The 144,179-nt window shown below is 40.4% G+C and overlaps 3 protein-coding genes across 4 annotated transcripts; 2 read left to right on the top strand and 1 right to left on the bottom strand.

The window, feature by feature from the left end:
• The first annotated feature begins 23,853 nt into the window (after nt 1–23,853).
• Nucleotides 23,854–51,829, top strand: MFGE8 (milk fat globule EGF and factor V/VIII domain containing). Of its 2 annotated transcripts, XM_051981076.1 has the most exons (10): nt 23,854–24,091; nt 26,708–26,833; nt 27,358–27,501; nt 35,656–35,766; nt 36,346–36,527; nt 43,179–43,334; nt 44,035–44,179; nt 49,201–49,385; nt 50,101–50,256; nt 50,581–51,829. In XM_051981076.1, exons 1-10 carry the CDS (start codon nt 24,019–24,021, stop codon nt 50,722–50,724), a joined length of 1,422 nt encoding a protein of 473 aa, XP_051837036.1. In that variant the 5' UTR covers nt 23,854–24,018; the 3' UTR covers nt 50,725–51,829. The 2 variants fall into 2 exon arrangements, with proteins under 2 accessions (XP_051837036.1, XP_051837037.1); XM_051981077.1 differs by lacking the exon at nt 35,656–35,766.
• Nucleotides 51,830–71,200: 19,371 nt separating this feature from the next.
• HAPLN3 (hyaluronan and proteoglycan link protein 3) lies at nt 71,201–78,504 on the top strand. The gene is made up of 4 exons (XM_051981079.1): nt 71,201–71,460; nt 73,575–73,943; nt 76,358–76,660; nt 77,409–78,504. Exons 1-4 carry the CDS (start codon nt 71,337–71,339, stop codon nt 77,693–77,695), a joined length of 1,083 nt encoding a protein of 360 aa, XP_051837039.1. The 5' UTR covers nt 71,201–71,336; the 3' UTR covers nt 77,696–78,504.
• Nucleotides 78,505–80,002: 1,498 nt separating this feature from the next.
• On the bottom strand, nt 80,003–121,802 carry ACAN (aggrecan). Its single transcript, XM_051973805.1, has 17 exons — nt 121,730–121,802; nt 119,701–120,084; nt 118,191–118,365; nt 116,558–116,685; nt 114,927–115,220; nt 111,289–111,564; nt 111,109–111,219; nt 108,418–108,592; nt 107,279–107,406; nt 106,007–106,300; nt 105,528–105,598; nt 99,919–103,204; nt 86,263–86,421; nt 85,689–85,771; nt 84,568–84,712; nt 81,652–81,834; nt 80,003–80,954 (listed from the first exon to the last, which is right to left on the bottom strand). Exons 1-17 carry the CDS (start codon nt 121,797–121,799, stop codon nt 80,878–80,880), a joined length of 6,039 nt encoding a protein of 2,012 aa, XP_051829765.1. The 5' UTR covers nt 121,800–121,802; the 3' UTR covers nt 80,003–80,877.
• Between the last annotated feature and the right edge of the window lie 22,377 nt (nt 121,803–144,179).

Genomic DNA, 144,179 nt, shown 5'->3' with positions numbered 1-144,179 from the left:
AGGATGTTCTCAGGGAAAAAAAAAAAAAACAACCTGCGAAGTCCTCCATGAACTCAAGCAAAGTGAAATGTATTGTATACAAAGTAATAACAATGTTCTTGGATGACTGGCTGTGAACGACTTTGCCATTCTCAATAGTACAATCATCCACGACTACTCTGAAGGACTTATGATAAAAAAAAATCCCATCCATACCAGAGAAGGAACTGATTGTATCCAAATACAGATTGAAGCAGCATTCTCTCTCTCTCTCTCTCTCTCTCTCTCTCTCTCTCTCTCTCTCTCTCTCTCTCTCACACACACACACACACACACACACACACACTTAATTTTTCTTGAGGGTTTTTATTTTCATTAGGGTGGAAGATCTATGTTTTTTTTTCACAACTTGACTTTTATAGAAATATTTTGCATAACTTCACAAGTAGTTTCTTAATTGTGAATGGGGATAAGAGAGAGAACCTAGAATACTAAATAAATAAAAATTGGAAAAAGTCATTTCACCTCTGACTCAGTTTCCCCATCTGTAAAAAGGAAAGTGTTGGAATAGATGATCTCTATAGTCCTTTCTAGCTCTATCATATTAAGACTCTATTAAACCATAATTCTATGCTACTATGAACACAGAGGTGCTACGGAAAGATTACTGAGTTTGGAGTCAATGAAAGTAGGTTCAAATCTCAGCTCTGCCACTTTCTACTCATCTGACCTAAAGAGCCACTTCATTTTCTGTGGAACTCAGTTTCTCCATCTGCAAAAAATGAGGGAATTGGACTATATGACTCCTATGACCTCTTTCAGGTTTGAAATTTTATGATTCCATAATCCTCTCTGCCTATGTTGGAAGCAGCATGATATAATGGGAGGAACATTAGAGTCCCAAGTGTGACATTCACTTACCTATCTCATGAAGCCTCAGGGTTAGAAAGAGACCTATCACAATTCTATGAACATAAAAGACTCAAATTATATTACTGAATATTTAAAAGTGTTTTCTAGGATTCATACTTGAAACTCAAGGGATGTGGTGGAAATAATTTTATAGTCAAATGACTTGTATTTTAATCTTCTCTCTTCCATTTAGTCTAACTTTGTGACTTTGCACAACTCATTTAGTCTCTCTGAATTCTCAGTTTCATGTTTTGTAAAATGAGAGAGATTAGATTATCTCTAAAATCAGCTCAAAAATCAGACACTAGCCATATGACCCTGAGCAAGTCAGTCTCTGTCTCAATTTCCTTATTTGTAAATGGATATGAGGATAATGTTTATTTCTCAAGGTTGCAAGGGTCACATGAGAAACTATTTGTAAAGCTGAAAAATATGAATAAAGCTCAGTGTATATACATAATAGGTACTTAATAAGTGCTTGTTTCCTTTCTTCCTATTATCTTGTTACAGAACCTCCACTAATTCAGCCCCATTCCTATTATGGATGATTATCCTGATTTAGACTGCTGACTCATTTCCAACTAAAGTAACCAAAGGGTTTGCATGCTTTTGAAGTTCTCCTACTCACAGAAGCATCAACAGAGCCTCCTCCATCCCTTTCTTTTATTCCCTCTTCAGACCAAATCAAGTCAGCTCTGCCTCTGATTTTCAATTTTCCGTACACAAAGGAATTATTTCTTTTAGTTTGTTTCCAATCAGAATAATTTCATTGATATTTTCCTCTTTAGTGTTGTAGTTATCTATTAATTTTAATTTTGATATCAATATTGTTTTATTATATATTCAGTAACTGCTAATAAAACAAACATTCAAATAAATGTCTGTCTCCACTAGAGTGGGAATATTCAACTCTAAGGCAAGGGCCCCAATTCAGTAGATCATGGGGTTGCCCTGTTATACAACACAATTTTAAAAGTAAATCATACAAAATAAAAAACTCCATGCTAGCTATTTTCAATTTATTTTCAAGACTTAAATACATAATTAAATAATTGCTCTTTTTGTGCTGCTGATGGCCTTTTTTTCTGCTATATACACGATCAGATTTCATTCCTGTTTTTATCAATATTTATGTTTTGAATTCCTATATCAGGAACTAGTCAGAGAAGCTAAGAAGTTCAAGACATGGTTTTTGTCTTGTATTCTTATGCCCAAAACATGATAAGCATTTAACAAATTCTTGTTAAATTGAATAAAAAAGAAATGACAATTTAATTCAGATGACAAAAACCAAAGATCATAGATTTAAAGCCAAACAGATTTTTAGAGGTCATGGAGTCCAATCATCTAATTTTACAAATGAGGAAATTGACTCCCAGGAAGTTATAGCTAAAAAGAATCTAAGAGGTCACCTCAGACAAATTCTTCAGTTTACAAAGAAAGAAAACTGGACACAGGAAGTTTAACCAGTAATTTGCTTTTAGAAGGTCATTAACTGCTTAGAGGTCATTTAGGCCAAATCCTTCATTCTATAAATGAGAAACCAGAAGTCCAGAGAATTGAAGGGACTTGTTCAAGATCATGAAGGTGGCAAATCGGTGAACAAGGACTCATCCAGGTCCTATTGCTGGTGTTCAAAGGAAACCCCAAAAGGTTAGACCAAGTCAAGGGGCAAAATTTACTATAATTACAATGCTAATTAAAGCAGGCTAAGTTCCAATAGAATTCAGCAAAGAACCAGGAGCAATAAGATAAATTTAAAGGAATAAATTAGAGAGACTAGGTGCTTCATGTTACTGATATGCTAATTTTATGGCTTAGAAGTAGATTTGAGGAGTGATCTGGTATGTACCTTATTATTATCTCAGAAACTTTATCACTGACCAACAGATTACTATCTGACAGTCAGCAATGTTTGTGGAACTATAGCACTCCCAAGGGCAAGGGACCTTAGGGTTATCCTTACATCTTCCCTAGATGCTAGGGGAAGAAATGTATCATTTTTTAAAAATTTTTGGCATTTCTTTTAAAATTATTATTATTATAGCCTTTTATTTACAAGATATATGCATGGGTAATTTTTCAGCATTGACAACTGCAAAATCTTTTGTTCCAACTTTTCTCCTCCTTCCCCTCCACCCCTTCTCCCAGATGGCAGCTTGACCAATACATATTAAATATGTAAAAGTACAAATTAAATACAATATATGTATACATGTCCAAACAGTTATTTTGCTGTACAAAAAGAATCGGACTTTGAAATAGTGTACAATTAGCCTGTGAAGGAAATAAAAAATACAGGTGGACAAAAACAGAGGGATTGGGCATTCTATGTAGTGGTTCATAGTCATCTCTCATAGTTCTTTCCCTGAGTATAGCTGGTTCAGTACATTATTGCTTTATTGGAACTGATTTGGTTCATCTCATTGTTGAAGAGGGACATCTCTATCAGAATTGATCATCATATAGTATTGTTGTTGAAGTATATAATGATCTCCTGGTCCTGCTCAAGAAATATATCATTTTTAAGCTACATCACTCCCAAGATCAGGTGGCCTTAGGGTTATTGCTACATCTCCCCTAGAAACTGCACCCTATTACTATGACTCCAAATTCATGATTCTTTCCACTGTATCTCTCTAACTAAAAGCAATGAGGCCTACTAGATAGTGTGATAAATGTGCCAAAGTGCTATCGAATTTTAGAAGGGGAGTAGGAGAAGGAGACAGACAGACAAAAACAGACAGAGACAGAGAGAGAGAAGGGGAGAAAGGAGGAAGAGAGGGAGTGAGTAAGAGGGGAAGAAAGAGGAAGAGAGAGAGAGACAGAGACAGAGACAGAGAGACACAGAGACACAGAGAGAGACAGACAGATAAGCAGACAGAGACAGAGAAGCAGAGATAGGTGCAGAGAGACAGACAAATAGACAGAGACAGAGAGAGACAAAGAGAGACAGAGGGAGAGAGGAAGGAGGGAGAGAGAAATGTGGATACAAAGAGACAAAGACATACACAGAGACAGAGAGGTAGAGAGAGACAGACACACAGACATAGAGAAAGAGAGACAGAGACAGAATTACAGAGATAGAAACAGATACATACACACACACACACACACACAGTGCTCATGCTTCTGGCTGGTGTGATTATGAGGGCTGCCAGTAGAAAGAATTTGAACAAGACCAGTTTTCAATCATTAAAGAAAAAATGTAAGGTTTCTGGTTGTAATGGAAATTAGAGGGAACTGTTATTGTTTGTTCTTCATTCTCAAAGAGGACCATGCCATCAGGAGATGATGTCATGACATGTAAGTGAACTGGATTTAAGTGAGAGAGGACTATGCAAAGTCACCACCTCACTTTCTCTTCCAAAGCCACATGGATCTAGTGGCCAGATATAGATAAGGATGACTGAAGATGGCTCTGGATAAGATAGGAGATCTTGGCTTTTTTAGGCAAAGGAAGGAAGCAAGGAAGGAAGGAAGGAAAAGAGGAAGGAAAGAAGGAAAGAAGGAGAGAAGGAAGGAAGGAGAGAAGGAAGGAAGGAGGGAAGGAAGGAAGGAAGGAAGGAAGGAGGGAAGGAAAGAAGGAAGGAAGGAGGGAAGGAAGGAAGGAGGGAGAGAAGGAAGGAAGAAAGAAGGGAGGGAAGGAAGGAAGGAAGGTCTCCCAATTGCTCAATTTCAGTTTATGGGCCAGCTTTACTCACAGAGGTTGTTTATCCTTCATTCTTGAAGAGGACCATGACATCAGGAAGGTGAAGGGAGTGCTGGATAGATTGTTATGAAGTGCTTTATAAATCATGCCTCTATACTTTTAGGAATCACAGTTTTGCAACTATGTAACTACTTGTTAGGAATTACTGTCTATAAAAATGTTGTGGCAGCCTAATCTTAGAAGGTTATTTATCTAATTTTTTTTTTAATTCAAGAAAGACAGAAAACAACAGGACTGGAAACTTCAGCTAGGTCAAGGGTTTAGGACTTTGCCCTTGAGCCAGGACTTGGAAGTTTAAGAAAAGAGTTTCCTATAGGTGCCATTCCCTGCTCCATTCCTAGATAGGCTTTTAATCATAAGAAAATAATAAGGAGAAAACAGTCTAAATCTTTAAACATTTGATGGATAATGAAGATCCCTCTTGGCCAGCAAACTATCTCTGAAGGCATATGTGAATTCTGATAATCCAGTGCATGAAAAATTGAAAGATTCTGGGAGTTGGATGCTTCTTTTGCTAATAAAATCCAGAAGTTATGTTCTCTTCCATTTTAGACTTTCTTGGAGTTTCTAGAGAACTTATTCCTCAATGCTTAGCACAATGCCTGGCACATAGTAGCACTTAAATGGATTGGATTTGGATATTTGGCCTGAAGGAAGGCAGGGAGAACAAAAAAAAAAAAAAAAAAAGCTGTTTTCTTGATCTAGGTCGTAGAATTTGGAAAACCAACCTCAGAGGATTTGTTGACTCATTGATCCAGAGCAGAGGGAAGGAGTGTTCTCTCTCTCTCTCTATCTTTCTCTCTCTCTCTCTCTGTGTGTGTGTGTTTCTCTCTCTGTCTCTCTGTCTCTCTGTCTCTCTCTCTCTCTCTGTCTCTCTGTCTCTCTCTCTCTGTTTCTCTCTCTCTCTCTGTCTCTCTCTCTCTCTCTCTGTGTGTGTGTGTGTGTGTGTGTGTGTGTGTGAGAGAGAGAGAGAGAGAGAGAGACTTTTTGTAAACCAGGCAAAAATACTTGAGTTCCAAAAGACCTGGTCTCTGAAGCTAGAACAGCAATATTCAGAATTGAAGAATCTCTTTGTTAGATTTATCCTAAATTGTACATAGCAGAACTTTTGTTATCAATATTATAATTGAAGCAATGAAGAGTAGTAGATTGCCTGTCAAGATGTGGTGTCAGAAGGATTTGAGTGTAGTTTTGCCTCATACACTTACTTGCTGCGGTTGCAGTAAAATGTATAATACATAGAAAAAGAAAATAATTTTTTCTACCAATGCCAAGTCCAGTATCTTCTCTACAACTTTTTAGTCATTCAGAGTTGTTTGTAGCACTGGGAGGATCAGTTACTTACTTAGAGTTATACAGCCAGTATGTGTCAAAGGCGGTCTTCCTGTCTGCAATGCCCTTATCTACCCTTATCTAATCACTTTATTATTCTCTCTCTCTCTCTCTCTCTCTCTCTCTCTCTCTCTCTCTCTCTCTCTCTCTCTCTCTCTCTCTCTCTCTCTCTGTTTCTGTCTGTCTGTCTGTCTAGGTTGTGGTGAAAGTAAAATGATACAATGTCCATTAAGCGGTATAGAAACCGCCACCGCTATTTTGGAGTGTTATAATCATCTGCGCATAATTTTCATCCTGATCAGCCTTTGTTATTTGCAAAAACAAACAAACAAAAAGCTTTTGTGTACTTTAGATGATCAAACTGGGCATGTAGCATTACTTATGCTGTAGGGCCAAGCAGGAATGTAGGCAGGGGAGCTTCAGGACTAGAAACTTTTTCCAAGGCCATAGATCACAAGTGATGGGGTGGAAGAAATGCGATTAGGTTCTTGTAAATGGTTCCTTGTAAATGAATATCATTTGTTGTTTTTCTTGTTTATTCATTTCAGTTATGTCTGACTTTTTTTTTTTTTACCCCAGCTGGGGTTTTCTTGGCAAAAAATGCTGGAAACTGAGGCAAACTGGGTTAAGTGACTTGCCTAAGTTGCCCAACAAGTACATATTTGAAGTCAGATTTAAACTAGGGCCTTCCAAACTCCAGGCCCAGCATCCATCCCCTGTGCTGCTTAATTGGCCAAAAGTCATTTACAAGGAACTGTGAATTTCAAATTAAGTATTAGGTATTAGTACAGTCAAGATTCAGGTCTAGAAATCACAGTGCCATCGGTTAATATTGGCTGACAGGTTTACATTTGGTTTTTGACACAATGCATACATATATAATACATACACATAATTACTTCATTTAGTTTTCTATTTACAAATTACTTTATAATTCCTTTTGTTTTCATCTATTTATTTTGTTTTATGAGAAGTATTGACATTAACTTTGTGAGATAAACTATTTTTGCTAGCCCCATTTTCCTTTGTTACATAAAATAATTAAGACAGTTGTATTAGAGCAAATCACTTGCAGAATAAAAGATTCAAATTTTGAAAACCCACTCTCTTGGGTTTAATCATTTGAAAGGAGAACGTCATGAGAAGAACTGAAACAAAAAAAAAATGTGTCAGAAAAATATCACTATTTTCCCACATTATTTAGGGTGAGAGACATAAGAAATAGGGGTAAAGCCCTGCTTCTAAAAAGGAGTAGAGGCCTTTTCTCTCTGTATATAAAAACCCCTGTGAAGCCTTTCAGAACTCTGAAATGACAAGATTGGACAGGGTGACTTCTAAAGACCTGTCAGTTATATTCTGCTGCCTATCCTGATCTGGGTCCTCCTTCCTTGGTAACAAAGTATAAGGAACAAACTTAGCTGCTACAAATTAGATAGCTGGGTACAGGCTGGATACGATGATCACTACTCTCTGGTCTCTGAGCATGTACAGAGTACCAGGATCCATAACCCAGAACCAACTGAGACACCTATGTACATCACATTCCACCCCACCCCCCCGCACTATGATGAAAACACAAAACCAAAAGATTTAGATCCCTACAGTATGAACACACTAGTGATAATTTCCTCCCATCTTCACTTTCATCAATATTACTATCTCACTGTGTGCTCTGTTCACGAACACAGATTGAACTCATATGATAAATATACATCAGCTAGATTCCTTAAATACCCTGATAGAAATGTTGAAATAATAAGCCTCTAAGTCATTCATTTGCTCCCGATAGCCCTGGCACTATAGGAATTTTCTCCAGTAAATTGGATAAAATGATATCACTTATTCACTCTTTTAGTCTATCCTCTAGACTGTACTGATACCCATTTTGATGCTCTTTGGGCCTATGAAATGAGAATGATTCATGGACAAAGTAGCTATGATGTAGAGTAGGCACACACCAGTAATCATAGTTCACATTATGCAAAGCTTTGCAATTTAAAAGGTGCTTTCCTTTCTCACATTATTTCCCTCAAATTCCCTCACAGGGTTATCCCCATTTTAAGTGTCTCCATTGCCTTTCATTTGGTTCATTACTCCTTTTTCCACACCCAAACCTAGGCCCCAATCCCAAAGCTTTTAAAAAAAGATACATAGACTAAAAGATCTCTTTAAACCTCTTCCAGGGCTGTGATGTTTTAAAGGGACTTGGATTTCTTTCCAGAATGGCTTCTCTGTAGGCTGCAGGAGCCAAATGGATTTTCCAGATGTTCACCTGGCCATGTTAAAAGGTCTCTGACCAAGGAACTTTTAAAAATAGATTTAAAAATAAATTTCTTTCATGTTACTTTTAATTCATCAAATCAGTTTCTCCTATGTCTGAAGTTATGCATTCTCCTATTATAGAGCTAATGGTGACTTCTATAGAAACTTTGAATAGCAAATTAAGTTTTTTAATGTGCATGACTAAAATCTAATATATTGCTTTTTATTCAATAGGTACGAAATCTTCTTAAATACAGTACAATTTGAGATTAGAAGAAATGAATGACATGAACTAGTGTCTGGTGAAATGGGACAAGCCATATTATCTGATTAAAAGCTAAGCACTCCACAGTGCCTACTTTAGCCACTTTCATGGCTGTGGGATTTTAGCTAGGCTTTGAAGGAAGCCAGGATGACGAGGAGTTAAAGATGACAAGGAAAAGCATTCCAAGTATGAAGATCAGCCAGTGAAAATGCATGGAATCCAGAGACAGATTGTCCTGTTGGAAGAAACAGCAAATAATAAACAGCATCACTGGATCACAGAATCTTTGGAATAAAATGCAAGAAGACTGGGAAGGTAGAAAGGGACCCAATGAATAAAGAGTTTTATCAGCCAAATGGAGGATTTTAGAGTTGAATACTGGAAATGATAGAGAGCTACAAGAGTTTATTGAATGGAGTGAGATGGAGGTGATGTGGTCAGAACTATGCTTTAGAAAGATCAATTTGACAGCTGAGTGGATATATTCTATTAGGAAAAGACTAAGGAAGAGATCATGAGAGCCTGCACTCAGTGATGGCAATGTCAGAGGAGAAAAAGGAGACATGCAAGAATTGTGTCAAAGATAAAATTAAAAGGACATGGCACTTTGTAGAGGGCTGAAACTATTGGGATACACTGAGGTCGGGATTGCTGAGTGCTTGAGCCTAACTACTGATTGGACGATACTCTATGCACATATGCTTGGAAAATGGTCCTTTCCACTTTCCATACTGGCTCAGTGATTGGTGTATATAAAGGATTGTAGGAGGGATTGGGGGTGGAGTAAAGTTAGCCAGAAACACACTCTTGGGGGTAGACGGTAGACGAGGAGAAGGTGGTTGCGGAGAATCTGCTTCCATCCTGTTAATCCTGCATCTGAGGACCAAGAATAAAGATTGAGGATTTTTGCTTATCCTGACTCCGGCTGATTCTGAGGTATCCTGGGTACTAGCGTGGTTATTACATTTGGCGCCCAAGTGTGGGAACCGAGGACCCTAACTTCACCGAAGAAGTCTCTGGTGATCAGGAAATAGGGTGAGTATTTAAATAGACAAACAGGGAACTTAACTTTGTTAAGGGCTAAACTAGTAACCTTTTCTAATTGCAATGGGGCAGATATTGGGAAAAAATCCACCCCAGCCCCAGTCCCAATCCCAACTCCACCCCAAAGGAAATCTGCAGAAAGCATACTCAGACTGATACAGAGACAGGGCTTATTTATGACTTGGGGGCAGATTGATGGATTCCTGGATACATTAGAATGTAGTCCCCTTGGTTCTTTGAGGAAGAAGAGATAAGCCTAAATAATTGGAAACTTGTAAGAGATCAACTCTGTGAATATTATAATGACAATGGTTCCGAGTCACTCACCAAAGAAACACTATATATATATACATACAACATAATTGGCCTTAATTGGCCAATTATTGGCCTTAAAAAAAACTCTGCAAGTTATAGAAAAAAGAAAAGTTTTCAGAATGGCCAGGTGGGGAAATATGAGGAAAATGAGGAGGACAAAGGAGGGATTAAAGGTGACCATGACCAGAGGGCATGGGGAGTTAAGAGAGGATGAAGGGGGGGTGGAGGGCATGGTGATTCTGGCTCTCACAAAGCAGCTTCAACCCTGCCTACACCGGAATTGGTTCTTGACACCCATCAACTTCACCTTCTGGGATGGAGGGGAAAGGAGGAGTAGGGGGGCTGTGACACCACCATCACCTCCCCCCAAAAAATCACCCCCTCTTATGACTAGATTGCAAAAGGCAGTAGTTAAAGCCAGAGAAGAAGGCCATAATTTAAGTGATTTGCAAATGAAAATGTATCCAGTGATTCAAGAGTTTGACTCTTCAGGTCAAGAAAGTAGAAGACACTCTCCTTTTGATATAGAAATCCTCAAAGACCTGAAAAAGACTTGCACTCTTTATGGGGCTACATAAGCTTATGTTAAGATGTTACTACAGAATTTGGCTTATGAAGTCTTAACTCCTAGGGACTGAAAATCTATAGCAAGGACATGCGTAGAACCAGGACAAAACGTGTTGTGGCTTTCTGAATATAGTGGGATATGAGCCCAACAAAATAGTCAAAGTGGAGTTCATGCTGCAGTCACCTGTGACCTACTAACAGGTGTAGGTCCTTATGCAGAAATTTCAGTACAGATTAATTACCCCTTAGCAGCTTATGGGCAAATTACTGCTGCTGCTATCAAGGCATGGACTTCGCTTCCCAATAAGAACAACAAGGGTGAAGCCTTCACAAAAATAACACAAGGGCCAAATGAACCCTTCGCTGATTTTGTGGGACATCTGCAGACAGCTGTCAAACGAACTAATGGTGAAAATGCAGTAACAGACATTATGATAAGGGAACTTGCTAAAGAAAATGCTAATGAGGTTTGCAGAAGAATTATACAAGGATGCTCCTTTAGAAGAGCTCATAAGTCGCTGTGCCACAGTGGGCACAAATGCCTTTTATAGCCAGGTTATGATGCAACTTCCTAAGATCCAAACATGGGGAGACAGGGTCCCTTTTGGCAAGGGACTTCTAGAGAGACTTGTCAATGCTTTTAGTGTGGTAAAGTAGGGCATCTGAAAGCTCAATGTTGGCATAGAGACAGAGTGAGAAAATAGGGTGGGAGAACAAGATCTAATACCCCATGTCCAAAATGCAACAGAGGCTTCCATTGGACCTCAGAATGTAGACTGATTCAGGGAAATGGGATGAGGGGCCCAGCCCCAGGGCCCAAGACAAAAAACACTTGGGGCATGATGGCAGCCAATGGTGCACCCAGAGAGTGCCTAGAAGTCCAGTACACAGACATGACCAATCAGCCAGGAAGCCATATGATGGGAGAAGGGGATTACACAATCAACCAGCCAGGAAGCAACCTGATGGGAGAAAGGAATTACAATTGGGGAGAATAGAGTTGTATGCAGCTGGGACAACTGAGATACCCCCTGGAGAGGTGAAATCTGTTGCTCTCCAGCCTATGGATCCCTTGCCTCCAGGCACAGTAGGCTTGACCATTTCACCTCCTGAGAGCACTTACAAAACAGTGTCCATCCACACACTGATGTGGGAAACTGGGGAATGTGTAGATAATATCCCAGTCACTAATACAGGTAGACAATGTGTGACTTATCACCCAGGAGAAGTAGTAGCATCAGGTTTACTAATACAGAATCCTAATAAGCAGCCTGGTGATAGTCACCCAGATTCTGACTCCAGACCACAAAATCCAGAAATATACTGGACAGCAGCTGTAACAGCTGACCGACCTATGCTCACGATCTATATAAATGGCCTACCATTGGAAGGATTGGTAGACACAGGTGCAGATCGTACAGTTGTTAGAGGTGCCAGTTGGCCCAGTCACTGGCCAAAGATTAAGGCAGACACCTATATGTCTGGCGTAGGGGGACCAATAGCAGCTGAAGTTAGTGCTACCTCTTTGAGATGGACTTTTGAAGGTGAAACAGGAGTTTTACTCCCTTTATAGTTGAAAAAATCTCCATCAATCTGTGGGGAAGAGACAGTTTACAACAATTAGGATTAAAAATGAGTACCTTGGTTTTTTAGGCAGGGCTGCTGTTGAAGGCCTGCCAACACTTTCACTTGTTCCTATCCAATGGAAAACTGATACACCAGTGTGGATAGAACAGTGGCCCTTAGGAAGCAATAAAATTCAGGCCTTATTAGATATAGTACAGGAGCAATTTGACCAAGGACACTTACAACCTTCTCTAAGTCCTTGGAATTCCCCAGTATTTGTTGTAAGAAAGAAATCTGGAAAATGGAGGATGTTGACTGATTTAAGAAAGGTAAATGAACAGATGGAAACTATGGGAACTCTTCAGCCTGGACTTCCATCTACTACTCAATTGCCTAGAGAATGGCCTCTTTGAGTCATAGATATTAAGGATTGTTTCTATTCTATCCCTCTGGATAAGGAGGATATGAAAAGATTTGCCTTTTCAATGCCCAGTGTTAACTTAGCTGAGCCCTATAAAAGAAATGAATGGACAGTTTTGCCACAGGGAATGAAAAACAGCCCTAGTATGTGTCAAATGTATGTTGATGCTGCTCTTACTCCAGTAAGAAAAGCATTTACAAAAGTTATGCTATTACATTATATGGATGATATATTAGGATGTGCACCTGAGGAACAAATGTTAGAAGCATGTCTACAAAAGATCATGGAAATACTAAAATATTACAAATTACACATAGCTCCAAAAAAAATTCAAAGACATGCTCCTTTTCAATATTTAGGATATGAAGTATACCCTAAGGTGCTTACAGTACAAAAACTGTCCTTAAGAACAGAGAAGATAAACATGATTTTCAGAAATTGATAGGAGATATCCAATGGATGCATCCAGTGTTAGGCTTGACTACCTATCAATTGCAATATGACATTTTAAGGGGAGACAGTACTTTAAACTCACCACGCCAGCTTACAAAAAAAAGCTCAAGAGGCTTTATGTGCTTCATCCAATGTGGTTGAAAGAGTCACTCAAAAACCCTTGGAAATAGCGGGTTTTGCTACACAAGAGACACCCACAGCAGTCCTTCATCAAGGAGAAATGTGATAAAGTGGGTGAACCTCCCAGCACAACCAGGGCAAAGACTTATTCCTTACCCAGTGTGGCTAGAATTTTATTAAAGGCCATTAAGCGAGCAGTACAATTATCTGGGATAAGATCTGACAAGATATACACCTTTTATACTAATGCGCAAATTAATGTATGCTGTGAAACCATCCCAGAGTGGCCAATTTTACTGGCCATGGCTCCAAATTTTGCACACAGGTCTCCATTAAAGATAACCAGACTATTATATAATTGGCGATGGATTCTTGAAGAGAAGGTTTCTAAAGTTCCTCTTAAAGGACCAACTATCTTTACAGATACACCCAAACATAATATTTGTGCTGTATACTCTTGTGACTTAACTATAAAGAGAGTAGTCAAAACTCCTTTTCAGTCCACTCAGCAGAATGAATTGTATGCGATCATTCTAGCTCTTACTTATTATTCAGGAGATGTAAATATAATATCTGATTCAGCCTATTCAATAGGTTTGGTACAAAGAATTGCCACAGCCCAATTAAAATTTGTAGCCTCTAATATATATCAGCTCTTCAAGGAACTTCAAGAGCAAGTGAGAAAGCATCCAGGTAAGATTTATATTTTGTATGTCCACTCTCATAGTGAACTTCCAGGCCTAATTTTTGATGGTAATTCAAAGGCAGATAGCCTTCTAACTATGCTGGCCAATACTCCTTTATTTCAAGAAGCCCAAGAATCTCATTTTAAATATTATCAGGTGCTCGAGCTTTATGTTTGCAATTTGGAATAACAAGAGAGGAAGCAAGGAGCATAGTAAAAGTCTGTACAGCTTGCCTTCCTTTCCACACTCCTACACTGCCTCCAGGAAAAAAAAACCTTCGTGGTTTGAGACCCAATGAAATTTGGCAAATGGATGTGACCCATTATAAATCTTTTGGTTGCCTGTCTTTTATCCATGTTGTGGTAGACACCTTTTAAAGATACACTTTTGCAATACCAGCAGCAAAAGTGGTCACTGAATTCCTTAAACAAGCATTTGCAATTATGGGTGTGCCACAAGCCATAAAAACAGACAATGGACCTGCATATACTTCTCAACATTTTACACACTTTTGTGCACAGTATACTATTTTTACACATCATTGGCATACCCTTTAATCCTAAAGTTCAGGCAATAGTAGAGAGGAGAAACAGAGACATTAAGACGCTGCTCCAAAAACAAAAGAAAGGGGGAGCCACAGGTAAACCCAGCGAACTTCTGAATCTAGCTCTTTATACTATTAATTTCTTGATTTTTGACAAAGATGCACTGGTTCCGGCAGACAGGTTTTATAACCCACTGGAAGGGCAGTGTCCAGTGAGAGCGGCCCCACTATCTTTAGATAATGGGCAGGTGATGTGGAGAGACCCAGAAAGTAGTGAATGGAAGGGACCAGATAGGCTAACTGCTTGGGGGAGAGGGTTTGTTTGTATCTCCACAGGTGAAGAAGGAATCAGATGGGTGCCAACAAGCCATATTTGCCTTGTTCATTTCAGAGAGACAGAGCAGACCATTGAAACGAAAGAGAAAACCCAAGAAACATTGGATGGTTCCATAGCTGACTATGTCCACTACTGAAAGAGCATGACAGTTATGATGTTTGACTCATGGACATCAAAATTGTTAGACTTCAGAACCCTCAAGAATCATCAGATTCTCTTAGACATAAGATTGTTATAGGACTTCAAAACTCTCAAGAATCATTGGATTCTCTGAGACATGATAAGATTGTTGTAGGACTTCAAAACCCTCAGGAATCATTGGATTCTCTGAGACACGATAAGATTGTTGTAGGACCTCAAAACCCTCAAGAATCATTGGATTTTCTGAGACATGATAAGATTGTTGTAGGACTTCAAAACCCTCAGGAATCATTGGATTCTCTGAGATATGATAAGACTGTTATAGGACTTGAAAATTCTCAGGAATCATTGGATTTTCTGAGAAATGATAAGACTGTTGCAGGACTTCAAAAACTTGCAGGGATCATTGGATTTCCTAACATATGAAAAGAACATTGCAGGACTTCAAAAACTTGCGGGGATCATTGGATTCCTTGACATGTGAAGCAATGGACAACAGATTGGTTTTGGACTATTTCTTGGCTGCTGAAGAAGGCGTATATGTGACTGTTGTTTACATACCCTCCTTCTAGGACTTCTGGAAATCTCTTATAATACCATATTGATTTATATTGCTTGTTATAGCACTACTTGCATATCCAATTCATGTCTGTTGCACCACATTGAGCCTGTACTGACTGTGGGGAGAGTCACCACTAATAGCCTGTGCGTTATTGCTTTGTGCTCATGTAATACCTCCCATGCTGATGGGTTTGTGCATACCTGTTTCTAATAAGAGCCTTCAGCCCAGAAACCCGCTAGCAACCCCCACTTCCCTTTGGTGCTTTTCATCTCCCTTCCTGAGATGTTGGGGAAAGCATGATCATCTTCTTTTTAGTGTTTTCACCTCCTTTCCTGAGAAGTCAAGGATGGTGTGACCACCTGTGTTTTAAAACAAAAGAAAGCGGGAGATGTAGAGGGCTCAAACTATTGGGATGCACTGAGGTCAGGACTGCTGAGCACTTGAGCCTAACTACTGATTGGACGATACTCTATGCGCATATGCTTGGAAAATGGTCCTTTCCACTTTCCGTACTGGCTCAGTGATTGGTGTATACAAAGGATTGTAAGAGGGACTAGGGGGTGGAGTAAAGTTAGCCAGAGACACACTCTCAGGGTAGATGAGGAGAAGGGTGGTTACAGAGAATCTGCTTCCATCCTGTTCAATCCTGCATCTGGGGACCAAGAATAAAGATAGAAGACTTTTGCTTATCCTGACTCCGGCTGATTCTGGGGTATCCTGGGTGCTAGCGCAGTCGTTACAACACCTAATTGGAAATGGAGGAAAGGGCAATGGAAAAGAATGAGGAGATAAGGAAAACATCTAGGTTGTGAGCTTAGTTGACTGGAAGGATGGTGATATCCTGGACAATAATAGGGAAACTGGGAAAAGGATGCTTGAGGATGGGATGGGGAGGAAGATAATGAATTCAGTTTTGGACATGTCTATGGGGAATTATTTGAAATGTCCAAAAGGCAATTAGAGATGAGATTCTGGAGATTAGGAAGAGGCTAGGACTAGATAAATATTTCGGTAAATCATCAGCATAGAAATAATTGAATTCTTGGAAGCTGATGAGATTACCTAGTGAAATAGTATGCAGGAAGAAGAGAAGAGAGCCCAGGGTAGAGTCTTGGGGGACATCCATGAGCATGACCTGGATGATGATCCAGCAAAGGAGACTGAGAAGGAGCATAAAATGTAGGAATGGTCAGGATTGAAATTAAGGGAAACTGCGACAACAAAGCTCTGAGCATGTTCAATTTATTGGTAAAGCTAGCAGTTATCAGTAAAAGGAGTATTAGCACCTCAGCAAGCTAAAAGACCCTCAATGTGGACCAATTTTTTTTTGGTAGAGAAAAATAAGCATCCTAAAAGTAGAGGGCAGCATCATAGAAGGAGAAAATGATTGATTACAAAGTTAGAAGTATTATGGGACAATATGATTGGAAATTCAGGGCTAGCAACAGCTCCTCCTTCTATCTTGTTGCTAGGAAATTCTAAATGATTTAGTCCATTTGTGTGCATAACTAATGATATATAGATAACAGATTTCCTTTAATTGTATAAAGACAGCTAATATTATAGAGATAACAAGTTTCTTTTAATTAAAGTGATTTGTAGGGAAGCTGAACTTTTAAACAACTCAGAGAAGAAGACTGAACTTCTCAACCTAGGAATTGAATTTAATTCAAAGACAGAACCATGACTTAGGTAATTATACAAAATGTCAGCATTGATAGATTCAATTACAAAATAGAATCAATTTGGATTTTTTCAGAATCTTGGCTTCATTTTCTAACTCTCAAAAAGGAGACTATTGAATTATATGATAGACAAAACTCCTTCCAACATTAATAAATCAATTCAATAAGCATTTATTAAGCACTTATTATATGCCAGGCATCATACAAAGTTGCTGTGGGATCCAAAGACACTCAAAACAGTCCCTGCTCTTAAAGAATATGTATACTATTGGGAATACAACATTTACATAGATAAATAAGTGTCATGAAGAAGAAAAGAGCACTGACAGAAATGATCCAATGGAACCACAGTCATTTACTGTATGTAATTGGATAGCTAACAGAGGGAGTATTTTGCTTTGAGGGATGCTTGACTTTTTTTTCATCATTTGCCCTCTTCTTCTCATACTCCATTGAGATCTTGGGAATAATTTACATCTTTAAGATTAACTTTTAGTATGTCTTACTCAGCATGCATTGTGAACTGAGCCAATACATGCTTGATATTCAGAAACCTTTTACTCTACAAATTTGTAAGTATATACACTAGTTTCTAAACTATTACAAACTCTGGGTAGTGGCTTAAATGTCTGTTATCCTATGGTAACCCTTGTGGATCAAATGTTGTTATTCATATGCTGGCTTATAGTTCTTGTTTCAATTTTATATATCTTTGTGAGTAGATTGCAAGTGATTCTATCCTTTCTTCCCCTTCCTTCTCTGCCTCCTACATTCTATATATAACCTCTATTTTATTCTATATTTTAAAGGGAGGGGGATAAGTTCATAATGACACCATTAATCAACCAAATAAAGAAGAGTTATTTGTTGGATATATAATACTATTATTTAGGAACACAGAAATTAAGACATAAAGTTTATATTGTCTTTGAGGAGTCAAGACTAACAACAGATAATTCAAGAAAACATCTGAATAACTGCTGAATTGTGTATAGAATAAAAACCATGGGGGAAATCCACTAGAGGAAAAATACAGGTCTCCATAAATGAGAAGGACCATGAAGTTAGAATTGAAAGGGAATTTAGGGATGATTTAGTCTGATTCTCTCATTTTGTAGATGAGGGGGAAGAGGCCCAGTTTAAGACATTTGCTCATATGGTTGATGAATAGTGGGAATGGGATTCAAAGCTAAGACTCAAAAGTCTACTACAGAAGGGAAGTAAAGAAGGAAAGGCAAGGAAAAGAAAGGCAAGGAAAACCAACAAGAACTATTACAAGGAAAGTGAAATCAAGGTGTTTAAATAAATACTTAATTAATTGACATGGATTCTGGTTAAATTCTGGTTAAAAAATCTTTTAAACCAAGGAAATGAATATTTATTCTTTGTAAAGCAAAGTCTTTAGCCCACAGCCTCTGCATTTGGGACAAACAGATACTGTTTGGTCATGAGTTTATATATTTGCTTGTGGATTAATATGTGTGCTGTCAGGGTATGATTTTGGGTGAGTAGTGCTGCATTTGAGATGCTAGAGAGTCTATGCTTGTATGTTAAAACTCATGGGATGAATGCTTTCATTTATACTAGAAGAGGCTGGGAGGAGAGGGAAGGAAAGGGAAAATTCAGTCTAGTTCAATTTCAATAAAAATGTGTTAACATTTGAAAGTGGAGCATCTGGAAAATTTCAGTTTTTTTCCTCTCCTATGGAGTTAATTAAACTTGAAGTAGAAACTTGGAGATCTTAGTGAATCTCCCACCCAATATTAGGATATCCTGTACAATATTCTCAATGGATAGTATATCTATCTAGCCTCTTCTCCAGGGGTCCTCAAACTATATCCCCGAAGGCCAGATGCAGCAGCTGAGGACGTTTATCCCCCTCACCCAGGGCTATGAAGTTTCTTTATTTAAAAGTCCACAAAACAAAGTTTTTGTTTTTACTATAGTCCAGCCCTCCAATAGTCTGAGGGACAATGAATTGGCCCCCTATTTAAAAAGTTTGAGGACCCCTGTGAGTCTTCTCAAATGCTTCCAGGATGGGAAATTCACTACCTCAAATGAAATTTTATTTCATTCTTAAGAGAAAGTGTAAAAGGCAGAAACACCACCAGTTTCTTCATTTCTTATCTGATATCATTTCCAGACCCTTTGTCATTTTAATCATGATTCTCTGGACATGTTCCATTCTCTTAAAGTGAGGTGACTCAAACAGAGCTCAGTATTTCAGATGTAGTTTGACTGGGGAGAATACTAGTGGATCTATTACTCTCCATAAATGAAAAGGACCATGAAGTTAGAATTGAAAGGGAATTTAGGGATGATTTAGTCTGATTCTTTCATTTTGTAGATGAGGAGGAAGAGGCCCAGTTTAAGACATTTGCTCATATGGTTGATGAATAGTGGGAATGGGATTCAAAGCTAAGACTCAAAAGTCTACTACAGAAGGGAAGTAAAGAAGGAAAGGCAAGGAAAAGAAAGGCAAGGAAAAGCAGAAGGGTGAAATGCTGAAGAAACTGAGGCAAGATAGAGATTAGAAAATTTTTAATATTTTATTTGGATTTATTAGAGGGAGAGATTGTGCTAGGGGCATGTTGCCCCCAGGGCTGATGTCTCTAAGCATCCAGCAGTGAGTTTGAGTTCTCAGTAACATATATATATATATGTAGCTAAACAAAGATGGAGTGGGGTGGGGAGGTAGTAGAGTCCAAACTCTGCTGAGCTGGAATCTCGAGGCAGGGACCATCAATCCAGTTCTGATAGGTCGGGGTAGGACCATAAGTTCTAACAAATTAGGAGTTAAGGAGGTGTCCAACTAGAGCCAAGAAGTCTGGACTTAGAATTATCAATTAGGTATCTGAGACAGGACATCTGGAGTTTTATCTTCTAGAAAGTCAGATTTCTACAGCCCTAATTATCTCAGTTCTAATGAGCAGAAAAGCGGGGATTGCAACCAGAGAAACTGAGGCAGAATAATTCAGGAAAACTGAGGCAGGACAGTTAGGGAAACTGAGGCAGAGTACTAAAAGGGAACTGTGGAACAAGAGGGAAGGGAAGAGAAGGAAAAAGGAAAAGAATGGAAAAAAGAAAGAAGAGGAAAGGAGAAGAAAGGAAAGGAACTCCAACCACCTAGGAACTCTGTGGTGAGCTTTTTCTTCTCAAAACACAGCCAGGTGATAAAAGTTCTGATCTTTTATTATCTCCAATATAGCCCGGTTAGCTTAGAGGTCTATCTCTCTGCTTGGTTCCAAGAGCTCCCTTTGAATGTTGCCAAATCCAAAGGTTTTGTCCTTCAGCCTCTGCCTCTGCTTTCTTCAGCCTCCAACCAGCACAGAGATGGAATGAATCTCTTGTCTCCTTCACTTGGGGCTCCGCTAGCTTTCTGGTGAGTCTTTCAGACCAGCTTGGTCTCAGTGGGGGACGTGCAGGAGCCCAGCCACCTACCACAGTGGTGTGAGATGAAGATGAATCTGGTTGTCCACTGAACTCTCGACTCGTAGCTTCTTCTTCTGAAAACTCTTCTTCTGCCACCAGCCAGCCAAGTGGAAAATATTCTGCCTTGCCTCGGAGAGAGGGTTTCTGGCGTAATTCCACTGAAATCTCGACTTGTAGCTTCTTCACTCTGAAGGACTTCTTTGACTGGCCCATTGAAGCTCTATTTATGCTCCTTCAAGAGAGGGATTGTGGGTTTTCTCCCATAGTGCTCTCTGGCCCAAAGAGCTTCGAGGGAGGTGTGAATTCACGAAGGTACAAAGTTTACTTTGTGAATCTGGCAAACTTGTGAACTCCAATGAGTAAAGGTGCAAACACAGGCATTGTACTAATTAGTTCTACTTAGTACCTTGTTTCAGGTTCTGCCCAAAACATCTTCTTGTAAGATTAGATCAACTCTAATTAGTTAGCAGTTTGTAAAGATTCCAACAGAACTCTTCTTACATTAGATGCTCTTCTTACAAACAGTAGAAAATTTTGGTTGAATTGAATAGAACTGATTTTTTCCCTTTCTTCCTCTTTTCAATCCTTTCTAGTATTAAGGAAAACATTTATCACATGAACTTTTAGCATGCAAGCACAGTCCCTCAAACCCCTTAAATACATTACTACCTATCTAAAGATGGGCAAACAATAATAACAAGCGTTAATGGGCTAAAACTTCACTAAGACTTTTGGGACCCCATGCACTTCTAGCAATGCAATTGGAGATTTCAATAACTTTTTTTTAGGAGGAGGGAGAGCATCATTGTTGTTTTGTTTACTTACATTACATTTAGATTCACTTAAAAACACTTAAAGAAACATATGCAATGATATAACTGATATCTTTATATCACAATTATTTTTACACCTTTCTTCCATTGAATCATTTCTTATGAAAAAGAGAGATGCTGTTGTTATTGAGTTAGTTAGGTCTGACTCTTCATGACCTTATCCAGATTTTCTCGCAAAGATACTGGAGTAGTTTGCCATTTCTTTCTCCAGATCATTTTACAGATGAGGAAACTGAGGTAAACAGGATTAAATAACTTGCCCAGGTCACAAGCTGGTAAGTGTCTGAGGCCACACTCAGGAATGTGTGTATTCTTGACCCCAACGGCAGCACTCTATGCACTGCACCATTTAGCTGTCCTTAAAAGGGGAGATAATTCAGCAAAAATATCCAATACAGAAACTTTGTCTGATAATGTATATAACGTTCTGTTCATCTCACCTTTTCTTCATAAAGGAAGGAACATATTCCAAGTCTTTAACACTTGAAACAGTTGGACAACTGCAGTGTTTTGCAGAGGTATTTCGTTCCTTCAGGTATCTTTGTCCTCCACCTAGTTATCAAATGGATCTTTCTATCTTAATTGAATGGAACTGGTCTGACCATTATTTCCCCCACTTTATCCCATTCAATAAACTTCTGTCCTTCTAGATTCCCTACATTTCCAGAATACAATTCTAAAACCCTTCATTGAATTGCTAAAACCCTTCATAACTTGGATTCTTTTTACCTTCCCAATCTTCTTAATATTGATGCGAGTGAACTCTGAATGAGCTCAGTGAACTCTGTAAAATTATGTAAAATCACAAAACCCATGTCCCCCCTTTTATCTGCCTGGACTCCAGAGCTTTTCAGAGTGAGATAAGGAAAACCATGGCCAATCAAACTACTTTTGATCTTTCCAGAAGTCAGTATCAAGAAAGACTTCACATTCAATTGAGAATGATCAAACTTCCCCTAGACTTACTCATAAAATAGATCTTCTGGAAAACTATTGCAGATTTTTCTCCGTTGAGAAAAATATGCCCGCTAAGAGAAAGCTTCTTACTGAAAAATAAAACCTCCTATTTTTGTCACTGTCTCTAGGGTTAACAAATTCTTTCGCTTTCCGAACCAGAGTCTCTGAGCAAAGGAATCGCATTCATTCATTCACCTCAATACCATACTCTGAAGACTGATTCAGTGACACTAGACTCCTTGCTGTTTGTTCCACAGAATACTCCCTCTTCAGACTCCATGCAATTTCACTGGCTGTCCCTCATCCGGAATGCTTTTCCTCTATCTTTGTCTTCTGGCCATCTTACTTCCTTTATGTCCCAGATAAAATCTCACCTTCCGCAAGAAGTATTTTTCTCATACCCTTTAATGCTAATGTTTTTTTTTTTTTTTTTGATCACCTCTAATTTATCCCTTTGCATTTTGTTTGCATATACGTGTGCATGTTGTCTCCTCTATTGAACAGGGAATTCCTTGTGGGATCAGGGACAGTTTTATTGTTTTGTTTCGTCTTCCTTTGTATCCCTTGGCAAATAGGTGCTTAATAAATGCTATTAATGACTAAATTTGGCTTGACTTTTTCAGGAAATAATTCTACGCAAGTTTCCCACCACTTGTACTTGTATAGCTGACTTTTTGAAACCAAAAGCAGAACTTCATATTTATTACTGTTAAATTTCACCTTGCTAGTTTGGAATTAGCATTCTAACCCATGAGACCTTTTAGAAGCTTAATTCTTCTATTTAACATATTAGCTAGATCCTCAGCTCTGTGTTATCCACAAAAGTGAAAGAAGTGACTTATGGCTTCCTCCAAGTCTGATACAAACTTGTCAGCCCTGAGCCAAGAACAGAGGCTCTGCTTCCTTTCTTTCTCCAGTTATCTGAATTTTCTACATCTTGTAAGGACTGGTTTAATTCCTGTGTCCTCTGGGAAGCCTTCTTTGATCATCCCGAACCCACAGAACAATCTCTACTTTTTATGCCCCTCTTTGTCACTGACTGACTGCCTTGTATTGTGAGCTTGCCCCGGCGAGGTTGTAAATTCCTTAAGGGATGAGACCAGATTTTATCTATCTCGTTATTCTATATTGGACCTAGCAAAGGGTTTTGCACATAAGAAGCACTCAGTAAATCTATACCTATAGAGATACATTTATAACTAGATAAATAATAGATAAGGTATAGTAGAAAATTGGTATAAAATCTTCATTTGAATTGGGGAAACTCCTCACTCATCCGCAGTGAATCAACTGCCCAGGGTCCCCCTCTTTAGGAGGTCTGCATCTCCTTTTCAAAATCTGCCTTCTCTTCAGGACCCTCCTAGCAAGGACTTTTGTTTTGATTCATGCCCAGAGCTGGGCAGATAGGGGATGGGCGTCCATGCTCCGAATAGCAGATGATCTCGGTCCCAAGCAGGATTACCCGGCCGCGTTTCTGTACTTGGACAACAACTTTTCCTCCTGGCTGGCAGCACCTCTCAGACTGAGTGCCCCTCCTTCCTCACGACCCCGGCTTCTCCCTGAGTAGGGGCGCTGAGCTCAGCAGGAGCAGCACAAATGAGGCGTGCCCCCACCCTGCCCCCACAGCAGCAGTCAGTCCAGCCCCCCAGCTGGCTGAGCCCATCCTAACAGCTCATTGGTCCATGCGGGGAGGAGGCGGGACCGGGGCCCTATAATATCCAGGCTTAGCGTGCGATAGGGGAGGGAGCAGCTCGTTGACTGACTCATTCCGTAGCTCCTGTCCCCGGAGAAGAAGTCCAAACACAAACAGGCTTCCGAGCTTGCCGAGTCAGCTCAGCGGCGCACAGCGCACAAGCCCAGGCAAGAGCTGCCTTCTCGGCTCCTGCAGATAGCATGAAGGGCCCCCGCCTCCTCCAGACACTCGGGAGACTCTGGCTCTCCCTGTCTGTGGTCTTGGCTGCTTCGGGTGAGTTGGAGGGTTCGCTTCTAACCTTGCTCCGATTTCGGAAACGTTCTGAACTTCTGGATAGTTTGGAGACTCCCGAGGAAACCGTTGCTACTTGGGGAGAGGGGAGTCGGGGGCGGGGGGATAAGGGTGGAGCACTTGGCTGTTGATTTCCTCTTACCCGGACCCTTCTTCGCCGTCCTGTCTTGATCAGAGAGGCCGGGGAGATTTACGTGGTTGCAGGGCTCTGGCTTTCCGAGTCGGATTTTTTTTCTGATGAGAAGTGATGGGCCGTGTAGGGTCCCTCCCAATGTACATTTCTTAAGAGAAGAGTGACGCAAACTGTGTATGTTTCAGCTCTCCCCCAGCGTTTTCCATCTTCCCCATCCAGAACTCAGGACAGAGATGGGTCTGTTGTGATGAGGGCGCAGTCCAGCAGGGCATGATCCAGGGACTTGGAGCAAGGAGTGAAGCCCAAGATGAGGGCGGGAGTGGGGGAGGATCCCGAGTCGGGACTCGAGGTAAAGAGTGAGCTCGTGGATGTGAGACTGGCTCCAGAAGCCACCGATTTGCTTCCTGGGTGACCTTGGTCAGTCCCAGTCTTTTTTCAGAGTCCTATCAGTCTCCGCTGCAAGAAGGATAAGGGGTTGTTTGGTTCCAGCTTTGCTAGCAGACTTAGGTGTGAATGAGGCGCCTTTTCCTCATCTTTTTTGCGCTGCTCCATTCTTTGGTTTCCCCAAAGCGTACTCTGCCCTTACTATGGGTCAACCATAGGTGATTGTGTTTAGATGGTTATAAGATTTTTTTTTCAACCCATTGTCTGGAAAGGTATGCATAAAGAGGTGAGGAATTAAAGAGCTGGAAGAGGAAGAGGAAAAAGGAGACCGGAGTTCCATTTACCAGCGCATCCATTTCTTTCTGAATGAACCGGTGATGGGAGAGCTAGATAATGATAATATCTAAAGTTTGCAACGCATTTTACATACGCTTTTCTCATTTGTTCCTGTTGACAATCTTGTGAGGAGAATGGTATTTATCACTTCCACTTTGTGGGTGAGGACATCAAATCTGAGAAATTATGACTAGCTCAGTATGCCCTCAGTCACATCTAGTAGTAAATGGCCAAACCAGGAATCAAACTCAGGACTTCCTGACTGTAGCTCTCTAGCCAATATGTCCCGCTTCTCAGTGAGATGGGAGAGAGCTGAGTCTGGCTTCAGGCCAACCCTCTCTGAATTATGGGAAGGTCTCACGCTCTAGTTTGGTCTTCAGGGCCTAGGGAATAGAGATATAAGGGAAGCACTGGATGTTCCAATACTTGTGAACAATTTTGGGGGGAGGGGAGGGCAGGAAGTAGATTGAAATTCTTCTTCTCTATTAGTCCCTCAGTGAAGATAACAACTGAATTTAGGAGTTTTTGATCCTAGCAACTATCTTCCTCTAATTTAGAATGAATGTAAGAACCAAAAAGTCAGGAATTTTTGTGACCTTGAGTTAATTACTTAAAAGAGACCTGAAAAGGAACTTTAGAGATCGAATCCAATTTTCTAATTTTATAAACATACAGAAATGACTTGAGTTGCCCAAGTAGCTAGTTAGTGAGGTTTCACTGCCACTCAAAAGGAGTGAGATGAAAAATTCTGACCAAGATGTGATTCTTTCATATAGAGTTTCACAGGTCAAGAGAATGAGACCTCGCTGTAGAATGCCCCCCTCTTCCTCTTTGCTAGACAAGGCAAGATCCTTTAGTTGATCTGCTTAGAAAGAAAGGCCAGATCAAAAGCATTGTTTCCTTCTTAGCTATCTGGTTCAGGTATATACTAGAAATCTTTCTCTTTCACTTTCTTTATCTTATTAGTAAATGCCTTTGCCCTGGGGCTAAGGTACTTGAGGAACACCTGAGCTTGGGTTGGCCACACTGCCTTGGTATAAAACAGTAAGGTTCTCTTTGGGTCACTCGCTACTAGTTTCTTTATAGTCTAGCCCATCTGCTACAGACTCAACCCTCTGGAGGGTCATGAAATGGGATTAACCTGCTATTTTAAGAACAATGACTAATAACTTGTTAACAGTTGACTTAAGTTCAGTGCCCTGTATGTCTGAGCTGGTAAGATTCTATTTCTCCTCTAGGACCCTTGAAAATATGGAAGATCTCATCAACCTGGGATGGAGAGAATTTGGAAACAGTTTGTGAAATTATAGAATATTAGAGCTAGAAGGATCATTAAACATCATCTAGTCCAAATTGTTCCTTTCATTGCTGAAGGAACTCAGATCTACAAAGGAGAAGGACCTGTTCTGAGCTTTTTTTTTTTTGCAATTTGAGGTTTCTTATTGCTAAGTCATTGTTTTGAATCTAGCTTCAACCTGAAATTTGTCCAGCTCTCCTAGTGGGTAAATTCATGTGAGCAGCCTCAAAGCAATACTTTGAGTCTATGACATGTTAAAAAGCAATCATCAGGTAACTGTCTGGTAGACACCTTGAGTTATTAACTTGTACGTGCAGAGCAAAGGGGAAGACTAGCAATAAAGTCTGGGCTAGAGAATCCCACGATACAGGAAATAGATTTCATGGAGGGTCTTTGTTTCAAAACCACTGTTTAGGAAGTTCCTTCTAACAGCCAGTTTTCATTCCAGGTGAGGAGTGTGATCCCAGCCTGTGTCTGAATGGAGGTACCTGCCTGAATGGAAGTGAGAGCTCCACTTTCTACTGCCTCTGTCCTGATGGATTCACTGGACAGAACTGTCAGGAGACTGAGCAAGGTATCCTGGCAAGGGTTGATTGGCTGAGTTTTTCCTGAATTCAAACCCAATTTTTGAGAATTTGAGAAGCTCCCTCAGCTTATTACTGGCATACTACCATTAGATTTTAAGATTATTGAAGATGGAGACTGGTTTTTGCCTTTTGGTATCCTTGGTGCAAAGCACAATGCTTGCATGTGGGAGGTACTTCATGAATATTAATTGATTGATTGATTTTGGGCCTGGCTTGATAGATACCTAGGTGGGGAAGGGGAGATGACATTTGTTGTTCCTTCTGCTTGTAGCTGCTTCATTGAATGGTCAAATTTCTTCCTTTAAGCCATGTTAGCATACACTCTGCTGACTTCATCTAATTCCCACCAGAACTTTTTTCCTAGTGTACTGGGGAATGCATTAGTCCTATTTTCTGGGCCGGGTGCTGAATGAAATAGCAAGGTGAGGGTGTGTAGGATCTTCTTAGGAAAAGTGTGCCTTTATTTCCATTATTCCTTCAGTCCTCTGATTGTTCCTGGTTTTTCTTTTAGGTCCCTGCACCCCCAATCCTTGCCAGAACAATGGCCTGTGCCGAGTGGTGACCGAGTCCCGACGAGGAGATGTCTTTGCCCAGTATGTCTGTGACTGTCCTGAAGGATATGAGGGCCCTCATTGCCAAAGAGCATCAGAGAAAAGTGAGTATCATCGGAGTTGTTGCTCGGGGAGTGGGAAAGAACAAAGGGTATCCCTAAATATAATGATGATAATGCTGACCCAGGGTGGATTCTGGGCCCATCTTCCAGGGAGATGGAGGGAGCTTGGTTAGATTAACCAGAGTCTGGCAGTACAGAAAGAGGGGCTTGGCTTGTAAGCAAGTTTTTATAGTGTTACCAAGTGCCAGGCTAAGCATTGGGAATACAAAGAAAAGCAAAAACCGGCTTTGCCCTCAGGCAGCTCCCAATGTGATGGAGGAAACAGTATATAAATGGCAATGTACAATGGCATATTAAATTAGAGGTCATCTTAGAGAGAAGGTGCTAGTTTGGGGAGTGGGGTATGAATTTAGACTGTCTTGAAAGAAACCAAGGAAGTCAGGATGTAGAGAAAAGGAGGGAAGTGGGATAGTAATACTGTGCAGATATTTTAAAGGCTTTCTGTGGACCTGGTTAGTTCACCCATACTGTGGGTGACTTACTAGTTGAGTTTCTATATTTAACCAGGTTTCCCATTCAATTAAATCTTTTCTCTTTGAGGTAATTCTCCCATAGGCTTGATCCCTGTCTCTAGGTAGCAGGCCAATTCCTGTACCCAGGTGAGTTGCCCTGGAGACATATGAGGTCATTGGAAGGTCTGTAGAGGTCTCATCTAAAAAGAGATGGAGCCCAAGACCAAAGCTTTGAATTAGGCTTAATTTTCTTGGATTTTTCCATTGGAGTCAGGAATTAAAACAAATGTTAAACTTTGCTGCATTCAAAGGGACCATAAGTCAAAGTTCCAAGCTTGGGGCCCAAAGTAGGAAGTTGTAGCATCCTTGTCATGGGAACATGATAAAGGGAGAAGAAGACTGGGGGAATATATCTTTTTCCATTTTTGATAGTGTTGGGATATACAGTCTTGTTTTAGACTATGGGCTAACTCTGTTGATGAGAACAATTATCTCCATAGTCTATCTTCTTTCCCACCTTAGTAAAAATATTCCCTCTTTATTTTACTTTTTAAAAATAATAGCTTTTTATTTTCAAAATATATGCAAAGATAGTTTTCAACATTCTTCCCCTAAGACAACAACATAACTAATATATATTAAACACATACATATTTACACATTTATCATGCTGTACCCAAAAATATTTCTACTTTTAAATCTTGCAATCTTAGCCCTGGGATTCCTTCTGCCTTTCTGGCTGACTGACACCAATCCTAGAGGCAACATAGAACCTGGAATATACCTTGGATTTCTTTCTTTTGGTGGTTGGGGAGATGCCTTCTGAGGACCTTATCTCCTAAGGAAGAAACCCTTTTTAATAGGATGAACACACAGAGAGAGCAATCTGGAAAACTCTATTTTTTTTCTTATGGGATTCTCTACTCTGTTTGATACAGGATCCAGGATACTCCTAAAAATATTTAAAGAAGAAAATTTTACTGAATTTTTTTTTTTGGGGGGGTGGGGGTGTAGAAGCTATTTACTGAAGGCTAGAAGGGCCCTGGATTTAAAGGTTTGAGTTCAAATCTTGCCTTTGCCAATTATTTAGTTCATGTGAACTTTGGCAAATCACTTGACCTCTGACCCTCATTTGTAAAACAAGTCTCTTAAACCCCTAAGGTCTTACCATCTCTAAATCCTGTGATTCTATTCAGGATGTCAGTTTTGTAGATAAGACAAGGAGATTGGCTTCTGATTCCTATTGTCTCCTCTCCTGAGGAAGATTTGATAGTGTAGTATAACCTCTGCTGGGAGTTCCTGGCAGTAGATTCCTAATCATGAAAATCCCTATTCATTCCTTGAGTCTGAGGATTTCCCAGAGGAAGTGGTTTTGGTGGAAGCACTTAGAGATAGAGAATAAAGAGCTGCTGCACAAGCAGTGACTTGTAAGGTCCTAGTGGAGTTTCCTCAGCAATCCTTTTTATCTATTCTCCTTTTTCTATTGTGTATTTTTGGAGATGGGCTAAAGCATGAAGGCACATCTAGTTGTATTCCTCGAGGGCTTTCCATGAAAACTGGAGGGACTCTTTCTCAATGAGGAGGAAGGCAAAAATGATACCATAAAAATATTAGATTTGGAAGCAGTCAATGTAGGTTCTTAATTCTAAAATTTTTGGCTTCTGTGACTTTGGGTAAATCCTTCATCTCCTCTGAGTCCCAGTTCCTCATCTGGAAAATGAGAAAGATGCACTAAGTAACCTCTTATGAATCCCTTCTAGTTCTAAATCTATAATCCTATGAACCACAAACATCCAGGCTCTAATTTGGCAATAGTTTAGGGTACAATGAGGCATATATTTAAGATATTATCTTTTTAATTCCAGGAGATATTCTACTTCATAATTCTTATTTCCACTCGAAGTGACAACTCAGTTTCAAGGTACTGTAGGTCTAGAATAGGGTGGGCCTTGAGGTTTATTTTAGGAATCAAAGTTCCTACATTAACTTGGAAGTCATCTCACATTTGGATATATAGAATGGATACTATCCAATTGGCATCCTTCCCAATGTTGATTTATTTTGTTCTAATTTAGGTGAAGCCTAGTAGGGAAACTTCTAGAGGCTTGAAAGAGAACAAAACTTTCACAGTGGAAAATGATAAATATAAATTTGTTTTAAAAATATTTAATATACATGTTCATGGATATCTAACTTTTTTCCTTCAAAGTTCCCCATTCTCAACCAAGTTAAGTTGGATTTTCATATCATAATATAGGAAAACAGATTGGGCTCAAAAACTGTTTCTAATCAGTGGAGGGGGCAGCTAGGTGGAACAATGGATAGAGTCCTGGGCCTGGAATCAGGAAAACTCATCAGGAGTTCAAATCCAGCTTCAGATACTTACCTGGGAATCACTTAACCCTGTTTGCCTGTTTTGTCATCTGTAAAATAAGCTGGAGGAGGAAAAGGCAAACTATTCCAGGATCTTTGACAAGGAAAACCCAAACAGGGTCCTGAAGAGTCAAACACAACTGAAATTGTTGAGGTCTAGCTTGGGGTACCTAAATGAAATTAGGGTTAAGGTCTAGTGGCTGGTTTGGGGTACAGATTCGGCGCAAGGGGGTCTAGTAGCGGTGCGAGTTCCCAATAAAAGCATTTATTGGCCCAGAGAGCTAGATTGATAAAAGAGGTTTATTATTGGTAAGCAAAGTTAAAGTATAGGAGGAAGGTAGAGATAAGGAGGGCACTGGACAGAGGGTCCAGTGGACAGAAGGTCCTCACATGGTAGCCATGTTTGGAATCTCTGCAAAGAGGGGTTCCCAGGGAGGACTTTTTATAATAGGAGACTTAGCTCAAGGGGCTTTCGGGTGTAGCCCCAAAGTTGGCTCATATCCGGGTGGGGCTGGGAACAGGTCAGATCTTCTATTGGAATTCAAAGGGACCAGGATTTGTGAGTTAAAGGGCAATTTACATTATTAACTAGGAGAGGGTGGGAATCTAGAAAGGAATCTTTCCCGCATCATTCCCCCCTCAAGCAGTTGGAACTTTAATCATTTAAGGAAAAAGAAATAGGGCAAAGTCTCTTAGTGAGCCAGAATTGAAAATTTTCTCCTTCCAGGATTTTCCAAGTTCAGGGGTCCCCTCTTCATCCCCGCCTCAAGCAGTCACCTCCAAAGGCATGTGGGAAAAGGGGCGCCGATCGCCTCTTAACTGCTTCGAGCTGGCAAGGGTCGTAGAGATTTGGGGTTCATGCCAGGAGGTGAGGCATGAGGTGTGGGGTTTGGGGATGGCAGCAGGGCATCTAAGGGGTGTGTGTCCCGGTCAGTCATTCCCAGTCAGTTGTCCCATGTTCTCCAGGCTGAAGGGCGGTTGAGAGTCTAAAGGTTGAAGCCCAGATCTCAGGAGCAGGTTAAAACTGGGGTATCATCCAGGGTGGAGATGACGACAGCAGGAGATGCATCAGGTCCCTTCTGTGGGCTGCGGGTAAAAATGCTAATGGCCCATCTAACAAGGAGAAGTAGGAGAAAATGCTGGGAGCAAAAGATTATTTGTCTATAGTAAAAAGTGTTAAGTAGCCTCGAATTTAGCCCTTTCACTCTTAATTTCCAGGAAAGCTAATTTCTCCTGGTGTTGGTTCAGGGTGTAGACTAAGAAGTCAGGGGAAACTGGAGGACTATATATCTAATCAAGATAAGAATGCAATTTAAGCTCTTAGAAATCTTTTAACTGTGCTGCCTTTCTTTAAAAGGAGTTGGCTCCTCAATCAGCAAAGATCCTAAGCCTTCCCCCCACTTTCCCCACTCTTATGGGGGAGGGGTGGAAGGGGTCAGAGGGAGTGCATAGTATCTCAGCACTGCCCACCCAGCTTACCGGCCCCTGAGGTGTTGGGACTGTCCTGGGATGAAAAGGGAAACAGGGCCAGACCCCAATTCCCTACCGGGGAGCAGGACCCCAGGGGCCAATTCAGCCCCTGTGGTGTGGCGCAGTTTCTCCGTTGTTCCTCCTGCTCGAACTCAGGACAGAGACTACGGTCTCCTCGGACAGTTTCCAGGGCACCTTCGGGCCTAAGTCTGGGAGAGATTTGTATTAAACGGCGCTTCCGCTCCATATGTTTTCAGGAGGCAGAAGTTGCCCTGAGAAAAGAGCTCAGTGTCTCAGGTTAGAGTTAAAGGGAAACCAACAGCTGTTAGCAGCAGAGGGGAAGAAACATTGAGGTTTGGACCCCAAAAAAGTTGAGATGGTGGGTGGGTCCTAGGTTTCACTAGGTTGAGTCTTTCAGCTTTAAAAGAGACAATCGTGCTGGGTGTGTTTTGGCTCGCCGCTTTTGCCTGAGGGCATAAGTGTTAATCAGTCCCAGGATTAGAAAGAAAAAAAAGCACTTTAAAGGATGGACTTGTCCGGAGAGATTGGGAATTCAGCTAATCTATTCAGAGTTCAGGTGTTGAGAAGGAGGCATTTTTCTCGAGCCCAGTGTTTGTCTCTGCATTAAGAGCTTAAAATCTCCATAGGGATGGGGTGTGGACAGGTAAAAACTTTTATTCTTCCAAATCCTTGCAGCCTCCCTCGTATCTCTTAAGAGATAGAGCCGACAAAAGAAGGCCTTTTGTCAATCCGCAGCAATTCCTAAAGAATTGTGCCAGAGCTTAGAGCTCCCAAGATGACCCAAGCCCGACCCGAGGGCTTTGGGTGTCCACTGCAAGATAAGGAAAGAAAAAAAGTCTTTTACCTTGTCCAGAGTTAAAGCTAATTCATGGCAAAACCCGAAAATTTTCGCATTCTATAATGTAACCTTCCTAGACGTCTCTAGAAGGTGTCACAAAGGGCCCTCCCAGAGGACCGTTTGCCAAAAAAAAAAAAAAACAAAAAAACAAAACAGGATTTCGTCCTCACTCTAGCCCCAGGAAGTAAAAAAAGCTTAGCAGCAACCATAGTGTGGCCACAAATTACAATAGCTACTTAAGGCAGTTTTACTTCTGGTCTATGCAGTCACACCTGAACTCAAAACTCCCAGCAAATATTAGCTGCAGTCCCAAAGGATTTTATCTTCTACAGTTATCATTAATCAAGGACTTCAGATGAATCTAGTTCTCAAGAATCACAGTAAAGAGTTTACAGCTTATACAGCTATCTTTCTTATCTAAGTAGACAGTTTTAAATTTAACATTACACAGATCTTGAAGTTCACAAGTAACTGAACCAAATTTCATATAACTTATAATTGCCCAACAGAGATGACAAATTTTAAGGCATAACTCGGTTACAAATTATCCAATACCTCTAGAAAACACACCATCTAAGTAGGAAGGTAAGCTATCCCATCTTAGTCCCTCAGCATCTCAAAGAATGGGGGAGGGAAAACAGGGAACAAGTCTAGAGAACATAGAAAAGCACAAGGGAAAAACAGACTTCTTTCCTAAAGGTATTCACCGAATTCTTAAATGGCTTCTCCCATCAACTCATTTCTTGCTGCAGTCAAGGAATGAGGGGAGAAAAGAAATAAAAAGCCATCTTCCAAAGAATTTAATTTGCCTTGACCTGAAATTTTATTCCCCAGCCATCATTCCAAAGGTCTTTCTTGAAGCTGCAACCTGGCCAGGGTTGGAGCCCAGAAAAAACCTTTTGTTGGCAGGGACATAGAATGCCAATCCAGAAAAGAATAGAACCGGAACCGAGGGTACTAAGAGCAAAAGGTTTTAGGACTAAGAAAATTAGGAGCAAAAGAGTTCCCACCTGTAGGGTTAGGTAGGAAAATGTGAGACAGACAGACCTAGCCTGGTTTACCTAGGTTATCTCTCCACAAGCAACTAAGAAAGTTTTGAGTAGTGCCCTGAGGCTAAGAAAAAAACCGAGAGCAGTTTTAAAATCCCCAGTCTTTGTAGACAGCCTTGTGAGCATGCGAAAGCGTAATTCTGAGGCTTCTACAGTTAACGCAGGATGACCAAATCAGGGACATCGAGTCCCGTTTAAAATGTATGGGACAAGCACACTTCCTGAGGGCTGGAAGCTGCAGCTTTAAGAGCCAGGTAAAGGTCTGGGAGGGGCGTTGCCCACTTGTCCAAATTGCTAGCAAATTTCTATTTTAAAAGTTGATGAAAACCTTTCCAGAGATTTGAGGAGATTTAGAGTCCCCAATCTCCCCACTGTACAGTAACCCCAAGAAGGGGACAGGAGAGGAGCATTTAAACGGCAGGTTGCCAAGCCACATGGGAGAGGTCCGAACCAGGCCTCGAGTTCTACACTCCCCACTCCATGGAAGAAGGGGAGGAAAGGCCAGAACGAGGGTGGGGGAGGAAGAGATGCCATCTTACCCAGCGCAGTGCATCTTGAATGGCGAGGGCTCCTCTGGAGATTCCACGCTGGAACTTGAAGGCGGGGCAGCTCATCTAAGCCCCCAAATCTTGCTGGGAGAGCAAAACCTGAAGGGAAGACCGCTTACCCCTGTCCAGGGAGTAGCAGCCGTGGGCAGACACATTCTCTAAACTCACCCCAATTCAGTGACCTTTCTCCTCGTGGCTACAGCCTGACTATTAGAAACTCCATTGCATTTAACAGTGGAGTGGGAGAAGGGCTCAAGTTTCTCCGGCTATCTCCCCAGAACAGAGCAAAGAGAGCGCTGGCCTGGGATCCCCGAGAAGGGTAAGGTCCCCAGAACGGCCACATGACCACTCTTTGGTCTGGGGTGGTGTTAAAGAGACACTTCCTCTCGTGTCTCAGCAGTTCCTGCTGGAGAGCAGGACTAGCTGGTGACAGGAAAAAAAAGATTAGAAATGCATTGAGATGCAAAGGAAGGGCCTTTCTCTCTCCAAAGGATTTGGACAGAGGGAGTTTCTTCAAGCAAAGCATCTGCTCCAGGAAAGACTTTAGAAGCAGGGGAGTGTCTAGATAAAAATAGAAGCCTTTTCACCTGAAATGGAAGTAGGGTGAGCCGGAACACAGATATTCTCCCCACTACCTTTAGAGATAGAGTGAGACCAAAGAAAGAATGCAGATTCTTCCCGGAAGAATACTGCCTGAACAGCTCAAAACCCAGATTGGTTCTGAGTGCCCCGAAAAGGTTGGGGTCCAGTTTGATCGCCAAATTATCTAGCTTCCGGTGTTCGTTTCGTCAGCGAACCAAATGTTGAGGTCTAGCTTTGGGGTACCTAAATGAAATTAGGGTTAAGGTCTAGTGGCAGGTTTGGGGTACAGATTCGGCGCAAGGGGGTCTAATAGCGGTGCGAGTTCCCAATAAAAGCATTTATTGGCCCAGAGAGCTAGATTGATAAAAGAGGTTTATTATTAGATAAGCAAAGTTAAAATATAGGCGAAGGTAGAGATAAGGAGGGCACTGGACAGAGGGTCCAGTGGACAGAGGGTCCTCACATGGTAGCCATGTTTGGAATCTCTGCAAAGAGGGGTTCCCAGCGTGGCCTTTTTATAATAGGAGACTTAGCTCGAGGGGCTTTCGGGTGTAGCCCCAAAGTTGCCTCATATCCGGGTGGGGCTGGGAACAGGTCAGATCTTCTATTGGAATTCAAAAGGACCAGGATTTGTGAGTTAAAGGGCAATTTACATTATTAACTAGGAGAGGGTGGGAATCTAGAAAGGAATCTTTCCCGTCATCAAAATGACTGAACAAGTCAATGGAAGAAGACCCATCTCTGTGGAAAGTAGAGCTGAGTCCATTCTGTTCTCTTCCCCCAACCTGTCTATTCCTGAGCAGTGAATGAGTGCAGCACACAGCCATGCAAGAACGGTGGCACCTGCTTTGACCAGGAAGAAGGCTACATCTGCAAGTGTCCTTCCCCGTTCATGGGAAAGTCTTGCCAGTCCCGTAAGTGCTTGACTGGCATCCATCTCTTTTGTCCCAGTGATTTTTCCTGTCCTTCAGTCTTAAACCCTTCTTTATTCTGAAGGAAGAGTTAGGTAGGTGTCTGTGAGCCTAGGGCCTAGAAAGGTGTGTGAATTCAGCTAGAATAGGAGTGGGGACTTGGGGGTGGTGAATAAACTGAGTTAAAATGGTTTTTCTCAGTTATTTCCCCCTTTTGGCCTTCACAGACCCCTACCCAGTATTTTCCTAATATTGTTCTTCCCTGTTGAAATGTCTTCTCTTCAGCTTTCCTGATGAGTCTCTTTCACTTCAGATTTATACTACTTCCTAGAGGCCGTGTCTAATTACTTCCACCCAATCCCCATTGGTTATGTCATTTATTTGGTGTCCTGTTCCTACTTATAAATTAACCTGCACTATTTTTTATGTTTTTATATTGTCATATGTGTGTGTATGTATATACCTCTTCATCTTGATTGTTCTTTCTTGTAGGAAAGGGAAAATGTTTTATGTTCCTGGTCCATTGTCCCATTCAGCTTCTAAAGGACTTCCTGATTGACTGTTTGTTTTTTCTCCTCTCAGGCTGCAACATGCCCCTGGGCATGGAGGGAGGTGCCATTGCTGATTTCCAGATTTCAGCCTCATCTGTACATTACAGCTTTCTGGGGATGCAGCGTTGGGGGCCAGAGCTGGCCCGGCTTAATGCTAAAGGGATTGTCAATGCCTGGACTGCCAGCAACTATGACAAGAACCCCTGGATTCAGGTGCTGGGGAATAGTGGGGATCCTGGGCAGTCATTAGCTGGGCACGGGGCCAGTGCCAGAAATGAGGGAAAGGAGTATGATAAAAAATTGGCATGATAAAAATGGAAGTCAGAAGCTTTTGCAAGTGCTTCTTTGCACATTTAGGGAACTTTTAATAGGAACTCTTGCCTTGGGAATCTAAAGCAGGAATTATTTTCTACAATTTAGAGGAGATGTAATTAAGAGATTTATTAAGCATCTACTGTGTATCAGGAACTGGGCTTAGAGCTAGTGATAACATGAATGAAATAAGAATCTAGTGCACACTTTCAAGGATCTTGCGATCTTATTTGGAGAGGGGGAAAGAGTTGGAATAAGATGTATTTACAAAGAACTTTAATATTAGGCAGAATATAGCTAAAAGAGCAATCTGAAATATGCTTTTAGAAATAGGAAGAAGAGATTTTTTTTTGAGGGGGGGGGTGTATTGTGTAAGAATTAGAAAGGACTTCACCAAGGAAGTGAGATCCTTGAAAAAAAGGGAAAGAGTTTTAGCAGAATAGGAGTATACATTCTAGATCTAGAATATTTTAAGATGAAAGATGTTAATGTAAAAGAATGCTGGACAACAGTGAGGATGGCAAACAGGCCAAGTTGACTAGAATGTATACTATATCAAAGAGAATAATGTGAAATAAAGCAGAAAATGTAGGTCAGGAGCAGGATGAATACAGAGAGGCTTGGAGAGACCTACATGAACTGATGCTAAGTGAAATGAGCAGAACCAGAAGACATTATATACCTCAACAACGATACTGTATGAGGATATATTCTGAAGGAAGTAGATTTCTTTGACAAAGAGAAGATCTAACTCAATTTCAATTGATAAATGATGGATAGAAGCAGCTACACCCAAAGAAAGAACACTGGGAAATGAATGTAAACTGTTTGCATTTTTGTTTTTCTTCCCAGGTTATTTCTACCTTCTGTATCTAGGATATACTGTGACATATTTAACATGAATAGGACTGCTTGCCATCTGGGGGAGGGGTGGAGGGAGGGAGGGGAAAAATCGGAACAGAAGTGAGTGCAAGGGATAATGTTGTAAAAAATTACCCTGGCATGGATTCTGTCAATAAAAAGTTATTAAAAAATAAATAAATAAAAATAAAAATGACAATAAAAAAAGAAAAGAAAAAAGAAAAGAAAATGTAGGTCAGGGTCAGATTATGAAGGGCTTTGAATGTTAATAAAAGGAATTTCTACTTTATTTGGTAAGCAATAGGGAGACACTGAAAAGTTTTTTTGTTTAGAGGAATGACATTAAGAAAAGTGAACAAGTAATGCGGAAGATAGATTGGAGAAAGGATAGATTGAAGTTGGAAACAATAGAGTAGTAGTGATAGGAGCAAAAGGAAGGAACAAATGTTAGAAAAGCCACGGAAATAGGATCGATAGGATTTGGCAGTTGATTAGATATGGGGGATGTTTTTGAGTTTGAATCCTAGGACAATGGTCATGCAATCAACAGAAATGGAGATGGTTGGAAGAGCAGCAGGTTTTCAAGGTGGAGGAAGAAGGGCAAAAGATGATTGGTCCAATTCCGAGCCTGTTGAATTTTCTGTTGATATAACCATAATATGCCAATACAGCAAATTCAACAATGATTAATGTCACGATGCTAGTTGTCTGGTCGGAGATCAGGGCTGGAAATAATGCATCTTTACAGAGGTGGTAACTGAGCTCAAAGGACTAGATTAGATTATTGAGTAAAGTATTGAAAAGAAGAACAATGACAAAACTTCAGGAGACATTCATGACTGAGAAGTGGGTTGAAGATGAGGACCCAGTAAAGGAAATAAGAAAAGAATTAGACATAGGAATTCAACCACAGCAGTGCAGTGTCATGGAATCCAAGAAAGGAAGACATCGTGGAGGGGCTAAAATCAATGTAAAATACTATAGTGAGATAAAGAAGATTAAAGACTTAAAGCCCATTGACTTTGATGATAAGAAGGTTACCGGTGACCTTGGAGTACTTTTTCTTTAATGTTCAGTACAGAGTACTTTCTGTACAATGGTAGGATAGTGCCAGATCAGAATGTGAACTAGTTTTTCTTGAAGTTCAGTACTGAAAGGGAGGAGAATCATAGGATTATGGCTTAAGAGGGCGGCAGGGTCAAGAAAGAGCGTTTTGTTTTAGGCAGAGTATGTGTATAGACTATATGGGAAGAAGTCAGTGAAGAAGGAGAGATAAAAGATGCTGAAATAGGAGTGATTTATAAAACCAGATTATTGAAATTATTGGAAAGACGAGGATCAAACATTAGCCATTTTGACTGTTATAACTATCCCAATTAACTACAAAGGATGTATGAAGGAAGATGCTGTCTGCATCTAAAGATGTATGTATAGAATGATTTTTTTGTATTGTGACATATATGTACAGACACATGTATGGTATACACATATATTTGTGGATAATAATAACCATCTTTAAGTCAGAGGGAGGGAAGAAAAAAGAGAGGGAAAATTAACATGATAACTTTTATTATTTATTTAAAATGAATCGCAAGTTGTACATAGATCTACAGTTTCCTGGACAATTATCCTTTTATTATCTATGTTATAGAAATACTTGTTTTATTCCCTGAATTAAAAATAAAATACATTTTAAAAAAGAATACAAAAGGAGAACTAATTCTTCCTAAGATTAAAGGGAAGCAGAAGAGGTTGTAGGAGATACAATGTTGAACCTAAAACTTGTCTGTATTTGATTCACCAAACATTAAGCACCTACTCTGTTCATGGCATTATTCTATGCCCTAGTGATATAAAGACACAAATAAAACAATGTCTTCTTCCAAGTAACTCACATGCTACTAGGAGAAATGACTGTTTTTACAGATAAGTAAATATAATAATATTTTGAAGAGGGAGAGCATGAACTTAGTGAAATAGGGAAGTCTTCATGACAGAGGCAGTTGAGAAAGAGGAAGATTATGAGAGGAAGAGATTCTGATGAGATATTTTCTAGGCTTCAGGGGCTGTATATGCAAAATGTATAAATTTGAAAAATGCAATGTTAACTTTGGGGGAATGACTAGCAATTCAGTATGGCTGTCACTTAGCTTGTGTGCAAGCGTATCAAATGAAATAATATTGGAAAGACAAGTAGGAGTCAAAAGACAAGTGGGAAGACCCCTTAAAGCTGTGTTTATCTTTTATTGTAGAGTCAATAGAAATGCACAGAATGCTTTTTGGGCTGGGGAGTGACACGATCAGACCTATTGTAGTGTAAGAAGATTATGGTCCTAATATTCTCAGTAAAGTAGAAGACAATGGCATCTGCTCAGAATAAAGGATGATTGTGGTGGATCTGGGGACTAGAGGACTAAAACGATGATTTGAAACATCATAATAGACAATACAAGAGTCACTAAAAAGATTGTGGTACATCAATTAGAGCCTGATTGAGGTTATTAGATACTAATAATTTTCATGATTTCTTCTGTCATTGTGGAGTAAGATAAAAGAGAAAATGTTTAAAAATAGCAAAGTGGAAATGGTGGGGAATTCAAATGTGGAGGAGAATGTATGATTAACCTGGTTAATAATAAGGGATGGAAGTGAGACAAAAATGGGCTTGATAAACTGGCTCACTAAGTCAAAACTCTGGATTTGTATGCAGTTTGATGATTCACTTTCTCAAATTGATTATCCACTTTGTGTAGAAAACTATTCTAGGCTCTGGGAGAAATAAAGTTTTCAGAGGGAAACTCCTGCCCTTTATAAAGTTCATAGTCTGCTTGAGCTTTTAAAAGCTATATCTAACTATAAGACAAACTAATAGAAAAGTGGATTTGAGAGGGTCAGAAAAGTTCCCCTGCTTGAAATTGTGGGGCTAGTAGACAATGAAAGATTTGGACTATCCAGGAAGGCTTTGTGGAGGGTATGACAATCTCTAGAGGAAGGAGGCTGCTTATTCGTGGCTTAGGGAACACTGAACAAAATATGGAGGTAGGAATGAAAAAACTGTATCCAGGAGAATTTTAGAATAGTTAATTTTTACTGGGTTATAAGATATATGGGGGGGGGGGATGAGATGTGACCAGAAAGGTAGAGTGGTACCATTTTTGGAGGGCCTAGTATTAGGGAACCACTGAACATTTTTGAACAGAAGAAAGATAAAAGTAAATCTATGGATACCAAAAATTATTCTGGTAGTGGTAAGAAGGACGGATAAGGGTGGAAGTGAACAGTGGAATCAAAGAAGATTATTAGGAAATTATTACAGTGTTCCATGAGTAGCTAGCTGATGCTGTGGATAAAACACTGGGCTTGGAATCAGGAAGACTCATCTTCATCAGTTCAAACCCAGTCTCAGACACTTACTAGCTATATGACCCTGGGCAAGTCCCTTAACCCTATTTGCCCCAGTTTCCTTATTCATAAGATAAGCGGGAGAAGGAAATGGCAAATCATTCCAGTATCTTTGCCAAGAAAATCCCAAATGGAGTCACAGGGTTACAACTTTTGTAGTGTTCTAAGAGGATAAGAGTGAAAGCCTGTAGGGGGTGGTGATGATAGGAATAGAGAAGGGACAGGTGCAAGAGATGTTTATAGGTGGACTTACCAGAACCAGAACTTGGTAACCGATTGGATATAATAAGGCTAGGAGACAAGAGAGTCTAAAATCACAGTAGTTGGAGATAGATTAATAGAAATAGTAAAGTCAAAAGAAGGAGCAGCTTCAGAGGAAAAATCAATAAGTCTTGCTTTAGACTTTTTAAGCTTCAGGTACTATTTGGGCATTTAGAGGAAAATATATGGGAGTGGTTGGAATGAGAGGTCTGGCACTTGGAAGAAAGGTCAAGGGCTAGAGATATAGAAGTTGCATGTGTAAATAGCTAAAGATAGCTAAAGCTGTAAGAGTGAATGAGATTGCCAAGAGAGGCAAGAGGGCTAAGGAGTGTATTTTGGAGAAATTTCTACTGTCAAGGGTTAGGAAGAGGAGCTATCAAATAAGAGGAAGTAATTGGAGAAGTATAGGAAGGACGAGTTAAGTGTAGCTCTGGGATCTAGATTGTAAAGAATAAAGAAAAGAGTAGGTTCTGAGGGAATTTGAGGGCTTATGTGTAGAGAGACATTTTTGTTTTTTTCAAAGCAAAGGGAAGGAAAAATAGAATTGTATCTGGGTTATGTAGGGTTAAGGGAAAATTATTCTAAGTATGGACATACCTGAAAATGTGGGCAGATGACTAAGAACCAGTGGAGACACAGAGACTGAAAGTGTGTGAGACATGTATATAATCTATATCAGATTGCCTGTTGTCTTGGGTAAAGAGACAGGGAGGGATGGAGGGAGAAAATTTTGAAATTCAAGATCTTATAAAACAATGTTAAAAACTATCTTTACATGTAATTGGAAAAAATAAAATGCTATTTACAAAGAAAGAAAGGAAATGGTTGAGAGAAAGGGACAGTTACTGAAATAAGTGGCTTAAAGGAGGTGTGAGGGGATATGATCAAGGTCAAAGACAAGGAAAGAGAGAATGGATAATGATGTGGAGATCTCAAAGTTATCAATGAAAGTAGGAGGGCAAATTAACCGTACATAGTTTACAGTTTGGGATTGAGGAGAGAGGGAAAGATTTGGAAAAATTGCTGTGGAGATTGAGGGATGGAGGCAATTAGAGTCCCATGGGGAGGACCCCACTGAGATTATACCATTAATCTGGGTAAAACCAGTTCACTGTCATGACCTTTTGCCTAGCAAGGCTCAGTATTTTAGAATTAGGTGCAGAGAATTTGCACAATGGAGGTTATCCAGGGTTGAGTCTGAGAGTGACAGGTTGAAATGTTGTGGGGGTGGTGGTGAGGCATTCCAGGGAAGTGGTTAGTGAATCATCAAAATGATAGGCCACTGGAATAAGGCTGAATATGGAAGCATGTGAAGTCATATAGAGAGATATTAAGAGAAAAGGGATGAGTCAAGGGACCAGCGGCCAAAGTGAGGGTAAAAAGCAAATATATTGTGAGCCAAGGGGAGGGGAAGGCTAGATTCTATCTGGGGTAGAGTGGGAGTGTTAGAGTTCATAATTTTGAATTTTCCCCAGTTTCAAATGATTCTGAGATCTCAGATAGAAGCAACCCTGTGAAAATCTGAGGTAGAACAGAGATGGAGCTTGTTCAAGAAACTGAGTTCTAATGTTAGAATGATCAGCAGTGTTATTGCTAAAGCATGGACAAGAGAAGAATGGATGGAGTGTAGACTTCAAGGTATTGCTTACTTTATTGAGGAATGGGAACGTGTTCTAGAGGTCTGCAGAGGTAACTGGTGGAATGCTTGGGGTTGATCCTGCGAGGAATTTTGGGACAAATATCCACAGTTCTGGAAAGTGGTCTGTAATAAACAGGTTTCGCCCAGTAGGCTTTACATGGAGAGCCTGATAAATCTCACAAACTGAGGTTTCTATGAGTGGGGGGAGGAAAGTAGAGCTCGTGGAGTCTGGTTGTATGTCTTTGCTAATGTATTATTGCCTACCATAATTGGGATCCCCCAGCAGCAGGGGAGAGTATGCGATGGCATGCCAGGGAATAGGGTTTTGGGCCAGAAGAACCTTCATTGAAAATGCCCCTGAAACTCAGAATTCCCTGATCTATCCTCAGGTGAACCTTTTGCGGAAGATGAGAATTACGGGCGTTATGACACAGGGCGCCAGTCGCACAGGCAGTGCTGAATATCTGCGCACCTTCAAAGTGGCGTATAGCAATGATGGACAAATTTTTGAATTCATCCAGGATCCAAATCTACACAGGGACCAGGTAAGAGACAGACTGGTGCAGGAGGATGGAAGGAAAAGAGATGGGCTAGACTGAAGGATGATGACCGTTAGTGTGGAGCAGCACACAGGACTATGCATAGGAAGGTGATGGTCTGGGGGCTTATATTAATAATATAATGAACATAATGAGGCATAATGAACTCCTGAAGGAGGAGGAGGATATAATGGAGATACAGGGTAAACAGGTGTCTAAGATGCCAGTTAGCAGTGGGAATATGGGATTCAAATGTTTTTAGGGAACATCTTTGAGATGGCACCTGTTCTGTTTCCCCAGAAACTACTTTTAAAGTATTTTGTACTTTATTTTCTATGTCCACATTATTTCCTTCCATAGAGGGTTTTTAGAGGGTGTGGACTGTTTTACTTTTGTAATTATATCCTCAGGTCCCAGCACAATGCCTGGCACATAGACATGATTACATTTGGAAAGACTCAGGCTGACCCTGAATATATATTTGAGAACTGTTGTGATAACTGAGAGATGTGTGTGTATATAAGCATGGAGAAACTGCTTGGGAGTTCCAGAAAAGTACAAAGAACATGAAAATGAATACTAGTATCAGGACTGTTGTGGGGTCTGGACCTTAGGTGTCATTCACAATCCACTGACTCCATGAAGTTTCTCTCTTAGGAATAGTCCTGCACTCCTTACCCCCCTCGTTTCATTCCTATTGTGCCAGGTCTTTGTGGGGAACGTAGACAACAACGGCCAGAAAACCAACGTTTTTGATCCCCCTCTGGTGGCCCAGTATGTGCGGATTGAGCCTGTAGTCTGTCGTAGGGCCTGTACTCTCCGGTTTGAGCTTTTTGGTTGTGAAGTGGAAGGTGAGTCACTGGGGTAGGTGGGGAGTGGGAGTTGGGGAAGCAAAATATGTTGTGAATTTACTTCCTTTTTGCTCTTTGATAATTAGTGCTAAAAAAAAAAAATAGAGGAAGGACTCTAGACTACTGGATAGATATCTTCCATGGAAGGCTTATGGAAAGACATGGACAAGAAATGCGTTGGAAAAGAAAGTATGGAGGCTTGTGTTGCTATTTGCATGATTGGAGAAGTCTGTGGGAAAGTTCTCATATCTATTTTTAAGTAGAATGAGTCTGGATCAGGCAGAGAAACTTTGGGTGTCAGGTATGGGCATGGGGGTTTCCCGACTCTTAGAACAGGCAGCTGGTGACACAGTGAATGGAGCCCTGGATCCAGAGTCAGGAAGATCTGAATAAAAATCTGACTTCGGATACTTAATAGCTGTGTGACCCTGGGCAAGTCAGTTAGCCTCTGTCTGCCTCAGTTTCCTTATTTGTAAAAATGGGGAAACATTTGCTATACTGATCACTCTTGATTAACTTACAAGAGGTCTCAGGTCAAGGTCCACTGGGTCATTGGGCCCTGATTGGGTCAAAGTGAATGTAAATAGCAGTTGTTTCTGTTTTGTGGGTATGTGTGGGGGTGTGGGGGTGTCTGTGTGATATATATATATATATATATATATATATATATATATACACACATACATATATATGTACATATATATTTGTGTGTATAAATATTTAGATATAATATATTTATAAATACATATATAGACTAGTTAGAAAAGGTGATTCTCTGCCTCAATGCTTACCCATATTTAATCACTTATTGGGCATTGCTCAGTCAAACTGAGACCTGTTAAAGACTTTAAATTAAAAAGGTCATGGTCTTCTACAGCATCCGGGCTATCTCCAGTTGTCCTGATCTATAGCTTGCCATTGGACACAGATGACTATGGAGGGGAAAGTGAGGCTGGTGGCTTTGCACAGCTTTCTCTGGCTTAAATCCAATTCAGTTGTAAGTCATGGTATCATCTCCCTGAGAAGGACAAACAACTACAAAAATGGAGGTGATAACAGCACCTACTTCCCAGGGTTGTTAAAAGGATTAAATGAGATAAGATTTGTAAAGCAATTTGCAAATCTCATAATACTGTATAATTGTGCTGGATTTGAAGTCAGGAAGATTTAACTTCCTAAGTTCCAATATAGCCTCACACACTTACAGTTTTTTCAAATGGAGTCACAAAGAGTAGGAAATGATTAAAACAAATGAACATTAATTATATCTGTGGAGTCATAGGAAGGCCTACAGACCTTTGCCCTAAAGATCAGGGGTGTAACCTAATCCAAGGAATTGACCACTTACTTGATGGCATTCTAACAGAAGAATTTCTAGGAATTCTGAATTATTTTTGGTTGAAAATTTTTTTCTCTTTATGGGAAAAAACCAAGGGCCAATTTGTAAGTGGAAATCTAGAATGCTCTCTAAGGACTAGTGGACACGCAACATTTGCATGTACCCTTGTTTTCTGTTTTTCTCATATCCTTGTTTTGGTTCTCTATGATTCCTTCTTCTTAGGGGGTTCATTGCTTAAAACAATGTGAGACAAGACATGGTTGCTATATCCTTACTCTTCTACATCTTTTTTTTTTTTTTGGAAAGGTGGGTGTAGATCTTAAGGGTGTGAGATATACAATTCATTTTGTTTTGATGTATTTATGGTAGAGCAAATCAATATTCTTGAGGGAATTACAGAATCTTAGAATTAGAACGACTTTTTACAAGTCATCTAGTCCAGTGGTCCTCAAACTTTTGGATCCCAGGACTCTCTTACAAATTTTAAAAATAATTGAGTACTTCAGAGAATTTAGGTCTTTTGATATTTGTCTTACTGGAAATTGAAACTGATAAAAATTTAAATATTTACCAATTATTTGAAAAACAATATTTAATACTCATTTAAAAAAAATTTTAAGTTCCAAATTCTTTCCTTTCTTGAGATGGTTAGCAATTTGATATATTATGCATGTACAATCTGATAAAATCTTAAAATACCTATTGTTAATTCATGAAAATGACAGTAATAAATCTTAAATGACAATAATAAAACATATTAATAGAACATATGAAAACTATTTTTAAAACAAAGTAGAAGAGTGGCATTATTTTACATATTTTTATAAACATATTTAATATCTGGCTTAATAGAAGACAAAAGTGGATTTTCATGTTTACTTCTACATTCAATCTGTCATGATATGTTTTGGTTGAAATATATGGAAAAAATTTGGTTTTCTATAAACGTGTAATTGAAGGATAGGAATATTTTAATATGCAAATAATGGTCTAGTATTATAATCATGTGGGACAGTGCGACCCCTGATCAAAAATGACTACTCAGAGATTACTCAAAGTGAAGATTAAAAGTTTTATTAGAATTTCACTAGAAGTGGGTGGTCCGTTTCTTGAGTGTTCAAAGAAAAGAGGCTGATGATTACAGAATTAATAGAAGCGATTAAATAGTAGACTATGGGAACCCATGACCCCCTTCCCTTATCCGGTTAATTTTCACTGCCTGCTCAATGCTTGCTCAAGTGGAGGTAGCAAAGATTTGCTAAATTCTAGTCAAGCTAATATAGTTGACTTATTGCAGGTGTTTGCCTACATTTATTGTGATTGGCTTATTACAATGTTTGCTCATGCTTGCTTGAGCTGATATGAGCACTCTTGTAATGTTTGTACCAAGAATTTCTTCTTCTTATAACTTTAGGTTATAGGTTCAATTTACCTTAGTTAATGATTTTATGAGAAACCACATAATCCCTCACAATTAGGAGATTTATTTAGAGGTAAGTAATCGATTAAGTCTGAGGGGTTAAAGGTTTCTAAAATAACTAAGGAAACTTGGTTTTTTCTTTATTTTATTATAACTTTTTATTGACTCAACATATGCCTGGGTAATTTTTTACAACATTATCCATTGCACTCACTTCTGTTCCGACTTTTCCCTTCCCTCCCTCCACCCTCCCCTAGATGGTAGGCAGTATCATATATGTAAAACATCTTAAAGCATATCTTAGGTTGTGTGCAGAACCAAACAGGAGACTTGCTTTACCTCAGGCTTTTCTCAATCAACAAATAGAGATAGCCAGTTTGGAGGCTTCTGGAATATCTCCAGACCATTAAATAGTCAGGTTCTTCTCTAAGCAGCTGAGTAAAGGTTAAGGGGCAACAATTGACTCCCTTCATCTTCATTTCTTTCCAGAGTTCACCTCCAAGACAGAGTAAATCATTTTCCTCCTTTGGACACACTGACACCTCATGGCCACAAATAGAACTGCAATCTATTCTCTGATCTGTTGGGATCTTTGCCTAACACTAGGCTTCTTTCCCTACAATGAAGCCCCGATTGCTGTCATTCCTTTCCTTCTTCTTGTGCCTTCTTGTCTGGGATATATCTTCTTGACCATCTCTCCAACTCTCTATTCTCCTTTCCCCTTTCACTCCTCTACTACTCATTCCTGGGTTTGAATCTTATGTCCCACAAATTCTAGCTGTTTGATTTAACCTCTGTGAACCTCAGTTTTTAAAATTTTTAAATTAAAATAATTAAGTTAAGTTTGATAAACATTATTAAGCACTTACCATTTTTCCAGACACTGTGCTAAGCCCTAAGGATAGAAAAAAAGAAGCAAAAGACAATTCCTGCTCTCAAGAAGCTTAAAATCTACTGGGGGTAGACAACATACAAATATTTACAAAGCAATTCAAATTGAGGATAAATAGGAAATTATTAAAGAGCAAAAGCTATGTCTTTTAATTGTAGGTATTATAATGCTCTGGGATTGATAATAGTTCATAATTACTTACCTTTTCATTTATCTAACATTTACTGAAGGGGCAGTCGCTATTTTAGTCTTTGGGGATTCGGAGAGGAATTCTTTTCTTTGAGATTTTTATAGTCCAATAGGGTAGGATGAAAGGTACAAGCAATATCAGTAAGAGGCATTATGGGACAAATGCTACATAACAGGTACATGGAGCTGTAGGAGGTCGGGTAAAGAAAGGATTACTTCCTGCAGGGGGATCTGGGAAGCACTGTGGCTTTCAGCCTGTGTCCCAAAGCCTAGCATTAGAACAAGTCTAGATAGAGGGGTCAAGGAAATAGCATGAGCAAAAGCACAAGATCACAAGAGAGCTGGTTTGATTAGCCTGGAGTTCACAGAGCAAATAATGGCGGTGAGGGTTGGAGCAGTACATAGAGCCTAATAGAGAGGACATGGAGATCATGGCATGGCTGCCTCAAGGCTAATAGTGTATTGAAACATTAATTCTTCTATAATTACCTCTGGTCAGACTCCATTTGGTATGCAGATTTCCCTTCTACAAGCCACAGTTGAATCCATCAATAAGCGTTTTTTAAAAGAGATTATAATAAAGGGAAGAAATAGACAAACTGGAGATCATCCAAGAAGAGATCACTGGAAGATAGAGGGGAAGACGAGATTTGGGAGTTATTATCAGGAAAGATGGTATAAATCTTTAAAGAAAATAATGTGTAAAGACAGAGCAGAGGACCTTGTTCAGATACCCACCTTTGGCCAGTGAAGGGATGAAGAATTAATGAAGGAGAGAGCAGTCAAGAAGGTGGAAGGAAAACCTGGTTTTCTATATGGGGGCAAGTCACAGAAGCTGAGAAGAGTTTCAAGTAGTGATCAGCACTGTCAGATGCTGTAGGGGTCAAGAACTGAGTAAAGGCCCCTGGACTTGGTGGTTAGAAAATCACCGGTGGCTTTGCAAAGCACTGTTTGTGTACAGTGGTGGAAAGAAACCACATGATGGTGTTTGGGTAAATGGGAAACCACGAGGTTTGGTTGAGAAAATGAGGGAAATGTAACTGCTCACTGCCCCTCCCTTCCCTAGAGTGAGCTTGTTACTGGTCTCCCTTCTGTTCTGGCCCTCTCCCGGCCCTCTCCCCAGCTGCCCTCCCCAAGCTCAGGGTGCCCCTGTTGGGTCATATCCTGTATTCACTTTGCAGGTTGTTCCGAGCCTCTGGGGATGAAGTCTGAGGTCATCCCTGACAGCAAGATCACCGCCTCTAGCACCTTCAAGACTTTTGGCCTGGATGCTTTTAGCTGGCACCCCTATTACGCTCGATTGGACAAACAAGGCAAATTCAATGCCTGGACGGCTCAGAGCAAGGAGGACACTGAGTGGCTGCAGGTTTGTCCTGATGTCTCTCTGACTTTCTAAGTCCTCTCATTGAACTAGCTGGAAATAATTTAAAACCTTCTCTCTTTTCCCCAAGGAATAAGCCCCCCACTGGTTCTGTGGACTTTACTGCAGTTATTGTTGGACTTTAGAAGGAGGGGCATTTCAGAAAAACCAACCTAAAATACAACACAGTGACTTTTGGTTTGCCTCCTTTCTCCCGCCTTTTCTTGCTTTGTATTTCCTCTCTTCCTTCTCCCTCTCTTGATACTGTAGGCCTGGAGGGAGAAAGAAGGACTCCAGTCCTAAACCTTTCAGCATCTCCAAGAAGAAGGAACATTCCTGAAAGGGAGATAGAGCCCGTCCTGGTTACTGCCGCCTGTCTCCTCCCGCCGGCAGGCCCTGCCTTTTGCCTCCTTTTGTAGCTCTAGCACTTAAGCACTACTGTCACATAGTAGGTGCTTAATAAATGTTCACCTCACCACATAGAGGGAGCCTTTGCAGTGGCCGTCTCATACCCGGCTCCTAGGAGCCTAGGTTAAAGCTCAAGAAAACCCCTTGAATCATGTAGCTTGACCCCCGGCTTAGCAGGGAATGAAATAATTTGCCAAGGTCACATGGGTAGTGAGTGGCAGAGAGGGATTTGAACCCAGGACCCCAGATCCAAATCCGGTGTTTTTCCACTTTTGCTAGCAGAGAGATGTATTTGGTGGTTTTTCCCCCGCAGATTGACTTGGGCACCCCGAAGAAGGTCACAGGCGTCATCACTCAAGGAGCCCGGGACTTTGGTAATATCCAGTATGTGTCAGCGTACAAAGTGGCCTACAGTAACGACGGGAAATCCTGGACCGTGTACAGGGACAGCCGGACAAACAGCAACAAGGTTTGTCTTCTGGGGCCCGTGGGTCAGGCGGAAGCGGGTCAGAAAGCCTCCTGCTGTGGGGGCGGGGGCCAGTGAGCCAGCGGTGATGTGGGCCGGAGTTTGAAAACTTGCTCCTTTGTAGAGGGAGGAGGGGGAGGAGGGGGAGGAGGGGGAGGAGGAGGAGGAGGAGGAGAGAGTTGTCTGTATGTCTGTAGGTACATGTGAGCCTGTGTCTGTGTGCCCATGTGAGGGGGGGGATGTATGTGTCACCACCCAGGCGGCTGATCCCGGAGCCGGAGGAGGGATGAGTCCCAGCTGTTCACTGCCTGCTTTTCGCCCCCACAGGTCTTTTTAGGAAATTCTGACAACTACTCCCACCAGAAGAACATGTTTAAGACCCCTTTCTACTCGCGCTTTGTCCGGATCCTGCCCGTGGCCTGGCACGGGCGCATCACGCTGAGGGTGGAGCTGCTGGGCTGTGAGGAGTAGCGCCCCCACCGTGGGGGCGGGGGGCCGCAGCGGGTGTGAGGTCCAAGGGCCGGCCTTCTTCCTGCCTCCAGCCTCGCCTCCGCCCACGTGTCCCTGCCTCCGCACAGGCCCCGGATGAGCGCGGAGGCTCACCGCCTGATTGTAGTGGGAGTGGGGTGGGGGGTGGGAGGGAGGGGCTTCGGGGCCCCTTGTTTTTACTGTAGGGGCCAGGCTTGGCCTAGGGTGACCCTCACCCTCACGCTCACGCTGCTGTGGCCTCCACAGCTGTTGCACACTGGGGATTTGAGTCTGTAACTCCTACATTGGGAATTATTCCAGATTTCCTTAGTTTCAATCATTTTCAGAAATCTTAAAGAGTTCTGCATAGAGGGGTATGATTGGTCTGTAAAAAGTTTTTGTTTATGTGTGTGGGAATGGATAATATGTACAAGTACATGTATAAGTAGTACGGTTTGTGTGTAATAAATTGCCGTGGAGAATGGGGAGCGTGTGAGAGTGAGTGTGTGTGTGTGTGTGTGTGTGTGTGTGTGCCCGCTTCGTTTCCCCCACCTACCTTTCTCTTTACCCTCCAAGGCTTGTTTTTAGAGCCAGAAATGTAGGGAGAGCTGATGGTAGAAAGGCCCCCTTTTCCCTTCGAGTTCCCACTGTCCTCCCCCCATCCTTCCCCCAGCTCCCTCGGGGAAAATGATCCGCAGCGACTTTCTGTACTGATAACCCCTAGCAGGGGTCCGACCTCTCCCTATCCGTCACTTGTGCGTTCTGAGTGACAGGAGGGGGGGTCTTCCACAGGCTGACGAGTGCCTCCACCCCCTTATCTCCTACAGACTCTCCGGTTCCCTTTCAGGCCTCTGCTTTGATTCCCAGAAGAAGGGGATATTAAAAAAAATCTCCAGAAGGAGCTGGGGTTGAGAGTGGGGACATTGCTGTAGGGCTCAGGAAGAGTCCGAGAAATATCGCTTGGGGCCAAAGGATTAGTCTGGTAGCCTAAAAAAGCTGATCAGGAAGGGTCAGATGGATGCAGGGACTGATGCCTTCCCCTTCCCCCCATGACTGTAACACAGGGGGGGTAATCTCTAAAATATATTTATACTTACCAACTCCTCTATTTTCTGGTGCCATGTCTCATTGGAAGGGCGGAGTCCGCTGCCCAGTGTGGGAGGGAGGAAGGAATCGCCCCCTCCCACAAACCAGTTGCTTGCCGGGACCACAGGATTTGCCGTTTTGTGTTCTCTGCAGCTGCCCTTCCCTGCCTCACTCCCACCCCAGCACTCACCTGCTTATCTTGGGCACTGTGGGCACTAGAGACCCAACCACAAAAGCCATAACTCAGCTTATATTCTGCTGGGGGAGCTACTTAGGGAAAGGCCCAAGTATTTAGACTGTGGTTTGAAGGAAGGAGAAGGAGGGGAGGGAGGTGTGTATGTAGCAATCAGAAAAACCTTCCAGGAAAATGTAGCATATGAATTACCTGGAAGAGAGCAAGAGATTCTAAGGGCCAGTGCAGGGGAATAGGATGCTAGATTGGAAGATACCTGTTAGCTGTGCGGCCCTGCAGAAGTCACTTAACTGCCTCAGTTTCCTCATCAATAAAAATGGAGAGAATAATAGCATCTACATCCTAGCATTGTTTTGAGAATAAAATGAGATAGTATTTGTAAAGTGCTTTGCAAACCTTGAAAGTACTATAGAAATGCTAGATACTTTTAAAAAAATTTATTTTTAATTTATGGATTAAAACAAGCATTTCAATAACAGTACAATAAAAGATGATTGCATATGAAACTGCAACTCTATTATGCACAACTTGCTATTCCTTTTAAATATACAAGAAAATGATCATGTAAATTTCTTTTTTTTTTCTTCATGTAACTCGTTCCAGATCTTGGCATATTACCCAGTTTGTCTCCCACTTGTTGGCTGGAGGGGAGCCCAGGACTCTGGCTTGCATGCTAAAGATTTTCTTGGCAAGCTTTCTACCTACCTCATAGCCATCCTCTCACCTGCCCACAGTTCCCCCCTTGGGCAGGCAGCAGGTAGATTCCTGTTGTAAAGGAGGACCCTTGGGGATTTAGATTTTCCCTGTCAAGGAGAGGGTTAAGCAATAGGACTCAGATCTCCCTAACCACTTCATACCACCTGCCTTGTCTGCCTTCATTCCAAGCCCATGAGGTGATACTAGTTCCTAGAATACCTGGCATACCAGATTTTTTTAAAACTTCTGAGAACTTCCATTTCCCTTGGGATCTGAAACCTAATCAACAAGGTTGGGGTAACGACAGTTTTTAAAGACCTAGACAGATCAACCTGACCAGTTTTTCCCTGTCCCCAGAATTATAAAATGCCTGGGGTTAAATGGGAAAGGAAGTGGGGAATAATCCATAGTTCTAGCGAGTCTCAGAATGGGCTTCTTCCTCCACACCAATTTGCCTCCAGTATCTTCAGGAAACACAGTAGAAACAGTTCTGAAGTTGAAGGACCTGGGTTCAAATTAACACCTCCCACAGGTGTTCCCTGTATCACTTCAGGCAAGTCACTTAGAGATGAGCCGGCTCGTCTGTAAAATGCATTAGTTGAACTACTTCCAATCCTAGATTGATGGCTCATTGTGGAAATAACATTGTCTTGGGAGTTGTTACAACCTTAATGCGATAATCTTTTAATCTGTTTCCTCAAATATCAAGTAGAATCAGGAAGATAGTTCAAATCCAACCTCAGGTATTTAATAACTGTTTGACTCCTGATGGTTACTTAACTTGATGGTACCTCAGTTTCTGCAAATGTCAAATGGGGCCACTAACAAACACATAGTCAACTTGGATGGCTTGCTGCAAGGAAAGAATCATGAACTTCATATTATTCTGAGTGATCTTGGGCATGTTCCACATTCCCATCATAAAATGCCTGGCGGAAACCATTAGTGTGGATACAGATCCAGCTTTGCATCTTAAAGGCATCTTTTGGGATGAGAAGAAAGCCCTTTCTGAGCGAGACAAACTAGATGGACCAGTTGTGGAAAGATGAATAGGATTAATGCTGGAAGGGACTTTAGAAATCATCTAGTTCTGCTCTCATTTCATGTATGAGGACATTGGGAGCTGGAGAAGTTAGTCTCCCATAGATATTAAGAAGCGGGCTAGCATTTGAACCTGGAGCCTTAAGCTTAGTGTGCAACTGTTTGGAACCAGAGTGAAAATCCCAAGACTTCTACTTGGTATCTGTGTGAATTTGGGCAAATCACTTGAGCTTTTCAGCCTTCAGTGACTTTATCTTGAGAGGAGGGGTGAACCAGATACTTCTAGGTTCTTTAGCCCTGAATTGATGTTCCTCTGCCTTCATTTCATTGGCTGAGTGATCAAGGCTGACTTCTTTGGGAGGTCTGAAATCCAGTGCACACGCAAGTCAAGTCATCATCCTTGGGATGTCCTTGGTCCTCTTTGAGAAGGAAGGATGAACAACAAGCTTCAGCTGAGCACCTTCAGTCCATGGGTGAACATAGGTCAAGGCTATAGTGACTGACTCAGCATTTATTAAGCACAGTGTCCCGTACATTAATAAATGACTGACCAAATCATAGGACTTATAAAACTCATGTAACTATAGAAGAAGGGATCTGTAGAGATGACCTTCAGTCTGTCTTGGGTAACTGGCTCTTTGAAATATTTCCAGGGAGGGAAGTTTAGACTATTGGACTCTCTCAAAACAGAAACAGCCAAGACAAGTTATGCAGCCAGAGGGATTGATTAATATCATAATTTAATAATTTTCCATTTCAAAAAAAGGAAGCAGCAAGTTTACCTTGGCCACTCTTAGAGGGCTCATCCAAGCCATTAATCAGTTTTTCAAATCAATTCATTGAGTGTTTAATTTTTTTCAGTGACTATTATCTTCAGTTAATGGTTTGTATTTATATAGTGCTTTAAAGAACCTCACCAAGTAATTTCCTTACAACCCTGTGAGACGATGGTACAAATACTATCATCCTCATTTTTCAGACACTGAGACTTGGTGACATCCATGACTTGTCCTTGGTGACAAAGTGGCCGGAATGGTATTGTTGTTTTAACTCCCAGGGCAGCTGTCTTTCCACTAATCACCCAGCCCTGTGGACCTCACAGATCCGAAGAATTCCTCTCTGACCTTAGTTATCACTAAGGTCACTAAGGGAGCCTCTTGGCTTCTGTCTACAGAGTCTGCATGCAGAGTCAGAGCACCTACACTATCTATGAACCTAGTTTTCTTATTTGTAAAATGAGCCAGTTGGACCAGATAATCACTTCCAGCTTGAAATCCTATTATCCTAATCATTGCATTCCATTTCCTCTGGCCTTTGATAATAACCTTGCTACTGATAGCTCTCCCTCTGGGCTCCTATAATTCTCTCTCTCTGGAGTCCTGTAATTCTCATAATTTTCTCTCTGCCTCTGTCTCTCTTTCCTCTCCCTCTCCCTTTCTCTTCTCTTTCTTCTCCCCTTTCTTCTTCCCTTACCTCTTTCCTCCTCCCTTTCCTCCTCTTGATCTATCTTTTTTCCCTGCTCTCTTTCCCTTTCCTTCACCCTCTCCCTTTCTCTTCCTCTCCCTCCCCCTTTTCCCTCCCTTTCCCTCCTCTTTCCAAACCTTTTTTCCTCTTCTTCCCTTTCTCCTCTCTCCTCTATCCTTAATCTATTTCCCTACCTATTGAGTAAGTGGGGGGTGGGAGGCAAGGCTCAGGAGGAATCTAGGATCAAGACAAAGCCTCCCTCCCCCGGCCACAGGGAGGCTTTCTGATGGAATAGGGAGGGCCAATGCAGAGAGGGCAGAGGCCCCTAGAAAGACTCCTTTCCTATTCACAACTTCTGTCTGCCTATGCCCTCTATACAAGAACCTCACACGGGCTCAACCCCAGCCCCTGGCCTTCTTTACAAAACTCACACAATGCTCCTTTCAATCTGTGGAATCAAAACAGAGAAAACAAGCTGACCAGGGTGAGGGCAAGAGGGCAGTGATTAGACCTGGTGTCAAAACATAACTCGATCCAGCCAACCCAGAACTCACTAGCTAAAGACCCAAATGGAGTGAGACATTCTTCCCTCCAAAGCAGACAGAGCCCTGGCTCTGGGGTCATAGAAGCTGGGTTCAAATCCTCCAAAAACTCCTTTCATTTTGGGGACTATTATCTGCAAAATAAGGGAGCTGGACTAGGGGATCTCCGAGGTCCCTTCTAGCTCTAACTCATGGGAACTATGGTCCTATGAGCTTCTTAAAGGCAAACACAAGCATTGGGTCAAATTTTCTCTTCCAGATCTTCTCAGGGGTGGCCAGCATCCCTGGGCAGTAGTTATTTTCTTAGATTAGCACCAGACCAATAGCAGCTCTGGGGGAAAATACTGATGATGCAGACAGCTGCTGGCACAGGGAGTCAGAAAGCCTGCAGTTCAAATCCAGCCTCAGACATTTCGGAACTGTGTCATCTCTGCCTCAATAATTTAATTTTAAGTTAAGTTATAAGTAAAGTTACTTAACTATAACTGTAATTTACTTAAAGTAAATTAACTTACTTAACTGTAAATGAAGATAATAATTACTCTTATCTGGTAGGGTGGTCGTGAATCTCAAATGAGATTAAATATTTATAAAAAGAGGTTAGCACAGAATCTGGGAAATAAGAGATACTCTCTAAATGTTTATTTCAGGGACAGACTTCCCTGTCTACTTCGGGAGAAGTAGCTGTTCCTTTTAAATTGACCCCACAGCAGGATGAGTGAATAAAGGGGATGTGAAGAAAAGAGTCTTGGATTTGTAGTCAGATCAGAACTCGGCCCTCCTCATCCTCTCATAAGGAGACTGAACTAAATAACCTCATCTATTTATTTCCCTACCTGGTGACCCCTGATCCTGACTTATCTTTTTGGTGAATAGCACTTCTGGGGATCTGGGAGGCAGTGCTTTAAAGACTACAGCATTTCTGCGACTCATTTCTACCAACTTCAGGTCATATCTGTCGTTTTAGTTTCATTTCTAAACTCCAGGTGGCACAGTAGGCTGTGTCTGTAGCCTGAGGCCACCATGTTTTGTTTGAATTGTAGCAGCTAGGTAACACCTAACTTGCACAGCGGTTATGACAATTAAATGAGATATTTGTAAAATTCGTAGCATAGTGCCTGGCACATAGGAGGCAATTAATATATCTATCCTTCTCTTTCTCCCTTCCTCCCTTCCTCCCTCCCTTCCTTCCTTCCTTCCTTCCTTCCTTCCTTCCTTCCTTCCTTCCTTCCTTCCTTCCTTCCTTCCTCCCTCCCTTCCTCTCTTCCTCCCTCCCTTCCCCCTCCCTTCCTTTCTCTCTTCCTCCCTCCCTTCTTCCTTCCTTTCTTCCTCCCTCCCTTCCTTCCTCCTTCCTTCCTCCCTCCTTTCCTCCCTCCCTTTCTTTCCCCCTCCCCCTTCCTTCCTCCCTCCCTTCCTTCCTCCCTTTCTCCCTCCCTTCCTATCTTCCTACTCCCTTTCTTTCCCTCTCCCCCCTCCCTCCCTCCCTCCTTCCTTCCTCCCTCCCTCCCTCCCTTCCTTCCTCCCTTTCTCCCTCCCTTCCTATCTTCCTCCTCCCTTTCTCCCTCCCTCCTCCTCCCTCCCTCCTCCCTCCCTCCCTCCCTCCCTCCCTTCCTTCCTTCCTTCCTCCCTTCCTCCCTTCCTCCCTCCTTCTTCCTTCCTCCCTCCCTTCTTCCTTCCTTCCTTCCTTCCTTCCTTCCTTCCTTCCTTCCTTCCTCCCTCCTTCCTCCCTCCCTTCCTTCCTCCTCCCTTCCTCCTTCCTCCCTCCCTCCCCCCTCCCTCCCTTCCTTCCTTCCTTCCTTCCTTCCTTCCTCCCTCCCTCCCTCCCTCCCTCCCTCCCTCCCTCCCTCCCTTCCTTCCTTCCTTCCTTCCTTCCTTCCTTCCTTCCTTCCTTCCTTCCTTCCTTCCTTCCTTCCTTCCTTCCTTCCTTCCTTCCTTCCTTCCTTCCTTCCTTCCTTCCTTCCTTCCTTCCTTCCTTCTTTCCTTCCTTTTCTCAGAACATCTCATCATTGTTTCAAAGGGAATGTTAATTTTTGCATCAAAGAATTGAGATTTGAAGGAACTTATAGACCATCTAGTCTAACTAGTCTAACTCTCTCATTTTACTGATGAAGAACAGAGATCCAGACAGATTAAGTGATTTGTCCAAGACCACACGGGTCCAAGTCCAGGTTCTGTTTCCAAAAACGCCACCTGGTGGCAGAGCTCGGTACTGGAGACTCGACTCTACAATGGAGAGCATGAGGGCCACAAGATGCCGCTGAACTCCTGAGAGCTCCAAACTAGATCAGGAAAGGTTTAACAAAAAAAATAACAATACAATACAACATAGGAGACTTCATATCTTAAGTCTCAATCAACATATAGCCACAGGGAACCTTATGGATGCGTTAGTGGCCCTTGTAGTGACCAGCAGTTCTTTTTGAGTTTTATACCATTATTGTAAAGATTTTTTTCTTGTGCTTTTCCATTTCCTAAAATTTCCTTCAGGCATGGGATTCATATAGACCATTAAGATGTGCAGTTGTAAAGGGCCCTAGAAGTCATCCAGCCCAATTGCCTCATTTGATAGATTTGGATAGAACCATTTATATAATACAACAACTTGATTCCATTGTCCTTTGCTCACAGTATATATATATATATATATCCATTTTTATTTCTTTTTAAAATTAATTTTCAATAGTCTGTTTTTTATTTTTTATTCCTTTTTTATTACATATTTCAATGTTTCCCAAATAGCCACCCCTTATTTTATTGTTCAATTGTGCTTTTTCTTGGCAAAGCTGCAATGGCTTGTCATTTCCTTCTCCAGCTAATTTTACCAATAAGAAACTGAGGGAAATGGGGTTAAGTGACTTGTCTAGGGTTGTACAGCTATGAGACCCTATTTGAATTCAGGAAGATGAGTCTTTCTGACTTCAGGCCCTGGTGCTCTTTCCTCTGCACAACTTAACTACCTCTTATAACCAAGATAGAAAAGGAAGGGAAATAACAGACTAGCAAACCTAACCAAAATTTTAATTAAGTCTGATACACTTCTATCGCCTTCTCCAATGATTTTCATTGGTTTATGGCATCTTGTTTGTTGGTTCTTGTACTGCTTACTTTGATTTGTGTCAGTCCATACGCATCTTCCCCATGCTTCTCTGCATTTATCGCATCCATCCATTCTTACAGTTCAGTAATGTTCCATTTCAGTCAGGTACTACCACTCCAAATGACAGATAATCAATATTAATTTAGGAATTGCCTTACATGTGTATCTTTCAGAGTCCTTCCCTAATATCATTATTTAGTTCCTGCTGTGGCAGGTCCTGAGACAATATATTCTGGATTTTTGGAGGTATTTCTGATTTTGAATGTTTTATCCTGCACGACACCGTATTATTGTCAGTCTTGTCTGAGTCTTCATCACCCCACTGGGGTTTTCTTGGCAAATATACCGCCACCTAGCTGCCCATGTGGCAACATGCCCCTGAACTGATTGATCCACCAATGTGGATTGCCTCCTATTTATAGCTTAGAGTGTTGGAAAGCTATCTGATGGTCAGAGACTGAGAGACAGTTGGTAAGGTGGAAAGAGCACTAGATTTGGACGAATTATTTCATCTTTCTGGGTTTAGATTTTCCTTATAGTTCTGCATTACCTGCCTATGGCCAAATATCTAGTAAGTGGAAAAAGTCAGATTTAAATCTAGATCTTTCTGACTCCAAGACCAATTTTACACACTACTCTAAAGTGCCTCTCAGAGCCTCAATTTAAAATATTCTGTCCCATTGTTTCCATAAATCAGGGAAAGGCTTCAGAAATTCTAACATGTTAGCATATAAGTAATGGGATGAACTGGAAAGGATCTTAATGTCAATGAATCCAATAAACTCATTTTCTAGAATCTAATGATAAAACTGAAACCCAGAGTAACGAGTCTTATGCAAAACACAAGTATTCTAAGTAAAAGACTGACTTGTCATTAATAATTGAGAATCATGAAATTTAGAGAAATGTACTTATTAAAACAGGTACTTAGTAGCTCCCATTATATGTCCATAAACATGTGTATATATAATTTTATGGTGCAGGAGGCAAAATGAGAGTGTTGGTAGTTTCACTTGTATGTTTTTATTTGTAAACTCCCTCCTTCCCTCCCTCTCTTCCTCCTTCCCTTTCTCTCTCCTTCCTTCCTTCCTTTCCTTCTTCCCTCCCTCCCTCCCTCTCTCCCTCCTTCCTTCCTTCCTTCCTTCCTTCCTTCCTTCCTTCCTTCCTTCCTTCCTTCCTTCCTTCCTTCCTTCCTTCCTTCCTTCCTTCCTTCCTTCCTTCCTTCCGGATTGATGCAAAGACTATTAAAATTGTCCTGCTATGAAAGACACAAACGTACAAACCTTTGCCAGATTTTTGGCTTGGAGAGTAGGGGCTAGATAAGCCAGTCACCTGCCATTTATTACGGGCCTACTATGTGCTAAGCACAATACTAAGCGCTCACATATAAAGAAAAAGCAAAAGAAGCTCACATCAATGTGCACATAGCAATGTACAAAAAGTCACATATAGGGATAAATTAGAGATAATCAGAAGAAAGACACCAGAATTAAAGGGAATCAAGAAAGGTCTGAGGAAGGTACACTTTTAGTTAGGACTTAAAAGAATCCAGGAGGTGGAGATGAGGTGGAAGTGCATTTATGGGGGTCCACAAAGAGCATTTCCTGGGGTCAGAGATGAAGTGTCTAGTGTGAGAGTCGCTGGACTGAAGAGCACACCCAGGAGTGTAAAGAAAATTGGAAAGGGAGGAGGAAGCTGGGTTTTGGAGATTTAGAAGCTGGAGGGGAGGGAAGTGATATAGGCAGCAAGGCACAATGGATAGAGTGCTGAGGATGAGAAGACTCATTTTCCCGAGTTCAGATCTGGCCTCAGACATTCATTGGCTGTGTGATCCTGGGCAAATCACTTCACCTTGTTTGCCTCAGTTTCCTTGTCTGTAAAATGAGAAGATAATGGAAAACCATGCTAATATTTTTGCTGAGAAAATCCCAAATGGGTTCACAAAGAGTCAGACATGACTGAACTTAAACCCAAGGATATGTATACTTATATAAGTATATTTATAGCACTGGACTCGGAATCATAAAAGCTATCAAATATTTTAGGGCCTGAGCTGTGCTAGCTGGGTAACTGTGGACAAAATACTTAGGTTCTCTGCCCTTTAGTTCCCTCATCTGTAAAACGGGACAATAATGCCAATTTTGCTTAGCTTACTAGCTTGTTGTAAAGATCAAATGAAAATACATGGTAATCTGTAAAGTGTTTTACAATTGTAAGGTATTATTTTTATGTCAGGCTAGGCTTTGCTGTCTCAGGTATTATCTGACTAGCTTTATTTAGGTTACAAGTCTGAACCCCCCTTAGCTTTCTGGTGGAGTTTAAGACGATGGCAGAGGAGCTCTCTAGCAGGGGGACCAGGACCCAGCCTTCCCTCAGGCCTGCCATCCGGATGGGTGGGCCTCAGCTCACCTCGCAGGATGGCTCTATTTGGACAGTGTTGTTTTCCTTTCCGTCCAGGCAGGACACAGGTCCTGGCCCGCAATGGCTCATTTCCTCAGCACAGAGCAACAAACTTAAGTAGGAGCTTCGAGCCCTAGGATGGGCTCAGGAGAGGGATCTGGGGTCAGGGATCCCAAACAACTCCTGCCTTCTTCCCTTATGCTCCTTTTACATTTTTTCGACTTGGGATGATAGAGGAGCTATGCAGTGGTTCTCAAACTCTTTTTTCTCAGTATCTTTATGGTATCAACAACTATTGAGAATATGTCCAAAGAGTTTTTGTTTATATGGGTTACATAATAGATATTTATCATAAATAGAAAAAAACCTAATTTTGAATTTGTAGACCCTCTGAAAGGATTTCAGAGACCCTCCAGGATTCATTGCACCACATTTTGAGAACCACTGAGCTAGAGCCTTAATGGGCACATAGGGTAGAAGGTAGGAAGGGATAAATATCTTTGAGTGAAGTACTCTCTATTACGATTTAAAAAACCTTTGCCTAATTCTTCATTATGGATCCTTCTTCCCTCTTTTTACTCTAGGGAAGGAACAGGGGAACGAACACTGACTGTGGAATAAGAAGGCTTTTGTACTAAGGGGAATATTTACCAGCTATCTTCCTGGGGGAAAATATACTCACAATGCACTTTTAAGTTTAATCTACATTATTAACATTTTTATCATCGCTTTCTTAAATATAGACAACCAAGAAAGCAACAAATCACACCTCAATTTGTAGCTACTCATATTGAAAATTTAACAGTCTGCTCTTTGGAGCTGGTTCGAGGTGTCGAGGGAGCATAATACCGCCTGGGGTCAAAGCCTGCTTCTGACCTCACCTGTGGGATGTTGACAGGTCGATTTACCTCTAAAAGCCTTGATTCACTCGTCTATAAAATTCACTCATCTGTAAAAAAGAGAGAGCTATACCAGATGACCTCTAAGGTCCCTATCTATGATTTTTGTCATTCCCAGAAAGGAATGAAAATGAATAAATTGTCTTGAGTCCTCTCACCCCGAACTCAACTCCTGAAAAGGATTAGGACCAGGTTGCTACCGGACCATCCTGGTTATATTACTGACTGCCTAGTGGCTCCTTTCTCAGTAACTCTAAGCCCATCTTTTAGACTAGGAGATTGCTACTACCAAGCCAGGGTAGAACTCTCCCACTCCTTTTTCCTTTATTTTAAACTGAGTCTTCTGCTCTTGCAAAGTCTGCTTCCTCCCTTCTGTTTCTGAGGGCAGAAAATGTCCTTGTTCCCAAAGGCTCTTAGGAAAGCTCTAGGATTGCAGTGGCTACCCTATCCTGCAGCCCAGCCAAAGCCTGGGAAAGGGGCGTGTGTTCCTTTAAGAGGCTGGCCCAGGAGTGGTGGGGTTTGTTCTGTGCTGTTTCCTTTCTGGCCATTCAAGAGCCCCAAACATATCCCGGAGCCCTCTAGCCTCATTTACTGAGCAGAGACTGTGGGAAGTCTCACCGGAGTTGTGCTGGTAAGTGCCCTGGCCCAGGGAATCCAGGGAGGCACTTTTGCAAACCTGTAATTTCTTGCAGTGAGGCTCCCTTACTCCCTGGTTCAGGAGAGGCTGGTTTGGGACCTGAGACAAGATGCAGGACCAGTGTGGGGTCTGTGATTTGGACAACAAGACATTCAGAGGCAGAGGGAGAGCCCCCTGGGCTTTGGGGCAGGGAGCTGGGCTCTGGGGAAGGGAGATGGAATATGAGCCCTGGGGCAAAGAATGAAAGCTTGAGACAGGGGATCTTAAGGATTACTTAAGACTTAGGGCAGAGATCCAGCTTAGTACCCAGGGCAGAGTAAAAGGGTTTGCAGTCTGCTGTAATATTCTTCGGGGGAGAAACTGCCTGCTGTGTGCCAATTCCACAGAAGTGTCCGTGATGGAGTGAAGTCAAGAGGTAAGTTGGCAGGTTTGGGACCAGGTACCTTCAGTGGCTTGGGGGAAAATGAAAACAGCTGTCTGAGGGGAATGGAAATGACCCCCCTGTTGGCTAGGGTCGGGACCTCCATCCCAGCTCCTCTGATAGTCCAGGACACCCACCCACATTTTTCCGTCTTCCTCATTTAAGAAATAAGACAGGGAGAGCAAACGTGAGTGAGCCTGACCCAGAACCAGAGCAAAGCAGAGGACACAGCTTGGTGCTTCCCCAACTTCTCCGGCCCCGTCCTGGAGTGCCCTCCAGCAGCGGGAGGGACAGGGAGATGGTTCTGTGGGGCACAGGAGGGCCAGGAAATTTTGTCTCTGTCAGAAAGTGGGACTTGGTGGGAGGTCCCTGGAATATTTCTAGGGGCAGACGGGTCTATTAGATAAGCAAAGGTTTATCTCTGTATCCTGGGGATCCTTTTTGGGGGCATCAGGAAGCTTTCCTGATGTATTAGGGTTCCTTTGTGGTACTCAGGGTTAGGGCAAAGGGAATGTCAGGAGTGATTATGATTCCCCTCTCAGCTCTCCTCCTGCCTCCACATTCCCTTGACTGATAGGGGCAGTTTCAAAAGAACTTATAAACCTTGTGCAAACAGGGGGCACAGATGTCAAATTCCTATCCCAGAGCCCTAGGGGCCAGAGGCTGTTGAGAAGCCTGGTAGATGCGGGCACCCTCTGCTGGTATTATGGAGATGTGCAGACACCTGGATTCAGAAAGATACCACCTGGTTTGGAGCCATAGAATTTAGGAATATAGATTCAGAACTAAAAGAGTCATCTAGTCCTCTTCACTATACAGAAAGGGAAATGGAGGCAAAGGGAGATTAAGTGAACTTGCTCTTGATCACACAGGTAGAAAGCATTGGAATTTAGAATTAAACCTCGATTTCCAAATCTAGGTTCTTTTTTTAATTTTAATTTTAATTTATTTATTTTATTATTTTTTTTCAAATCTAGGTTCTTTCTACTAATACTTACAAAGCACTTTGTAAATCTTCAGGTACTTATGCAAACTTATGTATCTGTCTACATATTTCCCTATCTGTCTGTTTGTCCAGTTGATTCTTCTCTTCCTTCTCTTCTTCCTTCTATTTTCCTTCATCAGGGAGGCAACTAGTGGCCAGAGTCCTGAGTTGGTTCAGGAAAAGTAAGAAATTGAGGGAAAGTTTTATATTTGAAAAATTAAGAGGTATGTGATAGGAAGGAGCGTATATCTAACACTGGAAATACAATCTTTCTTTGCCAAGAATCTCCCTTCATTCCTTTCCTTTAATTGAGGGCATAGACTTTCTTATGGCCCAATCACAGCATCAAAGTGTAAGAAAAAGAGCATAAGGAATCAGTGGATGGAAGTTCTCCTCCTAACTTTGCTTCTAACCAGCTGTATGACTTTGAAAAAGAATCAGCTCGGTGGCTCCATGGAATGGGTTTCAGTCAGGAAGTCCTAAATTGGAACCCTGCCTCAGATAGTTGCTAGTTTTTTGCTCTTGAACCAAGATCTTTAATCTCAGTTTTCTCGTCTGTAAACTGGAAATATTAGTAACTCCTTCCTTGGAGTTTATTGTGACCATCAAATGAGATAACATTTATGAAGCATTTTGCTAATCTTAAAGTACTTTATGAATAGTAGCTATAAAATTAGGGGTTTGGCAATCCCTAAGATACTTTCCAGCTCTAATATTCTAGGAAGTAGTTTTATCTTCATTTTAAAGGATAGCAAGAAGATCAGAACAATTTTGGGGATCAAGCTGTATCTCTGATTTATTTCTCTGAATGATTCATAATTGGGCTGAATCCTGGGCCCTCTCTGCTTGTATCCCTAAGCCTGAGGAAAATCAAATTGGCTTCCAGTGAGAGGAAAGAGCAGGATGTTTTGTGTATGCTCCTTGGGCTTGTTAGTTCAATTGAATGTAGGACATGAGTTGAGTAAAAGAATATGGGGAGTGTGGAATGAAACCCATGAGAGCAAGGTTAAGAAAGGAGTGTTTTCCAATGATCTTGTGTAGGCAGAGAGGTATTTCCATCTCTCAGCTTCAGAATCTCAAAAGTATAAAATTGGAAAAGAACTTTACAGATTATCTAGTCCAATGTCTTTATTTTATAGTTGAGGCAACCGAGGACCAGAGAGGTGTGATAACCCTAATGGCAAAACTGGGGTGAAAACCCATGTCTTCCCCCCCCCCCCAATTTAGGGTTATTTATACTGTGCTAGTTTGCCTCTCTACTTTATGCTCTGGCTAAATTAAGGACCTACATACACTAGTTAAGATTTTAGAATACTAAAATCGATTCTTGTCTTTGGCTTGGAACTAAAGAACGAAAGAAGGGAAAAGTTGTGGGGGACCAAAGTAAGAGAGATATCAGAGCATAATGGAAAGAAAAGTGAACCAGGATTGGAAAGCTGGCTGCCTGACAGAAGAGCCTGAACTTTTCTTAAGCAAATGGTACCAAATCACTGGTTACACTAGAAGAATGAGAGTAAGAAGCCTGGTGTTCAAGTTTAGTTTCTTACCACGTAGGAGGTATGGAAACTTTTACTCACAACTTTCTGTGTTACAGTTGAGTCATTAGATAGGGAAGAAAATAATACTGGTTCTGCTCACCTCACAGGTATGTTGTGACGAAAATTCTTTGTAAATGTGATGGGAGACTGGCCAATGAGGATTCAGTCCAAGGACCAGGCTCATGAAATCCATGTGTGTGGGGACTGAGTGAACACCCTGGATACTTTAGAATCAGCTGGAGTCAAGATAAGCAAAAATCCTTGATCTTTATTCATGGTCGTAATCAGAGAAATGGCCACAGGAATCTCTTCTCCCTCACCCTGTCAGGAGTCACACTTGCTTATCTTATTCCACCCTCTAATCCCTTCTCCAAATCTCTCTATATACCAATAGATCAAGCCAGCACCGAATAGTGGGGTGGGCCATTTTCCAAGCATATACTAATAGAGTATTATCCAATAAGTAATTAGCCTTAAGTGCGTGGCTGACCAAATGTATCTGCTCAGCCCATTACATTTCCTGCTGTCTTTTGTTTTAGAACACAGGTGATCACGCCATTCCTGACCTCTCAGGGAGGTGAGAGCCCCACAAAAGAGGTGATCACACTCTCCCTGACTTCTCAGGAAGGGAGATGAAAAGCACCAAAGGGAAGTGGGGGTTGCTAGTGGGTTTCTGGGCTGAAGGGTCTTATTATTCACAAACCTATCAGCATAGGAGGTATTACACAAGCACATAGCAATAATCCACAGGCTATTAGTGATGACTCTCCCCACAGCCGGTGCAGGCTTGATGTGGTGTAACAAACATGAATTATACACTCAAGTAACAGTATAACAAACAATATAAATCAATATTGTGTTGTAAAAGATTGCCAGAAGTCCTAGAAGGAGAGTATGTAAACAGCAGTCACACATATGCCTTCTTTAGCAGCCAAGAGATAGTCCAAAACCAATCTACTGTCCATTGCTTCATGTGTCAGGGAATCCAATGATCCCCGCAAGTTTTTGAAGTCCTGCAACAGTCTTATCATTTCTCAGAAAATCCATGATTCCTGAGGGTTTTCAAGTCTAACAATTTTTTATGTCTATGAGTCAAACGCCATAACTGCCATGCTCTTTCAATGGTGAGCACAATCAGCAATGGAACCACCCGATGTTTCTTGGGTCTTCTTCTTCGTTTCAAGGGTCTGCTCTGTCTCTCTGCGATGGACAAGGCGAATACGGCTCATTGGCACCCATGTGATTCCTTCTCCACTTGTAGAGATACAAGCAAATCCTCTCCCCCAAGCAGTTAGCCTATCTGGTCCCTTCCATTCACCACTTTCTGGCTCTCTCCACATCACCTGGCAATTATCTAAAGATAGTGGAGCTGCTCACACTGGACACTGCCCTTCCAATGGGTTATAAAATCTGTCTGCTGGAGCCAGTGCATCTTTGTCAAAAATCAAGAAGTTAATAGTATAATGAGCTAGATGTAGAAGTTCTCTAGGGTTACCTGTGGCTCCCCCTTTCTTCTGTTTTTGGAGGAGCGTCTAAATGTCTCTGTTTCTCCTCTCTACTATTGCCTGTCCTTGCAGATTAAAGGGTATGCCAGTGGTGTATAAAATTTTGTGCACAAAAGTATGTAAAATGTTGAGAAGTATATGCAGGTCCATTGTCTGTTTTTATTGCTTGTGGCACACCCATAATTGCGAATGCTTGAATGAGGAATTCAGTGACCACTCGGGCTGTCTCTTTTGCTGCTGGTATTGCAAAAGTGTATCCTGAAAAGGTGTCTACCACAACATGGATAAAAGACAGGCGACCAAAAGATTTATAATGAGTCACATCCATTTGTCAAATTTCTTTGGGTCTCAAATCACGAGGGTTCTTCCCTGGAGGCAGTGTAGGAGCGTGGAAAGGAAGGCAAGCTGTACAGCTTTTTACTATGCTCCTTGCTTCCTCTCTTGTTATTCCAAATTGTAAACATAAAGCTCGAGCAGCCTGATGATATTTAAAATGACATTCATGGGTTTCTTGAAATAAAGGTATATTAATTGGCCAACATGGTTAGAAGTCTATCTGCCTTTGAATTAGCATCAAAAGTAGGATCTGGAAGTCCACTATAAGAGTGGACATGCAAGATATAAATCTTATCTGGATGCTTTCTCACTTGTTCTTGAAGTTCCTTAAAGAGCTGATATATTTTAGAAGCTGCAAATTTTTTTTGGATGTGGCAGTTCTCTGTGCCACACCTACTGAATAGGCTGAATCAGATATTATATTTATATCTCCTGTATAATAAGTAAGAACGAGAATGATTGCATACAATTCATTCTGGTGAGTGGACTGAAAGGAGTTCTGACTACTTTCTTTATAATTAAGTCATGAGAGTATATAACACAAATATTATGTTTGGATGCATCTGTAAAGACAGTTGGTCCTTTAAGAGGAACTTTAGAAACCTTTTCTTCAAGAATCCATCACCAATTATGTAATAGTCTGGTTATCTTTAATGGAGACCCATGTGTAAAATTTGGAGCCATGGCCAATAAAATTTGCCACTCTGGGATGGTCTCACAGCACACATTAATTTGTGTATTGGTATAAAAGGTGTATATCTTATCAGGTCTTGTCCCAGATAAATGTACTGCCCACTTAATGGCCTTTAATAAAATTCTAGCCACAAGCTGGGTAAGGAATAAGGCTTTGTTCTGGTTGTGCCGGGAGGTTTACCCACTCTATCATACTGTCTCCTTGATGAAGGACTGCTGTGGGTGCCTCTTGTGTAGCAAAAACTTATATTTCCAAGGGTTTTTGAGTGACTCTTTCAACCACATTGGATAAAGCCAGTTCAACTTCTCTCAAAGCCTCTTGAGCTTCTTTTGTAAGCTGGCGTGGTGAATTTAAAGCAGTGTCTCCCCTTAAAATGTCATATAATTGTTGCAATTGATAGGTAATCAAGCCTAACACTGGACACATCCATTGGATATCTCATCAATTTCTGAAAGTCATTTAAGGTGTTTAGTTTCTCTGTTCTTAAGGAAAGTTTTTGTACTGTGAGCACCTTAGGGTAAACTTCATATCCTAAATATTGAAAAGAAGCATGTCTTTGAATTTTTCTGGAGCTATGTGCAATTTGTAGTTCCTTAGTGTTTCTACGGTCTTTTGTAGACATGCTTCTAACATTTGTTCCTCAGGTGCACATCCCAATATTTTATCCATGTAATGTAATAGCATAACTTTTGTAAATGCTTTTCTTACTGGAGTAAGAGCAGCAGCAACATATATTTGACACACAGTAGGCCTGTTTTTCATTCCCTATGGCAAAACTGTCCATTCATATTTTTTATAAGACTCAGCTAAGTTAATGCTGGGCACTGAAAAGGCAAATCCAGTGATCCATCAATCTGCTCCCAAGTCATAATTAAACCCTGTCTCTATCAGTCTGAGTATGCTTCCTGTAGATCTCCTTTGGGGTGGGGTTAGGGGTGGGGGTGGGGGAGAATCTTTTCCTAATATCTGCCCCATTTCAGCTAGAAAAGGTTACTAGTTTAGCCCTTAACAAAGTAAGTTCCCTATTTGTCTATTAAAATAATTGGGCATCAATTGTGGGGATGGAGTTAACACTCTGGATACTTTAGAACCAGCCAGAGTCAGGATAAGCAAAAGTCCCTGGTCTTTATTCTTGGTTATAATGAGAGGAATGAACACAGGAATCTTCTCTTCCTCACTCTGCCAGGAGTCTCACTTGCTTATCTTACTCCACCCTCTAATCCTTCAATCCTTCAAATCTCTCTACACACCAACAGATCAAACCAGCACTGAATAGTGAGGTGGGCCATTTTCCAAGCATATGCTAATAGAGTATTGTCCAATAAGTAATTAGCCTTAAGTGCTTGGCTGTCCAAGTGCATCTGCTCAGTGTCAGCCCATCACACATGTGGATAATTGATGAGTTTGCTTCTGGAAGGGTGTGATGGTGGTGAATGGAAGCCCAGTTTTTCCTGTCTACTAAGGCAGAGGGGCCTTTGCTAGAACCAAAAGTGTATATCAAAGGTTCCTAAGTTCAAAGTTGGAGGAATCATAGGAGGTCCAGTGGACTGAGGTGGCTTTCTTGAAGGGGCACATGCTTGACCTTGCCCAGCTATGGTTTGATATTGCAGAGGAGATGAATTCAAGGAGTTACTCTATCAGCCTGCAATCTCCAGAAGTGAACTCAGTGGCAGGAATAGTATGTGTAGCTTCCATTTTTCAGTTGGAGCCCACTCTCCCTATGGAACGAGGTGGTTCTTCCAATCTTTCTAGGTCTTACAAAGCCCTGTGCCAAGGGAAAGAACATGCAAACAGACTCCATCTCAGACACAGGCTTGCCAAGAAGGTCACAAGCTGCAGAGTTCAGAGAATTATCCTTACTCCTTGCATGGAGGAGGAAGGAAAAGCATGAGCTTTTCCATTGGAACCTTTGCTATACACTCCCAGTTACAGCTCAGTGGCCAGCTGTGCAGAAAGCAGTCAGGGGACAGTTACAGAATACCTATTGTATCTTCTGAGATGAAGAACTGGGGTCTTCCATCATTGCCTCATTCCAGAAGCAGGCTCATCAAACATCTGTGTGGTTCCAGTGGGCTTCCTCTCAAGGCTGGGCTTACATTGGCTATTACATAAACCTTAAAAAAGTTCTGTATAAATTTAAACTGCTGTTCATTCAGAACCAAAGCTGGTCCTTCTTTGCCTTACGCTCCCTAAGGTTGCTTCCTGGCTCTATAAAGCAGTATATAAATCCTAAAGTATCTAGTACAATGTGTGACACAGTGTCTATATTTAATAAAGGCTTGCTGATTGATTATGTCTTGTGGATGCTATGGGAACATGAATAGGACCAAAATTTCTACTTCTTATTCCCTTGAGAAAAGGACACTCTTTTGCCTCTTTCAGTTTCCCCAGTGCTCAGCATAGTCCTCGGCACATAGTGGGCATTTAATAAATGTTTCTTGACTAATTGATGAATTGTAGAGTCCAGTATATCCATCAGGTGGGAAAAAGATACAGATGCATTCCCTGAGTCTGCTGAAGAAGATCCTTATGGCTCCAATTTCTTTGTAGGGTAGAGAAGAATTAGGGGGTAACTGGAGTCAGAGAGCCAGGTCCTGGAGGAGAACCAAAGCATGTTCTTTCTAGTTGTAGGCAGACTGCCTGACAGGCAGGGCATAGTGCAATGGGGCAGCCAGCTGGACCACACTCAGTCTGAAGGGGTGGGAGGGCTGGCTGCCAATCTTTCTCAGCAGGGAGGCCAGACTCAAGGTTAAGCAAGACATGAAAGGCGTAGCTTACCATCCAGGGCTAACATGGGAGGAGAGGAGAATGAGCTGAGGCTACGTGGATTATGGTTTCTTTGTGGCTTTAGAGTCATCAGCAAGGGAATTTTTCATGGCCTGAGAAGGAAGCTTAGAGAGGATACCTTCGCTGGACTTCTATTGCCTGATCCAAGCTGTCTAGCTTAACATCATAAGGATGTGTCCTGTAATCCTCTCCCAATGGAGTCTTTTCTCTAACTTTTGTGCTCTTCTCTTCTCAGCTGGCTCGTTTGGAGACCTGACCCTCAGCCAAGAGCAGTGGAGTTTCTCTGGATGAGAAATGCTGTTCGAGTTGTTGATTGTGTTCCTGCTGCCCTCTGACTGTCCTGGACTCCCCTTCTACAATGGTTTCTACTATGGAAATGTCATGAATGACAGAAGCTACAGAAATGGCAATGGAGAAGGTGGGTGTATCTTCCAAGATGGCAAGGAATCTTATTTGTACAAGAAAGGGGACCTCAGTTTTGGTTGTTTAACCAACCAATCAGCAAGCTCTTATTAAATACATACCTATAGTCTGGCTCTAGAGCCTCAGGCTTAGAGTCAGCAGGATTTATGTTCATGAATTCAAATCCAGCATCAGACATTTACTAGCTGTGTGACCCTGCACAAGTCACTTAACTCTGTTTGCCTCCATTTCCTCATCTGGAAAATGATCTGGAAAAGGAAATGGCAAACCACTCCAGAATCCCTGCCAAGAAAACCTCAAATGGGGTTACAAAGAGTTAAATATGACTGAAAAATGACAATACAAATATTGTGGGCACTGTATTGTGCATATATATATATATATATATATATATATATATATATATATACACACACACACATATATATATATCAAGCAAAAACAATCCCTGTTCTCAGGAAATGTACTTTTTAAAAAATAAAATTGTTTTAATTCAGAACTTAACAGATATCAAATAACAGTTCAGAGTTCTTAAGAATTCAAAGTTGTTTGTCTTTTTAATACTGTTGTTATTATGTAAATTGCTCTCCTGGTTTTGTATCAGTTTGTTAAAAAAAAAAAAAAACACTTCCCAGATTTCTCTGAAATCTTTCCTCTTACCATTTCTTAATAAAATAATATTGTATTACATCAGTAATTCTCAAAGGGTATACTGTTAGTTCCATTGGATGTGCCATGAAATTTTGGATGGTATATTAATGCAGATAAAAAAATTGGAATCACTTTGTTTAAATGCATTTTAGTTATCCACCCACCACATGGAGCATGGCAAAGTACAGTATTCATAAAATAAACAAAACCTGACTATTATTTCTATGTGCTAACCTCAAAATGCATCAACCTTGAATTCATAGGGAACTCAACAAAAACAGCTGCTTTTATTTAAGGAAAACTGAATACTAGAGTTTCTTGATTCTCCCCTGTAGTATTGCCAAGTTAAATGTTCAGCCCTTTGTACAAAAAATGTTTGAGAACTGTGCATTGTATTTATATGCCACAATTTGATTCTTTGTTCTCCAATCAATGGGGATCTAATTTGTTTCCAGTTCTTTGCTACCACAAAAAAAGTTGCTAGAATATTTTACTATTTAAAAAAAAATAAAAATCCACTGAAATCTCAATTCAGGGACAACTCTTTAGCCTTTAAATTAGACTGAAAGTCTTAACTTGTTCTTAGTTCCTTTCTTTTACTTCCTCCAGATAATAAGGGAAGCTAGTTACAGAGACCAACTCTTGGAGCTAGCTAATACTTTTGGGGAGATTTTTGTTGATAGGAGGACATCTCTTCAATGTGTCCTGTAGCTGGGCAGGGACTGGCTTGGGAGCTGGCTTCTTCTACTGACTTTTCTCTCCACCAAAAAAGTTCTTCGTGTTCTTAGTTATATGGTATTTGGTCAGAAGGTTGAGTTGAACACTTTTTTTCTTTTCTTTCTTTCTTTTCTTTTCTTTTTTCTTTCTTTCTTTTTTTTTTTTTTTTGCTGAGGTAATTGGGGTTAAGTGATTTATCCAGGGTCACATAGCTAGGAAGTGTTAAGTGTCTGAGATCAGATTTGAATTCAGGTCCTCCTGACTTTAGAGTTGGTACTTTAACCACTGTGCCACATAACTGCCCCTTTTTTCTTTCTTTTTGGTATTGCTTTTGTTTTTAAAATTTTATTGATAACTTTTTGTTTGGTTGTTCTTTTCCTATCACCTCACAGAGGAACCATTCCTTGTAACAAAAATAAAAGGGGAAAAAAAACATTTTAGCAAAAGTAACCAATCCATATAGTCTGACGGTATTTACTAAGTTCTGTATCAATACTCTTGCATTTATGCAAAAAAGAAATGAAAAGAGGTACATTTTATCCTTTTTCTGTATCAAGTTTACAGATTGTTTTTTTCTTAGAAGCTTTGGAAGTACTTCCTTTTAATTACTTTAATTGCTATAATTTGGGGTTTGAGTTGTGGTTGTGAACTGTAGCAGTGTGATAAGTATCAAGGGACTTCTGGCTTCTTGACACTGGCTTTGGATAATTCCTCACCATGGATTTCCATCTCTCCCAAAAGGTTTCTTCAATGGGGTGAAGCTGGTGGTAGAGACACCTGAGGATCCCCTGTTCACTCACCGAGGTGCCAATGTGACCCTGCCCTGCCGCTACCACTACGAACCAGCACTGACCTCCTCTCGTCCTGTCCGGATCAAATGGTGGAAACTAGGGGAAAATGGGGCCCCCGAGAGGGACGTGCTGGTGGCTATTGGGCTAAGGCACCGAAGCTTTGGGGAATTCCGGGGTCGTGTTCACCTTTTACAAGAAAAGGAGCAGGATGTCTCCCTGGTGATCCGTGACCTCCGCCTGCAGGACTATGGACGCTATCGATGTGAGGTCATTGATGGGCTGGAAGATGAGAGTGGTGTTGTGGAGTTGGAACTGAGGGGTAAGTTAGTGAGGAAAGGAAAGATGGAAGGGGGAAGAGAGAAAAGAGAGAGAGAGAGAATCAAAGACAGAGACACAGAGAGACACAGAGAGAGACAGAGACACAGAGACAGAGAGAGATAGACAAGAGATGGAGAGAGAGATAGAGGGAGAAAGACAGGGAGAGAAAGACAGGAGATACATAGACAGAGAGATAGAGACATAGAGACACAAACAGAAATAGAGATAGTATTGGTATAGGGGAGCTCTTAAAGGGATCTTAGAAATCATCTAGTATGCCCTTTTCATTTTACAGATGAAGAAACTGGATCCACATAGAGAAATGAAATGATTTGCCCAAACTTACATGAGTGTAAATCAGAGCCAAAATTTATACCTTGGTCTCCTGATTCTTAAACTCATGCTCTTTCCAGTAGTTCATGTTACCTCTTATCTCATCTCCTGCTCCTGGAATATCTCCATCTCAGCTCCTGCCAATACTCCCAATAGCTAACACTATCTAACATTTATAACAGCACTCCTCCTCCTCCCCAAAGGATCTTACATATGTTATTTTATTTGGTCCTCACAACTCTGTAAGGAAGTGTTGTTATTAACCCCATTTAACAGATGAGGAAATGGAATCTGAGAGACATTAAGTACCTTGCTCAGGCTCCTACAGTTAAATGTCTAAAGCAGGATTTGAATTCAGATCTTTTTTACTCCAAGCCCAAGACTCTGTCCACTAGACCTCAATTCACAGTGCATATTTTTGAAGTCTTCACAACCCTGTGAATATTATTCCCATTTTACAGATGAGGAAGAGATTTGCTAAGCTCTAAATGTCTGAAGCAGTCTTTGTGTCTAAGTCTTTCTGATTCTAAGCATAGCTGTTGACATTTCTAGACTGCAAGAGCTTGCATCCTTTTCCTGTAGTGGGCAGGCAAGGGACGATTAGAAGGAAGAAGTAGGGGTCTCATAGGAAGAAAGCATGAGCTTGATGTCAGGCCAGTTTCTTGTCCTGTCTCCATTTTGGCTGTTGACTAGTCTTGTGACTTTTTTTAGTCTTAAGTCACTTTACCGCTCTCTATTTTTACTTCCTTACCTGTAAAATGGGGGGACTACCTCCCCTGATGCCTTCATAAGATTGTTGTTAGGACAGAAAGAAATACTGCATGTGAAAACCCTTTGAAATCTATAAGATGCAAAGAATTATTGCTCTGATTCCTCGATCTGGGTCTATGTGGGTTTCCTGTGTGTAGGGAAGCAAGTTTGGTTGGAGTTAGTTTGCCGGACACCTCTCCTTTGTGGGAGGGAGGACTTTATTGCGAGAGAGGTCTCTCTGTGGCCAATGGGACCATGGTCTCCAAGACTCGTCCTGGGAGGTAGGAAGGGGAGAGAAGTAGATAAAGTTGAGAGATCCAGAGGATGGTGGGAGCGGAGATGAGGAATGGTGGGTTAGGAGTGGTATGGGGGGGTTGGTTAGAGGATGGGAAAAGGTATTCCCGGAGGTAACTAGAAACTAGGGAGCTGGGAGGGAATAGATTCAAAGCAGTGGTTAGGAGTTAAGTGGGATAAGAAAGGAACCGTTCTCTTCTCCATCCCCTCCCCCGGGACACACACCTTATTCCGGGTATGTGCGGCCTTCCCGATGTCTAGTTGTTTAAACCTCTCCCTCTGGGACAGAACCTACAACTTGGTACGGAAAGCCAAATAAGGGTCATGCAGATTCCCAGGGATCAGGCCGCAGGCAGAGTTTCTAGGTCTCAGGCAGTGCTGATGGGCCCCTGCTGCTTCCTAAGGAGCAGACAATGATGTGTAAGTCTGCCTTTAACTGGGATGTGGAAGGACTGGGCTCCTGATCGGGCCACTCAGGGGAGTTGTGGTCGTGAACTGTAGCACTGTGAAAAGTATCAAGGGACACCGGCTTCGATGGGGGAAGAGAGACCCCGAGATCCTCAGGGCTGGGACTCAGCCTTTCAGTGTTTTCCTGGCCCTCCTTGCCTATTTCTCTCTCCTTCTCCCCCTTTCCTCTCGCCATTGTTTCCCCCCCCTTATGCCTTCTCCCTCATTATCTGTTCTTCGTTCTCGAAGAGCTCCATGACATCAGAGGTGACGTCATTGTGACGCGTAAGGGAATCGCTGTGCAAGATGACGTCATTGTGACGTATAGGGGAATCGCTGTGCAAGGCCGCCCGCCTCGCTTCCTCCCGTGGAGCCTTCTGGGTGCGGGGGCCAGAATAGATCCAGGCACCCCACTCTGCTAATGGGTAGTGTCGAGGGTAAGGCTTTTCTGGAACGGTTTGTGGCTCGGCTCGCTGCCAGCGGCCTCCCGCCTGTCCCGAGCTTCCGGCCCTGGCTCGGGCCGGAGCTGGACGGAAGAGGCGGGCCTGGAGAAAGCGGGCCATCCCGGTCCTCCCCCTCTCTCCTCACCAGGTGTGGTGTTTCCCTACCAGCCGGCCAGCGGTCGCTATCGGCTGCACTTCCACGAGGCGCAGCGGGCCTGTGAGCAGCAAGACGCGGTGGTGGCCTCCTTCGAGCAGCTCTTCAGGGCCTGGGAGGAGGGGCTGGACTGGTGCAACGCCGGCTGGCTGCTGGACGGCAGCGTGCAGTACCCCATCACCCGGCCGCGGCAGCCGTGCGGCGGGCACGGCCTCGCGCCGGGGATCCGCAGCTACGGGGAGCGCCACAGGAGGCGGGACCGCTATGACGTCTTCTGCTTCTCCTCCTCTGTGAAAGGTGAGCGCGCTCCCGGAGTCCTCGCGTTCCTCCGCCTTTGTCTGCCCCCTGGTCTCTGAGGGGGCCTTTCCTGCGTCAGGCCGTGAGTGGGGGGAGGGGCGAGGGACACTCATCCTGGAGGCTGTGCGGGGGTCTCTGGAATCTCGGAATCAGAGACCAAAGTCGTGTGCATTATATGTAGTATTATATTACATATGACATGACAATATAATATGTACAGTTGTTATATTTATATATTACTATATGGACAATATAATGTTATATGTATTATATGTACCGTTATATATGTATATACTCACATGTTACATACGCATATATTTCATATATAATATCTGTGTATATAGAAACACATTTAGAAATATAATACATATATATATATACATTGTGTTTGAATGTTGTTTCCCCCATTGGATTTTCCTTTAGAGCGAGGCTATCTTCCGCTTTTCATTGTATCCCCCGTCCTTTACTAAGTACCTAGCACATTAGTAAAACACTTAATGAATTTTGTAGATTTGTTGGATTAATAATAATAATGCTGGTTAACAATGGGCATTGAAAAAAGTGCTTTAAATTTTGCAAAACCCTTTACTTAACACAATTATTATCTCTCGCTCCTCTACCTAAACCTTGGGTCTTTCTCCGTGTGCTCCGCACACAGTGGGGGTTTAACAGTGTTTCCTAAGCTGAAGCGGGCTCCCTGCTGGGATGGCTGCTTTGATGCTCATGCACCCTCCCCATCTCCCCACAGGGCATGTATATTACTTAGAGCACCCAGAGAAGATGACGCTGGCCGAGGCCGAGGAGGCCTGTCAGAAGGACGGGGCCCGCATTGCCAAGGTGGGGCAGCTCTTTGCCGCTTGGAAGTTCTACGGCCTGGACCGCTGTGATGCAGGCTGGCTGGCTGATGGCAGTGTCCGCTATCCTGTTACCCGGCCCCGGCCTAACTGTGGATCCCTTGATCCTGGCGTGCGAAGCTTTGGCTTCCCTGACAAGGAGAGCCGGAAATATGGAGTCTATTGTTACCTACAGAGCTAGGGCTAAGGGGCAAGCCTCCTTTGACCACAGCCTTGGTCCCTTTTCTTTTTCCTGCCTGCTCCTCAGGGCTGGTGTATTTATTGAAAGTCTCATTTTCCCTGAGAGTTGAGGAGATTTAGATAACTTTACATTTTTTCAACATTTTTGTTTAAAAACAATATTTTTTATCATGTGTTTTTTTAAAACCAAAAGAGGAAACTGAATTCTTCAAAGACATGTCTTCTCATGTGTCTTTTTTTACCTCTGGATTCCATCTTTCACTTAGAGCACGCAGTAGAATCTTAAAAGCTAGAAGGAACTCCAGAGATCATCGAGTTCAATTGTGTCATTTTACAGATGAGGAAACGGAGTTCATGAGAAGGGTCACAAAGCAAGCTCACGGCATAGCTGGAATTAGAACCCAGATCTCTATACTCTTAGTCCACAGTTCTTTAGTACCTTGAGTTCTCTCTTTTCCTTCCTTTGGTGAAGGTAGGAGCTATCCTTATGTGAGAAGAAAAGAGAGATTCGGGGGTCTTCCCATCCATCTTATGTTGACACAAAACAAGACAAGGGACTCGAATCAAGATTTTGGACAGCTCTTGCTAACTGGCTTCCTGCCTCTCATACTTTCCTTCTTGTCTCGAATTTCACTGGGGACCATTCTTGTCCAGATGAATCCAAATCAGTCCATCCAAGAAGCTGATGCTCCAAACAACATCCCAAGCTCTGCTTCTTTGCCTGTGTCTCAGTCTCATTTTCCAGTTCCTTTCTGGGAACTGCCACTAAGTTTCCAAGAGTAATAAATGGTGCTATGACCTTTTAAAACAGTTTTGGTTCCTCCTGGGTCCTTTTTCTTCTCATTGTCTCTACCTATACATTTTTTTGACTGAGCTGGAAGATGAATAATAGTACTTCTTGCTCCATGATAAGGTATGACTGTGGGAAGTGATAAGAGAGAAGGAAGTGAGGTACCCACCTAAGTACATGTTTGTATGCAGAAGGTGGGGAAAATATGGGAGAATTACTGCTCTCTTGAGTCAGGGGCTGCTGCCATGGAAATGTTTTCTTAAAGGCATTCAGTGAATTTGTGAAACAAAGGGATATATCTGAAGAGAGGAGTGAGAGGGGAAAGCCCCTGCTGTCTTAGTAAATATTAGTAGCTGCTGGAGGTTGAATTCTAGGGTCATATTTGTTTTTATTATACCTTCACCCAGACCTATGACTTTGGGCTGAACACATCCTCAGGGTCTCATTACAGAAGCACTCTGTGTTCCTGGAGACAAATAAAACTAGTTATCCCTTCTACTTTATGAGAGTTAGAGGAGCAACATTCCCCCTCAATCTGGAAAAATCTGCCTAAAATACTTTGGCCCTCTCCCTTTGTATCAGAAAATCATGATTTATTATGGTATTAAAAGATAAAATATGTTTGATATCATACAATACCACACATATATTTTATGCATTTCTGAGTTTCCAAACTTTTGCTGTGTCACCTGATGTCCTTTGTGTGTCATCTGTGGCTTCCACAACTCCCCCAAATTCCCATTTAATTTCTTATGCTGACCTGCAATATATTAATGAGATTGGCTTTAACCCTTGCCTTATACCATGCCCTTTAGGAAACTTTTTCCAGTAACAAAGGCTGTTTTGGAGGGCAAATGTGATTGACCTTATTCACCAAGATCTATGAAATATGTAACACCCCTGTACCTGACTGTTGAGCTTACACACTTTCTCAGCAATTAACTGTCCTCATGAGAACTGACTCAATCTATGACACCTGGCCTAGAAATTTCTATAAATATGGGAAACTTTTTCTAGCTTGCTCTTGATTCCTTAAGAACTAAACCTGCCCTATTGTTTGCAATAAATTATGCCTTGATTGAGAACCAACTTGCTCTCTGAAATTCTTTTCCCAGGACCCCGACTGATCCTGATTGATCCTCATCAATACCAAAACCATAACCAGAAGAGTTTTGATGTGGAAGGGATAACTCTCTCTCTCTCTCTCTCTCTCTCTCTCTCTCTCTCTCTCTCTCTCTCTGCCTGTGTAAATGAGAGATGATTTCTAATATCTCTTCTAGGTCTAAATAATTATTGAAATCATCCTGATAAGAATAAACTACTATGTTTTACTCTAAACCATTTATAGCAGCTTGTCTGCTGTAGAGACACCTAATTCCACATCTTCTTTGAATACAAAGGATTTTTATCCTTTTGGGAGTTAACCAAAAAACCTTTCCATTTCCCCAGAAGTCCTTTCAATAAGCCTTTAATCCTCCGGCGCCATCCCTTGAATTATAAAGAAAAAAAAAAAAAAAGGACTCTTCCAATTTTTTTATTATCATCAGTTTTCAAAAATATAAATAGGTGCACGGAACCATGGTGGCCTGCACGGTCCCGGGGGGGGGGGGTGTGATGCTAGAACTTGGATCAGGAGTGCCCCCCAGCCCTGCTGTGACACTGGCTGTGATGGCAAATTGGTGGCGAGAGGAAGCCAGAGAAGCTAATTAATCAGAGTGGAACCAGCCCCAGAGCCCATCCTCCTTTGTGCTTCTCCTCTATATCTCTCTTTCATCTTGCTCTCCTCATGCACCTTTCTTCCTTTTCCCCCCTCCCCTCTGACTCCTGCTTTTATCACAGACACCCTACCCTTTCTATCCCCTTCACTTCTGATACATTCAGCTATAGTTCACTAGTACAGCATTCTCCAAGTCCTCTGTCTCTTTGGAACATTCACATGATCCCACTCTCCCTCTCCCTCTGCTAGCCCTTCTTGGAGATTAAATAACAAATAATTACATTGTTCTTGGATAAAATCAGGAAACAAAAAATAATCTTCTTTATTTAACTTAACCCCCTCCCCATATTCCCTCCTCCCCCCATCCCTGCCCTGGTCCCTGAAATAGGCACAACATGAAATTGAAGAAAAGTACCTAAACTCAGACTGTGGGGGAAAAATGTGGCTGGAATCTAGTTTTTTGCTTTAGTGATTTGCAAAAAGAAAAAAAAATATTTTGGGGGATGATTTTTTGGGGATGGGTATATACATGATGTGGATTTTTTCCTTTTTAATGTAATTCCTTATATGACAGAAAGCAACAAGAAGGTGACAATGACTCCATGAAATAGTGTCAGTTCCGTAAGGTCTGTCGGCTCATTCTGTCTTTTTTGGCTCTCTGGGGGGAATTTACTGTCTAGTGGGCTGTACTATGGACGTTGCTCCGCTGGGGCTGAGAGTTCCGTCTTTGTAGTCGTTGCTTGTAGGTGATAGCTGTAGGATGGAAGAAGAACATACTGATTACTCAGGGAAGGGAGAACAGGGTTGAATCCACTCTAATCTGGTTCTCTTCATCAACTTCACTTCAATTTCCTTGCTTCTATTCAGCTTCTGGACTTTGCATTTTTCCCCACACCTACCAGACCAATCAGATCTCAGCCATAGGTAACAGAGGGGTAAAAAAAAAATCTCTCCTTCATCTTTTGTCTTATATATTTTTCACTATAAACATATAGATACTATATTCTCAATTGGATTCTGTTCAGCTTTATGGTCCTGGGGTCAAAGAAGGCAACTGGAATTCCAAGAAACTTCTCTAGCGCCCCATATCGGTAATGGGAAGAATACTGAAATTGGATCTGGGTTCCAATCCTGACTCTGCCAAAGTTATTAATTTTTTCTGGGCCTCAGTTTACTTATCTATTAAATGGGGGTATTAGCTAGATGATCTAGATCCCTTCTGGCTCTAATTCTATGATTATATCTTTCTATGACCCCCTAACCCCATTTTTTTTCTAAGTAGGAACTGGAGCATTTTCAAGAGTAAAATTACAGAAATTCTGGAAGGATAAGGAGGAAATATGTCTTATGCTGAAATGCTTAGCTTTCTATGTTTAATCCATTAATCAGATCCTCCCTGGATAGCTTGGGAGAAGGAAGAGTTGGGCGAACAGAAACAATCAGTACTTACAGTCTATGCAGGCTATCTGTGGCTCTTCCCAGTGTCCACTAGGTAGGCATCGGATTGTGGGCACATGGCGCTGAACAAAGCCCTCATTGCACTGGTACCGGACCAGTGAATTGATTTCATATCGGTCCTTTTTCTGTCCAAGAGTTCTAGCATGTTCAACTGCTGGAGGGTCTCCACAAGCTACTGTAAGATAGAAAATGTGTGGTGAAGCAAAGTTATATAATTTTTAATTAAATATTATATTTTTTCATAAATTACATGTAAAATAATTTTTAATATTTGTTTTAAAAAAGGTTTTGAGCTCCAAATTTTCTCCTTTAGTTCCCTGCTCCCCTAATTGAACATACAAGGTATTTGATATAGGTTGCATATGTACAGTCATGCAAAATATATTTCCATGTTAGTCATATTGTGAAAGAAATAGATTAAAAAAAAACCCAAGCAAGAAAAATAAAGAAAAAGTTCTGCATCCAGACTCCATTAGTTTTTTCTCTAGAGATAAATAGCATTTTTCATCATAAGTCTTTCAGAATTGTCCTGGATCATTGTAATACTAAGAAAAGCTGAGTCATTCAAATCAGTTGATCATCACACAAAATCACTGTTACTATATAGAATGTTCACCTAATTCTGCTCAATTTATTTTGCATCAGTTCATGTAAGTCTTTCCAGATTTTTCTGAGAGCATCCTGCTTGTCATACAATAGTATTCCATCACAACCATATATAACAACTTGTCCAGCCATTCCTCAAATGTCATCCCCTCAATTTTCAATTCTTTGTCACCACATAAAAGCTTGCCACAAATACTTTTTATATATATATAAGTCCTTTTCCTTCTTATTTTTTGTGTCTTTGGGCTACAGACCTAGCAGTAGCATTGCTGGATCAAAAGGCATGAATGATTTTATTGCTTTTGGGGCATATATAGCTCCAAGTGGTTTTACAGAATGGTTGAATAATTATATAACTTCAGCAACAGTGCATTGGTGTCTCATTTTCCCTACATTTCCTTCAACATTCATCATTTCCCTTTTCATATTAGCCAGTCTGATAGATGTGGGATAGTAACTCAGAGTGGTTTTAATTTGCATTTCTCTGCTCAATAGTGATTTAGAGCAATTTTTATATGACTGTGGATAATTTGATTACTTTATCTGAAAACTTCTTCATATCCTTGGAATATATATCAGTTGAGGAATGGCTCTTATTTCTACAAATTGAGCAAAATCTTTTTGAAGGGACTTGGGATTTCTGGGTAGATCTCTAGTTAATGAGATTAATCGTGGATTGTATCAAAATGCAGACACTTCTGAGATGAGATAGATAAAGAAAAGCAGAACAACATGATAGAATACAAATCAAAGGAACATACTATTTATGGGACACAAGGCAAGCCACTCAATTAGGCCTTATTTTCCTTATTTGTAAAATGAGATCTGTACTATGTGAACCCTTAGATCCCTTCCACCTCTATCAGCCCAATCTTCTATGATCCTTCTTGTGTAAGTCATTGTTGGCTTTGGGGCTTTGCTCACTCTATCTCTTTCATCTGATATGTCTTCCTTTAGACTCTTCTCTTTGCTCATTCCTAGTTTATTTTCTTCCAGGCTTAGTTCAAATCCCAACTCCTCCCTGAAGTTCTTTCTGACCTTATCCCACATTGATCTTTCTCTCCTCGGAATTTTTGTGACATCATCAAACAATATATCACACTATCTAGTCCGTCACATGTTACTTTATATAATATTATAATTCCTTGGCTATAATGTTCTAATCTCTTGTTTATAAAAAGCTCAAGATCAAAGTCCAGATTTTCTGCCTCTTCCCATCACAGAACTCTGGCTATATAGTGCTAGGCACAGAGTAGGTAAAACAGAAAATATTTCTTGATTTGGTCTAAGCAGTCCAATACTTCCTCAAAAGTGTTCTTCTATAAGTAGACTCTGAGATAACACTTCACTTGGAAGGTCGTTTTAAAAAGGGATCTTATTTCAGCATCTGGTTCAATGCAAAGAAGGGCTTAGCTCTGGGAACAGAACAGAATGAGTTCCTGGCAGCTGAGGGTCTGAACAAACCAATCCCTTATTGTGTAATTTTATCTGAATTCCTCTGGGATTTAGAAGAGTATGAATAAATGCTCATGGGCTTCTCCTTTTTCAAATTATAGCCAGAAGATCACAGATATAGAGCTGGAAGGGAATTCAGCAGCCATATAGTTTAATTTCTATATGTTACAAATAAAGAAACCGGGGCCCAGAGATATTAAGTAATTTATATAAAATCACATAAGTAATAAGCATCAGATGTGAGATTTGACCCAAAGTCCACTGAATTCAGAATCTTAAGCTTTCTTGGTTGTACCATGTTGATTCTCCTAGTTTACATACATGGAATCTGGGTCCCAGAAAAGTTAGGCATTTGCCCAAGGTGACAAAGCAAGTTTGGGGCGGAGTGTGAACTAGACTCCAGGTCTCTTGTCCTTCAGGTCAGTGGAATACAGATGGATAGATAGAGATCCATAGTAGCTATGTTATCTATATCTATAAATCTCTCTCTGTCTTTATGTGTCTCTGTCTCTGTCTCTGTTCCTTTTCCTCCTCCTCTTTCTCTTCCATTTCCTCCTCCTCCTCCTTCCTCTCACTCAATTTCCCATTCTTTGAATCATCTTGTTTCATTCCAATGGGGCAAAATCCCACCTGGGAAGTGGATGGGATTATAGATCAAAAGTTTAGAACTAAAGGGACAATAGAGGCCATTGAGTGCATTTTTATAGGTGATAAACATGAGGCCCAGGGATGCTGTGACATGTTTAAGGTTACACAAATATTAAGTCTCTCAGTCTTTGATTCCAGAACCAGTGTTGTAGATCCTAAAAGTCTCCTAGTGCTTTTTGTGGCAATGGTCTTAGCTTACCTGTGCCCTTTTTACACGTGAATGGCAGGTGATAATTGCAAGGGACATCATTCCATTCACCCTTCTCATGCCAGATCATTACTACGCAGTCTTCTCCAGTGGCAAAAAAGTTGTCTGGTTGGTTGGGTCTCCAGTTCTCAAATTGCTGAGGACAGGATATGGAATAGAATAGAAAGTGAGAAGAAGGCAAGAAGGAGAATGGGCCAGTTGTTTCTCTCTGTGCTCCATCCTAGTTTTACTCTATCTCCCATCTCCAAATGTTTTACATCTTGCTTCTCATGAAGTGAAATTTATTTTTTCATGACAGCAGAGGTTGCTTAGAGCATGGCAGCATTGTCCTTTGTACCCTGGAGAATGCTCTTCCTTGATTATATAACTTTGAACTTCCACCATTACAGTCTCAAAACATTCAGTAAAAATACACAGAATTTGCTGATGAGACATGTCATTTTCTCTCTTTTGAAGGAAATTAAGTGATTTGATTTTTCCAGTTTAGCTTAAATGTTTATTAGAAAGATGGATAAGAACCCCTAAGAAAATTCTCCAAAGAATACTCTATGGGGTTTTCTTTCAGTGAAGAACAAATTCCCCTTTTCTGATACCTATCTTAGAAATCTTAGCTCATGTTCTTCTACTTTATGAAACCTTCAACAATCATTTCAACCAGCAACGGTCAACTCTCTTTCAAGCCATATTAATTTTTATCTCTATCACTCACGTGGCACTTGTATTGTTTCATAAACTATTTTTTCTGACTAGATGATAAGCTTCTTGAGGAAAGGCAATCTGTATTAGGCTTCTATTTCTTCCCAAATGCCCAAATAAGCATAAGTATGTAACATAAGTGATCTCTAAATAATTCTCACTTTCTTTCCTTTCCTATGATTTTTTCCCCAAAGTTGAATCTCTACCCCAGCTGTTTAACTAATCAATAAATAAGCATTTATTAAATATTTAATATATTTTAATATATATTAATGGGATTCAAAGAAGCAGCAAAAACTAGTTCTTGCCCTCAAGGAGATTATAATGAGGGAAACTACATTAAATGTGAATTCTTGTTATTTTTACCCCAAGCCCTTCTCTTTTTTTCTATGAGTGTCATGGCATAATTAACTCACCAAGGGATGTCCATCTGACCAACGGAAATCACCCTCAATAGTTCTGTCATTGAGTCCAATCCATTGGTAGTCTTGGGCATTGTCTGAAGAGAAAAGTAAAAAGAGTGAGCATGACAAAGGGAACTTGATTTAAAAAATAATGAACATAATCTGAGAAGATGGAGATATGGAAAAAGTGTAATGGGGAGTCAGGTATCTATATTTTTGAGTCCTTATGAACTTGGTCCTAGGGGACACATACCAAGAGTGCTTAAACACTCAGTTGGTATTAAATAACTTTCTAATAATGGCATAAGTTGGTAAAATGCATGTGAGTAATCTTTACTGTTTCAGGGATGCTTTAATATTACAGGAAGTTGTCCTAGATGAAACAAAGGTGGTCTCAGAAGTCTTGACTGAGTTGTTGGATAGGAGCACACTACCTATTTTTGAGAGAATATTTTAGTTTTTGGAACTCGACGTATCTTCACCCATAATTTTTTGACTTCACTAGTCAGACTCTGCTCCTACGATGCAGTTCTCTGTGCTTGCTCACCCTTAACTACCCAACCTTGGTGGACCCCTTTGCACTCACTGTTGACAAACTCCTGTTCTTCAGGTGTGACAATGCTGCTCAGATGAGACTGGTGCTGTCGGCACTGGCTCTCTGCATCTACCCAGGTTTCCCGGTCAGGAAAGTGCCGGTAACAGTGTCCTTGGAATTTGGTCCAGCCCTCTTCACAAATCTCCTGGTCTGAAATAAACATCAAGGACATGAAGGGACATTCAAAGGTTGATCAGAGACCCTGGTCTTGATCAAGCTACCTCAAGTACCAGGTGTATAAGTGAGGGGAGAGGCTCAGGCCTTAAGCAGGAAAAGACTGGGCCCTACTCATAGGAATCTCAGAGCTCTGGCTAGGAGATTCTAGCGACTCTGCATCCCTGCCAGTGACCCAGAAATATCTTGTCTGTTGGAGACAAGTTCTAGAGGAGAGGTGTCAAATGCATGGCCTGCAGTCCATTCCTGAATGAAGCCTGCATTAAATTAGAGTGTACTTGGGAAATATTTAGCAAAGTAAATAAAAATACAATGAAACATAGCTAACATCACATTTTAAAACTAAGTCAACACATGACCCACAGAGATCCTTATGCAATATCTGTATTTGACACTGCTATATTAGAGGATGGACATTCTCTTCCCAAGGTTACCTATTTCTCAACAAAAACAAATTTTAACTTAAAAAGTAGAGAAGCGAGAGAGAAAAGGCTAGAAGTCAGATGGAGAGGATAAAGTAGTTTAGAGAGGCCAGAAGTTATCACAGTGATGGAGAGGCACATAAAAGTTGGTAGGGGCAAAGGACTGAAGACAATAGAGGGATAAATAGTGTGGGACATTTGTTGTAGAGCTGGAACTATCTTTCTAGCAACTCATGAAATAGATACCCAAGCAAAAATGAAATACCTCATGAAAATATAGGAGTCAGAGCTTTGGAAAAACTTGTTCCATAATAGGCTCAGCCTTTGGACCTATCCCCTGTATATTGTATGAAAGACACACCAAAGTGAGGGCAGTTGGCTCTTGGGCCTTTTTCCCAGCTTCAGGAGATATGGAGAGAGGATTGATTCATTGACTAATCCTATGGTCAGACACTGAACTCTTATGGAATACAAAAGAACAGAGGTTTATAGAAAATTATGGGATTTAGGGAAAGTCATGAATTTAAGGGAATATCTGCCATGGAGATTTGATTGTTATTGTTATTTGTATTTCCAATACAAATTTCTTATTTAACCCTCAATAGCCTCTCATTTGAAATAGTTGAGTCATGAGGATGCTTGTTTAGGAGTAATAGAATTTCTTCTTCTAGTGTGTATGCAAGTTTACTTCTTTGGATTCTCACCTTTGTGGGCTAAGGTCTGAATGCCCTGTTGAGGAAGCAGAAAACAGAAAAAAAGTGATTGCTGGAGAACTAAAAAATCGAATATGGATATTAAGGTTAGGGTCAGATTTGAAGGCAAGAGGAGAGGTGTAAGCACTCTGTTCTGTGAGCATTAGTAAGTCTAGAAAGGAAGTATGAAGGTTATTAAAAAGAATAGGGAACTTTTAGAACTGAAAAGGACCTTAGGTTCTTTATTTTACAGAGGGGAAAAACTGAGACAGAGGAAAGTGACTTGCCCAAGTCACATAGATAGTATCAGAGCTGGTACTTCATCCAATCTCCTCACTCCTGTTTTGTCCAGTGGTCTGTCCATCACATTTATGCTGTTCTCTTCATTTCTCCCATTACTGCTGCCCACATTTTTTCCATGAGACAAAATGAGATGTTGAGGAGATAACCAGAGCAAGGATTATGGTGATATCAATTCCACTCCCCCAAGATGTTTGACTGGATCCTGCAGAACTGGCCATCTTGACCCATCACTTTCCACCCACCTTAGGAGGTGATGTTCAAAGTCAAAACTAGTGAAGCAAAGCAAGAAGGAGCAATATCTAAAGGAGAGATGGAGAGAAGACTCTATGAAGGAGGCTCTTTCAAAGGCTGAGAAGCAGGGGAACCAGAAGAGGAAGCCGAAGTAAGGTCTGAGAAGTAATGCTATTTAAACTGAGGGGATTTGTTAATACATTGATATTGAAAACAGCAAAGTCAAGATAGAGCAAACGTCTTAGAGGGATTTGATCTACGACACCCATGACCAAGAAGAGCAATTGAACTTTATCTGGATAAACTATATATATATATATTTTTTTTTGTTTGAAAATTGTCAATTTCCTATCCTCATTCTGAAAGATTTCACCTCCCTCTAATCTCCATGGTCAAAAGTATTGTCTTTGTGGTATATAGCAGAATGCTCTCCCTCTTCCATTTTGCTGTTCTTCCCTTGGGGATGTTGTGATTACCCAAGCAACCTTGGGGAGAAGATCCTTGAAGCCCTTGTTTCCCATCTCGAGTGAGATTCCATGTACCAACTTATTGGGATCCTAGAGTTAGGGGAAGTATGAGGCATTCCTTCCAGAAGTATTATACTTCATTGTGAATTCTGTTCTTTTACATGGAAGTGTCATGGGCCATGGGTTGTAGTTATTGCACATCCCCCATCCCATTCCTTCCCCAATACTATATCCATACAATGGGACAAGGAATTTCTATCTTGGGACTTAAATGGGTCTCAGCTGAGTTCTTGGAGGTTTCTGGTACTCTCTCTCAATGGCTGCTGCCACAGTCAACAGTCTATGCAACTAACATGCTTCCACGACTCTCCATGGGATACTGCTACGAGGTCTCAAGGATCTGCTCTTTTCAAGATGAGCCGCTTCTGAGATCCAGGAAATCTATGATGCTTCCAGTTAGAGAAAACAGATTGGAAGGCACTGAAGATGAGACAAGTAGGTGGTCTCAGTCAGAATCCTGGAAGGGTCTATGAGTGTTACTTAGCATTTGGTATGTTAGCCCTAGGAGAGGAAACTTAGCCTGTATTCATCTAAAACCAGACTCTTTTCTGACAAGTCAATTTCTCTCTTTCCATGAGCTTCCAAATCCACTTCTATTAGAGGAAAGATGGCAAAGGAGAAAGAGAAGCTGAGTGACAAATGTAATGCCTGTTGCTATTGCCACCGAAAGTTAGAGATGGAGGCATCATGCTGCTATCCTCATTCATGCATAACCCTCACTCCCCGCCCATGCTTGACAAACCAGAAGACTCCAAGATGGCAAATCTGTTTGTTTGTTTTTTTCTTGAGAGAAGAGAGAGGCAGCTCAGCCTTGGTGACATGGTGATCAAGAGGGATCAATTATGGTCAGTATTTCCGCCCAGGAAGATACAGAGTCACCAGGGAGAAAGCCAAATCTTGCCACCCCACAACTTCCTTCAAGACAAACGCACGAAATTAGCAACTCCCTGCAGCTGGAGGCATTCCTGTCCTGGTGAGTTTTAGGAGAGCAGAGTGGGTTGGAAGTCCTGGGGAGGATTAGTGCTCCAGAGATCCCACACAGACCCAGATTCCAAGGGTGCACTTTGGCCCATACATCCTGTTCTGCATTCATATTTGCCAACATCCAAAAGGGGGATTTTCTAGCTGTGCAGCAAGACATCTCAGTCATCTCCTCAAAAACGTGGCTTGGCTGGTGTGATGGGTCACAGCACCATCTACCTGAAAATAAGGCTCTTCCTCAATGGACAGGCTGTTGCTTAGAGTTAGCTGCTAGACTGGAAAGTCTCAGGAAGAAAAAAAGGAAGAGTTGGGGAGGTGAAGAGAAAGGAAGGACACATGGATACGGTGGTTAGTTACATTAGCTGAAGCTGGGGTGGCCGTACCGATCTTACACAGGTCCCCTCCGTAGCTGGGAAGGCATAAGCATGTGAAAGAGTCGATGCCATCCATACAGGTACCTCCATTCAGACAGGGGTTTGAGAGGCATTCATCAATGTCTGTAAGAAACGAAGGGCTGCCATTAGGACCTCTGGCAGACAACTCCAGGGTGAGGATGGCCCGTCGCTCCACTGGTCCAGGCAAGACCTGCTGTTTGTGGAGAGGACTGGAGGGGGATTGGTGTGGTGCCCTGAGTACTGTTGCTGCTGCTGCTGCTATTCCTACTGAAGCTTTAAATGCCGTCCCAAGAAACTGAAGACAGATGTTATCCTGGTGGCAGGAGAAGGAGGGTGTGTCAGGTGGGGAGAGTGTCAGGTCCCTTCACAGGTTTTTCCAGGTCGTATTGCCATAATACCAAATGATTTGAGTGAGATTAATGGTAAGGTTCCTCTAAGAGGTTGCATCTTCCTAATATTGCCTTAGGCAATGAATCTGGCTTCCAGAAAGGGCTCACTAAGCGTCTAGGTGATCTACTCCACACTCCACACTCAAGAGAGGCTCTTGAAAACTAGTCATAATATTCCATTTCTCACTAGACTATAAAAGTCTTTGGTGTTTCCAGAGATCTACTCATCCTGGAGTTCTAGGCCAATTTTTAATTAAAAAGAAGTGAAGAAGAGTAAATTGTAGAGCAGTTATAGTAAAAAAAATGATATTTTAAGAACTGATGAATGGTCCACTGAGTGAATGTAGTGCATGTTAGCAGAAGGCATTCACATAAAAGAAAATGCATTCCTATATTGCAATTATCTTCTTCTTTTCGGTGAACTCTTCTTGAAGCTCTAGGGTACTTCCTAAGACTATGGCCACTAAATTTATAGGGGATTTTTGTGGAAGGGGACAGTAAGGTAAAATGACTTGACTTCTTAATAATCTTCCAAGATTAGTTTACTTTAGACTCAATATTCCAGAAGGTGATTTTTCAACTGAGACACAACTTTAATGGTAACCTGGAGAGATAGAAGCTTTGTGCTTATTAGGTACTTGTCAGTTCATCTTGAATGATTCTGGACTAGTTTTTCCACTCTTATTATTCAGTTTTCAGTTGTATCCAATACTTCATGACTCCATTTGGGGTTTTCTTGGCAAAGATATTAGAGTGGTTTTCCATTTGCTTCTTCAGCTCATTTTGTATGAGGAAATTGAGGCAGAGTTAAGTGACTTGCTCAGTTATACAAAAGTGCCCTGAGGATGAATTTGAATTCGTGTTTTCCTGAATTCAAGCCTGGTGCTCTATCTGCTGTGCCACGTAGCTATCAGTTTTATTCAGTAAGTATGGTCATTGATGAGCTCCAGGATGTTATATTGCCAAATTCCCATCTCCCTCTTCTGTTTCTAATAGACCCTTCCACTCTTCTGTTCTTCTGATATTCAGATGATGCCACCAACAATTTTTTTCTTATTTATTCAGACAAGTGGGTTAAAATGATTAATTTACCCAGTGATTCTGGATAAATTACAGTGTCAAGGACAAAGGTCTATAAGAACTGAATAACCTGGAATTGTCCTTTTTCTCCTTGACACCCCACAATAACTCAAAAATTCCTTCCCTCATCCCCTGAATTTGACCTCCAAAACTGAGAATATCCAAAGAGTTTAGCATGGGCCAGACACATTGTGATTGATGAATATCTTATCCATCTTCTCCCTGCCAGGCTGAAGAGGATAAGGAAAAATGCTCATTTCCCTTTGTTATGGTATCATGGATTGATTGTTATAAACCCTCACATTCATTCATAGGGTATCATTGGAGTGAATGGTTATGTCTGGTTTGAAGGAGCTACACTTTGCTCTATACACTTGGACTTATGGCATTATACAAGGATCATGACTTCTAAATAAGAGACTTGGGGGGAAATTCCAGAATATCAAGGTGCTGCTCTCATATGGGGTTATATCATCATCTGGCTCAGTATATTGTTGGAATAGGATCCAGATTATGTGTCCACTGGTACAAATCTGCAGAGAAAAATGTGTTGGACTTTTTCCTTAATATTTTAGAGAGGTCAAATCCAGATGAAATTCATATTTGAGAAGACTAAGAATCTCAAGTCTCTGATAAGACAATTAAAGAACTTTCTTCTTGATCCTGACATTAACTTTGAGACTAAGGGAAGTCTTATTAGGATAGAAGGTAAGCTCATTCAGCTTAAAGGTTGAACATCTCCAGTCTTTCTTATCCTTAAATTCTTTCATATTTTATTATCAGAGAAATTAAATAATGGGTCAAAAATGGATAGATTCAAGTTAAATCTGCTGAAATTCATCCAGTTGAAGATTCAAACCCTGTCCAACCCAAAAAAGTAACTAAACTTAAAAAGGGGGGGGGGAGTAAATCCTGAAATGCATATAGGGACTACTGATAATCCTAACATACACTAGGTTTCCCAGCAGCAGCAGTAGCAACAATAGGCACACCACTCTGTAAGGTGGAAGGTGGAAGTGGAGAAGGTTCTCACCTGAATGAGAAAGCAAGAGTTCTTTGCTCATTAGCTTCTATTATGTTTCAGGGTAAAGCATCCTGTTGGCAATGAGAATAAAGCAAAAACAGCAGCTAAAGCAGAATATTCAGCAGGGAATAAGGTTGATTTCTGGAATGGGCAGAAATATTCATTGATTGGTTAGAGGACTTGGTACCATGGTCAGAGACTTTTAAGTCAGGGAGGAAGGGAGGGAGACACAAAAGGAGGTCACCCACTATAGCTCCCCAGGTTTTCACAAAGGTGGGCTCTACAAAGGAATTACTTAGCTCATCACCTCCATCCCAAGGCCATCAGTCCATTGAACTGCTCTACCTATAAATTTGCTCTAAATGAAATGGCCATGAGACATGATCCAATGCAGACACTTAGACTGATGGAAACTACAATGAACAAAATCACATGCTGACTTCCCAGAAGCCAGATGTTCCATGGTCATCTTAGAGGCAGAAAGATAAAGGAAAAAGTAGTCTTTATCAGGTCATGTATTCTTGATTTACGTTGTAGTCTGCTGCAGTCATTCCCTTCTCTGGACTGAGTATAGGGAAAAAAAGCATCTCAGATTCTCAAAGATTGTCAGCTCTTTCTCTGATCTGGAGGAATCAAGATCTTGACAAGCTCCCTTTTTCTCTTCATGGTCTGTTTCCTCTGCTCTCAGATGAAGAGTCTTTGAAGCTCTGGGATACTTCTTAGTTTCTGAAACTGTGAGGAGAGTTTAGCTTCATCAAATTTCATCTGAGAGATAAAAATTCCAAACAAGTCAAGAAGAACTAGGATGGAAATTTTGCCATTCTATGTGTCAGCTTTGGGAAATGGGGAAAGTCCTGTGGGAGAGAGGGATGCAAATCAACTGTCATGGGAAAGAAATGTTATAAAAGTACAAATGTGAAGTGGGTGAGGTTCCGAAAATGACATTAGAAGTCGGGCCTTTATTACACATGGAGGAGGATTTCAGGGCTCATTGTACTGAACTTAAAGTTTGGCATTTCATGATTTTATGTCTGGTGTACACAGTGGGAGCATAATGACATCTTGTGAACATTATTTGGGCAAATCCAGAAAGGATCAGAATGCTTAAGGTTCTTTTCCAGTCTTCTTTCAACAAGTGGAATGGTTTTAATGACAAATAACTCTTCATCCAAAGTACCTAAAACTATGAGCTCATTCATCTTCATAGGAGTCCTCTAGCAAAAGGGAAAATTCACATTGGATTCCCATGTGAAGGTTAGGAAACTAGAGGTAGAGATAGAAGATTTGCAATGGTATTTTTACCATAACATCATCAGAAGTGGTGATTTCTCCCAATGCTTAGGCCAATGTTCTTGCCTTATTGTCTGTCCATGTCAAGAATACAGATTGAAAAGTTATTTTGGACTCAGAAAGAGGTAGTATTTGACTTATAAGAACTGAAGGAAGTTCAACATTTAGTGGGTTTTTTTTTTTAATCTACTGTACTCTGGATAGATGATGCCAGGGGTAATTCTCCAACCTGAGTGGTGGAAGATTAATTATTTGGCTTCATAGATACATCCAGTTTTGCATAATATTGCACTCATATATAAATCTGATAAGAACTATAAAGAATAAGGGTAATTTGACATGAGAATGACTGAAAAATACAAAGTTCTTTACAATTGACAAAGCCTCATTTAAAATCTTATAGTTATTTACAATAATAGCTAATTTTTATAGTGTTTCCTATGTGCTAGGCACTGTGCTAAGTGCTTTACAATTATCATTTCATTTTGTCCTCATAACAACCCTGGGAAGTAGGTGCTATTATTATCATCTACATTTTATAGATGAGAAACTGAGGCAAAAGAAATTAAACAGTTTGCCCAAGTCACATTACTAGTAAGTGTCTGAGATAATTTTTAACTCAGGTCCTGACTGCTGGCTTGTACTCTATCCATTGTGCTACCTGGCTGCTTTATATCTCATTTAAAACTTCACAATATTCTTATGAGGTAAATTCTAGATCTATGAGTATGTAAGGATAAGGAAACTGAGGCTCACAGAATGTAAGTGACTTGCCCAGTGTCACTCAGTGGTGAGTATAGGTGTTCAAATCCAAGGTTTTGAGTTCTAGTCCAGGACTTTATTAAATATAGACAGGTCTTCTGCCTCTAATTAAACAAATGATGATATAAAAAAATACACTCATCTTGGTAGGGCCTGATAATTGCACAATTGTGAAAACATATTGATCATCTACAATTAAGTTCAACTGGAAGTTTAAAATACTTATTTTTCTGTAAAACCAATACAAATGGTAATGCAGCACTTTAATATGCCAGGGAGAATGTTTCCCCATCCAGGGAGAAAACTTTCTTTGAAATATAAACTTTCCCTGGGGAAAGAGAAAATGCTAGCTTTCAAGCTCAGAGCATGAAAGCTAAAAAGTGAGATCTGGCAGTTAACAGAAAGAGAAACTGATTAAGTTTTATGTTCTCAGCCCCTCTTAACTACCCAGTTAAGTAGAGCCCAAACAGCTCCATTGGTGAGCAGAAAATCAGATGTGAAATCTGGTTTACGTTTTAATGCCCCCAGGTGCTAGTTAACCATGGAAGGGAGGATTCTGAAATGGATAAGATTAGTGCATACAGTTCTGCCTTTAATCACTTAGGGATCAGAGAATTCATTAAATGGATGTTTATTGCAGTGTCAAGATCGCTGATTAATAATTTATCAAGGACTTGTTTAGGGAATACTTGCTAAACAAGACAAAGATAATTGTCAAGTCCTTTCTCTTAGGACTAATTACAGGCTCAAACCCCCAGCACTTCGGATGTTTCTTTAGTTATTCAAATATTGCAGTAAGAAGAATGCTATTTAAAAACCGCCAGAACCTTTGGCCTTGTTCTAAATGATGAATAGGCATGGAGCCCAGGTAAAAGTCACTGCTTTTGTTCAGAATCTGCCTTTGGAAAGGCTAAGTCAAGTGAGTAAATGATGTATCTTCTTGACAGGAGAGCTACTTAGAGCCTTACCTTGCCTGCCTTCCTTCCTTCCTTCCTTCCTTCCTTCCTTCCTTCCTTCTTCCTTCCTTCCTTCCTTCCTTCCTTCCTTCTTTCCTTCCTTTCTCCCTCCTTCCTTCCTTCCTTCCCTTCTCCCTCTTTCTTTCTCTTTCCTTTCCTCTTTCCTTCCTTCCCTCTTTCCTTTCTCCCTCCCTCTCTTCCTTCCTACCTTCCTTTCTTCCTATTTTCTCTTTTATCCTCCATCAAACACTTAGTAAGTACTTCCAAGTGTGATGCAATGTGCTAGCTTTAATGGTTCAAAGTCCTATGGCTCCCTTAGAACAGAATTGAATTTTAAAAAATTGTTGTTCAGTCATTTCAGTCATGTCTGACACTTTATAATCCCCACCTCCCCCCCCTTCTTTTTTTATTGTAAAGATACTGGAGTGGTTTGCCATTTCCTACCCTGGCTCATTATACAAAGGAGGAAACTAAGGCAAACAGGAATGTAAGTGTCTGAGCCTGGATTTAAACTTGGGTCTTCCTACTCCAGACCTGGCATTCCATCCACTTTTTCATGTAGCTGCCCCCAAATTGAACTAATAATTGAAATTTTAGCTCACAGAGAAAACAATGACTTAGGACAAGCCTCTTTGGTGTTATATTAGATTAACCCCTAAAGAGAAGAGGTTTTATTTACCATTTTACTTCTAAGGAAACCCCAAGCTTGACAAAAGTGATATCAGGCTGTCAGATCTTTCTTTCAGAAGCTTTTTAAAAAGTTCATCTGGGAGCTTTCATTAGCACAGTGGGCTAAGTGGATTAAAATCTAAATTCTGGTTCTGACTCCATCACTCATTCATTATGTGATGCTGGCTAAGTCCTGGAGTTCTTCCCCTCTCCTCAGCTTAGTTGCAGAGTCTACCTCATGGGGATATTGGAGGAGCAATGGTCAGAAAGCCCTGTGGAAACATAAAATGCTTAGCCAGTGCTGGATAAGAAGGGCCTATAGTAAATTAGATAAGCTTCACTTAACACCAATTTCCTCATTTTCAGGCCTGCTTGCTGCTCAAAGACTTCAATCCTGCTGAAGCAGTTAGAGATGGCTGACTTTTCTATTAGCATTTTGGTATTGTTTCAGGCTAGAGACAGAATTACCGAATATCAGAAGAAGCCAAAAAGACAAAGCACATTCTGATCCTGAAAGTCAGTCCTGGTTTTTTCCAGATTGATTCTGTTCTCGCAAGCCTAAGAAACTTCCAAATAATACAGGATGAACTAGAAGGGAAATTTGGCAGAGTATCTCTTCATCCCTTTAGTGCAGCAAAACATTACCCTCTGAGTTAACTTGATTAGGTTTTCTCTGTTCTGTCATTCAATAGAGAAATTTATGGATGGGACTCTGGAAAAATGTCCTGAAAAATTTTCTCCAGGTTTAGGATGTTTGAAAACTGAACTCATCCGTACTCATCGCTGGTTCTCTCATCCTCAGTTCAGCCATCAGCAGCTTCTCCAGTCCTGAAATGCTGGAAAATTCAGAGATATATTTTCTTCACCCCAAATGGGAGGCAGCTATAGAGATTTCAGGGTGTATCCCAAAGAGAAGAAGTCAATCCCATCCCCAAGGTCATCAGTGCCCCATGGATACCTTTGTATTAAAAAAATGAACTTTGCTTGTAAAAGTCATCATTTGTTGTCCAGGAAATTAATCCCTTTGTAGTTGGTCTGAAAATCATCTTGAGAATAAACTCTTTCCACCCCCATACAAGCAATCCCTTTGGAATAGGAGAAAAGAGATTTAAGGAGTATAGTATTCATATATAACCATATTTGAAAAAAGAACTCATTTTACTATATGCATTATATATTCCAACTTCTATTTATATATACATATATATTTCCTGTATATATGCTATATACAGTATATTTATTATATATTATATATATATTATATAATAATGTAATAAGGAAGTTAGTTTGAATATATACATATATATAAGTACAATACACCTTAAACATATACATTATACATTGTATACTTGGTTTTGCTCTGATTTTTCTTTCTATAACTCTGCATTCATTCAATTGAATGATACAAAATAGATGAGAGTTGTGCTATAGAAGCAGAGATCCCAGCTTTTCTGAGATTGACTTACCCAGACAGACCTGGTACATCTGCAAACCAGGTAATGCATCAAGAACATTGGATTCATAGGATCATAGGTTTGTTCCTGGAAAGGTTCTTAGAGATCGGTTGAGTAAACTAAGGCCAAAAAGTGAATTGACATGTGTATGGGCACATAGGTACTATGTCTTCTGACTTAAGGTCCAGCATCTCCCCTCCCCAGCATACTCTGCTGTATTCACGATGATGAATTTTGAACTTTGCAGGGAGAGTCATGGAGTATCTCTTCTTTAGATCATGTATACCTAAATAATGCTATGGTCAGAGGCATTTGGGGTGATTGATACTGCTAAAAAGGAAAGAGTGTTGAATTTAAAATGACAACAACACAATATAACAGTGACATAGAAACAGGATTATTAAGGACTTGATGCTCAGATTTAACACCAGAGAATCAGAGATAGTACTCTGACCAATTCATTTTTTTACTACTCCAAGTTGGGGTCACCTGGTCACTTCCTGGCCCCCTTTTTACCTCTTACCTTTCAGGAAAAGCAGCCCAGCTTCTCTGCTTGTAATTTGGGGGAAATTCATTCAAGGCAGTAGTAAATGTATAGCACACATATTAAATTATAAGTCTTCCCTGGTCAGGTGTCCACAGTGTTTGGCAAAGAGGTATAAGAAGTCAATTATCTTTCTCATTTCTACTTGGGTTCATGAAAACAATGGAATCTACAGAACTTATATCCATGAGTATATCCCTGGAGACAGGTACTGTGTTTGTTTATTCTACAATAAAAAGATCCCTAGCATCTAGTATAGTGTTTGATAAAAAACTTAATAAAATCCTTGCTGACTGATTGATTCACAACCTGGATTTAACCTACTTTTCCATCATTACTCCCCTTCTACAAGACTCCCCTTCATGTACTGTTGTCTAAAGTCTTGTTTTTCCTCTACAAGATAATTTATCTCCCAATGCCATGCTTTTGTGTAGATTGTTCCTCATACCTAGAATGTACTCCTTCTCTACCTCTATTTTTTAGCTCCTTACTTCTCTTCAAAACTTAGTTCAAGTGCCATGAGATCTTCCCTGATCACCCTACTTATTATCCAATTATCTTGTATTGATTTTGTATGAACTTATATGTATTTATATCATTTCTCCTGATAGATAGAGACTAAAGAATAGTCTCTTTAACATCAGAGACTATTTCATTTTATCTTGCACATCACACTTGGTAAACACCTAAAAATACTTATTGGTTGGTTGATTGAGTATCCCATATGCCATACCAGTTTAACAAACCCTTGAATAGTAGATAGAATTCACACACCAAACCCAACTCTGAAATTGGGGTAGAGAAACACTTCTGGAAATTTCCTCTTTTCCTGCTTATTTTCCTCTTACTTTAGGACAGAGCTTGGGAACATAATATCTGCTTTGGTTCCTGCTGTTGGACTTTGAAGAGAACCATGGGAGCATCAGTGGTGAGTAATAGATTTATATTTACTGACTCACTTTGTTTATGTGATATATATATATATGTATATATGTATGTATGTATGTATGTATTTCTATTCTTATATCCAGGTAAACTGAAGTAGGACCAAAATGGTCAATGCAAACTCCTCTTCTAAAGTTGGAGGTGTCCACTAGCCCTCCCCATTTAGACTAAAGAAGGAGCTTACCTATGTCACAGTGATTGCCCATATACCCAAGGGAGCATAGACAGATGACACTTCCCTCCCTCTCCTGGCAGGTCCCAACTCCATATGGCTCTTCAGCACATGACTTGGGGATGGCTGTAACCAGCAGGGGAAGAGCAGATCAACCAGATTATCTTGTCACTTTGGGCAGCCACTTGGGCACCCTGGTTGACCTCTCAGTAAAGGGAGCTGGGGTCTCTGGAATTCTTATTTTGGAGTCAATGTGTTTTAGTCCAGTTTTGCTTTACTAGATGTTGAATACCATTGATTTTTCATAGGCTCCGTAAAACTTTGAAAAAGATGCTTTAAAAACAAAAGAGAAGTAGAGAAAGCCCAAAAGAAGTAAAGAAGGTAAACTAATTAGATACCGTGCATGTATGTATGTGTGTTGTGTGTTGTGTGTGTGTGTGTGTGTGTGTGTGTGTGTGTACCTAGTGGAGGAGTCTTCTACATGATTTCTAAATATCTTGTTTTTTATGTTTTGAATCCAGATAAACCAAGCTTATGTCTATATTATGAACAGTTCTTCCTCTCCCCTCCATCCCATTCACTATTTTACACAATTTACACATTTGCTATAATTGAAGTCAGAAAATATTAACCATACCTTCAGTTGTGTACTCTGGTTCTTTTTGCTCATTTGGGGCAACTTGAGATGCAATGGAAGTGTCTGTGGGGGTAGGGACTGTTCCAGTTTTTTCAATCTCTTCTCCTGATACTAAGGGACTAGAGGATTCAATTTCTGTTTGAGCCTCTTCAGGGCTTGGGGTCTGATGTCTGAATTCAGTCTCTGAAACACTGGTGCTAATGACCACATCTGTCAGAGAGGTGTCCCCTGAAACATCTGGTAGGGGCAGGGTAGGGACTCCAGAAGCTTCCCCACTAACTTCAGTCCTGTCTTCATGACTCACAGGAAATTCACCACTAGCCAGAGACACAGATGAAGTTTCTAAGTCCATTTCTTGGGGGCTGGATGTCTCTCCACTCATATCATGTGTGGTAGATGTTTCCTCAGAGATGCCATGGAAGGCAGATGAATCTCCACTCAGGTCAGGGGTGGAGGATGGTTCTTGGAAAGTGGATGTTTCCCCACTTCCATTCAATGAAGAAGATACTTCGTGTTCAGTTTCATAAAGTGTGGATGTTGTGCCGCTGACATCAGGGACAGCAGATGCCTCAGGATATGCTGATAAATCACCACTCACCTCGGGAACTGCTGATGCTTCTACCTCAGTTTCATGGGTTGTTGACATTCCGCTGAATTCTCCAGAAACAGAGGATTCCCCACTGGACTCCACAAAATAAGGGAGTGTCACAGGAGATCTCTGACCGAGTTCCTGTGAAACTGTTGGCTTCGTAATGGCTTCCACTAAATCTGTGGTAATCAAAGTGACTTCTGGAAATCCTGAGGCTTCTCCGCTGCTGCTGGTGACTGCTGATGATTCTCCACTTACATCAGTGATCCCAGAAAAATCACCACTAAAAGATGGTATGCTAGATGACTCTCCGCTGGTCTCTATCAACCCTGATTGGGACCCACTGAGGTCCAGCGTTCCAGATATCTCCCCAAAGCTTTCTGTTTCTCCTGAAGGGGTGCCACTGATTTCTAAGACCCCAGAAGGTCCTTCTCCTGCCTCTTCTGCTGTTGGAGTTGGGATTGAAGATTCAACCAAAGTTCTATTCACTAGAGATACTGTGGGAAAACCAGATGAAAGTCCACTAATAAATTCTCCAGATGGCAGGCCACTTCCAATCTCTGCCCCTGAGGATTCTCCACTGAGCTCCACAGACCCCCTTGACAGGCCACTAAATTCTGGGGCACCTGAAGCAAGCCCACTGGATTCTATGGTTCCAGAAGATTGTCCACTGAAGTCTTCAGTTCCAGAGAATTTACCTGATATATCTGCCTCCCCAGATGGAGAACCACTTATTTCAATAGAACCTAAACCTTCTTCTTTTTCCCTGAATGCAGTTGGGGCTACTTCAACAAGACCAGTATCAACAAAGGTAATACTGGGAGATTCACCACTGCCACTTATAGTCCCCGAAACCAAACCACTGAGATCACCCACCCCACTCAGATCAGAGATTCCAGATGTTTCACCACTGAACCCAGAAACACCAGATGATTGTCCACTGATATCAAATACTCCAGATGTCGCTCCACTGAAATCAGTTACTCCAAACGGTTGTCCACTGCCAAACGGCACTCCAGATGTCTCTCCACTGATATCTATAACACCAGAAGGCTCGCCACTGAATTCAAGTACACCAGATGTTTCTCCACTGGCATCAGGTAATCCAGAGGGTTGACCACTGAGATGGGGAACTTCAGATGGCTTTTGAGTTAAGTCAAAAGTCCCTGATGTCTCTCCACTGGCATCAGGAAAACCAGATGCCTGTCCACTGATTCCAGATATTCCAGATGTTTCTCCACTGGCTGCAGGAGTTCCAGATCCATACCCACTGACATCAAATAGTCCAGATGTTTCTCCACTGACTTCGGGAATTCCAGATGCCCGTCCACTTATTTCAAATATTCCAGATGTCTCCCCACTGGTATCAGGTAATCCTGATGCCTGTCCACTGAGCTCAGTTCCTGAAGGTAGTCCACTAGTTCCCCCACTAATGTCCCATTCTCCAGATGGCAGCCCAGATATTTCTCCTTGACCACTAATTCCAATGGTCCCCTTTCCTTCCAATTGACTGGCAGTGGTTGCTGTGATCACTTCCACTAATGTAGTATCAACAAGAGAGACCGTTGGGAACCCGGATGGAAATCCATGCAAATCAGGCAGACCAGATGAGAGGCCACTTCCAAAGTCTACCCCAGAGTGTTCACCACTAAATCCAGATGGAAAACCACTTGTTTCTGGAGTTTGACCACTCCCTAGAGTTCCAGAAGGCATCCCCCCAAGGTCTAGATGTTCAGAAGTAGTCACAGCTAAATCATCTCCTGAAGGTAGTCCACTAACTCCAGTAGTGCTAGACCATCCACTTACATCTGTTTCCCCAGATGCCAATCCACTCTCCCCAGGTAGCCCAGATCCATCTCCACTGAAATCCAGGTCACTTGAGGGCAACCCACTTACACTACCCTCAGAAGGCTGCCTGCTTGTTTCAAGATCTCCTGAAGCTTCTCCACTGGCAAGGAAGTCTCCACTCCCATCTGGAATACCAGATGGCTCTCCAGAAGCTGATGATTCTCCACTGCCACTCACATCTGGAACTCCAACACCTGAAACACCAGATGGCTCCCCAGAGGCTGACAGTTCCCCACTGCCACTCACATCTGGAATTCCAAGACTTGGAACAGTGACTGGTTCTCCAGAAGCCAGTGGTTCCCCACTGCCACTCACATCCAAAATGCTAACATCTGGAACTCCAGATGGCTCTCCAGAGGTTGATGGCTCCCCACTGCCACTCAAATCTGTAACTCCAATATCTGGAACTCCAGATGGCTCTCCAGAAGCTGATGGCTCCCCACTGCCACTCACATCTGGAATACCAGATGGCTCTCCAAAGACTGTTGGTTCCCCGCTGCCACTCACATCTGGAACTTCTACATCTGGAACACCAGATGGCTCTCCAGAGGCTGATGGCTCCCCACTGCTGCTCATATCTGGAACTCCCACATTTGGAATACCAGATGGCTCTCCAGAGGCTGATGGCTCCCCACTGCCACTCACATCCAGAACCCCAGATGGCTCTCCAGAGGCTGATGGCTCCCCACTGCCACTGCTTGGGCTCACACCAGATTCATATGGTTCACCAGATGCTGAAGGTGTTCCACTGAAAAAAGGCTCTCCAGTACTTTCTTCTGGAATAGCACTGATGGGAGGCCAGGATGAAGGACTCGCTGAAGGAGGAAAGAAAAAAAAAGAAAAGATAAACTTTTATTAATAAGCACTAAGTGAAACTCCATGGTTCCTCACATCTACAAGTCTAAATCCATTCTTACCATTCTTTTTATACTACATACTTTATACTGATGTTTGGATTCTTAATTTGGAATCTAGGGACCCCCAAAGATTTAGAAGGTCTGTGAACTTTTACAAAAAAGGAAAATATTTTTATATTTATGTATTATTTTTATGTATTTAACTTTATGAATTAAGGCATTCATGACAGGAAAAAGGTTAAGAGCCCTTGAATGAAAGACTTACAACATCCTTGGAAGAGGTAATGATAACCTCTGACACTAACTCACTTGATGTCCTTATGCAAGTCACTCAATCTTTGAGGACCTTAATGGTGATGGTGGAGGTGATAGGGACACTAGGGGTAAGTCTCTTTGTACCTGTAATATTTAATAATTGACTAGAAACACTATCACTATAAGCTTACGTTACTAGTATCCATTCAATAATATTCTCACAGTTAGATGTTTCTTTTTTCTTATCCCAGGAACAGGTATTCTTTTATGGATAGGGAACTGAAGTATGAGAGAGATTAAATTAATTGATTCAGACTCACAAACTTAATCATTCTGTACTGTTTCCAGAGATCCTTCTAGTCATTTTCCATTAGTAGTTGTAAATGTAGTCTAGGTCTATCTGTATTTTCACTTCTAGCAATGACTCTGTTTTAACAGAGCCCTATGGGAGTATGGAACTTTCTTTGTATTATCTTTCTGTCTGTATGTCTGTCCAATTGTCTCTTCATGATGACTCCTTTACCTCATTTTTAAAGCGTGGTGAAATAGAGTGCCAATCCCTGGCACATAGTTAGCACTTAATAAATGTTGATTGGATTGGATACAATGGTACAATATACATTCAATTCACTAAACTGTTATTCAGTAGCTGCTATGTATAAGGCATTGTCCTAATACTGGGAATAGAAAGAGGGGTACCACAGAATATCTGTTCTAAAAGAGTCTTTGATGATGCATTTATGTAGTTTGTGGCATAACAGGCTAATTATGGTAGATATGGGACAGAACTATTTCCTGGAATCAGTAAGCCATTGAGGAACCCAGATGGTCCACTGTTCAAAAATCTGTCTTATATATTCTATTAATTGTAAATTCCTATAAGAATAACTTTTTGGAGATATAAGTAATCTTGAGACTGGTTAAATCTATTGATCATTCACAAGTTAGGGTCAAGTGTTTTAATCAGAACAACTGTTGCTTTAAATTGTACTTAGAAAATTAGTTGGGGATATAAGTAATCTTGAGACTGGTTAAATCTATTGATCATTCACAAGTTAGGGTCAAGTGTTTTAATCAGAACAACTGTTGCTTTAAATTGTACTTAGAAAATTAGTTGGGGATGTAAGTAATCTTGAGACTGGTTAAATCTATTGATCATTCACAAGTTGGGGTCAAATGTTTTAATCAGAACAACTGTTGCTTGAAATTGTACTTGGTGAATGGGGATTTTTACTAGGGAGTAGATGTAGAGGAAAAGAAAGAAAAGGAGAATTGTGGCATTTTAGGACCCCAAAGATCTTTGGTCATCTGGTACCACCTCCTCACTTTGCAGAAAAAAGTAGTATGATAGGTCACACTCCTACCTATAATCACTCTTTTCCTCTTGGTTCTGACCAAGTACTCCCTCTCTAACTTTATATTCCCTTCTTTGGGTGACTCTGGAATACAGGAGGTTATAAAATCAGCAGTGGTCCTGCATATTTGAAGCTAATGAAAAGGAGATGCCATTTCTACTTTCTTGTCTATCTCATCTCACTGAAGTGTTATACACATAATATAATTGTTAAATTAATTAATGGTATTAAAAATGCTTTGAGTTCAGAGCTTCAGAGACATACTTATCCAGCACTCTACAGAGAATCAATAACTGATCTGATAAACAGAGCACAGATCTCTGGGATTCCCATGGAGAGAAAGTATTGTCCAGCTAAGTAGAGAGGGCATTGCTAGCATTGCATAAGACAGTGTGGTAGAGTAGATTAAAGACCCGTACTTAAAATTAAAAAACCTAACTTCAAAATCTACTTCAGACCCTTATTATTAGCTATGTGATCCTGGATAAATAATGAATGAAGTCATATTTGCTTCAATTGAGAAAGTTTGAATAGATAGGCTCTAAATCTATGACCCTTTGGTCTGGCAAGCATGGGTTCATACTGACCTGAGAGTAATGACGTATTTGTTGGAAAAAAATCTGTTTCCCATTCTGTCTGATTCTCAGGTACAGTGGTAAATTCAAATTCTCTTCCAGGTAGAACTCCCCCTTCCTTTGGAGCCACCTGAGTTGGAATTAGTTCTTCATCAATGATAGAGACTTGTGTGCCACCTTCCCCTTCCTTCAGAGATTCAGCTGAAAAATCCAAAAGGAGATGGTGAATGACTTGACCCCCAAGCAGGAAATTTCTACTTCAGATTACTCAGGGCTCTGTCCTAGGGGATCCATTTAGGATGTGGTTCTTGGTCCCTGAAGAAACAGAGATAGATAAATACTCATACTTTAAGCACTAGGCAACAATTCACCTGAGTTTTGATGGGAAGGCAGGAAGAGCTACCTTTGCCCTATCTCTGTCTCTTTCTTTGTCATGACTCTTCTGCCTTGTTTTTAGGTTGTAGGAACATCTTACAAGTGGATGGCCTAAAGGAAAAATAGCATGGTGGTTGAAGGAGAGACTATAAAGATGAGTAATTCCTTAACATAAAGGGACCTTTCCTACTGCCTCAGGGAAAATTGGGCAATGTGAAAAGGATGGCATGGTACCTTGGAAACAGAAAGCATGGTGCCGGGATAAGGGATCAGGAAAGCCAGTCTGGTTGGAGTACAAGTAGACAGTTCTAACACCTGGCTTATCTCCACCACATGCAGAGCGGGGTGTGATGATAGGATAACGGACACTGCCATCTGCCAGCCAACCAGCGTGGCATTTGTCTAGACCCCGGCGCCAGGCAGCATAAAGCTGCCCTGTAGATGCCAGAGTGGCGTTATGATCTTCGCAGTATTCTTGGGCTTCTTGAAAGGTGAACAGCTCCAGCCGAGTGGCAAAGAATACCTCACCTATTAGGAAGATACAGTTAGATTAGATTGCTCCCACAGCCAAATACCCTTCTTAGAGGCACCCCTCACCTACACGCTTACCTTTTTATACATTTTAATACAACTTAGTACATATTCAAAATCTCTTCATGTCCCCTTTCACACTTAATACTTGGGATGTATACACAATATGCCTCCAAGCTCCCTGAGCACTCTGGAGAATTGCTAGGTATGGAAACTTCTTGCACTAATGTAAGTTTCAAGTCCCGTCCGCATGACCATGGGAATTTAAGTCACTTTCCCATGGTCATGCAGATAGCATTTGAATCCTGATCTTTCCAATGCCTATATCTAGCTGCCTTTCTTGAATGATGTATTCTCCCATGACTAGAAGCATTTTCCTCATCGGACACTGTATATGTGCTGCAGAGGGGAGAGAGAGAGAGACAGACAGACAGACAGACAGGGAGACAGAGACACAGAGAGATAGAGACAGAGAGAGAGAGAGAGAGAGAGAGAGAGAGAGACAGAGAGACAGAGACACACAGAGAGAGACAGAGAAAGAGAGAGAGAGACAGAGAGAGACAGACAGGAAGACACAGAGAAAGACACAGAGAGAAAGAGACAGAGACAGACAGACAGGAAGACAGAGAGAGACAGAGAGAGAGACACACAGAGACACACAGAGAGAGAGAGAGAGAGGGAGAGAGAGAGAGAGGGAGGGAGGGAGGGAGGGACAGGGAGACAGAGACAGAAAGATAGAGAGAAAGGGAGAATTATAGATTTATAGACCAAAAAAAGACATAGGACATAGAGATATAGAGACAGAAGACAGAAAGAGAGAGAGACTGATCCACATTTCCCCCCACTGGATCCTTTCTGACTCAGAGTTGTGCGGGAAGGACAGATGATACATCTGGGATATTTGCCTATTGCCAAGGAGCTTCATCCCAAAATTCTCATGCTGGGCCCAGAGCTTTGGGGATATTGATTCCATACCCAGTAGCCAGTCTACATAGCAATAGACATCATAGGTTTCTGATGGTGGGCGTAGGCCATAGGTCCTGACTCCGGGGCTGCTGTTTTTATCTCCGTCACACTGGGTCCGAGGACTCACAATGGGGTATCTGCAAAGGAGAGAGTGAAAACATGTTGAGCTTCAGGCAATAGGAAATGGGCCCTTTTGTAGCAAAATATAATAGTCACTGATGGAAACATGGCAAGGAATCCTGGACCTAGGACTTATAGGCACACAGAAACATTTAGCTTTCTTAAAACAGTATCATCCTGAACTTTAACATCAATTGTTTGGATTTGGTGGCTTCAGAGGTGAACTCTGATTATAGGGGAGGAACATCTTGGGAATCAAGATCACTGACTAAGCAGGAAAGGTTTAAGAATAAACTAGGCAGTTATCTAGAGAAGAAGCGGTGGGGAAGGAACTGACCTCTCCGCATTTATCCATTGCTTCTTAGAGAAATAAATTGTGAAGACTTATGATAGAAATCCTTTTTCCATTTTTTGTCAGGACTGTCCCTGATTGTCCCCTGGCCTTTGATTTTTGCTCTTGGATATAGAGTTAAATCAACAACTATCGCTTAATTTTGGAATCCTAAGAGGCTGTGAAGATGTTTCTTGAACTCATTTCTTGTGGCCCAATTCAGCTGTGCCAGGACTGGAGGTCACCACAGTTAGAAAAGTACCTAGGAATATTGCTCTGGTAGAGTTGTTTTAGAAATGGACTGCCTCAGAACAGACTAAATTCAAGCACAGCATTCGAGGACCTCTTTTTCTGGATGTTGTAGAGATTATAAGGTCATTGATATGGAGATAGAAGAGAATAGATAAGTCATTTAATCCAATCACCCCATTTTACATTGTATCCTTGAGGAGTGAAGTGACATGTCTCACGATTCCTGATCATAAGGTCCAGAACAGAAGTGACCCCAGGAATCACTTTATCCAATGACCTTATTTTACAGACTAGGAAACTGAAGTCTACAGAAGTATCATTTAAGCATTCCTGCCTAAATATAGGTTAGATTAGATTTCTGAGGTCTCTCTTCCAGCTTGGACATGTGGATTTCTATCTGAATGCTAAAGGAAAAAGGGAAACAGTCCCTGGCTCTGGGGCTCACCTGACTGTCTGGTCCTGCAGCCAGCCAGCATCACATTGCTCATAGCCAGCCTCATAGGCTGCCTGTAGCTGTTCTGGTGTAGCAATTACAGCTCCTGTGGCCCTACAGGCCTGTTGGGCCTCTTCATAGGTGAGAGAGTATCTGGTGGAACCTGGACGATAGTGGAAGACAACGCCTGGTGCAAAAGAAGAAAAAGGGAAAAGTCAGCCTTCATCTCAGCTGGGGTAGGAGGAGGTGTAGAGGTGGTATTGGAGATAGAGACTGTACTTTCTCTTCAGTAAGCCTGGCTACAATGAAAGCAGACTTCCTCTTCTACTCGAAGCTCCAGAATCCCAGTCAATTTTACTATTACATCTCACTAGTTGATTTACTCAATGAGTGTCTATGTCTAATGGATGAGACAACATTCCATTCAAGCAACTATATATCAACTAGATATAAACAATGTAAATGGGAAGTCACTTTTACACTGAGGCACTGCAGGGTGGGGTCAGAGATTTTCCACTGTATGTTTTTCAAAGTGTTTTTAAAGTTAAGAGATTTTAGATCTCATCAACTCACAGGTAAGAAAACAGAAGTGAAGTAACTTACCACAAGAGCAGCAATTGCTAGCAAAGTGCCAGAACTATGTATAATTTTTTTAAAAAACCATTTATTGGTTAATTATGAGCAATCTGCCTTCTATCTTCCTGCCTCTTCCCTTTCTGCTTTTAGACCCAGTCCCATATTCTGTGGCTGATAATTTTGAACAATTTGATTAAACCTTAGGAACCATAGCTCTCTTTCCTATTCTTTGGACTTCAGAAGAAAATCTAGAGACTTTCTGGTTGTTTTCTCTTCAAGTGGATCCTTTGACACTCAGTGTTTACCTCCTCATTTTGTTGCTTTGAGCACTACTGTATCCCTTAGATGCTAAAGAATTCCCCTTCATCCATTTATCTTTACTTTCCTAAAGTTGTTCTCACCTTCTTGAAGTAAGCTTCCTACCAAGTGAAAGTTGATCAATAAATTAGTGATACCTTTTCTCAATTGGTTGTTCCTAGCATTGTGAGCTTTCTAACAACCTACAGCTTTCCATATAAGAAATCTACTATTCCTACCAAATCATACCTACCCTGATATATATGTAAAATAATATTTTGCTATTTGTGAGTGAGATATGAAATATAACATCACTGAAGAATTTAAATGAATATCACGAGAGCAATGATGAGACCTATGGTAGGTATGAACAGGCTACAACATATAGCCAAAGAGGAACTTGGAAGAATAAGAATAAAGATGTCATCATGCAGTGGTCATATAGAGAAGGTGAGAACCAATGGGTAGATAACCAGTATTCTCTGGTAGGTACTCTGACACTGTCAGTAAAAGAAGAGTCTCCAGAGCATTGAGTGGGTCTCATGTGATATGCTTATGGGGGGACGTGGGAAATAATCCTTCAGAAGAGGTAGAAGGGATTGTGATCACAATCATTGGAGAGAACTCTTAAATCAATGATATTACGTATCCTCTTGAGTTTTTAAATATGTGAGTATCCAATTTTTACTGCCAGCATAGGTCCACTACTTTTATCTGCTTAGATGTATAAAGTCTTTGCTTATGCTTCCACAACAGTATTTTCTTTCTGAGATATTGGGCTGAAACAACTGGGCCTCTCTTTACAAAGAACCTGTTTATAGTCCCACTGCAAATTGATTCTAAATAAATAAATGATTTGATAATCCATCCGTTGGTGCCAGTCTTTGTGATGTCTGTGTGAAGTAATTTTAGGCTTCTCTCAAAGTCTGATATCAGATCCTCTAAATTTCCTTAGAGCGCTTACAATCAAGTTAGTCTACATGATTCTGAGGAGTTGTGGCTGCGTAAGTTTATCTAATAATGACAAATCCTGCCTATCATCCACCTCCAGAACTTTAACTAGGTAGAGCAACTGGTTTTCAATCAGTCTGTCAACATTTATTAAATTGAAATTTCAAGACTGACATCCCCAAAGAGAAAATTTTGTTCAATAAAAACTTTAGGGGTGACCAGAGACCTAATTAGCAATATTCTAGTGGTGGAGGAAGAAGAGAAAGGGGGAGTGGAGCTCACTTAGGATATGGCCTGGGGAAGAAACTAAAATCCAGACAAGTGAAGTTGCCACAGCACTGAAAGTCCAATTGTTGAGGGCACCTTGATGATGCTGGGATTGGCAGAAGGGTGCTGGTTGGATAAGGGAGAAATGGACAAGAGAGGAAGCACTCATGGGAAAGTTCTGTGAGCATCCTCTAAATTTCTTACGCTGGGGCTAATGATGCTTAACATAGTGCCTAGAACATAGCAGGTGCTTAATAAACACTAAACAGATTGACTGACTAGAGACTAGCTACCCAATCCTAATTAGGGATCTGGGGGTGGAGGACAGGCAATCACATAGATCATGAGCTTGAGACTGCTAAAAAAGGTCTTATAAAAAAAGGAGGTTTTACTCCTATTAGCCATTTTTAAACTCCAAGAATCAGAATTTTGGCTGAAAGGGACTTTGAAGATCATTCTTAATCCAACACCTCCTTTTACATCTGGAGTGACTGCAGTTTGAGAAGTGATGATTTGACATAGGTATAGATAGAGCAAGAACTTGGGTCTCCTGCCTCCTAGTCCCATGTTCTTTCCAATACACTTTATGGTATGGAATTGCTGGTGACTTACCCATTGGTGAAAGTGGTCGTTCAGGGACAGCAGCAATATCTGGAACAGCTGTTGCTGGTGCAATCAAATCCTCTCCTGTGAAGGCTGTGGCAGGTTCCAGCTCAGGTGTGGCAGTGGCAGCCCCCTCTGTGACTTCATTGGGTAAAAGAGCATCACGGGAAGAGGCAGTGGCCTCCGGAAGGAAGCCCCATGGCTTAGTAGTCTCGTCAGTCTCATTTTCCATCTCTGGGTAACCTGTGCCACCCAAGGTCCAAGTGAAGGCCTCCTCAGGCTCTGGTCCAGTAGGAGTGATGACATTCTCTGAGGTGATGATGCTGCCTCGGGACTCCTGCTTGGTGACATTTTGGGGCAGCTGCAATTCCACATCGGGCTGAGTGACTGTCTGAATAGTGATCTCCCCTTCACTGCTCAGATCGTCAGTAAAACTATCTGGTATGATCTCGACAAAGTCCTCCCCTAGAGTAGAAAGCAAAGGCCAATGGAAAGTCAGAGATGGGGTTCTGTTAAAAGTCTCTCTCATTTCCCCCTCCCTTTGGCAATCCCATGCAGGCTATCCGAGGTGGACAAGGGGATAGGTAGTGGACCCCATATCTGAAGTTACACAGTTTCTATCAATGATCCACATTGTGCCTGGCATCTATCTCTCAGATGCTGCTCTTGTTGCCTGGGCAGTGTTGTTTATATGCCAGCAGAGAGAGTGAAGAAACCATATGGCCCCCCATTTGTACACAAGTGGCATCTGCTTGGCCATGGATGGCATATGCTGCTCAGAGAGACTGACTGCCAGAAATTCTCAGGATGTCAGAACTTTAGAAGACCACTTCTGAAATTATTATTTCTTATATAGATGGTACTTTATGATTTCTGTATTCATTGACAATTTATTTAAATATATTTGTCCATAGAAGAGCTTCTAATGACAAGAAATCAATAAATAAAGGATCTGGAGCATCATGATGCCTCTATGGATCAGATTAAAATTAAAATAGAGCTGGAAGAAACATTAGACATCATTCAATTTAGTCATTTCACTTCTACAAATGAGGACAAAGGCTTGGAGACATTAAAAGGCATTGTGACACAGTTCAAAGTACTAGGTACGGGTTCTTAATTCATATATTAATTCTTAATCTAAGGACGCTAGATTCCTGGGGGTCCCTACACTGAGGTGAGAATAGTTTTATTTTTTTATTTTTTTGCTATTTTAAATTTTATTTTCACTAATTTTTAATAGTCTTTGTAATCCCATGAATCTTATTATATGCATTTAAAACCATGATTCTGAGGAGTTCACCCATCAACTTCTCTAGACTGTCAAAAGAGTCCATGGCACAAGAAAGGTTAAGAACTCCTAAGGAGATATCCATTTTAGACAAATCTGCCACTAACTAGCAACATAATCTTTGGTGGATTGTTTAATTCCTCTGTGGCTCTGTTACCTTATTTATAAAAAAGGGAGAACTATGACTCCAAAAGTATGAGAATTCTATTTTGAGGAATAAATGAGACAGTATATGTAAAAGTGACTTTAGAGTTTAAATCTTGCCTCTGATATAAATGAGGTTTGTGATTCTGGGAAAATCAGTTAACCTTTTAGTGCTTTAGGCACCAAGTATATAAGGAACAAAGATGGTGCTAATATGCATTGGTTGAGAGAATTTACTCCTTTAGGAGTTCCATAAACCATTGAAGTTTCAGATCCAGTACCTTTTCCCTATTACTAATATTAATAACAATTATCTTAACAAATCATTTGCCCCTGGTCATATAGCTATTTAGGGATAAACTGTTATTAGAATTCAGGTCTTTCATCTCCCTGTTGGATGATCTTTCCACTTGAAACAAGATATAGATAAAATTCAACAATGAATTCTATTGGCCCTAACTGACATTCTATCCCCCACAAATATGGGCTACTTTGTGGGTGATGGAGCAAATGCTCAAATACCCTTTGGAATAATGCAATCTTGGCTAGACTTTCCTTTTGCTCTTAGTTGCTATTGCATTGAGAGGAAATATTGGTGTTTATCAGAATCATTGGACATAGAAGTGTTATAGTCAAGGCTAGGAGATACAGACTAAAAATTTCCCCAAGTTATAGGGGCCTGTGAGGTGGATAGAATGCTACACTTGGCTTTGGGAGGAACCAGGCTCAAATTCCACCTTTAACACTTCTTTGCCATGTGTTTCTGGAAAAATCATGTAACCCTCTGAGCTTCAGTTTCCTCGTCTGTAAAATGGTAATAAAGAACCCTATAGGATCTACCTTGTATAGTTGTGAGGTTTGAAGGACCTGTTATATGTAAAGAGCCATATAAATCCGTGATTCCCTGTGACACAGACATGTAAGAGAAGTCTTTATATAACATTGGGTGCTTTCCAGGTATCTGGAATATGTTGGGGTCAGAAAAGCAGGAATGGGGTACCCATCGCAGGGGATAGGATTGATTTTACAGTGATGAGTATAGCTGGGTCTCTTTAATGTAGTGGTTTTAGAAGAACATCATTCATTTTTCTAGAGACCAGGATTAGTCCCATGGCTAAGGTTAGAATGTTTCATCCCTAATTATCTAAAGAAAAATCTGGAGTTTATTTCATTCAGGATATTCCTCTTGCATTAGGGGACTCAATATTTAAGATGGTATAGCTTTGAACTTTTCTGTTTGAAATGTTCACCTTTCTGTTTGAATTGTTTAAGCGGAAGACACTTTTCTGGTCTGCACTGCCCCTCAGCGTTGACATGGCAGAACTGCAACAAGAGGAGATGAGTTGGAACTGGGGGAGAGATTGCCTGTTATCACTCCAGTAAGAACAATAGGGCTCCCTGGCATGATAGAGGTGGGAGCAGCACATCCCCTTTTACTACCCACAGAAAATTGTCCTGAGGTGCCAGTTACAAGTAAATCAAGCAAGTTCTTTTCCTGGGGAATTTAAGGGAGGCAGGTAAAGGCAAAGAGAGTTATCTGTCTTAGATCAAGCAGCCTTGTGTTTGGTGGTGAAAGCTCGGGGACTGTAGGGGAGAGAACAGTCAAAGCCTGGAAGCTGCAGCTTTGCTTGGTCCTGAGTTTCTCTGCCCCTTGTATTGTTACTGGGGTGTATCTGGATTGGCCTTGGGGTTGTAGCTACTGCCCCGGAGTTCAAGCAATGATGCACCAGAACTGATGGCGTGTTGAATTTAAAGGCTGTACTCAGATCCAAACTGGCTTTGCCTTGTTGTTCAGTTGTGCTTAACTCTTTGTGACTCCATTTGGAACTTTGCTGTTTCCTTCTCCAGCTTATTTTATGGATGAGGAAACTGAGGCAAGTAGGGAGAAGCGACTCGCTCAGGGTCACACAGCTAGTGAGTCTCTGAGGCCGGATTTGAATTCTGGTCTTCCTGACTCCAGGATGGGTGCTCTATCTAGTGGGGCACCTACTTTCCCTGTAGATCCGCATATCAGAATGCTTGCTACTAGCTGAGCTTACTTCTGAATCCTTCTCCTTAGAAGGAGATATTTAAGGAGAACACCATATAATCATTCAATGGTAGAATTATAAAGGACCTTACAAACAATACTATCATTTTCCAGATGGGGAAACTGAGGCTCAGAGAAGACAAGTGATTTGTTCAAATCAGCACTGCAAGTGAGTGGCAGAATAGGAACTAACACTCATGGCTACTGATTTTTCTCCCCAGTGTAAAGAAGGCTTGTGTGTGTATGTGGGGAAATTGAAGGCATAAGCAGTTATTTTATTCAGGTACTAAGCTTTTTTTTTTCCTCTCCAAGAATTATTTTCCATGTCCCCTCCCCCAAACCCCAAAATTGCAAGAAACCTACCTGTGTAGCAGATGGCATCGTAGCGGGATAAGGGATCCGGGTAGCCCGTCTGATTGGCATGCAGGTACACAGTCCTTACCCCTAGGAGGTTGCCTCCACAATTAGGGCGTGCTTTGGAGATAGGGTATCGGACACTGCGGTCAGCCAGCCAGCCAGCACTGCACATGTCCATTCCACTTTGCCAGGCTAAGTACAGCTGCCCTGTGGTTGCCAACCGGGCTCCCAGGCGCCGACACTCATTTGCTGCCTCCTGGAAGGTGAATTTCTCCGGGGATGTAGAATAAAAGACTTCCCCTGGAAAGCATATGTCATCTGATGTGAGCATTTTTCTTTCTTCTTATAATATGAACTTGCCCTGGCATTCCAGGTACTCAAAGTCTCAATTTTCCAGGTTTATTCTCCTAATTCTTCATATTCCTAAAGCCACAGTTTTTCCTGGTGCTAAGAATTTCAGATTCCTATTTATCCCTTTTTTAAATCCCTGGGTTTTTGCAAGTCTTTGAAAGTCTCAAAACTTGACCAGCCAACCCATCCCCCCCCCCGCCACCCTCCCCCCACCCCTCCACCCTCCACCCCCCCAGTAAAAAAGCCAGTTCCCATAGATTCAAAGCTGCTGATCTCCAATCCTTTGGCAAGCCAAGAAAACAGAGAATCAAAGGAAGAACAACTCAAATGACAAAGTGGTGGTCGAAAGCAAAGCTGGCTTTATCTGCAGGCAGAGTAGGTGTGATATGAGGGGTAGCAGGAAGGCTCTGCTGCCTAAATATATCTCCTCTACTGCCCTGTTTCTAGTACATAAATTCCCATGCATAGCAATGAATTCCTAGGCTTCTTTTAAAATAGAAATTCCCTTGGGAGTCAAACATAATAAAGAAGGACTGGCCCAGATGACCTCTGAGATCTTCTCCAAATAAGATTCTGTTCATGCAATGACTGACATGTTAGTGTAAACAAGCATATTAGTTCTTTTTTCTAAGGCAAGAGGTAATATATGAAAGTACTGGATAACTGGGTTGGAATTTGGGGGAGTAAGAAAAACAAAAACAAAACAAAGGATTTGGGGGAGTACCCCATCAATAGGGGAAGAATTGGCTAGTAAAAGGGAGGAGAGAATGCAGACACCATATTCACTTCAGTTGTAACCATATCTTATCATGTTTTCTCAGCCGAGCCTGTGAATTATGCAATTATTCCCAAAATACTTTTTCTCCATACCAATTCATGCCAGAGTCATAGACATTGACATAATTAATTCTGCTTAAATAAAGCTCAGACTGAGGAAGTAAACTTAGGGGTATGTAGAGCATAAGCATGAAAGTGGGGAACTCACTCGGTTGGGATAAAGTTGAGAGCTCTATTTACTGTGAAAGGAAGAAATTCTGGTTCAGGAATATTGTGGTATGGCCATGAAGAAGAAAAGACGAATTTTCAAGATGGTAGAATACTATGCAAAATATTAAGAGAGAATAGGCTTGCTACTCATTTCATTTCCTTACTAGAAAAACAGAACAGGATAGGTCATCCCATAGACTCCTGGATAAGTTACCATCTGTTTTGTGCTTGTGGTTGTATTCCTTGTGATATATTTTTTTTTGAAAAAAATGGAGGTTTCAGTCCTCAGACACACTTACCTTCCATCTCTTCTGCAAAACAGTATACATCATAAGTCTCATTAGTATCTCGGATGCCATAAGTCCTTACTCCAGGGAATTCGTCTTTGTCTCCATAGCAGCCCTCACGGGGGCTGTGGATAGGGTACCTAATAAAAAGAGAGTGAAGGGGTACGGAAAACAATGAGAATCTGGAGAAAATCTACTTGTGACCACATATACATATATCAATGTAGATGCAGATATGGAGTTCAAGGCTGTCAAACGCCAAAAGAATCAAGGGGCTTCTCACCTGTACATAAGGATCCTTTAGGACCACATATGACATGGTTTTAAAATGTAATATTATCTGGATTTTATTGTATTTTTATTAATCTTGTTAAATCGTTCCCAACTATATTTTAATCTGTCTCAAGCCACATTCAGTAGAGTTTGGGTTACATGTGGCCTGAGGGTTGCATGTTCCACTCCTCTGGTATAGTCCATATATTTTTTAGCATTTATATTTTAAAAATATTTTTAAAAAAGTATTAGAGAAGTAGTTAGGTGAGAGTGACTAGAGTGTAAGACCTTGAAGTCAGAAAGATCCAAATTATAAATTCTGTCTCAGATACTTCCCAGCTCTTTGACCCCAGGAAAAACCACCAGACTTCTGTCAGTCTCAGTTCCCTCATCTGAAAAATGAGGATAATAATAGTACAAACCTCACATGGTTGTTGTGAGGATAAAATGAGATAACATGTAAAATTCTTTGCAAATCTTAAAGTGTTATAGAAATGTTAGCTACTATCATCTGGTCTTTGCATTTTCTGAGTGCTTTGTTCCAACTAGACTGTGAGTTCTTTGATGGTAAAAATGTTGCCTCTTATTGCTTTTTATCATTATCTATCTTTGCTAGCCCAGCAGCTTTCATTCTGAGGATGTTTGATAGGTATGTTTGAATGGACTAAATGCTCACTAAGCACAATACTTGAATCCAGCATTTCTTAGATAAAATAATAATTTTTGGGGGGAGGGGAGGAAGAGAGGATCTGTTATCTTTGGAGGCATAAAGAAAATAGACAAGTAATATAACTTTAGTCATTTTCTATGCTTCTGGGATGATCCTGGAAGTGGGGCAGCATGACATAGTAGAAAGAGTGTTAGACAAAGAATTGCTGTTGTTATTGTTCAATCATGTCTCTATTTGGGGTTTTCCTTTGTGACCCCATTAGTGATTTTCTTAGCAAAAATACTGGAGTAGTTTGCTATTTTCTACTACATCTCATTCTGCAAATGAGGAAATCGACACTTGCCCACGATTCCATCTGTGTAGAGTACTTTCAGGATGGGAATGTAGATCCCACCAATGTAGATCAATAACTTGTCTATAGCTATAAATCAGCGTTGATTTCCTTAGAGGATTTGTTGAAGTACTGAAAAATTAAATGTCTTGCTCCTGGTCTTATGTCAAGAGCATATCAAAGGCAGAATGTAAATACAGGTCTTCTGAATTCCAAGAAATGCTTTCTCTCCGTTATCATACATTTATTAAGTATCCACAAGGCAAGGTATTCTCCTGACTTTCTCTTCCATTTCAGTTTCCCAGTCCCTAAATCTTGTCCTTCCTTCGCTTCTTCTTTTCCATGATCTCATTTTGCCACGGAAAGCCTACCTGACAGTTTGGTCAGCCAGCCAGCCAGCATCGCACTGGTGGTAACCATCATCATAGGCGGCCTGCAGCTGCTCAGGGGTGGCAATGACGGCACTATTCTGTATGCAAGCCTGCTGGGCTTTCTCAAAATCCAAGGTGTAGCGGGTAGTGATGGCTCTGTAATGGAACACAATGCCTGGAAAACACACACAAATGAGTATCAGTCAGAATCTCTGATGCCTTGTTTACATCTTAATTGGACATTGCCTTTCTGCTCTGGGGAAAGGGATTCTCAAAGTTCCTTGGGAAAATAAAAATGGCCTTAGTAAATTTCTTAGATATTTGTAGATTTGAAGGTTTTCTGTTAAGACAGGGATTCTTAAATCTCTTAAAGTCATGGATCCCTTTGACAGCCTGGTGATGCCAAAAAAACTCATCTCAGAATATTCTTAGATTCATAAAATAAAGTACATAGGACTACAAAGGAAACCAATTATATTGAGATACAGGCTTGAAAATATGTGTGTTTTTAAAACCAAAATTCAGAAATTCCAGGTTCTCTGCTCTATGAATCCTCATTTGGGATTATTTTTTGAGAAAGATAAAGGGTTGCTTGTCTTCCATTGAGCTTCCTATTTATCTTTTTTTTGGGCAAAATTTGGTGACAATGTAGATTGGTGTTTCCTGATTCCAGAAGCATTGCTGTTGCCCAAGAAAGACCCTTTGTTCTCTTTAGGGTCATAAAGAACATAGACAAATAATAAAACTTTAGTCACTTTTTGTGGCTTCCAGGATTACTCCGGAGGCGGGGACAGCATTTCATAGTAGAAAAAGATCCCATTGGGATCACAAAAACATACTGGAATGGTTTGCCATTTCCTTCTTTATCTCATTTTACAGATGAGGAAACTGAGGCAAACAGTGACTTGCCCGGGGTCACACAGCGAGTGTCAGAGGCTAAATTTGAACTCAGGAAGATGATTCTTCCTGACTCCAGGTCCTGAACGCTATGCATTATATTGCCACCTTGCTTCCCTGACAAAGAACTGGGGGGACAGTATTCTAATCACAATTCTGCTGCTAACTTGCTAGCATCTGTAGAACCCTAGCTAAGCCACTAGATCTCAATTTTCCCATCTGTGAAATGGTAATGTCTCACAGTATTTTCTGAGGAATAAGCAAGAAAATGTATATAAATATATTTAAAAGTATGAAATGTGAGATACTATTATTGTTATTGTAGAGGATAAAGTCTCTTCCTTTGGGCAATGAAGGGCCAGTCATGAATATTTAGAGAAGGAAATAAGGAGAAATATGGAGCTATCCTGGGATCACAGATTTTAGATTTAGTGCTGGAAGCGATCTTAGAAACCACGAAGTCCAAGCCTTTCATGTGTTTCCAACTATAGAAAAACAAGGAGATTGAGGGACACAGTTAATGAAGTGAGGTTTGGTCTCCAAGCTTAGCACCGGATCTGTTACACCTGGATTGGGATGGCGGTACCCACGGGGAGGAGGAGGAGACCCTCACCTTTCACAATGACCTCTAGAGTAGCCTGGCTGTCCTCGATGCCGTGCATCACCTCGCAGCGGTAAATGCCCGAGTCGTTGGAGCGAAGGTTGTTGATCTCCAGGGTAGCATCACTGGGGATGGCGGGGTAGTTGGGCAGGGAGATCTTGTCCTGATAGGCGCTGTTGACCCGCACCCGCCCCTCAGTGGCTACCAAAAGGACCACCTCCTTCTCCTCTGAGAGGCGGCTCCACTTGATGCGGGGGGAGAGCGGGGGCGTGGAAGGGGCTGTCGTCACAGGGTGCACGGGGTCAATAAAATAGCAAGGAATGGTGAGGGAGTTCCCCAGGAGGACTCGAAGGGGAGAAGGCTCTGGGATGCTCACACTCAGTGAGTTACCATGGTCTAAAAGGGGAAAAAAGGGAGATAAGTCATTATTAGCATGTTAGGAACAGATGGAAAACTTCAGAGCATTTAATCTAAATCAGAAGCTGCTCCCTCAAATTAATTAATGGGGGGTAATGCCTTTGAGTCTTTAAATTTTTTTTAAAGCTTTTTATTTACAAAACATATACATGGGTAATATGTTCAACATTGACTCTTGCAAAATCTTGTGTTTCAAATTTTCCCTTCTTCCCCCCACCCCCTCCCCTAGATGAATGCCTTTGAGTCTTGATGCGGTTCTTTCACCTACTCCTTTTGGGCTTTATCTGTCCCACCTTTAAAACTTGTTTTTAAAAGTTTTTTTAAAAAGACTTTTTAAAACTTCTCTTTCAATTATTTGTATCTTATCTTTGGCTTCCTATCCTTCCAATTTAGTGTGCACTAGTTAACAGTATGTACCAGTAGATGCATTAGTAGTATTATATCTGTGAAAAGGCATCCCCAAGATCTTTCTGAATGATGTAAGATTACAGAAGACAGAGGCCAGTAGATGGTATTATTATCGTTGTTGTGATTGTTATTCATCCTTTGTTCTTGAAGACCAATGACATCATGACTGTGATGTCCTGATTTGCATGTACTCTTGCCACATTTTTACTCCCAAATCCTCTGATCAGGTAAAATTCTGTGGTATTACTGTATGTTGTGACTGTATCAAATAGGAATCAAGAAAGAAGTAGAAATTCATCTCCTCACTAATATTCTTTATGTATTTTATTTGAATAATTTTCATCTGCCTATGTATCATATCCCCTCAGTGGAATAAGTAAGCTATAAACAATAAGGAGAGTCTGCTCTTTTTATTTTGTATCTGTATTCCCAAAGCCTATCTTACACCCAGTTAGTGCTCAGTAAGTGCCTCTGGAATTGGATTGGTACTCTCATTCATGATGAGCAGATAAATACAGGTAGTTGTAAGAGGTTTCAATGTTTAGAGTGCATCACAGACTAAGCACATAAATGATTCTCATGTTAGATTGTATTTATGAGTCTGTGATGATGGCAGGTGACTCTTCCACATTTTATTCTTTGGCCACCCATGCCTCTACTGGTATGAAGCTCTTTTATTTTTTTTTAAATAACTTTTTATTGACAGAACCAGAAGCTCTTACAAACTAAATTGGAAAGACAGGGAACTTAGACAAAGATAAGGCATTGAAATAAATTGAGAGATAAAGTAAAGAAAAAAAAAAACCAAAAGGAGGAAAAAAGAAGGAAACTATATGAAGCAGATAGAAAGGAACTTACTAAATAAGCAATCAAATACATTGTAAGTTCCCTATTACTGAACATGTTTAAGCAGAGGCTAATGACTAATAGGAATAATGTAGAAGGGATTCATCAGAGAAAGTTATCACCTGCTGGCCTGCTTTTGCTGATGATTCTCTCAGAACTTGGCTAGGCTAGCTCATCCTCCTATGATAGACAGATAATGGGCTCATACTTGGAGTCTTTCCATCGGAATAAGCCCTGCCAGGGCTAACTCTCTGCTGACATAGTGTTTGAGAAGCTAAGGTCACCTTGGCCCCTGAATCAAGTCTCAGGAGTACCTTAGGGGAGGACTTAATCAATACTTAAGGAGTTTAGGAAATATTGGAGCCCTTACCTGAAACTTCCACAGAGATGGCTGCAGTGATGACTCGCAAACTCACTAACAGTAAGAGTAAAGTGGTCATAATTTACCTGGAATAGATTAAAAAGAAAAGAAACTGAGAATTTGGGTGGGTTAGCATGGAGTGAAGCCAAGGAAGAACACAGACCCAAGGAAGACTCACTAGGAAGCATACACTCTAAATCTAGAGATATGACACATAGCTTCTTAAACTGTGGGTTGTTACTCACATAACTGAATGTGGGGTTCACAAAAAATTTGGCAACAGTAAAAGGTATCAAATACTCCACCAAAATTTAATTCTTGATTTAAAAATAAACAAGCACATCCATCTCATTAGTACAGAAATTTGCTTTTGTCTTTAATAAATGATAAAATTATATGGATTACCAAGTAATTGTTTTAAAATAAATTTTTTATGATTTATTATCAGTAAATGTTTGATTTGTATAGCTATTTTATATACATATATACCTGAAGTTAGGTAAAAATTTCTCAGTCAGTGTGAGTGAAAAAAGTTTAAGAAGCCATGATGTAGCAAATAGAATGTTACACCTTGAGTGAGGAAGACCTGAGTTCAAATGTAACTTCAGACACTTATTCATTATATAATACTACACAAATTACTTAAGTCTACTTCAATTTTCTCATCTGTAAATGAGAATTAATAGCACCTACCTCTCAGGATTGACTTGTGATATTTGTGAAGCACTTGGCAAATTTTAAAAAGTGATATATAAATGTTAGTTGTAAATCGGATTCCTTCAGACTAAAGAACCTTCCCTTAGTTAAAGGAAATATTACTTCCAATGACACTTGGTATCATAAAACCTTTAGAGGAATGAGACTTTGTAACAACAAAACAAAAACAAAAGCCTACTAAAGGTTAGATATTAAAAAATTCATAGGATAATTTTGTACTTCCCATATATTAGGCATTTAATAAATGGTTTTTGAATTGGTCTTGCTGCAGTGAGAAAGCTCTCTCCCTCAGGACAATTATTTTTGTCGATCTCTAATATTTTACAGAGACCATTCTATTAATAAAATAAGTTTTTAAAATTTATTTTAATAGGACATTATTTTCCAATTACATATAAAGATGGTTTTCAGCTTTCATTTTTGTAAGATTTTGAGTTCCAAAGTTTTTCTTCCCTCCCTCTCTTCTTTTCTTCTTCATGTTAGCAAATAATTTGATATAGTTTATATGTGTACATTCATTTCTATATGAGTCATATTGGGAAAGAAAAATCAGAACAAAAGGGAAAAACACAAAGAAAAACAAAACAAAACAAGTTGAAAATAGCATGCTTTAATCTGCATTTAGGTTCCACAGTGCTCTCTCTGGATGCAGAGGGCATTTTTGATCCCAAATTTATTGGAATTGTCTTGGATCACTGACTTGCTAAGAAGAGCTAAGCCTTTCGTAATTGATCATCACACGATCTTGCTGTTGCCATGTGCAATTTTTTTTTTAAGTTCTGCTTGCTTCACTCATCATCAGTTCATGAAGTCTTTCCAGGATTTTCTGAAATTAGCCTGGTCATCATTCTTATGAAACTGTGTATTCCATTACATTCATATGCCATAACTTATTCAGCCGTTACCCAACTGATGGGCATCCACTCAATTTTCAATTCCTTAATACCATAAAAGAGAGCTTCTATAAACAATTTTGAAAATATGAGTTCTTTTCCCTCTTTTAGGATCTCTTTGGGAAACAGACCCGATAGTGACATTGCTGGATCAAAGGATATGCAGAGTTTTATAGCCCTTTGGACATAGTACCAAAATATTCTCCAGGATACACTCCATCAACAATGCATCAGTATCCCAGTTTTCCCACATCCTCTCCAACATTTATCTTCCTGTTATTTTAGCCAATATTATAGATGTGAGGTAGTACCTTTGAGTTATTTAAATTTGCATTTCTTTAGTCAATAGTTATTTAAAGCATTTTTTTCATGTGACTACACATGGCTTTAATTTATTCATCTAAAATTAGTCTATTCAAATCCTTTGATTACTTATCAATTGGGGAATAATTTGCATTCTTATTTTAAATTTTTTATGACTTTTTATTTACAAGATATATTTACAAGATATTTACAAGATATAATGGGTAATTTTTCATCATTGACCCTTGCAAAACCTTCTATTCTAACTTTTCCTCTCCTTCCCTCCCCCCCCCCCATCCTAGATGGCAGGTAGACCAATATATGTTAAATATGTTAAAGTATATGTTAAACACAATATATGTATACATATCCATTCAGTTATTTTGCTGCACAAGGAAAATCGGGCTTAGAAATAAGGTAAAAATAACCTGAGAAGGAAATAAAAAATACAAGCAGACAAAAACAGGAGTGGAAATGCTATGTTGTGGTTCATACTCATTTCCCATAGTTTTTTCGCTGAGTGTAGCTGGTTCTCTTCATTATTGAACAAATGGGACTGATTTGGTTCATCTCATTGTTGAAGAGAGCCACGTCCAGAATGATTTGTATTCTTATAAATTTGATTTATTCTTCATGTATTTTAGAAGCAAGGTCTTTATCAGAAACACTGGCAATAAAAATTCTTTCCCAGCTTTCTGCTTTCCTTCTAATTTTGGCTGCATTGGTTTTATTTGTGCAAAACCTTTTAAATTTAATATAATCAAAATTATCCATTTTGCCTTTCATAATATTCATTATTCCTTGTTTGGTCATAAATTCCTCTTTTCTTCAAAAATCTGACAGCTAAACTATCCCCTTGCTCTCCTAATTTTGCTTATAGTATCACCTTTCATGTCTAAATAATGTACCCATTTTGACTTTATTTTGGGGGATACTAGGGTGTGAGATGTTGACCTATGCCTAATTTATGCCATACCCTTTTCAGTGTCCCTTGATCTAATTTGTACCTGAATTAGAATCCCCTCTATGTCACAACAAGTGACCATTGTTTGAAGACCATTTTCCCTAGGCAGCCCATGACACATTGGGATAGCTCTGACTTTTTATTTAAACCTAAATCTGCTGATGTACAACTTCCTACCTTCTGCTTCTAGCTCTGCCCCCTGGGCAGAATAAAACTGGTTTCGCTTTCATTTAGCAACTCTTAAAATATTTGAAAGCACTTTTAATGACCCATTATTATGAGTTCTGATTAAATATCCCATATGCTTTCAAACCATGTTCCTAGAGCACATATTCCCATTTTATCCCATCTCTTTGCTTCAAATATTAACCATTTAAGGGTTCAAGTTACTTTAGAATCATATAATTATTAGATAGAAGAGACCTTAGAGAACTTATCATTTAGAGAGGAGGAAACTGAGGTCCATATAGTGGAGAAGGTAGATGGTGTAATGGGTCTGGATTCAGGAAGATGTGAGTTCAAATCTGGCCTCAGACATATCCCTGGCAAATCCCTTAATCCTGTTTGCCTCAGTTTTTTCCTCTGTAAAATGAGCCAGAGAAAGAAATACTTAAGCCACTCCAGTATCTTTGGCAACAAAACCTCAAACAGCATCATGAAAGGACTGAAATGACTCAGAAACAATAACCACAACTTTACAGAACCTGAGGAAAGGAAGAAGGAGGAAAACTTCAAATCAAAAGTGTTAGGATTTACTATTAAATGAAGATTAATCAAGTATAAGAACATTTATAAGGGTCATCTGGTCATATGTTTTAAATGTTCCTGAGGCTTGGGGAAATGAAATAACTGGCTGAGATCCACAGGTAGTTAGGACTACAAATTGAACCTATGTCCTCTGATTACAAAGCCAGTGTTCTTTTCACAATTGCACAGAACCCTCAGTGTCTCGTAAACTATAATGTTAAGTCAAATGGGAAATGGAATTTTGCTTAGAAGTGACTTTTTTTCAGAAATGTGTTCTTTTAGAACTACCTTCCAGTAGATGTCACTATTCGCTTATTCATCAGCCACTGCAAAAAACTAATTTTTTTGAAGAGCTTGTGGAGGAAAAGATTTGTAACTTTCTTTGAGAGGAAGACTTAGGAAGGGACACTATGCACAGTGTAGTCCTACGTGTAGCCTACCCCCTCATCTATGCTTTTTGTTTCAGCAATTTACTTTAGCAATGGAAAATGTGACCCACTTAACTAGATTTATATTCCTTTTAGACACCAGGGCATTCTGTTCCGTTCAATCCAATCCAATCCAATCAACTTTTTTACTCAGTATTTTTTATGAATAAAGTACTTATACCAAAGAAAGATTAAATACTCAGTGATCCTTGATTTTAAGGATCTGGTAGGATTCTGCCTTTAATGGTCTGGTAGAGGGAGAAGACATAGTTATAACAACTAAAACAATTTAGAAAATAGTTAACTGAATACTTCCATATGTTAAGAATGTTCATTTTAAGATGAAGCCAAATGGCATAAGATGAATTGGGTCCAAATCCTTCCTTGGCTGATTTCTTTTTCTTATTTTTAATATCTTTCAACTTTTCCAAATACATGCAAAGTTAGCTTTCACCTTTGCAAAACCTTGCGATTCATGCTCCCCCAAATAGCAAACAATCCAATATAGGTTAAATATACAGTTCTTCTAAACATATTTCCATATTTGTTATGCTGCATGAGAAAAATTAGATCAAAAGAGGAAAAAACCACGAGAAAGAAAAAAAACCCAAGCAAACACTACCACCACCAAGAAAAGGTGAAAATACTATGCTTTGATCCACATTCAGTCTCCATAGTTTTTTCTCTAGATGTGGATGGCTCTTTCCATCACAAGTCTATTGGAATTGCCTTCAATAACCTCATTGTTGAAAAGACCCTTGACTGATTTCTACTTTTGTGACCTCATATAAATCATTTATTCACATGTGTAAACTGAGTATGTTAGATTAGATGGTTTCTGATATCCTTCTTTTCTCTATATCTAATATTCATATAAATTGTCTCCTGCCTCATGCTGATCACAGTCCTTCCAACACTTTGTTTTATTTTTAAAACAATATTAATTTTTGTCATTCTGAATTTGGTAAACAACAACAAACACAAAATTTCCAGGAAAACATGAAACACCTCATTTTTGTTATGTGCTGCTATCCTGTTGGCCATATCTCCTGAACCTCTTTCTGTTCTATTAATTTAAGAATGCTCTACTGATCTTTTATTTCTTTTTTCCCTTCTGTATCATTTTTATCACTATTTCCCTCTTTCCCATATCTCCTCCCACCCCACCTAAAGAAAAAAAAACAACCATCTTTGTCACAAATAAAACTAATAATAAAAAAGAAATATACATATGGATCATGGAGATTACATGTCTTCATTTGAACCTTGAAGCCTTCACTTTTTTTGCCAGGTGTCAACACCAATTCACTTTTTGTGAAAACCCTTCCAAATAAAATCCTTCTCTGGTGGATGAAGCTGTGCTAATGAAACTTTTTCTGAACTGACCCAGTCTGTGCTTTAGATTAAAGACAGTAGTCTATCAATGACTGAAGGCAAAGCCTTTCCAGCTTGGTGGGACACCATTGGTGTTCTGCTGGCATTCTGTGTTTTGAGACAGTGAGGTGGTACAATGCACAAACTGGAGTCAGGAAGACTCATCTTCCTTAGGGTTCAAATCTGTCCTCAGACACTTATTAGTGGGTGGCCATGGGCAAGTCACTTAACCCTATTTGCTTCAGTTCCCAGTGAGCTGGGGAGGAAATGACAAATCATTCTAGAATTTTTGCCAAGAAAACACCAAGTGGGGTCATAAAGAGTCGAACACAACTGAACACAACAACAAACAGCAATGGAATTCTTTGAAAATATAGCTCCTATGTGAAAGACACTACACTGAGTTCTGTGGAAGATATAAATATGACTATAACCACTTCCATGCCAGAAATGGAATAGGATTAATGTATCAAAATTAAAATTAAAACCCTCCCAAACATGATAAGATATAAGAAACTACCAAGAACTGGACAAGCCTGTGAAATATTGACCAACTCTCAACCCTAAGGCTGACTTGAGCAAAGGCTGAAGATTTTGAGGTGAAGTCAGAGGGAGCAATCTGAAAGACTCAAGGAGGAAGACAAGGGACAAGATAGTATCTGGACCCATTTCATAAGTTTGAAGCTGGTAAATGGTGGGTAGTCAAGGAATATATCATGGAGACTTGAGCCCCTTCTCCATTATACTTCCTTTTGCTTTGTATGAAGCACCTTTTGTTAGCATCTATTTATTAAAGCAGAGGTGTCAAACATGGGCCCTAATTTGCAGCCAACCAAATAATATAATAAATAAAATAGCAAAATAAATAAAAATACAATAGAACATAATGTTAATAAGTGTTTTTCTAATTTTATGTGCAGCCTGCAGGGATTCTTATGTACACTTTAGTGGCCCCTGTTTCTATTGAATTTGACACTATTTCATCAGTTCATTTACTGAGCAGCTCCTATATGAAAGGCACTGTGGAACAGCCTATGGAAAATGCAAAAATGAATGACTCTAAAATTACTAACTACCATCTTGAAAAGTTTAGTGAATTTTTGTGCTCCAAGGAATACCTGCTGTCTCTCAATTCAATTCACCAAATATTTATAAAAATTCTATTATGTTCAAGGCTATGTGCTGGAGGGTGAAAATACAAAGAAAGAGGTAGTATTTGACCCTACTTGTAAAATGAGGAGGTGGTACTTGAGGGTCTCTAGGATCTCTTCCTAAATCTATGATCCTATAAAGAAAAATGATCATCTTTGCTTTTAAATAATTCTTAATTTTGTGATATTAGGGGATGGCATGTATACAAAAAGTTACAATGCATTAGATACATAAGAAAGTCCAAATGTGGTCTGTGATGTTTAAGGAAGTCACGTTAGAGTCCAGAGGAAATTAGGGATGCCTTGATTTATGAGAGATGGTACCTTAACTGAGCTTTGAAGAAGAAGAATGACAATTATAGGAGTTGGATGGGGCCAATCCATTCCAGGACTGGGAGACAGTTTGCCCAGGCATAAAATGGAGACGAGTGAATAGTCCAATTAGGCTGGGGCATGAATCTTATAAAGAAAGGTGAAATCAGGCTGGAAAGGGAGATTGAAGCTAGAGGAAGTAATATATTGTAATGGAAAGAACACTGATCTTGGAGTCAGGAGTTCCAGCTGTGTGACCATTGGCAAAACACTTAACTCCTCCAAGGCTGTTTCTTTCTATAAAATGGACATATTAATACTTATACTACCTATTTTATGGGGTTCTTTTCAGGGTAAATCACTTTAGGGACTATTAAATGCTATATGAATATGTTTTATTTTGGTGGGAAACTTTGGATGCTGTTCCTTGCCCTTGCATTGACCCCTTTATCTTTAGGGCAGGTGCTGGCCATCAGTCCTCCCATCCCTCTCCTTCCAAATCAGCCACCAGTCAAGGACCAAAAACTCTTACAAATGAAGTTTTCCAACTTTGGGAAAATAATTTATTCCATAGTGGAGTGACCCCTGTGGCAGAGCTGACTTGGTTGAGGATTAGAGAGTGAGTCCTAAAGCTTAAAGGCAGCTCAGTGATGCAATGGATAGAGTATTAGGCTTGGAGTCAGGCAGGAATATCTTCCTGAGTTCAGATATGGCTTCAGACACTTTTTAGCCAATGATTGTGGGTACATCATTGTTTGCCTCAGTTTCTTCATCTGTAAAATGAGCTAGAGAAGGAAATGATAAACCGCTCCAGTGTTTTTGCCAAGAAAACCCCAAATGGGGTTATGAAGACTGATTGAACCAACTGAACAATATTATCCCTGTATTACCTCAGGATTCCGCTGTCCTCCTACTATTAGGCCGGTTAGAGACTCACTATTTTGCCCCACAGCTGCGTAGGCGTTTCCTCCTACATCCCCAATCTTCCACCTCTTGCTCAAGGCTTGATCAGCATAACCACTGCCATGGTGAAGAGCATTATAATCTTCTGATCAGTGGCTCCTAGACTGCCTGGGCTGTGAAGCTCCCTTCTCTGGCTATTACTTCCTACTTTCTCCTCCTAAGCCCATCAGTCCCATTCTTCCTGTGTCCCCATTCCACTCTGCCCCACCATTCCACCGTGCCCTTGGGACTTGCTTTCTGGTGCTATCAAACTGGTCTTCCTATTAGACTCCTGCCCTTCCCTGGGACATGCTTTGTATTTAATTTCTATATACATGTTGTTCATACACAGTAGAATATAAACTCTTCATAGGTAGGATCCATTTTGGTTTTTATCTTTGAATTCAAGGCACTTATGTTTGTGTTTGGTATTTCTTTGTTCAAAGAAGTTGGTAAATGAGGCTCCTTGTGATTGATACTCAAAGATACTCCTGAATATTTGACCAGTTTGGGGAGCAGCTCCTCATGTCCTAAACCCAAATCCATTCCCCCTAAATCCTCTTCCCATTTTTAATCATTCTGTTTCTTTTGAGGGTGACATCACCTTCCCTATCCCTCAGGCTGGAAATTCCGATGTCATCTTAGACTCTCTATCTCTTACTCCCTAATCTGATGTCCAGGCCTGTGGATTTCACCTTTGCAATATCTCTGGATTCTGCCCCCTTCTCTCCTCTGACCCACTCTGCTCCAGTGAAAACTCTTACAACTTCTCATTGTTATTTCTGCAGTGGCCAGTTAAGGGGGTTTGCCTGCCTCATCTCCTCATACTCAAATCCATTCAACCTCTAAAATAATTTTCCTGAAGTGGAGGTCTACCTATGTCAATAAGCTTCAGTAACTCCTGATCATCTCTAGGATCAAAGTACAAGATTTTCTGTTTAGCATTCGCAGTCCTTCAGAACCTAGCCCCTGCCTTCTTCTGAATTTTTATATTTTACTCTTATATATAGTTTTTGATCAAATGTTACTGGCCTCCTTGCTGTTCCATGAGCAAGATAGTTCAGCCCTTGGCTCTGCCACTAATTTCTAATTAGTCTCTCATGCCTGAGATGCTCTCCCACCTTATCTCCACCTATTACCTTCCCTGACTTCTTTTAAGTCCCAACTAAAATTCCATCTCTTACTAGAAACCTTCCCTGTCTTCTCTTATTTCCAGTGCCTTTCTTCTCTTGATTATTTCCTATATATTTTATAAATAGCTTATTTGTACATATTTGTTTATTATCCCTCCCATTAGGATTGTCTGCATCCCTAGCACTTGGTACAATGCCTGGAACATATTTAGGTGCTTTAAAAATATTTATTGACTGCTAGGTGTAAAGTAGTTGAACTTTCTTATTAGGAAGGATAATTAGACTTTTACATTTTGCTTTTGAGAGCCCCTTGATTTCCACCCACTCTATCTGTCTTCCTTCACTTCATCCGCAAGTTGCTTTTTTTTTTTTTTTTAAGGTGTTGCCTGTTTCTTTACTCCCTGAACAAGCTCAACATTGTCCTGAGATGTTGTATTTCTTCTAAGGGCTCAGTGCTTTCTGTTCTCAGTTTAGGCCAGGAAATGGGAAGAAATTAAAAGAGAAGGGGATTTGAGGGAGGGAGTAGAGTGGGCAGAGAACCTAATTTTATTTCTTTTAAAATTTTACTTTAAAAGACAAACTTTGGGATAGAAATATCTCAATAAATATGCTCTTGTGCTTGTGTGTGTTTTCTCAGCTGTAAAGAAAATAGGGAGAAATATTCCATTCTGTCTGGCTTCCAAACCATTCCAGGACTAACTAACCTCTTTATGCAGGACTGTTACCTTTGCCAGGCCAGTCCCACCACAGGCCAGGACACAGGGCAGCCTTTCTCCACTGAAAATGAAACGTGGCAGTGACTTCTCTGACATTATGTGGATAAGGAATTGTGTGGGTTGGAATATAGAAGGGTAAAGGAAGAGATTCCAATTCTCGACTCCACATGGGGTCTGTTCTTGGTCTTACACTTGGACTATAAACAGGTGGGTTGAATAAAGTGGAGAAGTGGGAGGAAGGTATGAAGAAGAGCATAAGGCAAAGGGGCTTCCTATTAGAAAGCAGGAAGGTAAGAAGTACTAATAAACCCATATTCTTATGGGCAAATCCCCTGGAAACTCTATGGGTGTCTTTTTTTGAAAATCTCTGATTTTTGTGTTATTTCTTCAGAAAATATTCTTTTAAGACGTGATTGGGAAAGATGAATGGATGAAGTGAGTAGAGAATGTTATTTCTCTTCACCCTAATGGAAAGACGTATGTTTCGAAGAAAGAGGAGAGGGAACTGGGGAGGAGAGTTAAGGCAAGTAGAATTGGTGTTTGTGAGGGATTTGGCTTATATTACATTCCAGGGTCTGTGCCTATATTTAGCAGAGATTGCTGAGAGAGTTGTACTGAGATGTCTTGAAGGATGTACTGAGAGTTGCAAGGCTCTAGTGCCTCAGCGTTCCAATTTCCCCTCTATCACAGATAACTTTTCTCTATTGGAAATTGGAAGGGATATTAAAGATCATACTATCAATTAGACAACCAATCAAACAATAAGTATCTATTATCATGCCATTATATGGCAAACACTGTATTAGCAATGCAAAAGAAAAAGTGAAAGTCCTTGCCTTCAGAGAGCTTACATTCCCTCACTCATCCATTGCAGAAATACCTTTCATATTACAGGATCATAGACTCTATAAAATCATCAAATTAGAATGTAAACTTCTTTGAAGGCAGGGACTATTTATTTTTGGCTTTGTATCCTTAGCATCTAGCATGATGTTTGCCATATAATTATCACTTTTATTTTTAATAGCATTTTTTCAATTATATGTCAGATGACACATTTAATAAATGCTTGCTGTTTGGCTGATTGATCTTGGGCTGGATGTGACATTAGTTATCTTGTTAAAGTCCCGAATTATCATTATCCCTTACATTAATATAAACCTTTCAGTTTACAAAAGGCTTTCAAATCTATTAGTTCCTCATAACAACTCTACGAGGTGAGGTGGGCAGATATTAATATTCCCACTTGACAAATAAGGAGACTTGGGATCATGGATGTAAAAAAATTTACTCAAGCAATTTATTCAAGACCACCCAACTTGTAAGGATCAAATTCAGGGTTAGAACCCAGGATTTCTAAGGTTTTTTTTTTTTTTTTTTTGCTTTTCCTATTAAATTATGAAACCTCCTTATCTTTAATATCCATGGCATGAGTGTCTAATTTCTATTTTCACTGGTTGTCTCATACCTGGAATGAGCTCTCTTCTCATCTCTGACTCTCAGTTTCCCTAGCTTCCTTTAAAGTTCCAGATAAAATGCCATCTTCAACAAGAAGCCATTCCCAATTTCTCTTAATTCTTTACTCTACTGATTACCTTAAATTTATCCTGTGTGCGACATGTTTGTACGGAGTTGTTTCCCCCATTAAGGACTATCTTTTGCCTTACTTTTTTTTTGCCTATCATCAAATTCCTATTTTGAGCCAGACTCTCTACCCCTCTAATTTCTACCCTTTTGTCCTGCTTTTATCCTTTGGAGAAATAGAATTCACCTTCTTCTACCTGATAAATCTTCTTATATTTATTTTTAAAGATAGCAATGAGTTCTTTCATTTTTCTTTTCATGTTAAACATTCCTCTTTCCCCCTATTCTTTCTTGATACAATTTGGTTTCCAGTACTATATGTTACCATTTTGGTCACCTCTGTTCTGAATACAAAACCTACTGTAATTTGTAACTGTACATATGGCAACTAGAGCTGCAGATAGTATTTTAGACATGGCTTACCTAAACTGGAAAATCATGGAACTATTTTTTCTCTCCCATCATCCTTGTCTTATCAGAGACATTGAACTCTTTCACAGGATCCTCCTTAAAAAAGGTTAAAGCACCAGGTTTTGCCGTACAATCTAACAGAATCACAGCATTTCAGAATTAGAAGGGAGCTCAGCGGATATCTGATTCAATAGATACCTGAAAAAGAATTCCTTCTATAATGTACCCAACAAATGGTCACCCCATCTTGGCTTGAAGACCTCCAATGAAGAGGAACCAATTACTTTCTCAAGGTGGTTCATTCTACTTTGGAATTTATTTATTAGGAAGGTTTTCTTGACATAAACAATTTCCTCCTTTTTTTTGAGTGAAATTTTGACTCATCACTTCCAGTCCTACCCTAGGTTGGCATCGAAGACTGTGTTGGAAGATTTGATCTAATTCTGTGTCCTGTGCCTCTAGACATGCCCTGGAAGGACTGAATATATCATAATACAAACTTTCCTATTTAAAAGACAGGGTCATCTCACTGATTTCAGAAATCTTCACACTTTTAACTCACAAGGACATGAAAAAACAAAATGAGAAAAGAGTTTTCTGCAGAGTTGGCTAACTGGGTCCTGTATCATTAGGGGGAATTTGTATTCCAGAGTTATGTTCCTGTCCATACAGGAGTTTTAAAATTTGGTAGTGTAATGAGAAGCATTCAAAAATGGGAAGGAGAGGAGGAGCCTTCTTAATTGTCATGCATTGGATCTAGGGGTTATTTAGAAATTTCTTGGTTTTGGGGGAGCAATATTTAACAACCCAAAGAATCAAATGCTTATCTTTCCCAGGGGCTTGCTGGGTGAACTTTACTGTCTGTAATTTGATTCATAGGAAAAAAATAACAATGGCTTGCTGTCCCTGGAAATCCCATTTAGTGACTTGAAAAATATTTCCAGGCATGTTTGTAGAAGCCACTCAGCCTTGTTAGGACCATTGTTTCCAACCCAGTGCTGTTATCTCTTTTTTATCCTTGTGTATACTGCTTTGCTGGTTAGCACTTAATCCATAATAGTCCAGTGAGTTAGGCAAGACAAATACTACAGTAATAGAAATATACATATACATACACATATAGTAGATAGAGGGACAGTCTTGGGAGCCAGGAAGACCTAAATTCAAGTCATATCTCTGATGGATACAGGTTCTATGATTCTAGACCAATTACTTAATTTTTCAGTGCTCCAGACAACTCTTAAAGACTTTAAGCTTCAGGGATATTGCTAATTTCCATAATAGAAGTTCTACACTACATCATAGAAGCAGGCTAAATATAAACATAAATACAAAAGTATGAGATAGTGTTTTACAAGTGTATAAAACATCACATTTAGTTATGCCATATTATATCTATATTTATCTATGTCTATATATAGGCCATATATTTGCTATATGTAGAAACACACCCATACCCACACTTTATGCATATTTGGCATTCAAACATGTGTATGATAAATACTAGTGAATTGAATGAATTTATGATCACAAGGGAAATCAGATAAGGTAGCACATGTGAATGGCTCCATATGAAGGTACAAATAGCTCACGGTTCATGTCCACCAGGGTAATAGAATCTATGTATCTATATATCTATCTATGTGTGTGTGTATGTGTGTGTGTGTGTATGAAAGATCTTCATATCTGAAGGAGGAGACATTTTAAAAAATCTAATTGACAATAGCATGCTTAGAGAGATGTACTCACTGTTTTAAGTCATGAGGACTATTTATTCCATAGTACAGTGGGAATAGGGAAGAGCAAACACCTGTTCATACTATTCAACAGATCACACAAGTTTTTATTAAGTTCCTACCCTGGGTTGGGGACTAGAGATATAATCCTGTTCTCCGGGAGCTTAGAGTTTCCTGGGAAGAAAAGATATGAATACAGTGGAATAACAAGCCAGGGAATGATGTCATTAAAGGAGACATCCTGATAAAATACTCTAGGAAAATGTGCAGATAGACAATGGTATTGGTAATGAATATATCCTTGGTGACTGGTAAGTGGAATTACCTTTAAATATCTCTCTTGATATCAAGGAGAAAGGAAGGAGTAGAGGGAAGCAGAGAATACATCATAATAGCCAGTGACAATATGAGTAGCTTATAAATAATAATATAGTTTAGGGGTTCTCTCTCTAAATTTAGCAAAGTCTAGAATGATAGGGAAAGATAATGGGGAATGTTGTAGGGGATGTGGGAAAACAGGGACACTGATACATTGTTGGTGGAATTGTGAACACATCCAGCCATTCTGGAGAGCAATTTGGAACTATGCTCAAAAAGTTATCAAACTGTGCATACCCTTTGATCCAGCAATGTTTCTACTGGGCTTATACCCCAAAGAGATACTAAAGAAAGGAAAGGGACCTGTATGTGCCAAAATGTTTGTGGCAGCCCTGTTTGTAGTGGCTAGAAACTGGAAAATGAAAGGATGTCCATCAATTGGAGAATGGTTGAGTAAATTGTGATATATGAATGTTATGGAATATTATTGTTCTGTAAGGAATGACCAGCAGGATGAATACAGAGAGGACTGGCGAGACTTACATGAACTAATGCTGAGTGAAATGAGCAGAACCAGGAGATCATTATATACCTCAACAACGATACTGTTTGAGGATGTATTCTGATGGAAGTGGATCCCTTCGATAAAGAGAGCCTTAATTGATCAAATATGGACAGAAGCAGCTACACCCAAAGAAAGAACACTGGGAAATGAATATAAACTGCTTGCATTTTTGTTTTTCTTCCCAGGTTATTTATACCTTCTGAATTCAATTCTCCCTGTGCAACAAGAGAACTGTTCGGTTCTGCACACATATATTGTATTTAGGATATACTGTAACCCATTCAACATGTAAAGGACTGCTTGCCATCTGGGGGAAGGGGTGGAGGGAGGGAGGGGAAAAATCGGAACAGAAGTGAATGCAAGGGATAATGCTGTAAATAATTACCCTGGCATGCGTTCTATCAATAAAAAGTTATTTAAAAAAATAAATTTAGCAAAGTCAGGCATTTGGGGATTCAGGGAATTTCTAAGTTTCTCTCTGTAGAGTTGTGAGAAAACTGGATGATATTGTGTTGAAGTGTCACCCCCTAAAAAAAAAAACCTTGCATATAGGGAGAGGTAATGAAGAAAGGAGAGGGTTAGAAATATATTATGGTATAACAAACTGTGGTCCAGAGCTGACTCAAGCGCAACCAGCTAAGTGTCAGGCCATGTTGGGTTCCATGGTTCCCTCACCAGAACCACACTTTGGTTCTTATAGGGTAATGTCATCTATGGCTCTTAACTTTTTCTAACTAGATCGGAGCTGTAGATTCAACCAGACAAGAACTTCATCTAGATTTAGACTGTCAAACTATCCGCTGATATGTTATATTGAGTAGTATCTGCTGTGTTTTGATTATGGGAATTGGAGTTCCTAATTTCTTTAAGAATATGTCATATTGTTGCCAGATGTAATCAGATTTAGCTCAGGTCAGCCTGGGCAAACTAAGTGGTGAAGTGAAAAGATTAGGAATTAGGAAGGGTCCATAAGATTAGGAGTCAATAATCAATGAATTAGGAATGAGGAAGGTTTTTCTTCCCGAGTTCATATCTGACCTATAAAAGTAGTATCTGTGTGATCTTGGGCAAGTCATATAATCCAATTTGTCTCAGTTTCCTCATCTGTAAAATGAGCTAGGAAAGGAAATAGCAAACCACTCTAGTACTTTTGCCAAGAACTCTCCCTACACATCTCCCTCAAAAAGGGACATGACCGAAACAACTCAACCACAAACAACTCAACAACAAAAACTGGTCAACCTATCCTAGTACAACTCAGAACTCCTGAGCTCAAACTCATCTCATCCTTATCAGCAGAGGGGACCACCTTAATTAGATACTCCCTACCTGGCTGATGCTGCATATTTCACTTAACTTTTCTCAGCTTCAATTTCCTCAACTATAAAATATGGATAATAATAGTATCTGTCTATTATTATAAAAAATCAAAAACATTATTTTGAAAGGGGATTTATAGTATTCATCAGATTACTAAGGATGTATGTGACATAAGAAGGTTAAGAACCTTCATTTTAAAGCCTAAGCCCCTTGTGGAGCTGTTCTCTTGTGTATGTAACCTTAAAACATTTATTTTATTTCATTCATTCACTCATTATTCACCACTAAGTGACTAACAGAACTTTGAAGGAAAAAAAAAACATAAAGGATTAGTCTGGCACATAGTGGATGGAATGCTGGGCTTGACCCAAGATGGCTGAGTTCAAATCCTGCCTCTGACCCTACTTTGTAAATAAATCTGTGAAAATCACAACTTCCCCTCCCCGCTATTAATGCAAGGTGGCACGTTCTTTGAAACTTAGAGTCTTAGAGAGATGTATATAAAAAAAAGTCTGAGTGACTTGTCCAGGGTCATACAGAGAATATATATGCCAGAGGCGGTGAAACTTGAACCCAGGTCTTTCTGGATTTAAAACCACTCCTCTCTCCACTCTACCAGGTTGCCTCTTAGGCAAACTTACATCTAAAGCTTCACTTCCTTTGTGATCATTAGTTGGATACTCTCTGCCTGGATGATCCTGTATAATTCATTTAACCTTTCTCAGCCTCAGTTTCCAAATCTATAAAATGTGGGTAATAGTGTCTATCTCCTAGGGTTGTGAGGATTAAATGAGATAATATTTATTTATTAAGTGCTTTGCAAACCTTATAGCAATGTATAAATATTATTATTATTATTATTATTATTATTAGTAGTAGTAGTAGTAGTAGTAGTATGAACTCCTCATGGGGAGCTCTCCCTCTTTTGAACTCTTATTACACAATTGTAGAGTCAATCATTTTGTATTGTTTTTCAGTCTGCCATTTTTTCCTTCTCAATTAGATTATAAGCACCCCAAGAACAAATAAGCCAGGACCTAAACTTCTTTAGCTCTCTGCATAGTAAAAGTAACAAATATGAGCACAGAAGCATACCACAAATACTTGTTGAATAGATGAATAAACATCTTAATTGTCCACAGTATTTGGAGTTGATTGAATTGTTTGTACAAGAACAAATCAGATCACGCTAGCTTCTGAGTTTTTCTTTGTGGGTATCTTGGGCACTTTGGTAGGGATTTGAAAGAGAATCAATATCTCTCCCAATACACATGATTTACTAATAGGGAGTGGCTTACTCATTAACAAGATTTGGCCATTTAAGTATAAAGGTCCTTGGAGATGTTGCTTTTGGGTCTAGGTTTCAAATCTAGAGGAGGAAAGATGCCAGGAATCATGTATTAAGAGAGGTTTCATTGAGACTGACTCAAAACTGTAGCTTTTTCCATAAAGTTAATTATAAGATATGTGACAAGCCAATATGCTGTGGTGGAAAAGAACACAATCCAGGCCAGAACTCTGGAGACCTAGGTTCCCTGTATCATCTTGGGAAAGCCACTGAATTTATCTGGGCCTCAATTTTCCCTCAGTCAAGTGGGAATACAATAACAAAACCTGCTCTCTCTACCTCTCAGTTTTATTATATTACATGAAGTAACAGAACATAAAATATAAAGTGATACAAAAATTATTATTTTTCTATGACATCTATGTTTTCCCTGTGTTAAATTCATGAATGATTTTGTGGTGAATGAATTTGAAATCAATCCCTAGGACTTTGTAGTTTGACTTCTTAAAAGGTGGCAGAATAAATAGAATGTTGGACCTCAGTCACAAAGAACTGAGTTCAAATGTGACCTCAATAGTTACTACGTATGTGACCCTGGTCAAATCACTTGACTCAGTTTCCTCATCTATAAAATGGATTTGGGATCTATGTCCCAGGGGTTCATAAAATTCAAATGAGAAAATATAAAGTGTTTTGTAATTCATGAGGCTGTATATAAATGCTAGCTATAATAATAGTAATAACAATAACAGCTAACATTTATAATGATGTTATTCAGTCATTTTAGTCATATCTAGATAATCAGGGTAAATCAGGACAAAGTGTAGGGTCACTTAGCTAGCAAGTGCCTGAGACTACATTTAAACTCAGAAAGATGAATCTTTCTGACTTCCTGACTTCAAGCTATCCATCGTCCTACCCATTACCCATTGTTCTATTCTTACTAAGCAAGTCACTTAACTCTTGTTTTTCTTCAGTTTACTCATCAATCAAATGAACTGAAAAAGGAAATAGCAAACCACTCCAGTATCTTTGCCATTCTCCCCAATGGGGTTAATTATAACAATTAATGAGTGCGTATTGTTACAGATTATATTATTAAATTATAATATTATATCTCATATTATTGTATATTAATTATTATTAATATTATTACAAGCACCTTTTCTACAATTGCTCTGCCCTGAGATCATAGATATAGAATGGAACAGATCTTAGAGTCAACTAAGCCAGAGATTCTCAAATTTTTTGGTCTCAGGACCCCCTATACATTAACAATTATGAAGAACCCTAAATATTTGTTGTTTAGATGGGTTTTATCTATAAATATTTAATGTATTTGAAATTAACTTTCTTTAGTATTATTATGAAAATAACTTTGATTGTGTGGATCCCCTGAAAGGCTCTCAGAGGCCTGAAAGAGTGCAGCATGTGGCTCCAAACCACACTTTGAGACTTTCTGATCTAGTCCAAAATCTTCATTTAGTAGATGAGAAGACCAAGATTCAAAGAGGTTCACTGACTTGTTCAATATCACATAGATACCGAGTAGCAGCCCTAAGATTCCAACCCAGGTCTTCTAACAGAAAATCCAACACAATTTCCACTGTACCATATTGTCTCCTTGTTGATATAGCAACAATTGGACTTTACTGAGCAAAGGGGCAGGGCAAAGTTTCTTCTTTCTACTCTACCAAGCCTGGGACAATGACCTGGCAAGAGGTCCACCACTGTACTGCAGAAAATAGAATTGACCAAGAAGGAGCATCATGAAGAATTCATTAAACCTTTAACCCATAAGGTAGATAGTGTGTTATAGTCCCCTTTGCCAAGTGAAGAAACTGAGATTGAAAAATTATGAATGAGGTATAGTAGAGCCATAGACTTGATAACAGGAGAGACCTACGTTCAAATTATGCCTCTGACACTAACCATGTGACCCTGGGCAAGCCACATCATCGTCGTCATTATCATTCTCTTTAAAAATTATAAAATTAGCTTCAATGTTTATAAAGTCTTTACATGCATTAAAATTTTATGAAAATGTCAGCTATCATTATTATACTTGCCCTTCCCACCCCCAGGGTTGTTGTGAGTAATCTATTTGAGATTCATGAACTTTAAGATCTATTTATCAATCTGTATCTATAGCTATGTGGAGCTATGGTCATTGTGGTGATGACAGTGATTTTGCCATGCAATTGGGCTCACCAGTTACTGTTAGAATTAGGACTTGCTCTCTGGCCTTCTCACTCTCTGACCATTATTGTTAACTTGAATGGACACTACATAATAAATGGATGATAAAGAGAGGATCAGTGTATCAATCTCAGTGCTAAAGAGGACCACCAATACATTGCTCAACACACAAAGTGATCTGTAGGTAAGGGTATGATATCCTATGTGGACAGGGAGAGGAAAGGAAGGAAGGAGGGAAGGAAGGAAGGAAGGAAAAAAAGGAAGGAAGGAAAGAAGGAAAAATGAAAGGAAGGAAGGAAGGAAGGAGGGAGGGAAGAAAAAGGGGGGAGGGAGGGAGGGAGTCTTTCAACTGACCGATTCCAGTTTGTCATATTCTTACTTATAGATGCTCTTAAAAGCTTTCTCCCCCCTCTCTTTTGCACTTCTGAATTCTCCCAAGATATTTTGGGTTTACTGGCTAGATTACTTTCTTAAGAACCAGGCCTTAAACCAAAAACCAATCTGATCCTAATTGGCCACCAAAGGTCCTAGGCCAAGCTCCATTTGGTCATTGTTTGGGTCCTGATTGAATCAGATTAAACGTTAATAGCATTTACATTCTGCTTTAGTCAAAAATCCTGAATGCCTTCACTCCCAGATTCATTCACTCATTCATTTTTTTAGATTTTTTTTTGGACAGGTGAAAGAGGAGATTCTTTTCCTCAATTGCTACCAGCTTTAATCACTGAATGGGTATGACCTCAGTCAAACTGAGGCATGTTGGAGTCCTCAGCTTCAAAAGGTCAGGATCTTCCATCATCCAGGGCCATCTCCAGTCATCTTAATCTATATCTTGCCACTGGCATGTCTGGAGGGGAAAGTGAGGCAGGTGACTTTGCCCAGCCCCCCCTCACTTAATTCCAGTTCAATTGCATATCATGGCATCCCCTCCCTGATGTCATGGTCCTCTTCCAGAAGGAAGGACAAACAACGACAAGGATGGATCAACCTTCTGCTTGGCAGATTGTCTCAGTAGTCACAGGAAAATAATCTATTTCAAAGAAATGAAGGAGTGGTTGGGGAGCTAATTAATAAGTTATTAATTAATGTATTAATGATTATATGTGTTTTATAGGTTAGATTAATTTATTAATTAGACCTTTCATGAGAACGTATATTAACTTGTGTGATGAATTTGCTGTAATAACACAATCTTCCCACTCCTGTGGAAGAACAATGCTTAAAAAGCCCCACTATTGCCTTGTCACATAGCTAGTGAAGGTGAGTTTTATTTGGCCTCCATTCCTTCTGACTAAAGACCATCTTCCTATCTGCTATACTATACTATCTCTTATGTAAATGATCTTTCTCTTCTCTGAACTCATATCTTTTACTGTTGGCATAATTCATTTAGCAATCAATATATTATATTTTTTATCACTGTCATGGAATAGTTATCTTTTATTGCTATTTAACTTTCCATTTTTGGACCTCGTCCTCCCTAACTGGAATATAAGCTACTTGCAGATAGGATCCTTGTTTGATATTCTTTTTGCGTCCAACAGTGACTAACTAAGCACATAGTAGGTAGCATAGGTGTAGTTGTAGACTAATGGATGGAATCAGAAAATATGGATTCTTGTGTGTGTGTGTGTGTGTGTGTGTGTGTGTGTGTGTGTGTGAGATCTCTTGTAATGTGAGCTAGCATTGTGTCTTATACATCATAGTCACTCATTAAATGATTTGATGAGATTTCATCCCAGGGTAATTTATAGTTTATATTGCCCCATTTAAGAGATTATGCAAATGAAATGGAGTCAGACTTTCTTGATAATTGCTACTACTTGTGTTTTGCTCAAGTCAGGAACAGAATTTGGCTTGAATTAAAATCTTTCAGACTGGGAGGTAGGATTCTATTTTCCTAAGGACTTGCTCATCACAGAACTCTTCGTGCCTCTGCTTACCCCACTTGTGAAGTGAGTGACAGTGAGTCTTCCTCCTTACGTTAGTGAGGTATTCAGTGGGAGAATTTGTTTTACTGGAGTAGGCAGTTATAAATTGAGAATTTTGTTTTTGTTTTTAAATTCATTCAATAGGAGGTAGTGGGAGGGACAGATTTTTTTTTAAATTTTATTTTATAATAACTTTTTATTGACAGAACCCATGCCAGGGTAATTTTTTTTTACAACATTATCTCTTGCACTCGGTTCTATTCCGATTTTTCCCCTCCCTCCCTCCACCCCCTCCCCTAGATGGCAAGCAGTCCTATATATGTTAAATATGTTGCAGTATATCCTAGATACAATGTATGTTTGCAGAACCGAACAGTTCTCTTGTTGCACAGGGAGAATTGGATTCAGAAGGTAAAAATAACCCGGGAAGAAAAACAAAAATGCAAATAGTTTACATTCATTTCTTTGGGTATAGCTGCTTCTATCCATCATTTATCAATTGAAACTGAGTTAGGTCTTTTTGTTAAAGAAATCCACTTCCATCAGAATACATCCTCAAACAGTATCGTTGTTGAAGTGTATAATGATCTCCTGGTTCTGCTCATTTCACTTAGCATCAGTTCATGTAAAGTCTCTCCAAGCCTCTCTGTATTCATCCTGCTGGTCATTTCTTACAGAACAATAATATTCCATAACATTCATATACCACAATTTACTTAGCCATTCTCCAATTGATGGGCATCCATTCAATTTCCAGTTTCTGGCCACTACAAACAGGGCTGCCACAAATATTTTGGCACATACAGGTCCCTTTCCCTTCTTTAGTATTTCTTTGGGGTATAAGCCCAGTAGTAGCACTGCTGGATCAAAGGGTATGCACAGTTTGATAACTTTTTGAGCATAATTCCAAATTGCTCTCCAGCATGGTTGGATTCGTTCATAATTCCACCAACAATGCATCAGTGTCCCAGTTTTCCCACATCCCCTCCAACATTCATCATTATTTTTTCCTGTCATCTTAGCCAATCTGACATGTGTGTAGTGATATCTCAGAGTTATCTTAATTTGCATTTCTCTGATCAATAGTGATTTGGAACACTCATTTCATCATCTGAAAATTGTCTGTTCATATCCTTTGACCATTTATCAATTGGAGAATGGCTTGATTTCTTATAAATTTGAGTCCGTTCTTTATATATTTTGGAAATGAGGCCTTTATCAGAACCTTTAACTGTGAAGATGTTTTCCCAGTTTGTTGCTTCCCTTCTAATCTTGTTTGCATTAGTTTTGTTTGTACAAAGGCTTTTTAATTTGATGTAATCAAAATTTTCTATTTTGCGATCAGTAATGGTCTCTAGTTCATCTTTGGTCACAAATCTCTTTCTCGGGAGTGACAGATTGACAAATGAATGAACGAACGAATGAAT

This window comes from Antechinus flavipes, chromosome 2 (genome assembly GCF_016432865.1).
Source record: "Antechinus flavipes isolate AdamAnt ecotype Samford, QLD, Australia chromosome 2, AdamAnt_v2, whole genome shotgun sequence".
Taxonomy (NCBI): Eukaryota; Metazoa; Chordata; class Mammalia; order Dasyuromorphia; family Dasyuridae; genus Antechinus; species Antechinus flavipes.
The sequence above is the reverse complement of the archived record's forward strand: the minus strand, read 5'-3'. Positions and strand labels throughout refer to the sequence as shown.

What these genes read in the sequence shown, in the direction of transcription:
- MFGE8 (XM_051981076.1), top strand. Translation starts at nt 24,019, where the DNA reads ATGAAGGGCCCCCGCCTCCTCCAGACACTCGGGAGACTCTGGCTCTCC. An exon ending in ACAAGAACCCCTGGATTCAG is followed by an intron (nt 36,528 to 43,178) that starts GTGCTGGGGAAT and finishes ATCTATCCTCAG; the next exon opens with GTGAACCTTTTGCGGAAGAT. An exon ending in AGGACACTGAGTGGCTGCAG is followed by an intron (nt 49,386 to 50,100) that starts GTTTGTCCTGAT and finishes TTTCCCCCGCAG; the next exon opens with ATTGACTTGGGCACCCCGAA.
- HAPLN3 (XM_051981079.1), top strand. Translation starts at nt 71,337, where the DNA reads ATGCTGTTCGAGTTGTTGATTGTGTTCCTGCTGCCCTCTGACTGTCCT. An exon ending in CAGAAATGGCAATGGAGAAG is followed by an intron (nt 71,461 to 73,574) that starts GTGGGTGTATCT and finishes CTCTCCCAAAAG; the next exon opens with GTTTCTTCAATGGGGTGAAG. An exon ending in CTTCTCCTCCTCTGTGAAAG is followed by an intron (nt 76,661 to 77,408) that starts GTGAGCGCGCTC and finishes ATCTCCCCACAG; the next exon opens with GGCATGTATATTACTTAGAG.
- ACAN (XM_051973805.1), bottom strand. Translation starts at nt 121,799, where the DNA reads ATGACCACTTTACTCTTACTGTTAGTGAGTTTGCGAGTCATCACTGCA. An exon ending in TCTAGAGGTCATTGTGAAAG is followed by an intron (nt 118,366 to 119,700) that starts GTGAGGGTCTCC and finishes TGTGTTTTCCAG; the next exon opens with GCATTGTGTTCCATTACAGA. An exon ending in ACCAGAGTACACAACTGAAG is followed by an intron (nt 86,422 to 99,918) that starts GTATGGTTAATA and finishes TGTTTATTTCAG; the next exon opens with ACCAGGAGATTTGTGAAGAG.